General features: G+C 44.9%; 1 protein-coding gene across 4 annotated transcripts; it reads right to left on the reverse strand.

The window, feature by feature from the left end:
* Positions 1 to 59,620: 59,620 nt before the first annotated feature.
* Positions 59,621 to 118,637, reverse strand: Abcc12 (ATP binding cassette subfamily C member 12). 4 transcript variants are annotated; one of them, XM_026406896.2, is made up of 29 exons: positions 118,519 to 118,637; positions 116,371 to 116,526; positions 114,018 to 114,165; positions 113,497 to 113,730; positions 111,872 to 112,045; positions 111,323 to 111,470; positions 108,305 to 108,453; positions 105,920 to 106,027; positions 103,812 to 104,090; positions 99,864 to 99,935; positions 96,047 to 96,171; positions 92,900 to 92,972; positions 91,111 to 91,314; positions 87,515 to 87,649; positions 87,331 to 87,406; positions 87,176 to 87,247; positions 84,013 to 84,102; positions 83,251 to 83,354; positions 81,200 to 81,397; positions 80,262 to 80,488; positions 77,959 to 78,096; positions 74,084 to 74,270; positions 68,624 to 68,713; positions 65,920 to 66,109; positions 65,309 to 65,468; positions 64,105 to 64,183; positions 62,976 to 63,089; positions 59,812 to 59,976; positions 59,621 to 59,707 (listed from the first exon to the last, which is right to left on the reverse strand). In XM_026406896.2, the coding sequence occupies exons 1-29, from the start codon at positions 118,635 to 118,637 to the stop codon at positions 59,621 to 59,623; spliced, it is 4,101 nt and encodes a 1,366-aa protein (XP_026262681.2). The 4 variants fall into 4 exon arrangements, with proteins under 4 accessions (XP_026262681.2, XP_026262682.2, XP_077649271.1 ...); XM_026406897.2 differs by having other exon boundaries at positions 74,084 to 74,240; positions 87,176 to 87,250; positions 87,325 to 87,406; XM_077793145.1 differs by lacking the exon at positions 113,497 to 113,730.
* Positions 118,638 to 131,789: the final 13,152 nt, after the last annotated feature.

Consider the following 131,789-nt stretch of genomic DNA (forward strand, 5'->3'; position numbering starts at 1 on the left):
GGGTAGCCCTCCAAATGCCCTGAATTCATTTTTAATTCTTCCCATGTCAGAACACACACAAGTCCTTTCTTCATGGACCCTCGACTATCCTTGTTACCATAGAAACCTCTGCCTGTGTCAGAGCACCTCGGAGAGGGTGGGAAAGAGGAATGAGCCGCTGCCATAGCAACACACATCTCCACAGCAGCATCCCACGCTCCATGCCATCTTGATTCCAAAGAGGAGGAATGGTTGTTGCAGAGGCCTTAGTAATTTACTAAGGCTGGGAAGTGAGAACTCAAAAAATTTTACCCTCAATAATGACACTTGTCAGTTGTTGGGGCAACTGTGCCTGGGATGGAAGAATTTGTTCATTTCCAAAATCCTAACAATAGCTCACAGAGGCTAGAACTCATTTGAAGCCATAGTTTTAGCCATTAGCCATTGTTGAAAAGGTTGAAGTATTAATTCTAGAATTCATACTAATATTGTATTATGTGAGTAATGCACATAACATCATGATCAAGGGTAATAACTCAGGAGAACAACTCTCTGGATTCAAATTCTGGCTTGGCCACTAAATGGCTGTGCCACTTTGGATAAGTCAACTTGGCCGTGCCTTGATTTTTCTTTTCTGGTAAAATGATGACAAAAACAGTCCCTAACTCACAGGGTCATTATGAGAATTAAGTCACTGAATTTATGAAAAGCTCTAAATCCCATCACACAGTAACCCCCCAACAAACATTAACTACTGTGATTCTCATAAATAATGATGCAATAGTCCTTACAAGGGCTTAATTTGTGCCAAACAATGTGCTAAGCCCTTTACTTGGAATATGCCCTTGCAATAAGCCGCCTTGCCTTCCAAGGAGGTGCTAGGATAGTTCTAAATCCTCACAAGGATTGCAAGCATTTGCATTCCTATCACCTAAGCAGTTAACCTCTGAGCATTGAGATTTTAATTGGAAGAAAAGATACTCTGGGGCCTGGAAGGCTGGAAAGCCCGAAACTGGGCGATCTCAGTTCCTTTTCTTTCTCTGGAGCATGCATTCTCAAGCAGGATAAAGTCACCACCAAGGGGGCAAAATTTGGCCCAGTAGAGGTAGTGCAAAAAACATTACTCGTTATGTATAAAAACAGATACCTATAGGACTTGAATAGACGGACGATGTATCTGAGCTCTTAACATTTCATGGGAAGAAGGAGCCTGGAAAGCAATGAGAAAAAAGTGTCTGACAAGGCTCTTTGGGGAGGTGGTCATGAAAACAGGGCTGGGAAGTCAGAAATCAGATGAGAAGGTTTAGGAAACCAAGGAGAAGGTAAATTCGACCCCAACTCAACTGCAGGTAATCAGGGCCAAAACTTTCCAATTATTTCACCCCACCCCAATATCAAGACCTGGCACCATGACCTTGGAAGAAATGAGCCCAACATCTGAAGCAATTTTTACCTTGAATGTTTTTTAGAAGAAAGGGCCTGTGCAACCTCAGAGCTTTGTCACTATTCTTAGCACTGGTGGTACGGTCCCACAGATTGTCTCGGGAATAAGACCCAAAGCTTCTTTGACCTATGAATGTACAGATGTGCAACATCCTAAGGGTCTGTGCCAGCAGACTTATCCCAACTCTCCTGGGAAGCTGAGAGCCAGCTCATGAGAGGGATGAATTGAGGTCAAGGCTAGACCTCCCTTGTCTTGGAAAGGCTGACAGGACTAAATCCTCTCAAGGATTGCAAGCATTTCCATCTCTATCACCTAAGCAGTTAACCTCTGGGCACTGAGATTTTAATTGGAAGAAATGATACCCTGGGGCCTGGCAGGCAGCAGCAGCCACAGGACAGAAAGATGGGAATCTCCCCCTGAGCTGTGTTGGTGGTCCCTGAACACCCAGCTTCCCTCTCTGCCCTCCCACTAATATGTTAACAAACCTACTCAGCAAAAGTTAAAATCAACCTGGAACTCATTCAGACCCAACACTTTATGATGTGATAAGCAGATTCACCTCCCTCATAGCCATGAGACACCATTCATTGTCATTAGTATTATTATAATTAGGGGAGGCAAGGAAGAAGATGGGCAGAATTTCAACTTTGAACATTCAGTCTGTTTCCCCAGAGGGAGCTCACAGACTTGAGGCCTTCAAACTGATTTTGGTTATGATTAAACTTGGAAAATACACTTTATGTTGTAAACCCATACATGTCAAACTGAAAGAAAACTGTCCTAAAATAATACTTGTCCTTAGCATGGATGAGGCACTTTGACATTCCCTATGGTAGTCTAGCGTAGGCTGTTTTTAAGGGTGCTCACACACTCTAAAATGATTTCACGAGTTTAAAGCCAAGATCAAAAGTATTGTCAAAAATTACAGGTGATCCCTTAAGACACTGAAGCGCAGGGGTTAAGAACTTGGATTCTGGAGTCAGACTAGCATGTTTCCAGGTCCCACATTCCAAGCCACTGCTGTGGAAAGTTTAACTAATTTCCTTCAGTTCCTTAATCCAGATTTTTTTCCTTATTTTAAAGACAGGAATAATGTTTGTAGAACCCAATCTCCAAGGACTGCTTTGAACAGTCAGTGAAATAATGTCAGGTAAGGAACTCAGCTCATGCTTGGCAAATAGACATGACCACTGCAGGTAATTATCTTCATGATTACTGCTGCCATTTTGATAGAAATGGCATGTGCACCCAGGTGTGATCATTTGAGGATTGAAGGCCAGATAAAGCAGAGGTGGAAATAAAACCAGGCCCAAAGAAAGAGGAGAATGTGCCCTGAAAGAAGAAGAAAGGAAGCCTACATGGGGCGAGGAATCCCAGTGTACAGTGAGGAAAGGGAAATTATTCCCACCATACGGTTATGTGTGTGTGTGTGTGTGTGTGTGTAAGAGAAAAACAGAATGAACGAGAAAGAGGGAAAGGGAGAGAGAGGTGGGTGGCCTCAGAAATCCTCCCATATTTCCCTTCCTTGCATAAAGCCCAGGGCCTGTTTGCTTTCAAACTACAGCCAGTTGCAAAACAAATTCCAGGCGTGACTGCCGTGGCCTAGGCAAACCTGGAGGCTTGTGATGCACTAATCGAAAATTACATGCTTGGTTCTCTGACTGCCAACTCCCGTCCAAGGATGATCTTAAACACAGGTCTGAGCTCACAGTTTACCCACTCCTGACTCACAGGCTGTGTTTACTGAGCAGCTGAAATTGCTGGAGAACCTGAAGCAATCGCCCAGCGTGGCCTGCAACTCACTGTGTTCCAACCAGAAGCCAGACACCAGCTCCTTGCCTCGGTTCAGGTGCTTCTTGGAGCCAAACAGTCTGGGAAAGGGGGCGTGAATGTTGAGAGTACGTGTGAATGCACATATGAATGTGTGTGTGTTCGTGTGCCCACGAGGAACCAGCTAAACCAGACCACTCCCCGGAGCAGTGAAGGAAGAAGCTGCTTTCCCAGACCGTGTGCGCTTGTGCCTGAGACTCAGGATTGGAAAGAAAAAGAATCATCATGAAGACTGATTATCATCTTAATAATATTAACATGACTAACCACTTATTTTGAGCCAGGCATGGTACAAAATTCTTTAATTGAAAATCATACTTGCTCTTCTCATCACTGTCTGGGCTAGTGGTTACTATTACCCCCACTTTGCAGAAGAGGAATCTGGGGCTCCTGGAGGTTAAGCAACCAAGGTCAAGCACTCAGTCAGTGCCTGAGCAAGGGTTTGGACAGTACGACTTAGAGCATCGTCTTCAGGGAGGCAGACAACAAATGCCTTTCTATTTTGGAGAAAGGGTCCTCTGCACCAGGCTCCAAGCTGCCCCAGATTCTCATTTTTGATATGCGGGAGTTGCTGACATCTTCACCCAGCCTCAGGTGTTGAGGACAAGTGAGTCGGAGCAGGGAGGAGAGCTGGAAGGTCTTTCTAGAAAGCTCTCCTTCCAAGAAGTATAGGAAGTAAGTACTCAAGCTGGAAGGGCACTTGGGCTTTGTAGATAGGGAAAAATTGAGACCCAGAAAGAGGAAATGAGTTGCTCAAGAACACAGAGCAAGTTAGTGGTGGCGTAGAGATGAGAATCTGCATCGATAGGCTCCCACACTGAAATGTTCCTCCCACGGTCCCAGTGACAGCAATAAAACTCATAGCAAAACAGTAAACGGTGCGTTGAGTACATATTATCAGAAAGAGTGCTACGTAATTTATTGAATCAGTTATTCCTCACAACTTGATAGGTGCCATCATTGTGCCGATTTTACAGCCAAAGCAACAGTGGCCACAGAGAGATTAAGCAACTTGCTCGTGATCACACAGCCAGGGAATATTCTATGTCCTTCAAGGCCATAAAAAGGAGCTATTGTCCTACCCTGTCACCCCCTTGATTTCATTTGTCCATAGTTGCCTGTTGTTTCCCTCTACCTCCCCTTTCCTGGAGACCCCTAAGGGTCTTTTCCTGGTGCTAATCTCCAGGAGTTTAGGCTGACGTAGGTGGAGAGGGTGTAGAAGGAGCCCTGGATACCAGAAGCAGGGGTTTTGCCTTCTAAATGGCTGCTGTTGTTCCATCCTTCATTACTGCTGAGTAATGCTGGTCACCCTTTGACCTGTGGGCTGCTGTCAACTGCATCTGATAGGCTCTGCCAAAGGTGCAGTTAGACTCAGCTCTAGGACGTCTCTGTAAGTCATGACTAATAGCTTCACTGCACCCTTTGAAAAAATTCCATTTTGAATCAGGTGTCAACTTAGATGGAAAAGGCTTTTGTATAATTCGGGTTATCTGGGTGGCAGTTTTTTTTTTTTTTTTTTTTTTTTTTTTAACTTCACCTTACCCTTTTTACAGCTGTAGATAATCTTTCTTTCTGTAGACAGGCCCAGAAATGTAGCTATATTTATGAGTCAGGTTTTGCACACAGTCATCACTCAGGGAAGATGGAGCCGTAAGTCACCAGGCCGTGGGCAGCCACAGCCCCCTGTGCCCTCTGTTCTCCCTCCCCTGAGCTGGTTCATCTGGGGCACCAGCGAAGGTGACTCCCTCCAGAGTGGAATAGAAGATGAGATTTCAGCCCAGATGCAAGGAGATGAAAAACAGAACAAGAAGGAGAAGTTGGGGGCCAAGCCTGTTGTGAGTGAGGTGGTTAATGACCTATTACCTTCCTCAGTGTCTGACCTGCCCAGAACAGGAGACAGAACCCCTGAATCATTGGGCCTCAGTCTCTCGAATCAGACACCTGAACTCCAACTATGACAGACTCACTAGTAATGCGATCCTAAGCAAGTTACTTAACCTATTTAAGCCTTAGTTTTTCTATCTGCAAAATGGAGATATTAACAACACTCCCTGGGAATATAACAAAGATCTGAAGAATGTAACCCAAATATGGTGCCTGCATCATCGGGAGTATTAAAAAATGTTAGATATACTTACAAGCACGTGGGTCAACTTCAGAACACGCTGAGTGAAACAAGTTTGACACAAATGAGAACATATTGTACATATGAGTTCACTGATAGAAAGTTCTAGAATAGGCAATACTCATCAACAGTGGTTGCCTGTGAGGTGGGAGATGAGAAGAGATGGAATAGGAAGGTGCGCACAGGATTTTCCTGGAGGTGATGGAATCCTTCTGTCTTGACAGGGGTGTACATCAAACATTAATGAATTGTACCCCTAAGATCTATAAATATTGTGTATATAAATTATACTTCCATTTAAAAATTACCAGCAAAAGCCAATTATTATTCTATTTATGTTTAACATTTTATAGTACAACATCTTAATGAGGAATCCTTTCATGATGAAGATAAAAAGAAATTTATTAACTCTCTTGGCTGGAAATTCCAAAGAGTTTGGTTTCAGGAACAGCTAGATACAGGGGCTTTGTCTTTCTGCAGGTGCAGCCTACTTTCCATGACAAGGTCCTCATTATCAGGGAGCTTCAGAGGGTGGCCAGTGGCTCCAGAATTACTAACTTCCAGCTCAGCAGTCCTGAGTGGGCTGTTTGCTCCTGCAAAATCCTAGGGTTGACTTTTGGATGAAGAATGAGGGAGGGGTTCCCCAAAGAGATCTCAGTAAAACATAGTGTCCCCTCAGTGTTTAGGTGTTATTGCTGCTGATGCTCTCAAGCCCCCTAACCAGGATAATTAAATGAACTAATTTAACAGAATGGAAAACCAATCTTAACAAAGGCAACTAATTTTCAAATCCATGTTGGTCTCTTTGTATGAGATAATATTTTAGTTGTCCCAAGTCTCAAGCTGAGAAGGCTCCAAAACATGTTTTATGGGGATTTCTGCAGCCTTGTTTCCATTTGCTGAAATCTCTTCTCCAACTGTGCAGTCTCTTCTGAGGAGCTGTTTGGGGACCCATGGAACTTATTATATGCTTAAGACCACACGGGGTTTACTTTCTTTTTGTTCTAAGACAAGTTACCTCTTAAATACACTATAGATATTTTCACACAAAAATTGCACTATCTGATTCTGATGATATTCCTACCAGTTACTGAGCATAATTACTTTCTCTCCTGCTGAAAAGGGACAAATGTGACAAGTGGGTGACCTTGGGCTGTCATTGGCCCAAGGTAAAATGGGGATACGATTAGCTTTTCAGCCTGCATATCAAGGATTCGTAAGATCCAAAGAAGCTAATGCAAGTGAAGATATTTGGAAAACCACAAGTACTTGGAGTAAAGGTTACTAGAAAGAGTCCTAAATATCCAGGTAGAAAGACCCTTGTCTGGCTCCAAAGCCTCCTGCTGATCATCAGGGTGGACTCCTAAAGAAGAAACTGGTTCTCCATGTAAGCCCCAACACAAGCTGCACAGAGAGATGCTGGACTAACCCTCTCAGAAAGAGGCTGTGGTCTCAAAGCCCTGCAGACCCTTGCCCAACTCCTACGAGGTCCCTTAACATCATCAAATTTAAGTTCCATTGTACCTTCCTACTCAGAAGCTCCCCTGCAGAGAATCTTCCTGACTCACTTGTGTGCATTAAAATACATGTGCAAGAGGGTACATTGCACCATGTTTGTAACAGAAATACTGCAAAATACCCAAGGGTTTGTTAATAAGGAGCCAGTCCAATTTGTATATCTGAATTATGGAGTGCTTGGCAGCCCCTAATAAAGACTGAAGTAGGTCTGTAGCCCATGATACAGCCATTTTGTTTCATGGGAAAGAAGGAAGGAAGAAAGGAAGGAAGGAAGGAAGGAAGAAAGGAAGGAAGGAAGGAAGGAAGGAAGGAAGGAAGGAAGGAAGGAAGGAAAGAAGGAAGGGAGGGAGGGAGGGAGGATTTGCAAAGCAAACCATTCATTTACCAGTCAGTCTACATTCAAAGCACGACTGGCCAACTCACTATAGGTCAGACCCACTCCTGGGATTATTATCGTGGGCCAGACACAGTCCTTGTTCTCGTGGAGCCTATATTTGATGTAAAAAAACAATTTCTTTTTTTCTTGGTACCACATTCTCAGAAAATGCCTACTTGCTGTGACTACCCCAGAAAGTGGGATTTGGAGAAGGGAATAGAGATACAGGGGCAGGAGTGGGGAGGCTTTCACTTCTTCCATCATACATTTCTGTGCTACTCTGAATTATTTTTATAATGAGCATTTATCACTTTGTAATTTTCGTAAAACCAATAGAGGAAACAAAATAAATGAATTGTGTGCCCGCTCGAGCACACACCATCCATAAAGAGCCTGGCGGGGAGGAGACACCAGGAGGTAGGAGGGAATCCATGTGGGAGACGGATAGCCTCCTCAGTCCCTGGGAGGCGGCAGCGGCAAGGGATTCTGGAGAAGTTGCTACAGTGCTTCTTCCTCCAAGGGCTCCTGAGCCAGATCCAGGTCCAGCCTGAGCATGAAGCGCCCCCTAGGTTCTGGGTACAAAGGAGGAAAACACCAGGGGGCAGGCATGGGGCCCACTTTGTGAGCTTCTAGCTCACCTCCCATCTCCGTCATCTTGTCCAGTCCCCTCGTCCCTGCTCCTTCCAGGCACAGGACAACTCACACTCACTGTATATTAATAGGGAGGTCATGATGGAACTGCAAGCACTCCCCTTCACCTTCTTGTGCCTCAGCTCTCTCATCTATAAAATGGGGATGATGCAAATGATAGTCATGGTGAGGATTCAGTAAGTTAATACAAGGAAAGTGCTTAGCCTAGTGCCCAGCACACAGCAAGAGTTTAGTTGATGTCATCTGTCCTACAGTTGTTATTAGTATTGCCTCTTACCAGGGGGATCCACCAAGGCAAGAAGTAGAAGAAACTTTCTTGCTGTTTGTGCTGGGTCCCCAGTGCCTTTGGGTTATGATTATCATCCAGTGTATCTGCATTCAGAGCTCAACATCTAAACCCAAAGAGCCTTAGAGATTCCACAGCCCAACCCCCCATTTTACAGATGGAACCACTGAGGCTCAAGAGGCAAAACCTGAGCTCCTTAGCTCACTGGGTGATATAGAGAGTGGAGGCACAGGTGGGTGGATTCATCCCCCTGCCTTGTGTCCAGGGGCGTCTTGGTAGGAAGGAGAGCTCTGAGGAGGTACTTAACAATGCCTGCACCAAAGCAGCCTTGCTAGTACAGTTGGATTTTAAACAGAAAATACCCCGCAGGGTAGAAATGATGCTATTAAAATTTTCCTGTGGTTTGGTATTATTCTCTTGTGGATGTGGCTAAATGCAAATTTCTTGCTGTTGCATGTATTTTCACCACGGACCATACGTTGTTTTTTTTTTTAACTTTTTTGATTTTAAAATAATTATAGCCTTATGAGTTGCAAAGATGGAGTTCCCACATAACTTCCATCCAACCTTCCTAACATTGCATCTTATATAAGCACATTGCAATGATCAAAACCAAGAAATGAACATGGATGCAATGCTATTAACTGAACTCCAGACTTTATTTGGATTTTTTACTCTATTCCATGATCCAATCCAGGCTACCACGTGGCATTCAGTCATTGTGTCTCTTTATTTCTCTATAATCTGCTCTACATTGAGTTCAGCCTCCCAGGGTGCTCTGCAGGACAGAGAGACAGGGGGAGTGGTGCACAGGGGCAGATGGAGAATGCCCCCCCCCCCCACAATCAACCTGTCACCTCAACCTGCTTCTTCTCCACCCATCATACATCTATTATCAGAAACTGTTTATTTACGGCTTGTTTATTCCCTGCTCCCTCAGTATAGTGCAGTTTCTATGGGGAAGGGACCTTAAACATCTTATTCATTACTACCACCCATATTCACAGTTCCTGGCACATAGTAGATGTGCAATAAATATTTTTGCATAAATAAAAAAAATGAATCAGTAGTCAGAGGCCACACCTCTAAACCTACAGCTGTTTTTCTCCTTTCAGAATGCTTCTTGTGGCTGAGATGATTTGTGGCATTCCAGAGTTGGGATTCTCCAAGGCAGCCACTCCAACACCTCTTCCCCATACGACAACCCCATCAACCTGGCTGAGCTGACTCCTAGCCCGACAGTGATGTTCCATCTGCTGATGCTTATGCCATCTCTCAACTCCCAGCCCTGAAGCCCGGCTCACCCGGCCTCCCTGCTCACCTCTAAGCAGGCTTCCTTGCCCTTGTTCCTCTGCACAGGTGTGGGTCCTTTACTCCCACTGTCACTTATTTCTCTATATCTCCACTGTCCAAGGTAGTAGCCACTGGCCATGTGTAGCTGCTAAACACTTGAAGTGTGGCTAGTCTGAATCAAGAGTGCAAAGTACATACTGGAATTCAAAGAGTGTGAAAAAAATCAATGTGAAAGTCCTGGTCATGTGGTGAAATGATAATATGTTGGGTTAAATAAAAGAGATTATTAAAACTAATTTTGTGGGGAGAGGCCCTGGATGAACACGCCTTTAAGTCCTGATGCCCTGGGGTCCTGGATGATTATTGTGTTCTGCAGTAACCTGGGTGTTACCCCAGCTCCGATAACATGGCGTGGCTCCAGGTGTAGGCATCACCTGCTGGGGTTGAGCTACACTCACCTGCTCCTTTGTAATCCTACCCTTTTGCTCTTTTAGGGATAGAATGTTCCATGGAACCTCCCCTTGTGGGATCCCCATATAAGAATAAAGAATTCTAGTGTCTCTCTCTCTTTCCATGGATCTTTAAGGAGAGAGCCGTCACAGATTTTGAAAAGGTACTTCTGTGTGTTTGTGTGCTTTCTTTGTCATTTTCTTAAGTTATTGGAAGATTTTGTGACCCCAGTACTAGGCTTCCAGTTAGGATAGATGGCGATTCACCTGTTTGCTTTTACTTCTTATCAAACTTCAAATTACCTACGTGACTCACCTCCTTTTCTCTTAGCCAGCTCCTCTCTAGACTAAATGTCTCCATGAGCCTCTGTTTCATTTGCCACAGAATCTCCAGAATCAGGCATTGAGCTGGCATGTAGTAGCTGCTCAACAAATACCTGCTTATTAAAGGAATATCTCCTGCTAGAGCTTTTTTTCCCCAGGGAGGTCTTGAGCTCTCAGAGGACAAAGCAGGGATCCTGTCCACCCCATAAGCAAAGCACAGAATGACAGTTGGGTAAAGCGTACTTTTTTTTTTAGTTGTAGATAAACGCAACACCTTTGTTTATTTTATGTGGTGCTGAGGACTGAACCTAGTGCTCACATGTGCAAGGCAAGCACTCTACCAGTGAGCCACAGCCCAGTCCAAGGCACACATTTTTGAATGAAGGAGACCTGGAAGGTTGGCGACTGACTGAGGCTCCCGAAATGACCCTTGATGGGGGCTGATGTGGGAAACAGGAAGTAAAACCCAAGGATCAGACGGAGAATAAATGACCACGTTACCTTCTAACAACAACCACTAATGCAAGATTTTTAGAAGAACATTGGACTATAACAGAAGAACCACAGGACCCTGGTGGGGAAGTTCCCTCCTCCCCTGGACACTGCTGGATGCAGGTGGGAGGACATTATTTAAAAAATATGTCCATGTCCCTTCATTGGTCTAAACCTCAATGACTATTGGTTTCAGTGACTGTGTTGTCAAGAACTAAAAGCACACTTCATGCTTAAAAGATAATTACTGGGCACACTGTTGATTTGTAAAATAATGATAGAGCAGTTATCTAATAGAGTCAAGTTCACTATTTCCTTGACTTGAGTATTCCACAGGTCATATCCTAACTCTGGAACAGAACAACTACACTTGATTTGAGGCATCAGCCCATTTCCCATGACCAGCCTTTCCACTGCCTCTCTATAGAAACTTACTCATGCCATCGAGATTGAGTTTTCTCTAATTATAATTTTCTCCCTGTGTGAATTATTAATGACAAAGTCTCTCCTTATATATCTACTCACTATTCTGTGGCCCGTCCAGATGTTCCAAGTCGCAACCCTTAGAAAGAGGGTTGCATGAAAATTTGCTGCATTGAAGGGCAAATAAGTGTGCTTACTAACTAGGTCATCATAAATATTCCGGTGCAATTTATGCACAAGGTGCTATGGCAGGAAGTGAAGTCATAGGGGGAGACAGCCCCCTGCCCTCCGCTGGTGGTGGCTTGCAGTCTGGCTGGACAGTTGAGATCCTCATCTATGTTGACAAAATCTAGCCATTTTTGCTGAAAATATCACCTTAAATTCCACATCTGAGGCTGTGGAGTGGCATATTTTTGAACATGTATCTCAAACCTGACCTTTGTAGCTTGGATCTCAGAAGCAAGTTCAAAATGTCAGTTCAGAAACAATGGCTTCTAAATCTCTAATCAACCATGCTTAGGCTTCTCTGTATTCCTTTCAGCTGAATTTCTTGTCTTGCAAAGGTTTTTTCTTTTTATCAATTTATGAGTGAAGATTCATTTTGTTTGATAAAAGAGAAAAAATGGGAAGCCCTAGACGGTCCACATTCATCTTGCTTTCAGTTTATGTTTCATTACAGATTTCCATTACATCTGACTCTCACATTAACAAATCTTTGGATACATCGTTTTGGAGTTAAGACAATAATTTGCCTACGAATTTGACTAAAAAAATGGGTAATGCTGAAGATCCATCATACAGATATAATTTGCTACTGCTGTGATCATTTTCAGTAAAATGATCCAATTATACTCCACATAGCTTGTTATTAGGTTCCTTCCCTCAGCCAGCTGGAGAGAGAAAATAGTGCCATTAGTAAATGGCTAAAGTTTCCTTTGCACATCTCAAGGTCTGATTATGACAATGAATTGTAGGGACATCAAGCTCCAAACCCTGTAATGATTTGTTTACTCAACAAATACATGTTAAAGCTTTGCACTTTGCAAGACACTGCTAGGTATGAAGAGGAGGAGGAGGAGTTACAAAAGGTGAGAGACAGGAGTTTTCCCAGACTGAGAGCCTGCAATTGCCAGGTGGCTAAAATAATTGAGGTGAGCACAGGGCTCAGGTCCCCCATCTATTTCCTGGTGCAAAGGTAATACTGCTTTGATATAGTCACATTATCTGAATTATTACAATACAGAAACCTGGAATCTGATTTGAAAAACATGGTTGTTCTCCTATGCCTCTATGCTAATCAGGACCCCCGACCAGAATGGCAGCCCAGCCCCCACAAAGCTTACAGTCTAGGAGGCAACAGTAGACAATTTGACACAGAGTAGAATGAAATTAGTGGTGTGATAGAAATAGCTTCTCTGTTTTAGAGAAGCAAGGAAAGAGAGCCCTCTAACTATGGCTCTCAGCAAGGTCTTCTCCTGGGAGACAGGTAGGCCATAGACATTCTTCCCTTTGAAGACCCCACCCCAAGACACATCAGTCATATTAAAATTTCCAAGTTCCAGTATTAAATAGAGCATTTTGTTGTTCAAAATATTTGAATGAACTTTTTTAAAAAAATATTATTTTGATTTTGTACTTTTCCTGTTTGGGAGCTGATTAGGTCTATCTCGTCTACCAACATCGTCTCCTGAAAACCCTGCAGGATCTGATGGATAAAATAATTCTAGAGTCAGAGATGGTATCATAGGATATTTTCCTCAACAGAAAGGAAGATGAAGGATTTTCCAGGAAGAATGGATAATGGAAGAAGTTTCAGGAACAGTAGAGAAATAATAACATACTCAGCCTTTGCCAAAGGCAGGTTAGCGAGATGTCTGGAAAGATTGGAAACTCGGTGTGGATTTTAGAGTTTATGCTCCAGGATGTGAGGAGACACTGAGAGTTCTGAGAGAAGCTGGACCTGTCCATAATGCTGGAGGGAGATGAATCCCAGCAACTCAGGAGGCTGCAGCAAGAGAATCACAAGGTGAGGCCAGCCTCAGCAACTTAGCAAGAACCTGTCTCAAAATAAAATATTAAAAGGCCTGGGAATGTAGCTCAGTGGTAAAGTGCCCCTGGGTTCAATCCCCAGTACTAAAAAACAGCAAAAACAAATAAAAAAAAACCTTGGTTAGAAAAACAAGCCAGCTTAGTATAGAATCCCTGTTTGCTTCATTTCTTCTACCTCCAACTTCCCCAGGACCACATTCTACTCATCCTGACTGGCTTCCCACCATCCTGGACTTGGTTTCACTGCCTGGCCTTCTCGGTCCACATTTCATTCATTATTAAATCTGCCTTCCCCCAAACATATTTCCATCTAATTCACACTGTATAGTTTCTCTTTCTCCTGCAAAAAAGAATTATTTTGTAGAACTTTAAAGCTAAAAGAGACATTGCAGGCTTACCACCCTTCACTTCTTTTAAGTAAGGAATATGGCTTAGAGAGTGAAAAGTGAGTTGCCAAGATCATCAGAATCAGGGCTGGGGTTGGGACAGGAATCCGTGTCATCTGGTGCAGATAATTCTGCGTGTCTGCACTTGACCACATCCTGCAGTGATAACCTGAGTATTAAATTGACGATTATGCAAAAATAGAAGCACTACAAAAGAGACACTCTGTGGTCTGAATTAAGATTGATGTCCTCAAGGGAAACCTAGAAATATTTTGGGGCACAAGGCTTTGAAGTTTGCAATCAGACCAGGTTGTCAGGCACCAACGGGACTCATCCATGGATCACATTCCCCATGATGTCCCCCAGTCAGACTCTGATTGACTCTCTAAGTCCATCCCAGGAAAAAATGGTGGTCAGACATAGCCCTTAGTTTCTGGGTATTCTATCTGCTTTCCCTTATCATTTTAATTCAGAAGGCTTCCCGGGCATCATGAATTTGTCATGAAATTCCTAAGGGACTATAATACCAAAAACTTCCATGACAGTTTGTTAATGCCAGTATAACTCACAGTGAAATGTAGTATTGTGGAGGTAGCTGGGGGGAAGCCAGGAGGCATAGAGTCATACCTACATGGCCTGCCTCCCCCACAGCTATGGAATTGTTTCAGGGTAGCAATCACCAACAGGGGAAACACCACACCCTGACTCCGAAGCCTCCCCCCAATGATCTCCCATTAGTTTCTGATTCTTATCAAAACTGCAATCCCCTTTGACATTCGTTTAATTCCTTCCCCTTTCAGGTCAGTCCCTAAAACATGCTCAGCTGTGTTCTCCGCCTTCCTATTCTAGAAAATAAGACTGGCAGCAAGCCCCCAGAGTTGAAGGCAGGTTGCAGGAAGGTTTCCTTGGACTCAAGGCCCCAGATTTTCACTCTGAGCTGGGTTTCACCTGGGCTCTCTTGGAGAAGTTGGTAGTGCTCACTGCTCTGCTGCCTCTTCGTTTCTTTGCTGTGCCCATGAACCTACTGAATGCAAAATGAGAGCTCTTCCCTCATTTGAATCTGTGCTTACAGTCCCTAATTAAATAATAACTTTCACAGCATTGTGCTGCTCTAAGCCTGAACAGCACTTCCATTACCTCTTCTTAACTGAAGTCAAAATTACAGACCTGTCATTTCCTGGATTTTCTCATAAATGCAAGCATTAAATTATACCTACACTCACCCATTAGTAACTTCTCTTTGCGGTGGGTGTTTTAATGTCTTATAATGACTCCACTATCTCTTTGACTTTCCAGCCCTCTCAGAATATTAATGAATTCTGCCTTGTTCTAGAGCTCCTGTCTAGTTTGTCTTCTAATTTCTTGATGTAACATGAATTTGATTGCATAAAGTTCTCTCTCTCTCTCTCTTTTTTCTTTCTTTCCGGGGAAGAAAAAAAAGAGAAACCTCTTCTTACACAGAAAAATTGCCATGCTTCTGGGTAAAGTGAGAATCTGAAATGAGAGAAATCATCTTTTGGGTTTCAAATTGTCTTTTGGCAAAAGTGGCCCTTCAGTCATATTGGACCCTCTCTCTGAGGAATTTAATCATGTTTTGACACTTGCCCACGCTCGGATGACAACACTTGTGTCCTGTTTGTGTTACACACACGGACCCTTTTAATCTTCACAATATCCCTAAGAGAGAGGTTCTATGATCTTTCCTGATGTTCAGCTGAGGAAACTACGGCAAAGAGGTTAATGGGCTTCCCTCAAGATATCACAGTTAGCAGGCGCCAGGTGCAGTCTGAACCCAAGCAGTCGGAATCCAGTTATCTGTCAGGGTTTCCTGTGTTACAAGTGATAGAAAAGCTCAATTCAAAATCCTTAGGCAAAAAAAAAGGTGTTTCTTTCCTCACAAAACAACTCCTTGAAAATAGCAGGAAGGGGCCTATTCTCTGAGGTGGCTGAGGCTGGGAATTTGGCCCCCTCAGGACTCTGATCTCCTGAGTGTTTCCACAGTGGCCTTGGACCGGCTTTTTCTGTAGGGCTGGTGTTGAGTTTACCAATTATTCTTTAGCTGTTGTCATCCTTGCAGCTTCAATGAAAAAGAACTCTCTTGCTCCCAAGCACTAATTAAAAAAAATAAAGAAAGAAAGAATTGTAAAGCATGCTGATTGGTCAACAAGGGTCACATGCCCAGCCCCTGACCAATCACTGTGGACAGGAGAAGGGGATTCTAGGATTGGCTCTGCCTGAATTAAGTGCCAATCTTTGGATAAGTTATTGTGGAGAGTGAGATAATATAGTCTTTAGTCCCCCCAAAATTTAACAGCATAGAATTAAAAAAGAAAGAAAGAAACAGTTCTCTAAAACATGGAGGATAACACAGCTTTACCACAAGGATGATTACTGCAAGTTGAACAAAGACCCCAAAGAAATAAAACTCAGGAAACTATAAAGGGTGAGATGGTTGTTGTTTTTGACACAGATGAACAGATCCGTTGATCTGGCAACACTAGTCAGCAGTCTTCAGGAGCTGAGGACCAGGTTCCCCACTCAGGTGGGACAAGGACAATCCACCTCTGTGAAGTCCCCTGAGACCTGCTTTGTTCATTTGTGTAACCTGCCTGGCCCCTGCAGGCACATGAGTCTGAGGCCCACGACTTACTGAGTGTGTCACCAAATGGCACATTCAATCATTGTGATGACAAACTAGAGCATCCATTTCCTCCATCCTACCTGGCCCAAAGCCAAAGAAGAGGGCTAATGCTCTAAAGAAGAAAAAGCCAAAGCCAAGGATCCGGCAGTTAAAAACAGTTTTCCTGACAGCATGGCTTATGGCATTTGACAGAATTTTTCAAGGCGCAGAAAAACAAGTTTGACAGAATGTGTTTTAAGCAGAGACGCGTATATGGCACTTTCAAAGTCAATCACCGCCAGCCTCTGGGTGGGGTGGGGCCACTTCATTTCTTTCCTCCTTCTTTCCACCCAGAGCCTCAGTCTGCCCTCTTCAGATGGTTGTAGGAACAGGCAGCCCCCTTCCCTCTGGTTTCTACTCATTTCCAGCCTCAGCAACTCCTGGAAAGCCAGAAGCCCCGGGAGCATCACATCCATGACACCAAACTTTTCAAACTGTGGCCTCAAAAATTCTCTGTTGAAAAAAATCCAGAGGTGTTTTCTGGCAAGATGCCTGCTGAAAACCTTCTAGAACACAGAGAAAAGAGGTGTTTTTCCCCCCCTGTGCCTGAGGGGCTGGGATGGGGTCAGTGGGTAGTAGAAAACCAGAATGAACATTTCATGCTTCTCATTCCATCTTTATTTTTCTCCCCACCTGAAGCTATAATATATATATATATATATATATATATATATATATATATAGAGAGAGAGAGAGAGAGAGAGAGAGAGAGAGAGCGCCACTGTGGGGAGGAGAGGGCAGTAACCCTGAGCTGGGAAGTGGAAACTGAAGGAAGTAGGTGATCATTTAGGAAAAGACGTCACTCTTGTCAAGCCAAACTGGCTGCTTCTCTTCTGATTTCACCTGCTGACCAGGAGGTGAGCCTCTTGCTTCTTTTATCGTATTTGGGGTGGCTGCAAACTTGGCTGCCAGTGGCCATCTGTCTCCTTCCACTGCCTCTTTCAGAATAACAACCCATATTTATGCAGTAGACTCGGTTTTCCTGACTGCTTTGCTGCCCCTCTGGGCACCATTGTTCTCCCTGTGACTTGTGTAATTACCCCGCTACATTTCTAAATGATTTCACTGCTTATTTGTATGTTTTCCCTTCATTTCTTTGAGAGAGAAGAAAACAGTTCATTGTTCCCTAGTTGCACCCCTACAAACTCTCAGCTTCAATTTAGTATTAGACTAACCTCTCAATCTGATGATTTTTTTTAAAGGCAAGAAACACTGCCTCTATCAAATCTAGCTGTTGGCCAAAAGGAAGTGAGAATGTGTGTAAATTCTCATTTGTATTCAAAATTTATATAACCTGGGATAAAAGTCACCCTTAATCTAACAACTGATTGTCTCTTACATCAGATTCACCCATTTATCCATTCACCACCCATCTATCTACCAATGGGTCGATCCATCTCTCATCCATCTATCCACTCACCTGCCCATCATCCATTTTATTCACTCAACATTTTGTTGAGTGGTTACTATGTGCCACTCACAGACATGTCCCTTGTTCTTCCTAGCTACAAGTAATATTTTTTTCAGGTGAAAACATCAGACCAAAGCCCACCCAACTTTGGTGTTTTCATTCATCCCAGGAACCATATAGAAATCAGCTGCTTCACAAAATAGCTGCTAAGTGAAAAACTGTTTTTAAAACATCTGAAGAAGCAATTTGATGAGGCAATTATTAAGTGGGTCACTGAGCTCTATTAGATTTTTTTCTGGAGAGCATTATTCCTAAATCCTTAAAAGTCATTTCTAGTTGTGAAGGTAAAGTGTGACTGTTTCGTCAAAAAGAAGAACAAAAGGCGATCCAACATGGCGGCGGGCGGAGAGGCAGCGCTTTCAGTACCCCCTCAGTGATGGAGTCAGAGAGACGCATAGATATGCTTAGATACACTTAGATTCTACCTGCTGAGAATCCCCTAGCAAAATCCCACTGAAGAGAGACCGGCCGGGAGTTACTAGGATTTTTGGAGGTGACAGTTTGCCCCAGATGAGTGAATTCCCCCCACGAGACGCAGAGGTCCAGATTCGCCAGCTGCTATCCACGCCACGCCGGGCGGCTGCCCGCCTGCCGAGACGCAGCTTGGCAGGAAGAGGTCTCTAGCCGAGCCTTCATGAAATAGTGAGCCGGGAGCTGAGGCCAACCGGGGACAGATCAGTCCCACCCCTCCCTTAGGACACTCCGGCAAGGAGCCTGGGGTGCGCCATAGCAGAGGGGTGACGTCACCGGAGTTCGGCTGACAGAATTCCTTCCCAGCGGAATCCACTTTAGCAGGTGTGACTCCCACCCCATCCAGATACAAGCAGCCAGGAAACCTCAGGGATCTCTCCGGGGGCGTGTCTGTAGGGAAGCAGAGGGGATCCCCGACCCCCAACCCCCCATATCACCAGCGGCAACTCCCAAGGTCTTAGCCGCCAGTTTACCACAGCACTGGGGCTTCAATGGGACACGCAGTGGGGCTGCAAATGTAACTAGATCTTTGGGGAACCACTTCCGGTGAACAGGACCTGGCTGGCTGGCTGACAGGAGGAAGGGGGGGAAGGGCCAGAGAAGTGAAACGGCTCTGGACTGACAAGTCTGAGAGACTACCAGGAGACGCCTTACAGGGATTGCTATTGGCAGGTAGAGGGCAGAAGCTTGGCTAGGAGGGCACAGCTCTGCCTACTGGAAGAGAAGAAAATGGATCTCTAAGACTTCAATTTTTTCTTTTTTCTTTTCTTCTCTCTCTGTTCTTTTCTCCCCTTTTCCTTCTTTCTTTCTTTCCCGTTTCAAGTTTTATTGTTCTTTTCATTCTCCTCTAATCTATCTCTCTCTCTCCTTTTTTCTTTTTAAGAGCACCTTCCTTCCCCTACCCCCCAACTTTCATCCCAAGCATTACGTCTTCCATTACGTGTAATTGTCTAAATGCAAATAGGTGAATGTTTCGAGGCTGTCTATAGGGCTCCTAAATACCTAGCTACTACCAACACCCTGATCCAATCGCTTGTTAGTATCCCCCTTCAGTAGAGCAATCTTCTAAAGTAGCCAAGACATACTAACCCTCATACCATCATAGCACCTAACCTAAACATAAAGTCCTAAGAACAAACAACAAATCACTATATGCATACAGAATCCGGAAGCCTTTTATGAATTGAATGAATCAACTTTAAAGTACAATAAAGCCCAACATTTCTAGGCATAGTCTACCACCACAAAGGAGAGACAACAGAGATATACAAAACCAAAACAAATTTATAGGAGAAAGCAGAAACTCATCAGTCAAACAGAGCTGGAAAGTAACATGAACAACATGAAAAAACAAGGGAAAAAAGGATTACAAACAATGCAGGACAAATTAAATCTACAGGAGGACCTAGAAGCATCAGAAACATGGACAGGGAAAGAACTCAAGGCATACCTAACTCAGATGGAGCGGAATATTAGAGAGGACATGAGACAGCAAGTCGAAGCAATAAAAGCATATTTTGAAAACGAATTAAACAAACAAATGCAAATGGCAAAGAACAAGCTTTACCAGGAGATAGAGATTTAAAAAAAAAATCAAACAATAATCCTAGAAATGCAGGAAACCATAACCAAATTAAAAACTCAAACAAGAATATTACAAATAGATTAGATCAAGTAGAAGTCAGAACATCAGATAATGAAGACAAAGTTTATCAACTTGAAAAGAATATAGTCAACACAGAAAGGATGCTTAAATCTCACGAGCAATCTATCCAAGAGATATGGGATGTCATAAAAAAACCAAACTTGAGAGTCATTGGGATAGAAGAAGGTATAGAGGTTCAAACCAAAGGAATGGGCAACCTATTAAATGAAATAATCCTAGAAAACTTCCCAGAGATGAAAGATGGAATGGATTGCCAAATCCTGGAAGCCTACAGGACCCCAAACATTCAAAACTGTAACAGACCAACTCTAAGACATATAATTATAAAGATAGCCAACATACAGAACAAGGAGAGAATATTAAAAGCTACTAGAGAAAGGAGGCAGATTACATTCAGGGGTAAACCAATTAGGTTAACAACTGATTTTTTCATCACAGACTTTGAAATCGAGAAGATCCTGGAACAACATATTTCAAACGCTGAAAAATAATGGATTCCAACAAAGAATACTGTATACAGCAAAATTAAGCTTAAGATTTGACAATGAAATTAAAATATTTCACAATAAACAAAAGCTAAAAGAATTCGCAGCCAGAAAACCAGCACTGCAAAGAATTTTGAGCAAAATACTACAAGAAGAGGAATTGAAAAATAGTGCCCAAAACTAACAGTGGGAGGTATCTCAGTAAAGGGGGAGAAAAATAACCAAAAAGGGAAAACTAGCCAAACTAAAATAAATAAATAAGTAAACATGACTGAAAGTACAAACCAATTTCAATTGTAACCTTAAATGTTAATGGCTTAAATTCACCAATCAAGAGACATAGGCTAGTAACCTGGATTAAAAAAACAAATCCAATAATATGCTGCCTTCAGGAGACTCATATGATAGGAAAAGACATACACAGGCTGAAGGTGAAAGGTTGGGAAAAATCATACCACTCACATGGCCCTCAGAAACAAGCAGGAGTGGCCATACTCATATTGAATAAAATCAATTTCAAACCTAAGTTAATCAAAAGGGATAAAGAAGGACACTATATACTGTTAAAAGGAACCATCCACCAACAAGACATAACAATTATCAATTTGTATGCTCCAAACCATGGTGCTTACACGTTCATAAAACAAACTCTCCTCAAGTTCAAGAGTCAAATAGACCACAACACAATAATTATGGGTGACTTCAACACACCGTTCTCGCCATTAGACAGATCCTTAGACAAAAGCTGAATAAAGAAACTATAGAACTCAATAACACAATCAATAACCTAGACTTAACTGACATATATAGAATATATGAACCATCATCAAGTGGATACACGTTCTTCTCAGCAGCACATGGATCCTACTCAAAGATAGACCATATATTATGCCATAGGGCAACTCTTAGTAAATATAAAGGTGTGGAGATAATACCATGCACCATATCTGATCATAATGGAATGAAACTGGAAATCAATGATAAAAGAAGGAAGGAAAAATCCTGCATCACCTGGAAAATGAACAATATGTTACTGAATGATCAATGGGTTACAGAAGACATAAAGGAGGAAATAAAAAAATTCTTAGAGATAAATGACAATACAGACACAACATACCGGAATCTATGGGACACAATGAAAGCAGTTTTAAGAGGGAAATTCATTTCCTGGAGTTCATTCCTCAAAAAAAGAAAAAACCAACAAATAAATGAACTCACACTACACCTCAAAACCCTAGAAAAGGAAGAGCAAAACAACAGCAAATGTAGTAGAAGACAAGAAATAATTAAAATCCAGAGAGGAAATCAATGAAATTGAAACAAAAAAAAAAAACATTGAAAAATTTGATAAAACTAAAAGTTGGTTCTTTGAAAAAATAAATAAGATTGACGGACCCTTAGCCATGCTAACGAAGAGAAGAAGAGAGAGAACTCAAATTACTAACATACGGGATGAAAAAGGCAATATCACAACAGACACTACAGAAATACAGAAGATAATTAGAAAGTATTTTGAAACCCTATATTCCAATAAAATAGAAGAAAGTGAAGATATCAATAAATTTCTTAAGTCATATGATCTGCCCAGATTGAGTCAGGAAGACACACACAATTTAAACAGACCAATAACAAAGGAAGAAATAGAAGAAGACATCAAAAGACTACCAACCAAGAAAAGCCCTGGACCGGATGGGTATAGAGCGGAGTTTTACAAAACCTTCAAAGAAGAATTAATACCAATACTTTTCAAGCTATTTCAAGAAATAGAAAAAGAAGGAGCTCTTCCAAATTCATTCTATGAGGCCAACATCACCCTGATCCCGAAACCAGACAAAGACACTTCAAAGAAAGAAAACTACAGACCAATATCTCTAATGAACCTAGATGCAAAAATTCTCAATAAAATCCTGGCGAATTGAATACAAAAGCATATCAAAAAAATTGTGCACCATGATCAAGTAGGATTCATCCCTGGGATGCAAGGCTGGTTCAATATATGGAAATCAATAAATGTTATTCACCACATCAATAGACTTAAAGATAAGAACCATATGATCATCTCGATAGATGCAGAAAAAGCATTTGACAAAGTACAGCATCCCTTTATGTTCAAAACATTAGAAAAACGAGGGATAACAGGAACTTACCTTGACATTGTAAAAGCTATCTATGCTAAGCCTCAGGCTAGCATCATCCTAAATGGAGAAAAACTGAAGGCATTCCCTCTAAAATCTGCAATAAGACAGGGATGCCCTCTCACCACTTCTATTCAATTTAGTTCTTGAAATACTAGCCAGAGCAATTAGACAGACAAAAGAAATTAAAGGCATAAAAATAGGAAAAGAAGAACTTAAATTATCACTATTTGTGGGTGACATGATTGTATACCTAGAAGACCCAAAAGGGTCTACAAAGAAACTACTAGAACTAATAAATGATTTCAGCAAAGTGGCAGGATATAAAATCAACACGCATAAATCAAAGGCATTTCTGTATATCAGCAACAAAACTTCTGAAATGGAAATGAGGAAAACCACCCCATTCACAATATCCTCAAAAAAAATAAAATACTTGGGAATCAACCTAACAAAAGAGGTGAAAGATTTATACAATGAAAACTACAGAACCCTAAAGAGAGAAGTAGAAGAAAATCTTAGAAGATGGAAAAAATATACCCTGTTCATGGATAGGCAGAACTAACATCATCAAAATGGCGATATTACCCAAAGTTCTCTACAGGTTTAATGCGATGCCAATCAAAATCCCAATGGCATTTCTTATAGAAATAGATAAAGCAATCATGAAATTCATATGTAAAAACAAAAGACCCAGAATAGCAAAAGCAATTCTAAGCAGGAAGTGTGAATCAGGCGGTATAGCGATACCAGATTTCAAACTGTACTACAGAGCAATAGTAACAAAAAGAGCATGGTACTGGTACCAAAACAGGCAGGTGGACCAATGGTACAGAATAGAGGACACAGAGACCAATCCACAAAATTACAACTTTCTTATATTTGATAAAGGGGCTAAAAGCATGCAATGGAGGAAGGATAGCATCTTCAACAAATGGTGCTGGAAAAACTGGAAATCCATATGCAACAAAATGAAACTGAACCCCTTTCTCTCGCCATGCACAAAAGTTAACTCAAAATGGATCAAAGAGCTTGATATCAAATCAGAGACTCTGCGCCTGATAGAAGAAAACGTTGGCTCTGATCTACATATTGTGGGGTCAGGCTCCAAATTCCTTAATAGGACGCCCATAACCCTAGAGTTAGTAACAAGTATCAACAAATGGGACTTACTTAAACTAAAAAGTTTTTTCTCAGCAAGAGAAACAATAAGAGAGGTAAATAGGGAACCTACATCCTGGGAACAAATTTTTACCCCTCACACTTCAGATAGAGCCCTAATATCCAGAATATACAAAGAACTCAAAAAATTAAACAATAAGATAACAAATAACCCAATCAACAAATGGGCCAAGGACCTGAACAGACACTTCTCAGAGGAGGACATACAATCAATCAACAAGTATATGAAAAAATGCTCACCCTCTCTAGCAGTCAGAGAAATGCAAATCAAAACCACCCTAAGATACCATCTCACTCCAGTAAGATTGGCAGCCATTATGAAGTCAAACAACAATAAGTGCTGGCGAGGATGTGGGGAAAAGCGTACACTTGTACATTGCTGGTGGGACTGCAAATTGGTGCAGCCAATTTGGAAAGCAGTATGGAGATTACTGGGAAAGCTGGGAATGGAACCACCATTTGACCCAGGTATCACCCTTCTTGGACTATTCCCTGAAGACCTTAAAAGAGCGTACTATAGGGATACTGCCACATCAATGATCATAGCAGCACAATTCACAATAGCTAGACTGTGGAACCAACCTAGATGCCCTTAAATAGATGAATGGATAAAAAATGTGGCATTTATACACAATGGGGTATTACGCAGCACTAAAAAATGACAAAATCATGGAATTTGCAGGGAAATGGATGGCATTAGAGCAGATTATGGTAAGTGAAGCTAGCCAATCCTTAAAAAACAAATGCCAAATGTCTTCTTTGATTTAAGGAGAGCAACTAAGAACTGAGCAGGGAGGAAGAGCAGGAAGAAAAGATTAACATTAAACAGAGAGGAGTGGTGGGAGGGAAAGGGAGAGAGAAGGGAAATTGCATGGAAACGGAAGGAAACCCTCAGTGTTATAGAAAATCACATACAAGAAGTTGTGAGGGGAAAGGGGGGGTAAACAAGGGAGAGAACTGAACAATAGCAGATGAGGTAGAGAGGGAAGATGGGAGGGGAGGGGAGGGGGGATAGTAGGGGATAGGAAAGGCAGTAGAATACAACAGTCACTAATATGGCATTATGTAAAAATGTGGATGTGTAACCGATGTGATTCTGCAATTTGTATTTGGGGTAAAAATGGGAGTTCGTAACTCACTTGAATCAAATGTGTGAAAGATGATATGTCATGAGCTTTGTAATGTTTTGAACAACCAATAAAAAAAAGATTAAAAAAAGAAGAACAAAAGGAAGATAAAGAGATGAGAACATTACAGATGTCCCCTTGTCAAAGTCCCTTTGTTCTCCAATAACCTTGGCTCCCTCCTTTCTCCCTAAGGTTATCAATGTTAGGAAGTCATATTTTTAGACTTTTTATATGTGCTTGGGTACACATATATAGTGTGATACAATTCATATTAAAATATACACAAAACACAGTCATGCATTTTTCCATGGGTAAATGCAAACATATATTTTCGCTGAGTTTTTTTAGCAAGCGGTCTGATCTCCCATGGATTCAGTAGAAATGGACAGGGCACATGGGTCATTTGTTCCTTGCTTTTTGGCATAAATTTAAAGTCCCTGGCTAAATATTAGGGCTTTAGTGTTAGCAGAGTCTGGGCTCAGGTCAGAATGAATTTGGCATAGATTTGGAGAAATGCAATTTGCCTGGATCAATTAAAATTTTAAACTACCCATGTTGATGGTGGGTCCTGCATTATCAATTGTCCCCATTGTTTTTCCTTAGTGGGGACTGGGGATTCAGGAAAGTAGCATATTACCGCTCTGATTTTTCAAAGGCCTAGCCTTTCTCCCACAACTCACTTCCTCTTAGCTCACTGTCCCTGAATTGAGAGCGTAAAAATTGCCACCCAGGGAATAATAACTTGAACAAGAGAGAGTCTTAAAGCTTGGGGCTGTCACTATATCAAGCCCAAACTGGCAGTGGTCGAGGCATTATAAACAGGGCCCTAAGTCACAGTGTTAAGCTTGCTCTAGCTCTGACAGCAGTCTTTCCTTCAGCCCTTCCTTTACATCATTTATTCATTGTGTATTCTCTTTTTGCTTTGCTGACAGTATTGATCATAATAAATTCATTTGCCTTTAACACGGAAAGTTCATTTTGCATCCCCTATTCCAAATCTGATCACCAACTTTGCACCCCAACATGGGTTAAGAAAGCTTGGATGTCATACCTCAACTAAAACATAGCCCACAATAATATGTGGAGAAGTTTCCAAATTGGAAATATTTCAACTTAAAAAAACATGTGTCTGATTCAGGAGGCTGAGGCAGAAGTTCAAGCCCAGCCTGGACAACATAACAAGACTCTATCTCAAATGCATCGAATACATAAACATATACAATGTATCTGCAAAGTCTAAAGGAACAGAATAGAGAAACTATGTATAAATTCGTGCATCTACAACCAATTGATTCTCAGCCAAGTTTCTAAAAACATACATTGGAGAAAAGACAGCCTCTTCAAAAAAATGGTCCTGGGAAAACTATGTATTCACGTGTAGAAGATTAAAACTAGACCCCAAACTTTTGCCTTGTACAGAAATCAACTCAACAATGGATCAAAGACCTTAATTTAAGACTGAAACTCTGAAACTAATGGAAGGGGAAACGCTGTGAGAGATTGGTATAGGCAAAGATTTTTGGACTCCCCAAACCCAAGAAACAAAAGCAAAAATTCACAAATGGGATTCTATCAAACTAAAAAGCTTCTGCAATGCAAAGAAACAATCTGAAGAAATTTATAGAATGAGAGAATGACATTGCCAGCTTTTCATCTGATAGACCGTTAATATCCAAAAAGAATTAAGGATGCAAAAAAGTTTACAACAATATAATCCAATAAAAATAGGCAAACAATATGAATAGATACTTCTCAAAACAAAACATGCAAATAGCCAATACATCTATAAAAAAATGTTCAATATCATTAGCCATCTGGGTAATAAAAATCAAAACAAAAATGAGATACCACGTCATAGTTAAAATGGCTATTATAAGGGTCAGGCATGGTGGCATACACTTATAATCACAGTGGCATGGGAGACTGAGGCAGAAGTATCACAAGTTCAAAGCCAGCCTCAGCAACTTAGCAAGGCTCTGAGCAACTCACCAAGACCATGTTCTCTAAATACAGAAAGAGGGCTGGGGGTGGCTCAGTGGTTAAATGCCTCTAGGTTCAATCCTTGGTACAAAAAGAAAATATGGCTATTATTAATATATATAATATATATTAATATATTTTATATTAATTTTCCTTCCCTCTACTATATATATATATATATATATATATATATATATATATATATATATATATATATAGAGAGAGAGAGAGAGAGAGAGAGATAGTAGAGGGGAGGAAAATCTACACACTGTTGGTGGAAATGTACATAGTCACTATGGGAGACAGTATGGAGCTTCCTCAAAACTGTAAAACAGAACTACCATATGACCCAGCCATGCCATTCATGGATAAATATATACATCCAAAGGAAATAAAATCAAAATACAAAAGAGATACCTGCATGCCCATGTTCACTGAAGCACTTTTCATGATAGCTGAGACATGGAATCACGCAAGGTACTCCCCAACTGATGAATGGATAAAGAAAATATCGTGTGTGTGCATGCATGTGTGCATGTGTGTGTGTGTGTGTGTGTGTGTGTGTAAAAATGAATTATTATTTAGCCATAAGGAAAAGGGAAATCATGTCATTTTCAGCAAAGTGGATGGAACTGGAGGACATAATATAAAGCAAAATAAGCCAGACCCCAAAGAGACAAATATCCCATGTTGCCTCTCTTGTGGAAACTGGGCAAGTGCTCTGCCACTGAACCATGTTGCCAGGCCCATGTGAAAACTAAAGAAGAAAGCTAATCAATAAAAAGTCAATCTGAAAGTAGAAGAGGGTTCATTGAGGACTGGGATGGGGTTGGGAGTTGGGGTAAATGTACAAGAAAGGCGGATGGATACAATCAATTCATGATGTAGGCACATATAGAAATATCACAGTGGCCATTTTTCTGTGTAATAAAAAAATAAAAAATTTGTTCTGAATTAAATCAGCAGGATACACACACACACACACACACATAGAAAAAGAGAGAGAGAATCTATATAAATATGAATGATAGAGTCTGTTACCCCTAAGAATACATGTTAAATTATTCGTTCCTACAGCATATTTTCCTAATTAACTGAGAGTCCTTGTTTTTCTGTTTTGTTTTGTACTGGGATTGAGCCCTGGGGTGCTTAACCACTGAGCCACATCCCCAGCCCTTTTCATATTTTATTTAGAGACAGGGTCTCACTCAGTTGCTGAGGTTGGCTTTGGACTTCTTCCTGCCTCAGCCCTTGAGCTGCTGGGATTACAGGTGTGCACCATCCTGCCCGTGCTGGAGACATTGTTCTTTTTTTATATATATATAAACATTTTTTAGTTGTAGTTGACACAATACCTTTATTTTATTGATTTATTTTTATGTGGTGCTGAGGATCAAACCCAGGGCCTCACATGTTCGAGGGGAGCGCTCTACCGCTGAGCTACAACCTCTGCCCCTGGAGTTCTTTAGGCCGCTGTTTTTGAGAGTAATGATTATAATTTCTAATTAGTCTGAGTTTACCATAAAGAATTAAAGTAATTCCAGGTCTATAAATAAAGTAAAAGAATTACCCCAAACTTAACCCCCCCCAAAATAGATATCATTAAAATAATGTGAATATTTTGAAAGTTACAAAATATAATTCCAAACATCTCTCTTTTGAATACATACAGATGAAAGGCCAGATAAATCCATTAAAATACATGTTTAGGAAGTGAATGATGTTATATATGCTATTTTAATAATAATTAAATAAATTTAATTTTACTTGAATTAAATGGGGAAGGTTGACTTTAAACTGAAAGAATTTATAAATTTCAAGTAAAAGTTTTTGTACCACCAGAGGTATTAATTTTCAGAGGGCCCTATTAGTTCAAAATAGTGATGACAATTAAATTTTAAAAGTTGAAGTCTTGGGCTGGGGCTGTAGCTCAGTTATAGAGCGCTTGCCTACCATGTGTGGGGCACTGGGTTTGATCCTTAGCACCACAGATAAATAAATAAACTAAAGGTAAAAAAAAATCACAAATTTTTAGAAACAAAAAAAGTTGAAGTCTTTGTTTTTAGCTATCTAAATATTCCCTCCTAATTTTGTTAGTATTTTTGTTGTTTAATTTAATTGTTGTTGTTTTTATTTTTTAATTTCCAAGGTTCATGACATGGGCAAGCCATTCCATAACTGTAATTTCCAATTTATTTAGTTCTGGTTTATATTTAAGTGACTCCAGTGCTCACTTTCCCATGTCTTCTCTACCCTTCATTCTTTATTTTGAATTCTCTCTTGCTCAGTTTTATTTTGTTGTTGGGTTTTTTTTCTTCAAGGGGACCCAGCAGAGGATTGGGGGGGAGTTATTTTCTCAGAATGCTTTCCTGTTGAGAGTCTCTTTTTGTACCACTACAGCTGAATGACATCTTGTTGGCGTCTACTAGGTTAGGAAAGGATGTTACGTCCAGACCCTGAGAAAGGAGGAGAGATGCTGACAGTACTCAGCCTGCCAGGCTACAGTGGTCCAAATTCAGACAGATGGAGGAGAACTAGGAAGAGGAGGAAGAGGAGAGGGCTGGGGGGGAGAGGAAGGGGCCTCTGCAGGAGGAAAATGTCCCCTGGTTCTTTGTGGGTATTGAGGAAAGGCTGCCCAGCAGAGAGTCAACCCGCACCTGTCCCTGTTTCTGGATCAGCTGCACTTGGAATCCAAAGGAAGAGGACAAAGGGCCCCGTGAAATGACAGAGGCCAGGATGTGAGCCAAAATCAGCCTGCCAGGAAACCGGGGAGAAAACTCTGCCACCTGAAAGCCAAACCCTCGGAGGAATAAAGCAGGGTACAACTAACTAAATAAACAAATCAGAGCAAGAGCAAATGAAAGGGGACGGTGAGGCTGGGAGGAAATGAAAAGCTGATGATCAGCACAGCTGGCCCATTCAGAGCAAGCTTAATATCTCTCAATTACGAGACGTGCTCTGCTCTTCAAGAACACTCATACCCGTTCCCTCATTCAGTCCTCACAGCCACCCTGCCGGGCTGACAGAACTAGGCTCATTTCATGGAAGAGGACACCAAGCTGGGAAATGGCAGGCTGGAGGCACATGTTAATCCAGGGGGACTTTCTATGTGATGCTGCCTCTGGTATTGTCAACAGACAAATGAAATAAGGGGGAAAAAAGACAAAGATGATAAAACTCAGAAAGTTTAGACAACAACTTACTTTTCTTGTGCTTGCCTTTGGCAAGACGGTGGCTGGGGCCATCCATGTAATGGACACCATCATCTCTTCTACCTGGCACCTCTGCCCTTCACAATAGCCTGACACTTTCTTACTGGTGAATTATCTTCTGCCTCTCCCTACTGGGGGTAGTCTTGGTGCAAAATAATTTCAGATGATCCACCTCTTACTTCTGAGACTAAGGGATCCTAACATGCCAGGTGGCCTGGAGAAGAGCACTCTTTCCCTAGACTTTGAATCTTAATAAAGTACTGAAAGCAAAGATGTCAGTGGTTGGAGGCCATTCATCATGGCCATTCATCATGGTGGGGGTGAAAGTAGCCATGGCATCCACACCTGATGTAACAGGTCCTGCCTGTTGTGTCTTTTTAAAAATAAATCCCCATTTATATAAAAAGCGAAGTTGCTTTCTGTTGTATGCAATCCAGAACCCTGTTGCAAAGCGGTTGGCAGAATTTATCATCTTTGCAAAACTCCAGTCTCATACTTAGTCAGAGAGGACCTAATCAGAAATCCAAGGAATTAGCAAAAGAGAAGGGAGGAACAGATCCTTCTTGGGTCATGCAGCTATAGGTGAGCAGATCTTGAATTAAGCAGATGCTTAGCACTCATGATCAAATCACAGTGAAAAGCTCCTAGATGTCTGGGGTGATTGATTGGTGGCTACTAACACTAAGGCTTGAATATATACGTCCCTCCAAAATTCGTGTTAGAACTTAAACTCCAAGGTGACAGCATTAAGAGATGGGGCCTTTGGAAGATGATTAGGACAAGAGAGCTCCATCTTTTTGAATGGAATTAGTACCCTCCAGAGAGCTGCCCAACCCTTCAGTCCCTTTTGCCCTGTGAGGACACAGCTTTCATCCCCTCTGAAGGGTATAGGAACCTGAATCTTCCAGGACCTTGATCTTGGATTTGTCCACTTCCAGAACTCTGAGAAATAAATCTCTACTGTTTAAGAATCACCCAGTCTGTGATATTTTATGACTGTAGTAGGAACAGACCAAGCAGGAGCCAAGCAGAGGCGTTCCTGTCCCAAGGGACATCCTGGGTCTAAAAGTTGCATTAAGCTGGGGTTGCCTCAGGGAAAAGACAGAGGCTTTGTGTAAGAATATTCCAGAGAGCCTGTCTCTCACAAAGCTTGTTGAAGGTGTCACTTCCCCCTCCAAAATATTCCCTGCACCCACAGATCGGCAGGCATCCTGCAGAAGGGCTACCCTTTAATTATGTCTGCTGCTTGTGGCAAAGCCATGCTTAAAAGAACCTGTCTAGGAAACCTCTGGGAATCAAGCTGAAGCCTTCACCCTCGGACTCTGCACAGGAGCCTCATCCATGCCCGGAGCTGCCCATAAACATGCCTTTGCCAATTTTTCCAGCGTCCTCACTGGAGTGGCCTGGCGCTCAGCCTCTGTAAACCACACCGGGGAGCCCACTTCCTCGCAGTCTCTGTCCTCCTGTCTAGTCAGACTGTCGTCCCCCACCCACCCCCGGGGCAAGGCAAGGAAGCCTCCCCAAGGCTGTGGGTTTTCTGATTCTCTCCTCTTTCTCGTCTTAATGTGTGAGAAAGAAGAGTTGTCTGTGGAGAAGGAGAGTTGCTCGTTGCTATGGTGTTAAGTGGAAGAGTAGATGTGGTGGGAAAAAAAAGTTTTTATTTGACTCTATTCATTCCCTCCTTCTTAAAAAGGCTGCTTGCAAAACAGAGATGAGAAAGACAAAATGGGTAAGGCCACAGCAACAGAAGATACGCAGCAGATGCTGAGTTTGCTGTGGTCGCTGCTGGGTGAACCCGGCGCTGGGGGCTCACTAAGGTGGGAAAGCGAGTGAGAGGGACCACTGCTTTGATGTAGTAATGTTTCTTTTATTCTCTTTCATGACACTGGGAATAACATACAGTTCCTAAGGGAGCTTGGTAATGTATGCTGATGGCCTTATTCCATTCTGAAGATGTCCAGAGAAGTAAAATAACCTCCTTACTCACCATGTCACACAGCTGGTTAGAGATAGAGATGGACTTACACTGGAGACCTCCGGACAAATCTGTGCAGACCACAGAAGTAAAACTCCTCCTAAACTCTTCATTTTTCAGACTACATTAGAAATAGATGGTCTTGTTTAAGTGCCAGATTTTAAGAGAGACTCAATAAATACCTTCCGGATGAGTTAATGTTGAAAGAATTACTTTGACAACTTGGATGAGCTGAGGAAGAATGATGGAGAGATCTGGGGGCTGTGTCATTTGAGAACTGGATGGATTTGTGGGAATCCTGGAGAAGGGACAGCGATGGGACACAGAGCCGCTCTCTTCCCATATGTCTTTCCATGCCCACCAAAACTTAGCTCCAAGCAGGCACGCCACAAATATTTGTTGTGTGAGTGAATTAATTGTCTTACTTAGAGAAGAGAGGGCTAGTTTATTGCAGGCTGCTCCAGAAAGCTCAATAATAGCTAATAAGTAGGAAAGTTTCAGAAAGCTGGCTGTCTCTGGGGAAGGTGGGTGGCATCTGTCAGAGCTGAAGGAGAAGAGCGCTTCTCATATTTCAGTGTGCTCTTGAATCTCCTGGGAGTCTGGATAAAAAGCAGATTCTGATTCATTAGACGTCTTGGTCCATTTTGTGTTGCTATAGCAGAACACCATGGATAGGGTTATTTATTTTAAATAAGAGAAATGTATTTCTTATAGTTCTAAGAAGTTTGAGACTCGGGGAACATCTGGAGAGGGCCTCTTCTTACTAAGAAGGCATCACATGGGCAAGAGAGAAAGCAAGAGGTCAATCTCCCAACCTCAAGCTCTTATATCAACATTACTCCATCCATGAGGGTGATGTTCTCCTGGCCTAAACACCTCCCCCCAGGACCCAGCTCCCAACACTGGTGCATTGGGGAATTGGGTTTCCAACACATGCTTTGGGGGGGACACCTTCAAACCACTGAACCATGTTTAGGGTGGAGCTGATATTCTGCCCTGTCAATGGGCTTCCAAGTGATGCTGATCCTGATGTTTGGGGACCACCCTTTGGGCAGGGAGGATGTACAAGAAAAATCATTAAAGAGGTTAACATCAATAATCATTTTGGGTCACTTCCATCAAAGACTCATGAATGCTGAGCCTCCCATTTAAAAAAAGAAGACAACATTGAGAAATCTGGTAGGCTCTGATTTCCAGGCATACACATTTATTTTTATATTTATGTAAATCCAGAGATCTCTGCTGGGAACTGTGATGGAAGGAAAGGGAGTAATGTGTCTCTGTATTCTCACACCAGAAGAAAAAGCATGCCTGGTGCCTATGAGTCTACTAAAATACTCAGCATATGTGTACTGCATTTCACAACAAATCTGCTCAGTTTGATGCATCTTAAACCTGTCAAATGCTTTACAAGCAGGAAATACATTACTCAGGCAGAATCCACAAAACACCCAGAGCTACTCTCAGTAAAATGAGGTCTTTGTACTCCCATAGCTTCTCTATTAGGTTTGTTTCTCTGGTGATCAGCTTTCTGTCTAGATTTTCCACATTCATTCTGATGCTGTTCCCCCACCTGACCCTGAAAAGTCCAAGGAAATTGTCCTCCAGCTACATAAACTGAGCACACTATCTTTCCTAACCAAGGGGCAAGAGTTGTAAGGTAGAAAGCCAGTTCTTTCTCTCCAGAGATCACTGAATTGACAGCTGTGGTTAGAGAAAGAGGAAAAGGAGAAGGAGGAAATTGCATTTCTTGAGCACCTACTATGTGCTCATTCTATATATTTTTCCTAAATGCTCATTCACCTGCCATTAGAGGAAGGGTCAAAAGAGAGAAAGAAGTTTCCTAATGGACATAGGAATTTTCCAGTCTGTCCTATATCCTTCAACTCACAGGTCCCACTTTGCCTCTGTGTCCAGAAATCCTGGGGGCCAAGCTTGCCCAGATCGAAGCTGCACAGGGAGATCGAGTTATGATGACTCTGGATTGTTTTGATTTTGCTTTGTTTTCCTCTAGCATTGTCTGTTCCCAGGAGAGAGCTACAGACAGCAAGTGCAGAAGTCCTGCCTGGATTCTGTCCTCACAAAAATTATAGATCCTCTCCTGGAGCCAAATCGCAAGAGTGCCACACTGCCCAGGCCAAAACACTATGGCATGAAGCCCAATTATTAATGCCACTGATTTCAGGTCTATTTTCCATCATCAAGGAATAGTTTATGTTGTTGTTTTGCCTTGTTTCAGATTGAAAAGGGCTAAATTGATAAGCGATGATGCATGTCCCTTGTGGTCAATTGTTCATACTAGCAAAAAATATCCAAGATAAGAATGACAAAAATAATAAAGAATAACAATGCCACCATGACCTTTTAGCAACATGGAGGAAATCACACTTCAGCAGGGATTCATTTCTCCAGCTGTCATGTTTTCTAGCCACAGCAAATAAAGAAAGGATTGCATCCCACCCTTTAATTCACTCTTTCCCTCATCCAGTTTCTATTTACTGGTAAATTAAATAGCTGTAATTTACAAGCTTTTCTTACACTCTTAGCTCCTGTGATTCCCACTTTCAAAAGTCTCCCAACTCTTCCTCTATCCCTCCACCAAATTTCTAACCCAGTTCTTCCAAAGAAAGCTTATGTAGATCCTGTTAACTGATGTAAGGGACTCTGCACATAGTAGGTGCTCAAAGGATTCAATCAAAGCACCAGTAGTTCCTTTTCTTAGTCTTAGCCTGATGGAGATTTACAGAATCCAGAGAATGTGCTGATGACACCTTGCCTCCCCTGTTTAGTTTGTCCTCTTCTTTGTCTGTTACTCCAGACTCGTCATTGAGATTCAATTCTCATCTGAAACCTCAGAAGAGTTGCCCAGAAGGAAGAGCTATTTCTCCCTAAGTACTGTGTTGGACATGAAGCATAGAGCCCAGTTCCTATCAGCCACAGCAGCCTGCACCTGTCAACAAAAAGGCCTGTGGGTCAAACATAAGGGACCTTCTGATGAAGCCATCTTGGCAGGGCCATTGTATAAGAAAGGAGTCACATACTTGCAAAATGAGGGCAGGGGCCAAGCACACCAGCCAAATCTTCTGAAATCACAAAATTAGTCATGAACTGAAATAATTTCTCTTTGTCTTTTTCTTTTTCCCTCTTGGTAAACAGCTCGGCTCTTGGGGCCACTCCCTGACCACAGCGGCCCCTAGTGGAAACAAGCTGAACAGTCACCACTGCAGCAGGATCCCAGGAGGAAGGCTTCAGGGTTTAGATTCTAAATATGTCTTCAGATGTTAATAGGAGCCTCAAACCGTCCCACCTCCAAAACCCTCTACACTAATGGGGGTCGGGGAGACACGGGGTCAATGAGCCCCTGAGGTGTAGACAGGGAGAGGGCTATTCTCAGCCAGTTCCCAGGTCTACTGGTCCAGTGTGCCCCATGCCACTGGAGCCCAGTTCTGACTTAATCTTTATCCAGAAGAATCATCTGCCAGAGAGTGAGGGGTGGCCTCACCCAGGGGCTCACACCTCTGCTTCTATCCCCACCACCTCACAGGTGGTCACCACCAGCCAAGGTGAGAGAAACAGGACAGCCCTCGAGAAAGCCCTTTATTAAGCAGCAGAATGGCTTCTCTCTTTCCAAGGAATGAATTAACAAAACCTCACACTCCTCATTTATATGACAGCTTGAGCAACTTTTCTTAAAGAAAACCTAAATGAAACCACATCCTTAGAGAATCTCCCTATACCTAAGCTCAGGTAATGAATTTATGCCACAATTGCATTCCCTCAAAGAAAATCTAAATAGTCAGCTCTCTCACAATCCCCCAGCATAGAATCAAAGGATAGTCGGAGGCACCAGCCTCCTCACAGTCTGGGAAGAGAAGGAAAATAAATCTTTGAATACCTTCTGAGCATTGAGACTGTGATAGATGATTCCCTCACCAACCTGCCTTAGTCTGTTTTCCATTGCTATGACAGAACACCTGAGGCTAGGTGCTTTCTAAAGAAAAGAAGTTTATTCTTTACAGTTCTGGCAACAGGAAAGTACAGGGTTAGGAGGCTGTATCTGATGAGGGCCTTCTTGTTTATGAGGACTCTTTTCAGAGTTCTGAGGTAATATAGGGTGTCACGTAGCAAGAGGAATGCATACAAGAGACAGAGCCAAACTGGCTTTAATAAATGACCCATTAATTCCCTAATCCACAAATGGGATTCCCATTCATGAAGCTATCCCTCATGATTCAAAGTCCCACTGGTCCCACCTCTTAATACTCACAGCAGGGATTAAGCTTCAACAGTTTTGGTGGGGACATTCAAACCCTAGCACCTTATCTCATTTCAGACTCACGTGGAGAAAACCAGCATGGATATAATTCCTCTGGAAGGGAATTGACCCAGGAATGGAACTGTAACTCTTGATCCTGCCATTAGCTGGCTCTGCAAAGGTTTGAACTGATTCAAATACATTCAAACTGAGCTGGGCAATTTGGGCATCAATTAATATACTCTGATAACCTTGGCAGAAGAGAACTTTGATTTAAGCTCCCAGAAGAGAAAGAGGGGAAGAAATAAATAAATAAATAAATAAATAAATAAATAAATAAATAAATTCAGCCCTACACTTTTTGCTTTAAACTCTCATAGAACATACAGAGCAATTCCCCTGGAGCTTATTATCCAAGCCTCAGAAGATGCTAAGCCCACGGGGAAAGCCTGGAGCTCTGGGTCTGGGGTGGGGGTGGGGCGGGTGGAATGTGAGTGAGTCAATAAAGGATCAGCAGGTCCTTTAAATTTGGAATGTGTGTGGCACACTTTTCCTCCATTTGAAGGATGGATATCAGAACAAACTGGCTGGGAACTCAGGGGTCAACTTCCAAGTCAAGGTCCCAAAAGACCCAGGCATTTTAAGATGGCACCCTTTCCCATTATACCTTTGCTGAGCTTTTGCTTTGCCCAAGCCCCAAAATGTAGCACATGGTAGTTGTTACCATGTCTTTGTCCTTCTGCAGTCCGCATTTCCTGAAATGGCTCTTGGGAAGTGCACCAGTGTCCTCCCAACAGCTAGATCTATAAACCTCTTCTTGAACTTGCTGGCCGTGGACCTTCTCTGCCACTGTCACCGAGTTCCTGAGACATGGCCTCTTCTCGACTCTCCTTTCCTCCTAATGTCCCTCAAGCCAATTCCCTCCAAGTGTTGACGCTCTCAGTGGTTCAAATTCTTACATCTGGTCTTTAAATCACATAATTCCCCTTTATTATTTATTCCAAAAAATATTCATTCCAAAAATATTTATTGGATGCCTACCATCAACCAGGCATTCTTCCAGGCCTGGAAATATTACAGTGACTCTAACTAAAGGCTTTGCTCTTGTGGACGCAGCTCATTGTGCTAGGGTTGGCAAACTTTTTTCTGTAAAGGCCCAGATAGTAAATATTTTAGGCTTTGCAGGCCATATGGTCTCTGTAGAAACCACAGCTCTGGCTGTAACTCAGAAGCAGCCATAGACAATACATAAACAAGTGGACATGGCTGTGTGCCAATAATTTTTTATACAAAAAAAAAAAAAAAGATGGTAGGAGGAAGGGATTTGGCCTGTTGGAAAGAATGTGTCCTCAATTCTGCTGCGATTTTCAAGGCGGTAGATTGAAGTGTTGGGGTCCTCAGGGCCACTCCCATTGCTTGAGAATGAAGCCATCCCAGGGGAAAGACATCCTTGTGGCATCCAGAATATCTTTTGTGCTTAACCATGTTGTTTGAGCTGATACACGTTCTCACCTCCTTTCTTTCCCCAGTTCCTTCCCTTCCTCCAATCCGCACTACATTTCATACATCGAAAATCCCCCAATGAACAAAAACTTAAAACCTCTGCATCTTGTCACTTTTCTGCCCAGAAATCAAAAGTCAATAGCTCTTCCTACAAAAATAAAAGTCAAGCATCTTGGATAGCAATCAAGGCCATTTGCAGGTGGCCCAACCTACTTTTAAAAAAAATTTAAGATTAGAACATAATGTTTTGATATATATATATTGAAACTGTCACTACAGTCAAGAAAATTTACATATCCAGATTTTTTTACATATCTTTTTTTTTTTTATCTTCTCCTTACTGATGCACTAGTTAATACATTCTTGGCCTATCTGCTACTTCCAAAACAAAACACGTTTAATGTTCATCTCTAAAACCATTGAAAATGTTTCTACCTGGAATGATTCAACTGCTCTCTGCCTCCCCTCTAAGTTCCTCCTCCATTTCCTTTTCTTCCTAATACTCTTAATATTCTCACCTACCCTCAACTCCCCATTTCTGATATCTCTCTCTCTCTCTCTCTCATGCTTCTTTAGGCATTATTGTCTTTTTTGAATTGTTGTTTTGAATTGTCTTCACCCATTATATTACACACACACACACACACACACACACACACACACACACACACACACTTATATTTAGTTATTTAACTACATCTTATTTCCCTAATGAGGCAGTAAGTAACTAGAGGTCATGAGAAAAGATTTCTAAAATCTCCATAGTTCCTAGTACAGTTTATATTATAGCTCTTCTCAACTGTGGCTGACATTAGAATCTCCAGAGGAAATTTTTTTAAAAATATAGGTTCCACAACCAGAGATTTGGATTTAATCGATCTGATGTGAGGCCCAGACACTGCTATGTTTTATATGATTCCAATGTGCAGCCAGGCTTGAGAATCAGTGGGTTAGCACATCACAGAAACCCAGAGGAGGGTTGATGGATGTTTGGCTGATTGGCTTGAATCCAGATGTGGATCCAAATTTTATATTAATTGCTCCAAATCTATATAGCTACCATAAGAAAGTGTCTAACCCATCAGATAAAATATAGTGTTTGGGACCAAAAATAGTTAATATTGATAATGACGATGCTGCTGATGATAAAAACCTGAAATAAATTCCTTTGTACATTGCTCATCTCAGCACCAGGCAGAAGTTCCCCCAACAAGAAATAAGGTCAACTCCAGTTGAATCTTTGCAGATTCTTTTCTTCCATAATGGGTACCTGGCGCCTTTGCAGTCCCTCCATACAGACTCTTTGCAAGACCACAGACTTCCTGCATCAGAGGAGCAGACACACTGGGAATAACCCAGTTCCTCCTCATCCCCAAGGCCACCGTTTATAAAAAGCTTAGTTAATTTGTCATTTGGAGGAAATTCGGACACAACGAGGTTCTTTTCTTAATGAGGTCTGGCTCACAGGAAACAGGTAGGGACACAGTCTTTTTAGTCTGTGGCCTGAAACCTTCTTGGAAGAAAGAGAGTTTAGGTCAATGGTTGTCACCAGTTGTTTGGAGACACTGACTACTGAGGCTAAAGTTGTGGCCCTGTTCCTTCGAGGTGTGATGATGAGCTTTGCTCTGTTCCTTGGGCAGGCCCCAATCTACCCTCACTCAGCATCTCGCAAAGGCCTGGAGTACATACAGATGGGAAGCCGGTGGGAGGATTGGAGATTGCATCTTCATCTAGAAAGGGGGGGGGCCCATAATTACAGTCTAACCATTCAGAAACTTGAGGCTGTTTCTATCATTTTATAGCAGATCTGATTTAGGACTTATTTTGGTTCGAAGTCAAATGAGACTTGAGATGCAAAAATGGAGTGTGCTTTTCTTCTTATTTAGCCCAATTTCTATTTAAAGCCAGAAGAAACCAGGGCAGGTCCGAACAGATCTGGAATAGAGGGGCTTGGTCAGTTCTTATTTTGGGAACCACGTGGAGACCATGTCAGGGGATCAAAATTGTATAATGGCCAGGAGTAGATGCCCTGGAGTTAGACGGCCTGAGCTTAAGCTGTGCCTTGGGAAAGTATCACCTCCAAACTTTGGTTTCTATATTTGTAAATTAAGATAACAATGCTAAGTAATAGTAACAATCCTAGAACTTTCTAGATTAGTGCAGAGGGAATTTATTTTTAATTTTTTCCCTAGTTGTAGATGGACACAATACCTTCGTTTAGCTTATTTATTTTTATGTGGTGCTGAGGATCCAACCCAGGGCCTCACACATATGAGGCAAGTACTCTACCACTGAGCCACAACCCCAGCCCTGGGCAGAGGGAAATTCTGGGAACTGTGGCATTGAAGGTCTACTGTGACTCTTGCATGGTCATGAGGTTGTCCCAAATCCTTGTTTCTCACAGCCTGGCTTCTGTTTCACACATTATTTGGGGAAATCGCCTTTTCATTGAGGGTAGTGGGGATTGTTTTTTTTTTTTTTTTTTTTTTGTGTGTGTGTGTGTGTGTGTGTGTGTGCCTGTCTCACAAGACAGACCAGTACATTAATCAGGATCCAGTCAGGAAAGCAGAAACTATTCCAGATCTTCCAAACTGAAGCAGCTTAATATGGGGAATGTGTGATGACAAGACCTGAAGAGCCAAGAAGCCAGGCAGAGGATGGTGAGGTGAGCCAGAAATTAGCAACAGCAGGAAGTCACTTCACTGGAGGGAAGTTAGGAAGAGATGGTACCACACAATCCAGGTCGGAGTGAAAACTGGGAAGAATCCAGGACCATGCAAGAAGGGGCTTTCCAGTGGAAGCAGAAGCCATGGAGGAGACACAGCCACAGCCACTGACATAGTAAGCTCAGAGAGATGGGAAGAAATACTCTGGATTTTCTTTTCCTCTTAGCTCACCCGAGGGGCAAGGGAGGCTGGGAAATGTAGTTTCCTGCGACAATGAGTGAAACAGAGAATGCAGGGAATGAAAATGAATCTGAGAGAAAGACAAGTAATTGACAAGCAGAGCTTCTTTCCCACTTCCTGAAATACACCCGTCTCCCCCGGAGCCAGAACAATCATTGTCTCATTGGGAGAATTAAAATGCAGAAGGGCGTTCTCACTTGCTAAGTGTCAGAAGGCACTGTGTAACCTGAATTAGAAGGTCCTGGAAACCATGCTGCCTATCCAGCCATTCTGCTGGGATAGAGCAGGAGGGAAATGCTGCTGGGATTCAGGGAATTTGATTTGCTTGCTTTTGGAAAAAAAAAAATATTTTTTTCTGGCAAGTGCCTGATTTCTTTTGATTATTTATCTGGATTTTGTTTTGCTTTCTTCACATTCTCAACACATCTTTGGAAGATTAATATAAACCAAATCTGCAATCACCCAAGGGGCTAATCCATTTTTCTGACTTTTTGAACAAAAGACAACTATTATTTCTTATCAAGAGAAAAAAAACACAACATTTTGAATTAAAAGCCTGGAGAGTTGCCTCCCTCCTTGGCAATCTGGAGGCTGGAGGCAGGGCTGGGGAGCTCAGCACAGGATGAGTCTCTTGTGGGACTTTACCATGATGGTAGAGAATGGTCTTTGCCACACCAGGTGAAGACTTTGGGACCTTGGGTGCCTACTTCCCCTTCCCCTCCTCCTACCCCAATTCTGTGGAAAGGGTAGAGCTCCCCTCAGTCAATGAACAAATGTATAGTTGTGGACCAAGTTCTGCTGATGAGCAAATAAAATATTTAGTTGGTGAACTGTAGTAAGTGTTCCACCTTTTGTCTAAAGTCCAGACTCTGAGGTCCTTATCAGAAGCTAATCATGGCAGAGTCTTCCTGTGGGGAGTCAAGAGACATAACCAGTGGTAGCCATGCCAAGAAAACAGAGATTAGGGAAGAAGTACCCTGGCTTCCCCTCCTTTCCTGCCCTCCCACATCTGGAGGAAGAATCACTCTCAGAACTGGAATGTCCTCCCACTTACCTGGAGAAGTCCTTAAGCTGCTGAAATGCCTGAAAGTTGGAAAGTTCACTGTTGTTGAGAGCCACAGCCGAAGGGGCCCCAGCAAACTTCCAGCTGATTGGCTCACAGCCGGCCCCAGCAAACTTCCAGCTGATTGGCTCACTGCGGCCCCAGAAAACTTCCAGCTGCCAGCTGATTGGCTCCTCTGCAGTGATGCTCATTGGGCTAATTCCCCGCCCTTTCAGACCACAGAGCTGCTCATTGGGGGACTCTTTTGGCTCCACCCACATGACCCAGCCAATCGGCCTCAAGAGCGGGAGGAGTGGGGGTTGAGATGCTTGCAGGAAGGAGGTGGTGGCAGTTGGGCTCTGAGGGAATTCCTGAAGAGCTCCTGTGGTGCAGCTTGTGTGTTCTAAAAAATAAAGTTCGTTTCTGCTTGACAAATGGCTAGTGAATTGTGCCCAGCCAGACTGCAGGCACATTGTTCCGAGTATTACCATCTTCTTCCTTTTACCAGGTCTGTCCACTGGTTTCCAAGGTCAAGGCCAAGACAGACTGCTCCCCTGCCTGATAACACTTCATAGACTTTCCTTCCTCTCTCATGACTTCTTAATCTTCTTTTCCTCCCAGCTAAAAATTCCCAGTTCTTAGAACATATCCATCACATTCAGCTTTTGGTTTATGTGTCTGCCTGCTAAGTATTTGAACCAGACTTCTCCAACATTTGTCACAGTATATAAATTGGCATGCTTTGGAAAAAGAGAGAAAAAAAAAGTCCTGTGGTCAAATATGTTTTGAAAATGCTGGGTTCATAAACTTTGACAGTGTCCATCCATATTGCCGGACGGCAGGGAGAGGCTGTCTGGGAGCCTAGCAACTGCTTCTTCTCTCCCATAATGAAATATTTATTGGGGAGGGACTGGGGAGGGATTGGGCATCTGCCCTCCTCAGGACAGGACATGTCTGTAGAAGTCAAGGTCAGCCCCCCACACCTCACACTACCAGCCCAGGATTTCTGGTTGCCAGGGGCAGAGGGAGGCCCCCTACGCACACTCCCCCACACACTCCTGGGAAGGGTTGTGGGTTGTCCAGGAGACTGTGTGCCAGGGGTGGGTGGCACTGCACTGCACAGTGTCCCCATTCCCACCATCAGCATCTGTATTTCTTTCCCAAGGGCTTTGTCTGGCCTGTGAAGCCCACTTTGCTCCCCCTGCCCCCTGGCCCACCTTGGTAAGCAAGAAGCATCTGGAAATTAACACTTCTCTGGAGAAGTTCTCAACCAAAGAGGGGCAGGAGCTGATGTGAACTACCCCAGCCCCCTTCCACTGCCCTTTGGGTGGGATGATACCGAAGTGCTGCCAGGATTTCCCAGTGAGACTAACCTTCAGTTCACAGTGATAACTGACCACAGAAGAAATCCTTTCTTGACTGATTCTCCTTCCCTCTCTCATTTCCCACACCTTCCAGGGATCAGGAATTTTTGTCTCAGTAAATGTTCTTGGGAAACTTAAACTCAGACACAGCCAACTTGAGTTGTAAGTCTCCAAGAATGGAGACCGAGGCCCTTCCCAACTGTGTTTGACTGAGCAGCCTTTTCTCACAGTCCCTCTCGATGGGCTAGAACTCCCTAATACCTGGATGGGATGCAAGCCTGTTGCAGAGTTCTTGAGAGGGAAGAAGTCAAGGATGAGATGGATAACCAGGGTGCAAGGAAGGAACAGTATTGACCAGGGACCTAGAAATACCCAGAGTTGGGACTTCCCCAGGGGAGCATCCTCTCAAAGACCCAGTCTGCTGGGAAGTGACGTTTGACGGGTTCATCTGCTGTTCTGGGCCTGCTTTGAATTCTAGTTCTCATATTTCAAGTGTGGCATGGGAATTGGACTAATTTCTAGTGGATTCATTCTTCATACATACAAAAAGAAATGTATACTTTAGCTGCCTGTGAGGGCATTACCCTTCTGCTCTGCTTCTGCCTGTAAGGAAATGGTGCCAATCTCCTCAAGCTGTGAATCAGAGGCAGAGTCACCTCAGGATTGGGCCATTATGCCAGGAAATTTAGCATCTGAGATGAATGGAAGATAGCTGGGGACCTTTTTCTCGACAACCTGGCTCGAGCAGGATTGATTCCAAACCTGGAAAGTATTCAAGCAATGAGGCGCCTGTGAGGTTCCAAAATAGGATCATTCTGTAGGAGGAAAATCTAGCATGTGTCCTGCCATCAAAGCTGAGGTTTTTAATAAGGTTGGTTGAAGCTGTTGAATCAGTGAGGAGGAAATCAACCGTGAAACCCTGGGTCCAACCTACACTTGGAGTCTGATAATCATAGAGACACGAGGCAGCTGCGTGGACTGGGAGACTTGATCTTGCCCATGGAACAACACCCCCTAGTGCTGTCCCAGGACAGCTCTGTGCTCTTCCTGAGTAGATTCAATACTTGATGTCTGAACAGCACTCATGTTTTTGTCATGTTTGGCATTTGGTGACCTGTTCCACTTGGGATGGGATAAAATGTTTAAAAGGTGGAAGTTTCCAGTCTTTCCTGATTTCCTACCCACGAAAGAACATCCTTTCTGGGGCTTCCTCCGACCTTCTGAGAGGGTCTCTGCTTGGCAAACCAGCTCTTGAGATTCAGAATCTGGGGAAAGGAAGAGTGAGTGTTGAGAGCCACAGCCGAAGGGGCCCCAGCAAACTTCCAGCTGCCAGCAAACTTCCAGCTGCCAACTGATTGGCTCCTCTGCAGTGATGCTCATTGGGCTGTTTCCCCACCCTTTCAGACCACAGAGCTGCTCATTGGGGGACTACTTTTGGCTCCGCCCACATGACCCAGCCAATCGGCCTCAAGAGCAGGAGGGGTGGGGGAGGTGGAGAGGCTTGTGGGAAGCCGGTGGTGGCAGTTGGGCTCTGAGGGTTTTTCCTGTGGTTTGGTGTGTGTGTTCTAAAAATAAAGTTCGTTTCTTTTGACAAGTGGCTCCTGAATTGTGCCCAGCCAGACTGCGGCAGAAGAGAAATACAAAAGGCCTGGAGAGCAGAGCTGGGAAGATAAGTTTTTCAGAGCATTTGCCTAGGAAAAATAAGTTCAGAGCTATGGCAGTAACTGATGAGCAAAATGGATGAGAAAGAAAACAGGAATGTGCTAAGCCTGGCTGATATCCACGTGGGCCCGCCTTGTGTTTGAAAAATGTCCACCAAGTTCAGGAGTGCTTGCTTTTGCAATTACTCTTGATGGCTAGACTGGACTCTCTTGACCTCAAACCCACCTTGGGTCTGGGTTTTGTGGATCATGGCCTAAAAAGTTAAACAGACGTACACCCAGATTCTGAGCCTTTAGACAAATCCACCCACCCACAAAAAGTATGGCAGCAGCCAATTCAACTGGGCACTGGGACTCCCCGCCTAGTTCACAGCGGTCTTAGGTCATCTCTCTCCTCCTGCTATTGTTCCTCACTATCAACTCTGCTCAGGCTTTTCTGACTTCTGGCTTTTTGACAGTTCTCTAATTTCTGGCCCTGCACTTCCTCTTTGGACTTGAGGACAGAGCTTGACTTCCATTGTTATGGATCCTTAAGATCTCTTCTCCCCTATGTTAATTCTCCAGCACCACTCGACTCCAGTCCCTGTCTCCTTGATGCTTGGAGTTAGCTGAGTGTGCTCTGCACCCTTCCTCCCCTCCTGGGGGCCATCAGACAGTGTAGTCTGTCTGTCTCCTCTGGCAGATGGGCCCTCCTCTGTGTGCTGTCTATCACAGAGACCCCACTACTCGCCGCAGCACTACATCTAGGCCATAACAAAGGCTCATCAAGTATTTGTTGATTGCTAGACACAGGATCAACTTTAGGTCTCAGCCTGGGGGAAATGTCAATAAGAACTCTGACACATGGAATTTACCATTGAAACACTGAAATGTGTTAACAGAAATTCCAGAAAGCCAGAGAGGCTCTTGGATAAATTAGAAATCATAAGGAAGAAAGATGCTATTTTCTGGTCAACAGCCAATCCACTAATGATTTAACAAAGTCAATAGCTCATGGGCCTCCATGACCTTCCCTCACTGAATTGCTGTTCCTCCTTGTACTTGTAAAGGCCGGTCTTCTTCTGGCTCAGCTGATTTTTTTCCTCAGCTGGGCTGCACTTTCTCTTTGCCCCTGGGTGTCTGTTTTGTGCAGCCCTCCCTCTCCATTACTTTCCTCCTCATTACTTCTAAAAGCTGAAACAAAACAAAACAAAACAAAATTCCTTAAGCCTATGATGAAATCTTGTTGTTTGGGGTTGAATTTCTCATTTTTCCAGTTTTTATTTACTTTTTTCACTGTGGACCAAGACCTCTACTGGGCACTGGGAATACAGTGACAGTCTCTTCCATGAAGAGGTTCCAACACAATGGGGAAGACAGAGAAACCCGGGCAGAATGACAAAATATTGCTAGGTCAGAGGGCTGGGTGTTGCAGAGGTAGAGATTTGGAGTTTGCATGCGCCACCCTGGGCATTGGAAGAGGGGACACAGAGGTGGGAAAGGCTTCCAGGAAAAGCCGGAGATGATTTTGGCTGGGGTGAGGGGTTGAGGATTAGTGGAGTGGGGAGTGGGCATTGAACCCAGGAAGCACTTTACCGCTGAGCTACATTCCCCAGCCCTTTTTTATTTCTTTTTTTTTTTTTTAAATTTTAGACAGGGTCTCACTAAATTGCCTAGGGCCTCTCTAAATTGCTGATTCTAGCCTCCAACTTGCAATCCTCCTGCCTCATCCTCCAGAGTCATTGGGATTACAAGTGTGTGTCACTGCACCCAGATCCCTGTGATGATTTTAAAGTATATATAGGAGGTAAGTAGGCTCAGAAGAGAAGCAAGAGGAAGATGTTTAGATCTTCCTCTATCTTCTGACTTAGATGTACATCAAACCTTCTTTACCCAATACATTTATCTGTACACATCCTCCAAAACTCAGCTCAAAGAATGCTGCCTCTGTACAGTCTTCCTGACCCTCTTTCTACCCCTTAAACTTCTGGAATTAAGCTCTTTGGTTTCCCCATAGAATGTTTGATCCCAATACAGTAAAACTTCTCACATTATGTATCATTATTATGTACCCATGAACTTGCCTCCCAGTTGGATGGAAAAGTTCTGAATCTTATTCATCTCAATAGTCCTGGGTTAGTATAATCCCTGGAACTTATTACCTTTTCAATAAATTATCACTGAACTTAAATAGTCAAATCTTAAAAGAGCTTGCTGATGCCATAATTATTTTGCAGGTATCAACTTACATAGTAACTGGTAAGTGTTAGGTGGAGTTTTTAGACAGACTATGTAGGAACACACTGCTATAATAATATCTCAACACAACAAAGATTTGACACATCATAGATTTATTTTTGATGCATATCACCTTGTTCTATTCGGGTCAGCTAGTGGTAGGAATAAGGAGAGGAAGGGGATTCTTCTCCATATACCTACTCAGGAGCTCAGGATGATGGGGGTTCTACCATTTGAAATGCCCCCTGTGGCTAAAGCAGGGGAAGAGACATCTAGAGGGTTTTATGCTGACCTTCCCATACATCAGTGCTGCCAGTGTGTCACTTCCACTTAAATCTGTTAACCAAGATTATAAGGTACTTGCAAAAATCCCTTCCCCAATGGCAAGGGGGCTGGGAATGGTGGGGAGAGGAGATGGAGTGTTTGGTGAGACCACTACCTGCTACTATAGGAACATCATTTCCCCTGCCTTTTCTGGTACAACTGTGGCAAAGCCACCAAACCACAGTATCTGGCCTGAGATTTCATTGCTTGGGCTCCGATTGATTCATGGGAAACTCTGAAGCCTGGAGCCATAGGAAAGACTCATGTTACATCCATATTTCCTTGCAAATTCTTTGAGAGCAGGCTGACTGGTCCTGGCTTTCTTCCTCTAGAGTCACTGTCACTGTCAAACTTCCATCTGTATTACAGGTGCCAGAAGCTGACTGGACGGTGCTTCTCTGACACTGCATCCATCACTGACCTTCCCCAGTGGAACCCTGACCCTGGCGACTCCACTTTGCACAGGGCTGCAGAATACCATTAGGTAGCGGCACGCACACTCTTTACTTTCTTGATTTTCAAATTTTCCTTTGGTCTCATTCTTCTCTCCGGTGCCAGTCCCTTAAATTACTGCCATGTTTTCATGTTTCAGTTTAATCAGATAGTTCATCTCTGGGGTTGCTGTCGCCTGGGCTTCAAATAAATAACTTTGGGTAATCATTTCTCAATGTCTTTGTACCCTCCCCGACACCTCCTTCCCCTACCACCCCTGCACCTATTATTCAATGCATCTTCTTTATGATCCTAGTTTGGACTCATTTATGAAAGTCATTTTAACTTATTTTCTGCTTGCGTCTATTAATACAATGCATTTCAATGCTATTGCCTTCATTAATTCTACTTGTGCTGCAGACTGACTCAGGAGATGCGCCTCAACCCTCACGTGTTAGCTTTTCATAAGGGAGAGGGGAGGGGTTGCCTTAGTGGCTGGAATTTGCATCACCTCTGCTGACCTTATTATTCCTCCAGAGCAGCGGAGAGTCTTGATTTCCCTGGGTTTCTCCTTCTGACCTTCTCCTACGAGCTCACCTTGTCTGCGCTCTCTCTAGAAGCTCATCTTGTCTGCACTCTCTCTCCAAGCAGTCACTGTGTCTTTTCTGTGCCAGTGATGGCCTGCTGGACCTGCTGGCTGGACAGCTCAGCTGCCTGTCCTTGTGGCTGATCAAGCGCTCCACTCTAATCCTCCTCTGGCTTTGCTCTCGAAGATCCTCCAAATCTATCTGGAGCAGAAATAGACAAGAGTCCTCCAGGCAGCCCTGTGGGACAGAGGAGCCCCATCACCCCTTGGGAATGTTGGCTTCTTGTTCATATATTTGGCTCTCTCATTGACTTTTCTTCCCTTAAAATTTCAGGGAAACCTGGAAGACTCCTAGCCATTTTGGTTTGAACCCCAAAACTGCCTAGCTTATCAGAGGAACTTGGGTTAGTGTGGATCCTCTGTTTCCTATGAATTTAGAGGAAGACCATCTTAGGGTGGTGAGGGAGGAGGTGAGATGTGTGTGTGTGTGTGTGTGTGTGTGTGTGTGTGTGTGTGTGTGTGTGATAGATAGATAGATAGGTAGACAGAGAGGGAGGGAGGGAGGATCATACATTGTTCAAGAAACATGTCTGACTAAAAGAACTGAGAAGGTGGAAACCCCAGACTTTGACTTGCTCAACTCACTTTTAGGCAAACCTGTCTCTTCTTCAAGGCTCTGTCTCTCCTCTAGCTAAACAAGCAGTTGGAACTGCATGGTTTCGATTTCCTCCGACTCTGAGCTTCTGTGTTCCTCTGAATGAACACTGACTTGAGAATCATGGTTCATCCATGGACGATTTCTTTCAACATTTTATGCTTTGAATTTTTTTGAATTATAAATTAATTCAAAAAAATCATTGTGATAATCAAAGGAGATCAAAGATGTTAAAGTGTGGAAAATATTTAATGGTACTTTCAAAATGCAAGTTACCCAACCTGCCTTTATCTCAGGGTCTTCATCTGCTCAGGCTGCTATCATAAAATCTAGGTAATTTATAAACAACAGAAATGTATTGCTCACAGTTCTGGAGGCTGGGAAGTCCAAGATCAGGATGCCAGAAGATCTGGCATCTGCCAAGGACAAAGTCCCCGTAGATGGGGCTTCCTATGCGTCCTCAAATGACAGAAAGAGAAAACAAACTCCTTCAGGCCTCCTTTATAAGGGTACTAATCCCATAAATGAGGGCTCTGTCCTCATGACATAGTCCTCTCCTGAAGGCCCCACCTGTTAATATAAGATAAGGGCATTTGGGATTAAGTTTCAACATATTAATTTTAAAACCTAATTCACACAACAGTACTCAGTGTCTCCATCAGCAAAAAGCAGATAACAGCAGCCCATATTCTCGGAGCTGTTAGGAGAATTAAATGAGGTAATCCAAGCAAAACTCTTAAAATAGTGTCTTGATGATGTCAAGCATCAAATAACTGTTTCATTATTTAAGTTTTAATGGGGGCAATGTAGCAGGCGGACCCCCTGTGCCCAAGCTATGACTCACGGACTGATTGACAGGAGGCAGTTTTGCTCAGAGGAGGCCTGAGTCTGAAATAGCATTTAGTTCCCAGCCTGGCCCCAGGGGCTGGGACTAGAGGGTCCTTCACTCTAATTCAGCATGACTCTGGCTCAGTGGGGCATATTGGTACTCTGGGGTTTAGGAAACTCTGGGGGTCACCAGAAGACAGCATCCTGGGGCATACCATCAACAGCAAGTCCACTGTTACATGTATGGACCTTGAATGTCCCGCAAAGGCACATGTTTTAAAGCCTTTGCCCTCAGGGTGATCCTACTGGGATGTGGTGGGACTTTGGGGTAGAGGACTAGTGGGAACTCCTTAGGTCACTCAGGACATGCCCTCGAAAGGGATTGTGGGACCCTGTTTTCTTCTTCCTCTCTTTGTTTTCTGACCAAATTCTTGCAAGGAATTTTGCTCTGTCCTGTACTCCCTCCATGAGATGCTGCCTTACCACAGGCCCAAAGCAACAGGGCCAACCAGTCATGAACTGGAACCTCCAAAACTGTGATCCAAAATGAACCTTTTCTCTTCCTAAATTGTCTCTGGCATTTTGTTATTGTGGTAGAAAGCTGACTAATACATCCACCAATAAGGACTATACTGTCAGGAAGGAAATGAGCAAGTACCCAGAGCATACTGTGAGATCTGCGTGTCAACTCTGCTTCTTCTGTGTTGGCTTCATTCTTGGGCAATCTCTCTTCTTGTGATAGTAAAAATAACATCTGGAAGCTTGAAACTTAAGAGTCTGAATTATCTACCATTCAAGAAGAATGCATTCCCCTTGAGTCCATCTTGTCCCACCATCCCAGATATGGAACACCTATTAAAACTTAAATTGAGCAACAGATATACCACTTATAATAACTTTGAAATAATGATTATGTTTGCAGAGTTGAAAACTTGGGACTGACTGGGTTAATGGTATCTCAAGTCTTGGTTTTGCCTCTTCTTGGCCCACTTTGGGTCATTTGTCCAGCCCAAACCTCTTGAGGCACCACAGAGGTGACACCCTGATTGACATGGTCTAGATCCCCAGCCCACTATGGGGGCATTAGTGGAGTCAGCCTCACCTGAACGTCCCAGGTTCTAGACAGAGAATAGTTAAGAGGTGGTCCACAAAGAGTTGCTGGAGACTTGGAAATGACGGGTTTGAGTTGGTGTACATATTTCTTTGATATCCCTATGATGGGTCAGATTTCCCAGAAACAAACCCTGAGATGAAGATTTATAGGCTTGTGATTAATCAAGGAAGTGCTTTCAGGGAAGATCTGGAAGGACCAGAGAGAAACAGGTCAAAGAAGAGAAAAAGGACAATTTCAACAAAGTCCTGCAAAGGCTAACTTCAGCCTGAACCCACAGAGGAACTGAAAGTGTCAATCATACTTCAGGGAGCTGAGCCTATCTGCTCAGAGCTCCCCTGGAAGAATGTAAACTTCTAGGCATGGCTGCCATCCATTGTGTATGGGGTACTCTGGCTTCAGGAGGCCTGAGAGGAATTAAAGTGGTGACCATGGACAGCAGAAGTACACTGAAACACACCAGCCATCAATAGAGGGATTGGGCAGAGAATGGTTGGCAGGGTTTATTAGAAACCCGAAGCCCATGGTTTCTTCTTTATGTCCCGCTTCCCAGCTCTGCAGCTCATCAGTCCAGATGAACGTGTTGCCTTTGCTTAGAATGAGGACACTTGGCTCTAAAATCCCCGTGTCAGAGAAAAACCGAGGAATTTGATGAGGGTTGCAGTGCCATTATGACCACTTACCAAAGAACCCATTTGGTTGCCAAGCCAAATGTGCTCTCTGCACAGAGTGGCCTCACCATTTCCTAAATGATCCTGCTATGCAGATGATCTTTGATGTACCAATTGCAGAACTAAAGAGGCAAACAGTTTAAATAGATGTGCCAGAGGGGACTTGGCTCTCCTGTCTTGTCCATTGCAAGCCCAGGAAGGAGCTTCCTGCTCACAGGGGAAGCATGTACCATTAGGGATGGGCAAACAGGACCCCTGCATGTCACTGTCAGTGTTTGCCCTCAGGATACACTTCCTGTCCTAGGAGGTGTGATATGGTGGAACTAACTGACCCCAGTTCTCTCCCCTGGAGCTTAGTTGGCTCTACTGCAGGGGGATTGTCTGGGCTTTTCCTTGGCCAGACTCCCTTTGTTGCTAATGGGTTCCTCCCAAGCGCCTACCCTAATTATGTCCACGACAAACTGTTCTCCCATCACCAATTGTATCCAAGCCATCAGTGGTCACCAACTGTGTTTGGAGATCCAGAAAGCAAAGCACCTGAAAATTTTCCAAATATTCGTCAGCCCTAGTTAGGCAGTTACTGCCTGTCTCCCTCAACCTGGTTCATTTTCCCTTCCCATCTTGTTCAGATGCTTTCCCCAACTAGGATCCAGGAGCACCATTCCCAACACTCATCACCTTCTGGCTCCCACTTGTCCTACAAGGATGTTGGTTGCTTCCAGAAGGTTTCTCATTTCTTCCAACTTTCACTCATTCCTCTCCCCGCCAACCCTTATGAGAGCTCCTAGGAATCAAACCCAGGGCCTCAGGCATGTAGGGAAAACTCTCCTTGACTGAGCTCCGCCCTTGGCCCCATTCCCTCCCTTTCTAAGTAGAAGGAAGAATCAAAAGGGTCAATGGTCAAGTTAAATACTGAATGAGAATGAGTGAATGAACAAAGAGATGGAAGAATGAATGAAGGAGCTCAACCCCAATCTTACACTCCATCCTCTGGCATTTTACTGCATGCTTTTTGACACTTTTGGGTAATTTCTCCAATAACAGCAGAGGTTGCCTAGGGTGAAAGGGTTATTATTTTTATTTCCTTTACGGTTAGGCCTTGGGTCAAACAGTCTGATACAAAGGAACATTGTGGGCACAGCACTAAATTGGAATTCAGTATCCTAATCTTCCCCCCATCACTCTTTGAATGAAGTTGGACAAACTTTAGGCTTTCTATGCCTTAGTTTCTGATCTGTAAAGTGAAGAGACTGGACTAAGATAGTCATCTCTGGTGTAAGAATTCAGGTTCTTCTACATACGATCTGGGTAAATTTGAGAAGGTGCACACTCTCCCTGAGTAAACAGGAAGGATCATTACTATCTCAAGAGTTGTTTTAAGGACTTAACAGTATGATGTCTGCCAGGTGCTAAGCCCATGGCTAACAGAATCTCTAAGTTCCTGCCCATATTGACATAGTGAGAACATCCCTTCAAGAATGCTATATTAAATTTCTCTCTAAAAGAAGTGCAAGACCAATAAGCACACAGAGAGATATGCAATGCCACTTGTCGTTAGGGAAATGCAAATCAAAATCACAATGAGAAACACTTCACACTTATTAGGAAGGCCTTAGAAAGAAATGAAATTCTAATATGTGCTGCCACTTGGGTGAACCTTGAAGATGTTATGCTAACTGAAATAAGCCAGACACAAAAGGACAAATATTATATGATTCCGCTTATATGAGGCACCTAGAGTACTCAAGTTCATTGAGACCGAACTAGCTATAACAAGATACTAGAGACTAAGAAATTTATAAAGGATGGAGGTTTATTCATCTCACAGTTCTGCAGGCCAGGAGGTCCAAAGTCAAGGGGTGGCAGCTAGTGAGGGGCTTCTTGTTGGCAAGGACTCCACACTGACCCTGGGCAATTCAGGGTACCACATAGTAAGAGGGACACCCACAAGAGGCAGAATCAAACTGACTTTTGTAACAGACTCACTCTGAGAGAACCCATTAATCTACTAATCCATGAATGAACTGATCCATTCATGAGGATGGAGGTCTCCTGACCTAGGACTTCTTACAAGTCCCATCGGTCCCTCCTCACCATGGGGATAACATTTCATCATGAGTTTTGGTCAGGACATTTAAACCACAGTGCCAGGAGTTTGCCGAGAGGGATGGGGAGTTTAAAGAATACAGAGTTTCAGTCTGAGAAGACGAAAAAGTTCTGGAGATGGATAATGGTGGTGGTGCATGACACTGCCAAGGTAGTTAAAGCTATTAAACTGCACACTTAAAATGATAAATTTCATGTCATATATATTTTACCATAATATAGATTTTTTTAAAATGCAAAACAATTGCCACAATTCAAACTTAGGATCCTTTGGGTGCATTTCTTTCAAGGTAAAGGAGGCCCAGAGCTCCAGATGCTCTTGGAGCTGAAGGTAAAGATCAGCCTGGCTGAGCTGTGCTTTATGCTAAACTGGAAGAAACTGGGTTGGTCTGGCCCTTTAATGCTGGTCCCACCAGAGCCACGACTTTTCAGCAGGAGCCACGAGCATGCACATCATGAAGTCAGGCAGGACCTCTCCATGGAAATCAGCATTTATTTGAAGATTTTAGTGCTCGATTTAGCCTCACCCAGAGGTGACCTTCTATACATGGCCCAAAGAAAAGTGATTTCTTTGATCATCCATCTGACCCCAAACTGACCTCCTGCATTTTTTCAATCCATTTTAAATCATTCCATTCAGGCCAAAGTCATTCCAGCTTCTTAGCAAAGAACAGTTTTTACCAACAATTCCAGGCTGATTTCAGATTTGTTCACTTAAATAGCAAGAATAAAATGTGTGAATTTAGAGTCCTTCTGATCTGGGGCTGTAGGGAAGGAAAATGAAGGAAAATATTCATAAATGGAATGAGGAGAAATGGATGTGAACTAATGCTTGTTCGGACCCCATCTAAGTTGGAGGAATATGACTTAACTCCTGGGCTCCTGGGTGGGGATCCTAGCTCTGAGGAAGCTCAGGTCAAGGTCAGCATCTTCGCACGACGCTGCAAGTAGCAGCAAGCCCACGTTAAGCTCAATCATTAAGGGAAACGTTTCCTCTCGAAACATCTCAAGGCAAGAGGTAGGATGACTATGGGTTTGGCAACCCAGCCACTCAGTGTCATAAGGACGAACTTGTTTTGCCCATCTGTCCCCTTCCTTCATAGCACAAGGTGGCTGCCATAGCTTCAGAGTCCACAGAACCAAGCTATTCAGCAGAAGCCATGACCGTGAGCCAGCAGACTCTCCTCCCACGTGACTCCTATCACGTGCCAAGGCTGAAATTAGGAGTTGACATACTCATTCTGTAAAGGATTAGGACAGCAAACATTTTTGGCTTTGAGGTTGTACATTTGGTCACAATCACTCAACTCTGTCTTTGAAATGTGGAAGCTGTCATAGATAATGAGTCAGCAAGCATGGTTGCGTTCCAATAAAACTTTATAAAAACAGGTGGCTGCCTGGATCTGGCCCTTGGGCTGTCATTTACTTACCCTTGCTCCGTACCAGCTACCCTCAAACACAGGATCCAATGACTGTGAACCATGTCACAGGCCATTGGTTACTAATTTATAACAACAATGTCAGTGGCTTCCTCCATTCTCTGTTGGCAGCAGATAAAGAATATTGAAGAGGTTCTAATTCATGACACTGAGCTCAGGATCACCCAAAAGGCAGAGGAAGTCAGAGCACAGCAAAATAAATGAGAAGAAATTTTCAAAGAATTTCTTATTGCCTGATCCTCAAAGCCGATGGTAAGGGAAGACCCAGAACTTGGCTAAACTTTGTTCAAATTAACAAATTTAACATTTAAGAAAATAATTACATTGAGGGGACACTGTAATTCCTCTGAACATCTAAATATCACTATTAATGCTCTATAAATTGTTCTTCTACCTCCTTTTTTTTCTCCTAAATGAAATTTATGACTGAAATGACTTTGGTACTCAGTCTAAACCTCAAAATTTACAGATGAGAAGTCAGAAGCTCAGAGAAGGCAAACTGCTTTTCCCAGATCACATAGTCACTCAAGTGGCAGAACCAAGACCCAAGCCCAGGTTTTGGTAGGTTGTAATATTGTTCAGACTATTTGCTGGCCTTCCAAAGAGAAGGATCATACAATTTCCTGCAGGATGAAGTGTGGCTCTTGGGTGTCGTGTTCTTCCCTGCAGGTGACATATATAAACACAACTCCCTTGCCACAAACATATTGACATGCTCTTGACCATGTGACTTGTTTTGCCCATGAAATGTGACATATGACAAAGTGACATATGTCTCCTCCTTTTTTAAATTCAGTATTGGGATTGAACCCAGGTAGCTCTATCATTGAACTACATCCCCTTCCTTTTTTTTTTTTTTTTTTGATAGGTCTTGCTAAGTTGCTCAGACTAGCCTAGAACTTGTGAACCTCCTGCCTCAGCCTCCTGAGTCTCTGGGAATACAGGTGTGCACCACCATGCCTGGCTGGCATGTGTCACTTCTGATTGCCATGCCTGTCTGCCCTCTCCCACAAGAGTGATGATGGCCAGAGACAGATGTTAAGCCTGAACCACAGCTGAAGAGGATAGGAAATGTAGCCATCGCTGAACCCTGAGATCTGGGTTCATTTGTTACTGCGGTGGAGCTGGGCCCATTCTGACCAAAACATAGGCTTTCTGACCCTGAATGCTGCTCTTTCTCACCTGGAGAATCTCATATTTCCAGCAATTTTTACATGGGATTTAACAGCACTGGCTTTCAAGGTGAGCTTGACATGTTATTTCTCAGTTTCCTCATCAGTAGTATGAAGATAACACTGGCACTGCTTAGTCCACTTGAGCTTCTATAACAAAACACCCTACATTAGGTAATTTATGAAAACAGAAATGTATTGCTCTTAGTTCTGGAAGCTGGGAGGTGGCATCCATTGAGGGCTCTGCTTTACACATGGTGCCTTGGATGTGTCCTCCCATGGTGGAAGTGGTAGACAACTCCTTTGAGCCTCTTTCATGAAGCTCTGTACTCATGACCTGAGCCACTCCCAGAGAAGCCATCTCTCAACACTATTGCTCTGGTGCTTGGGTTTCAACATGTGAGGAACAGCAACATTCTGACCTAGTAGGTGAGGACTTTGGGGATATGGCAGGGATTGAGTGAGGAGAGCCTGTTTGTTGAGGAGCCCTGGGTAAATGTTGGTTATTATTATTTGACATCATCTCTCCCTGGCTGACTTTGCAGTGATAAGCCGTGGTCGGGGTCAGGGTGGGGGTTCACTAAAACTGTTCCATGGTCTACATGCAAACAGCCACCTCTCCAAAAGTCACTGTCCCCCACGTGTGATGCTGACAGCCATCACCATCCCTGTGACAGGTCCAGGGGAAAGGGCAGGAGAGGCTCTATGTGGAGGGGTCAGGAGCAGGGCCCCTGGAGTCCCAGGGGATGGGTTCAAATCCTCTGTCTGTGCCTTTCTTCCTGCACGCCTGTAGCTAAGCTCCTAACCTCAATGAACCTTAGCTTCCATCTCATGGGGTGAGGTAAGGATTCAGTGAAATGATTCATGAAAAAATGCTTATCACGGTGTCTGGCACACTGCAAAGGCTCAGCAGATGTCGGGATCGATATCAGTATTCTTTCCTGCCAGTACCAGCCAAAAGAGTGGGCAGGAAAGGAGCTGCAGGAGGTGATTCATCCCTCAGGGCTTCTGAATGAGCAACAGGGATCATTGCAACTTACCTTTGTCCTCACGGATACACCTTGAAATCGGGGGCTGATGGCCTGGATGGTGCCAGGTTGGTACAAAATCAAGCATCCTCCTCCACACCACACAATTGGTATGGATTCCCATGACTGACAGGGACCAACAGGTCTAGTAGACTTATCACGTGGGTCACCGGACATCCAAGAAGGTGCTGGCTGCACTCAGCCTGCCTTGAGGATGAGGGTTTGATGACCTCAGATCAGGGTCACACATCATGGGGGGAAGTGCTGATGGTGTAAAAATACACTGTGCCACTTTACAGGGAGTCCACGCTTGGCATGGAGATGCCCACCAAAGGAACCCCCTTACTCATGACCTTTTCAGCCACATCCTTCCTGAGAGCACACCCTCCATGCTGAACTGCTGAGCTGGAGCTTTAACACACTCACCAGACTGGGAGCTCTGCCTGGGCCCAGGAGTGCTGGCCTCACCTGCTCAGGGCCTGGCCAGAGGTAAACTGGAGAAAGATCTGTTGGACATAAGCCCCTAAATCCCCCCTTACCATCCTAGCTCTTATCTACTAGAAATCTCAGCATTTCTCCTTTAAACCTTAACATGCCAACGTACCTGGAAGGGGAACCCACCAGGCTCTGCTTGTGTTTGAGAGAGCTCATCAGTTGTTGCCCTTTGGGTTGCCACAAGTGTTCCTTGAATGCTCACGTGTCAGGTTCTGCCTTCCTCCACATTTGGAAGGACGGGGGAAGTATGAGACTAAAATGGTCAATTTCAATTGTTCACTTGATTGGATTAAGAGTCGCAGATGATTGAGAGGCTTATGGGTGTGTCAATGAGGGTGTGTCTAGGAATGATTGAAGTGTGAGAGAGCCAACTGAAATGGAGACCCTCCCTAAGCCTGGGCAGCACCATCCAGTAGGATGGTGGCTTGGATGGAATAAAAATTGGAAGAACCAGGAAGCAACAGCAAATGCAACTCCACTCTTCTTGAAGGGATTCTTGATTGCTGCTGAGGTCATCTGAGGATATCCGACACTTCTTCACTCTTGACAAAGCAGACTCTGCCAGTGATTCTCCAGAAGGCTTAGGTCTTGGACTAGGGTAGCACTATGGATCCCTCTTGTTCTAGGGCTTCAGCTCTTGGATGGCCCAGCTACTGGTTCCCCCAGCTCTCCAGACTGCAGACGGCCATTGTGGACTATCCAGCTTCTGGTCATGTAATCCAATCTAATAAATTCCCTTTTTATAATTATACTTCCTGTGAATTCTGTTCCTCCACAGAACCCTGACTAGAGAACACTTATGAAGACTCAGAAGGGGAACAGAATGAAGGGTGCGGCATGGAACTATCCAGAACTGGGGTGTGCCCCTCGGCAAATATTACACAATGTTCAATAGATTTTATACTTTTATCCCCACCAAATGTCACCATGAATTAACAGAACTCACTCCTGGGTTACTGGGAATGCATCTTTCCTGCATCCATCATAGCAAACCTTGAGGTTGGAAAGAAAATCTTTCATTTGGTGAATGATTGTGTAGGACTATTACAGAGTCAAGGGAGAAGACAATGAAGATCTATGAGAAGAAACAGTGTGGAAATTGGAATATCTTCAATAAAATAATTGCAAGTCAATATTTCAGGGTAGTTTAATTTCCTATCGCATTTTAATGACCAATAAAGAAGATATAAAAATGTCATTTATAGAGAAACTCTAACATTTTTGTTTTCCTGGTTATTTTAACAGATCAATTGGAACATACAATATGATTTTCAAAATAAATTTTTTTTTTTTACCAAACACTATAATCACTCATGCTACAGATCTGTGTAGTTACTGTTTATCATGCAGTCAAGATAGAAGTGAATAGGAGTTAAACAGGAAGAGAACTCTACTCTTTTCCCTTCTGATAACAAGATAAGGAAACCTTTGTAAGCTCCATGCCTAGGCATTTTCCCATTCTGTTTGCTTTGACTGATTTTCAACAGAAAGTTACAATGTTTCCATTCTCAGGTACTTGGATGATATTGAGGGGCCCTTGAGGTTTTAGGAGGTGAGGGGCAACTTTTTAATCCTTTAACTCCCATCTGCCTCTGTCCACCACCCAGAACCAACCCCAAGCCTTCCAGCTGAGGTGAAGTTTCACGGGTTGGGTAGGAAAGGGGACACAACTTCAGGCCCAGATGGACTCTGTACTCCAAGGGTGGGAGGGGCTGTGGCCAGGGCACCCAGCTGAGCGGATAGCTCCGGCTCCTGCAGACTCATCCTACTTATCTCACACACCCTCCTCCTGCACTCAGATCAGCCCCAGGGATTTTTACAGTCGGACTTCTGACGCCAGTAGCATTGCAAATGCAGAATTGGGCTTCTCAGCAAGGACTTCTGGTTTGTCAAACTCAATCACCTAAAAGAGAAGAAGAAATGAAATTAAAAAAAAAAAATCACCCACCATAATGCCCAAACCACTGAAGGCTTTGGGGAGGTGAAGCCGACCACAGCTTTCTGCACCTTCCCATTTTCCATGACCAGGACACGGTCGCAGTTGAGAACGGTGTTGAGGCGGTGGGCGATGGTCAACACCGTGCAGCCTTTGAAGGCGTCTTTGATGGTACTCTGAACCAGGGTGTCTGTCTTGGAGTCCATGGAGGCGGTGGCTTCGTCCAGGAGAATGATCTGTCAAGGAAGAAACATTGTAAAAATCATGCTAAGCCAAAGCTGTGCCAAGAGGGAAATTCACAGCCTCAGCTCTATTTATTAAAAAGAGGGAGAAAAGCATCCATTTTTTTAAAAAATTACAAAAGAAAAGTGAAAGAACAGTCAAATCACACCCACTTCACCTTCCTTAGAGAGGCTTGCTGGAGGAACAAGGCTGTATGTTCACCAGCCTCCTTTTTTTTTTTTCTTACTTTGTTTTTAAAGAGAAAGAGAGAGAGAGAGAATTTTTTAATATTTATTTTTTAGTTATCAGCGGACACAGCATCTTTGTTTTTATGTGGTGCTGAGGATCGAACCTGGGCGCACACATGCCAGGCGAGCGCGCTACCTCTTGAGCCACATCCCCAGCCCAGTAGCCTCCTTTTTTTAATGGTGTATTCTAATGTTACAAATATGTAGAAAGAAACCTTGAATTCATCTCATTTATTAATTCTTGATTTTAATTCTTGCGCTTTAGGAGTCTCATTAAGGAAGTTGGGGCCTAATCCCACATGATGGAAATTAGGGCCTACTTTTTCTTCTATTAGTCGCAGAGTCTCTGGCTTAATTCCCAGGTCCTTGATCCACTTTGAGTTGAGTTTTGTGCATGGTGAGAGACAGGGATTAATTTCATTTTGTTGCATATGGATTCAAACTAAAAAGCTTCTTCTCAGCAAAAGAAACAGTGAGTGAATAGAGAGCCTACATCTTGGGAGCAAATTTTTAACCACTGTACATCAGATAGAACACTAATCTCTAGGGTATACAAAGAACTCAAAAAGCTAAACACCAAAATAACCCATTCAATAAATGGGCCAAAGAAATGAACGGACAATTCTCAGAATAGGATATACAATCAATCAACAAATATATGAAAAAATGTTCAACATATCTAGCAATTAGAGAAATGCAAATCAAAACTACTCTAGGACTTCATCTTCAGCCAGAATGGCAGCTATTATGAATACAAACAACATTAAGTGTTGGAGAGGATGTGGGGGAAAAGTCACACTCACACACTGCTGATGGGACTTCAAAATAGTACAGCCAATATGGAAAGCAGTATGGAAATGGGACCACCATTTGATCCAGCTATCCCACTCCTTGGTCTATACCCAAAGGACTTAAAAATAGCATACAAACATTGATGGGACACAGTCACACAGACACAGCAGCACAATTCACAATAGTAAAACTGTGGAATCAAACTAGATGCCCTTCAGTAGATGAATGGATAAATAAAATGTATATATATATATATATATATATATATATATATATATATATATATATATATATATATACATACCGTGGAATATTACTCAGAAATAAAAGAGAATAAAATCATGGCATTTGCAGGTAAATGGATGGAGTTAGGGAATATAATACTAAGTGAAGTTAGCTAATCCTCAAAAAACAAATGTTGAATGTTTTCTCTGATATAAGGAGTCTGATTCATAGTGGGGTTTGGGAGGGGGAGCATGGGAGGAGTAGACAAACTCTAGATAGGGCAGAGGGGTGGGAGGGGAAGGGAGGGGTGTGGGGATAGGAAAGATGGTAGAATGAGATGGACATCATTACCCTAAGTACACGTATGAAGACATAAACCATGTGACTCTACATTGTGTGCAACCAGAGATATGAAAAATTGTGCTCTCTATGTGTAATATGAATTGTAATGCATTCTGCCATCATATATAACAAATTAGAATAAAATTTTTTTAGAAAAGGAACCTTGAAGAGACCTTCAGCAAACCAGCATGGGGTATAAAAACAACACTTAGATACATTTGCTACTGCTGCTGTAGCAAATGACCACAAAATTCGAGGCTTAAAATGACAACAAATATATCATTTTATAGTTTTAGAAGCCAACAATCCCCCAAATCAAGATGTCATCAGGGCTGCGTTCTTCCAGCAGACTCTTGGGAAGAAAGTGCTTTGCCCTGCCCAGCTTCTAGAGGCCACCTGCATTCTGTAGCCCATGGTCCCTTCCTGGAATCACACCTCCTTCTCTCTTTGACTCTCCTGCTTGCTTCTTAAAAAGACTTGTGAATAGACCAGGCTCACTGAGATACAGGAAAGTCTCTCCATCTCAAGGCCCTTAACTTAAGCCTATCTTCAAAGTTTTTTCTGCCATGTAAGTGAACATATTTTATAGGTCTGGGGTATCATGGCATAGACATCTTTTTTTTTTTTTTCCTTTTGTAGAGGGAGCATTGCTGTGCTTACCACAGAACTGATTTGATTTTACAAATTAGAGAGCTTAAACTCCCACCTCTGCTGAATCTCAGTCCAGTTACTTTTCCATGGCTCCATTCCCTCATGGGAAGGGGAGTTATGCCTTATTATGAGAAAGAAATGGAAAGACACAGAAGCACTTAGCATGAGCACTGCCATAGGAGGCACCAAGCACAGTCCTGGCTCCCTTTCCCCTGCCACCAGCACATCTACAGAATACACACAGTGAGTCCTACCCTTGATGAGGATTCAGAGTGGGATTTCCTGAACAATGGCATTCTCCAAATCAGTAAGCAAGGCTAGCTAAGTCACTTAAAAAAAAAAAAAAAAAAAAAAAAGGGAATGTGTTTTACAAATTGTGAATGCTAGCATTCTGTTGGCCTTCTTGAGTGTCCTGGGTACCGTTTCTGAGGACACAGAATTGTTCGGGGACAAAGGGAAAAAGTTGAGAGACAGATTTTTCAAACTCAAACCACTGAGGGGAACAGAGAGAATACCTAAGCAAGACCTCCTGGTGGGGCAGCCCAGGAGAGGAAGATGCTACTGCTGAAAATGGCTGTTATTTTTCAATTTTTAGCCCTCACAACTTTGACTTAAGAGAAAGTGATCAGTTTTTAAATGGCTCAATTGCTCTGTCTTTGCTGAAAGACAAACGCCGGGCCCCGTCTCCTGGATTGAGCTGCACTGCAGGAAATATCCAAAATTTGACCAATCCATTTTCCGTGCTGTTTCCTTACTTTTGAATTACGGAGAAGGGCTCGGGCCATACAAAGCAGCTGACGTTCCCCTACCGAGAAGTTCTCCCCATTTTCTGTGACTTCTGCTTGCAATTTTTCCGGGAGTTTCATTATCTATAAAACATAGAAAATGCCACATTTATGCGGATGATCTATAAAATTGTCCTGAATCGTCTGTATTGATTGCCCCCTTCTCTTGCATTTATCAGCTTGCTTTATTTTACTGTAGAAAAGAAAGTGCAAAACAACAATCATTTCAATATTGCAAACAGGCACCAGGGAAAGACCAGGGAGGAGGCGGACATTAATAATTTAAAATCACAGCGTGACTCATAGAACCCCGTAGACAGCTCACCAAAAGAGTACAAATGATGCACAGACGGTTCCAGAGAACACACAAACAAGGAGAAATGGCTTTTAGGGTGGCTACTGTGGGACAGGAACATTTGGGGCTGACAGGGTCATGGGCAAGGGCTGATTTATTCAGTGCAAAAAGCCAGAGTGACTTTGAGAGATGCTCATGTTGGCACCATGTGGCTTCATAGGCAGGATGCTCACCTGCTGACCCCAGCTGGGACTGCAGCTCTGACGGGGAGGCTCCCCGATCACAGATGACTCAGTCTCCTCAAACTAGCCATATTCGTCATTCCCAGGACAGGCCATACCCCCTTATCTTCCTGGGGCTTATCTGTCCTGATAAATGAGGCCACTGGCCTCATAATAAGGCATAACTCCCCTTCTAGAATCAGCTGGACTTGGATTCATGTCTCTATTCTGCTACTCACTGACCTGGACATGTCTTTTCCTTGAGCTTTAATTTCTGCACCCCTAAATTGAGGGGTAAGAGCACCAACCTCAGAGAGCTATTGCAAGGACTGAGTGAGCTCAATGCACGTAGGACACTTAACTGGATCATTGCAGAACCATAATAAACAGTGCCTGTGACTGCTTTTTATGTAAAAAAGAAAAAGAGCAAATAAGGACTGTATTCTACTGACGTATGTGGCATCCACAAAATAAACCTGGCCTAGTGCTGTTCCAAGTGCTTGTCAAATTTAAACCTGGACCAGGTATCTGGGGGAACTGAGGCTGGGAAATGGACTCATCCTGAACAGTCCCAGAAACCTACTGTGTCTTTCATGAATGTTCTCTCCAGAACCTGCCAGAGCATCTCATCGGTGTGACTCTCAAAGGGATCCAAGTTGTACCTGCAATAAAGGAGAGGAGAAGGAGCTGGATTTCCTAGGGCGAGAGAATGGGGGTTGGGGGGTCCTTCCAAAGACAAGAACATGGGGAAGGAGTGGGATGCTGGAAGGAGCCATGGGCCAAGGAATGCAGGTGGCCTCTAGAAGCTGGAAAAGACAAAGCAATCGTTTCTTTCTGGGGCAGGTAGGGGAGAACAGGAGGGGGCAGGTGTGGAGCCTGCAGCTCCAAGAATAGTGCTCAGCCCTGGCCATGATACCAAACACCCACAACTCTGCAATGAATCAGAGACCACTGAGGCAGACGGAAATGCGAAGCCCTGCAGAGAGGAAGGCACAACACTTGGGCCTCTCCATGTCCCTGGGCAGCAAAGTAGGTTTGACCTTCCATAAATTCTTGGCAAACAGAGAGATAAAGCCAGTAACTCAAGCTGGCATTCCAAATCTACTCAGCCTTCAGAGGCCAGAAGTACCTCTGCGGCTCCCAGGACCTTGCACAGGGTTGAGCATCATATGCAGGCTGTAAGTCTAGTGTCTCAAGATGTATTTCTCCTACAAGCCACGCTATAGAAAACACCCATGCCTCATTGGGTGCTCCATTTGAGGGAATGTCCCTCTCACTGGACCAACTGAGAAGCTGCAGTTTCCTTTTCATGCTTTGACCTCAGATCCTGGGCCCGTGGAAATTGTAATCCTGCTGTTCTTTTACTTGAACAGCTTCTGTTTGCTCTTTAGTAGGAACAAATTAATACACTTCCAAGAGATGGCTTCATATGTAAGGCTACCATCCATCTATTCCATTATGCACTCTGGGGTACCTTTGAAAGAGGCCATTACTAAGAAATGCCGGGATACAGGCATAAAATAAGTTTGTCCAGGGCCAACCGGGATATCTGCTCACCCTACATATCAAAGCATCTTGCTTATTAATAATGGAGTTTCTAAAATGCAGAGCTCATGGCCCTATTCCCCATCTCCTTCGAAGGCTTTACTCAAAAAAACAGGTACCAACAGTCCAAGGAGATGCTGCCTCCCTGAGACAGGACAGCCCCAGGCCAGTCAAGCCCTGGGGACTGTGGGTCTGGTTTCACTATCCAAAAATAGGAATGCAGGATGATCAAAACCAGCTACCTTACTGTACCTACAAACAGGACAGGATCCTGGGGGATCACGGTCAGCTTGGTTCGGAGGTCTTCCAAACCGATGGTACAGATATCCACCTCATCGATGAGGATCGTGCCGCCCGCTGGCTCCACCAGGCGGAACAAGGCCATTCCCAGTGACGACTTCCCTGGGAACCGTAAAAAGCACAACAACAAATCCAACATTCGTTTGTGCTTCCATCATACCCCGGCATTTAATTAAAGGAATTTTTAATGCAACGAAAATGACTCTGTGTGGATGACTGTGCAGGCAGAAATTCCTCACTTGGGGGGGGAGGGGGCGGAAGCCTTGTCACAGTTAACCTGCCCGTCCTCGCAGGGGCCTTTAGCACACAAGTCATCCTCTGGGCCTCATTTCACCAGAATGATTCTCATTTAATTAATATAAAAACGGATGTGTGGTTGCTTCCAACTCACACAACCATTTAACCTGAAGTCCTAATTTACAGTAAATAGATGTGAGGGAAAATTAGAGCCGATCCAACACACATACCCTTCACTCTCTGGTGTGGCCTAACACATTCAAGGCAGAGTCAAGGAAAACAGCCTGAAAGACACAAAAGCAGGGCTGGTCCTCACCAGAACCTGTTCTTCCGACGATCCCAACCGTCTGCCCACTTTCTATGTTTAGGTTCAGTCCGTTGAGAACAAGGGGAGTGTTGTCTCTGTATCTCATCTGATAGTCTCTGAAGGTTATCTCCCCGTGACTGGGCCAGTCCTTGGGACAGGCGCCCACTTTGAGGGGATGCGTGCTCTCGGGAACACAGGTCTGAAAAGCAGAATAACCAACGACAGGTTAATAACTATTCATTTCCCCATTCGTTTAAGTCGTTCCTTCCTCTAACTCTCGGTTCTGGTGTTTGTGGTGGTGAAGTTGACCCATAAGAACCCTGGTCTCAAAAAAGCTCATGTTCCAGTGGGGACGTCAGATAATGAACAAGAAAAGCAATTAGAAATGCAGACAATGAAACAGAGCGTTGGAACAGCCTTTGGGACTTGTGGGGTGGGCAGAGGAGAGGGAAATAGGAGTATTTGAGGGCTGAAGAAAACATCTATGTGACATTGGAGCTGAGACCAAGAAATGCTGAGAAGACTTCAGCTACAAGAGGATTCCAGTTCAGGGCCTTCTAGACAGAGGGGGCCAGAACCAACTTGGGTACTTTGAGGAATAGAAAGTCACGGGGCTGTACTGCTTAAGGAACAAGGGGAGGGTGACACAGGGGAACAAGCAAGGGACAGCTCACACTGGGCCCCGTGGACCTGGGCAATGTCAGCAGTGTGACCTTGAAGCTGTGGCAAATCCAGGCTGAGACTTGAGATTTGCAGAATTCAATCAGATACAATTTCAGTATCTACCAGAGCTATCAGGGTACTAGAAGTGAAAAGACAAGAATGCAGGATGTCAAGTTCAGTGGTCTTTAGAGTCAAAAGGAAAAGGCATGTAAGTTTCCTTCCTGAGAGTCGAAGAAATGCAAAGTCTAATGAAGGAGATCAGTTTGGCCTCTTTATAAGACCAACCTCTCCTTTGAAGTTACAAAGTTCCCTATTAACAACTAGAAATAGGGATCCCATGTACCCTGTCAGGGTGACTGACCAGCCCAGATCTCTGGTCCATGAAAAATTTCAATTAGCTGAGGAAATAATTGCATTCTTACTATTTTTAAGCCTTGGAAGATGTAGAATTAAGAATAAAAATACTTAAGAGAAGAATAGCTGGGCTTGGTGTCACACACCTGTAACTCCAGTTATTCAGAAGGCTAAGGCAGAAGGATCCCAAGTTCAAGGCCAACCTCAGCAACTTAACAAGAATGAGACCTGATCTCAAAAAAAAAAAAATAATAATAATAATAATAAAATTAAAAAGGATGGAGGTGTGGCTCAGTGTTACAATGTCCCTGGGTTCAATCCTTCAGAAAGGAGAGAAAGAGAGAGAAGGGAGAGGGAGCAATACTGTAACCATATATTTAAGAAATCTGCATACTTTGTGTTCAAGTATTTATAACATGTATAGAATTCGGCTTTGTGATTCTAATTCAAAATATAAAATTGAACAATTGATTTAAACACAATTTTAAGTTAAAAGCTTTCTGTTTATATACAGCCTTGGAACTGTCACGAGAACCTAAAGCTCACCATATTTACAAGTTTAATTTATTAGATTTATACAAACTCAGATTATTGAGGTACTTAAAAGGAAATTGAAAGTATTAAATTTTAAAATGCAGTTTAAAATGTTTTAAGTGTTTAATTAAGTTTGTAAGTGGGGCCAAACACTGTTCAAAGGCCCTTAAAAAGAGATTGCTAGGATGGCTTAGACTTCTTCTCAAAAGAATAACAGCACTAAAACAGGGTCCTCCGTTTGAAATTGGTAATGGCTTCTTCATACTGAGTGGGGGTTGGGGAAGGGGGACTCTAACCCCCTACGGGGCCGAAGAAGATGGGAGTGGAGATGGCCCACTCCGGCTTGTCTAATACAAGATAACTCAATCTGCATATGTCCTTTGTCCTTCCCTGCCTCTTCTCCTGAAAGTTCTGCTAATTTTCAGGGATTTCTGAGGTAGAATCTTTGAAGCAGTTAAGTTTCTCTTGCCTTCCTTTAAAGCTGGCTTTGTGCTGGGTACTTTAGCCCACACCTGCAATTCCAGCATCTCTGGAGGCTGAGGCAGGAGGATTGCAAGTTCCAGGCCAGCCTCAGGAATGAAATGAGGCTCTAAGCAACTTAGTAAGACTCTGTCTCAATAAATAAAATAAAATAAAATAAAATAAAAAGGGCTGGGGATATGGCTCAGTAGTAAAGTATCCCTGGGGTCAATCCTCAGTGCCAAAAAAACAAAAACAAAAAAAGAAGTTGGCTTTGAATAAAACCAACTTTCCTACCAATTTGACTCCAGATATTTCTGGAGCAGGGAGTTGGTACCAGGGGTTGGTACAGCTGCCCAGTAAGAGCAGCTGTGAATTGAACAGAAAAACTCTCAAAGAGAAGTGAAGCTGTTTTTGTTTTTCAATTTACAACTTTAATCAAATATTAATTTTCAGAAACCAAAATGAGCCACTGAATTGTCTTTCCTGAGTATATAAACTGCCTATAAAGAATTTTTTATTTTATAGAAAGAGATTCACATTCAACACCAAGGACTTCGTATTATAAATAGAGGTTTAAAGAAGAGGGGTGACTGGTCAGATTTGACTTTTTAAAAAGATCCCTTTCACATCAAAAAAAAAAAAAAAAAGATTAAATACCCGCCTAGTCCTGTCCCTTCTCATTCACACACTGGTTTCTTACCGTAATGTACTCCCTTAGCAGCTCCACGGAGGTGAACTTGGCCTGGGTCTCCGTTCCTGTCCGCACGCACACTTGGAGCAATCCGCTTAGCTATTGCAAAGGAGCAAGCAGTCGCCGTTAGAGGCCTTTCCTCCTCTGGGTTCTGCTCTCCCACCTTCAGGACTGCCCTTGAGGATCACCACCCCCTTCTCACTCGGGGCCAGTCGCATGGGGGCCTGCATTCCCAGCCAGGCACCCCAAAGTGGAGATATATTCCTGTCGGGTTCTTTTGCCTTTGAACACTTCCTCTGTGTCTGGAAACAAATGGTATTTACATTTTCCCTGGCACTCCAGATGGCGGGAATCACCCCCCCCACCACTGCACCACTTTATCCTCGCCTTTCTGTCTGTGCAGTGGGGACCTGCCGTCCAGTGGGAATGCTTCCTGGGGGCAGAACTGCTGGGAATCCTTTCTCGCAGCACCTGGATGGGCTCTCCATCAAGGGCCCCTCCCCACTCTCCGCCCAACACCAAGAAGGAACTGAAATTCAGCCACCACCGGAGACCACTAAACCATCCAGCCCATCTGCCCGCTTTACACATGAGAAAATCATGTATTAAAAAAAAAAATCATGTAGGGCAGAGGGATGGCTTGATAAGATGACCCACTTGAGGCCAGGATATCCCAGAAGGCTACCCTGAGATTTAGGGCTAATAGTGTTTTAGGATGAAGGATGCCCCCTCCCCCACCTGCCAAAGATATACCCATATCCAAATCCCTGGAACCTGTGAAAGTTACCTCATTGAAAACAGGTCCTTTGCAGATAGAATTAGGATCCTGAGAACATCCTGGATTACCTGGATGGACCCTAAAGCTAGTGACAGGTATCTTTACAAGAGACAGGATAAGTCACAGAGCAGAAAGGGGGATAGGCAGGCAAAGGCAGGAGCTAGAGTGAGGCAGTTGTAAGTCAAAGAATGCCAGCAGCCACCAGCAGCCTGGCCAGACCAGAAACAGCCTCCCCCGGAGCCTCAGAGGGACCACAGCCTTGCCAACACCTTGCTTGTGGACACCTGACCTTCCAAAGCTGAGAGAATAAGTTTCTCTTGTTTTAAGTCACAAGCTCAGGGTAATTTGTTGCAGCAGCCTTAGCACACACGGGGTGTAGGTAGTGAACCCAGAAAGTACGGAGGGGATGGGTGACATAGGGAGCCTGGGAAGGCAGCCAATCCCAGGTGTGTGTTCATGAGAGGTCTGAGCAGCAGGCATCTGGGATTGGGTTGCCCTGGGACACCAGAGGGGCCACACCACAGAGTTGTTCCATGCCAGGGCAAGGAGTCATCCCTCAGTATCCTTTGAGGGGCTGATTCCAGGACACCACCACCATCACCCTTGGCAGATACGGAAATCCAAAGATGCTCAAGATCTTTACATGAAATGGCATCGTATTTGCATCTTACCTATGCATCTCCCCCAAATAGTCTAAGTCACCTCTAGATTACCTCTAATATCTAACACACAATGTAAACTTTATGTAAAGGCTGTCACACTGTATTTAGGGCATGGTGACAAGAAAACTAGTTTACATGTTCAGTAGAGACACAGTAATTTTTTTTCCTGAATATTTCCATTTTGCAGGTGGTTGAATCTGTGATATGGAACGTGGATTCTGAGGACTAATGTATTCACTAACTCCCTTCAGTCACTGCTGAGGCTGTGAGAACCCCATCCCTTACATCTCCAGCTGCCCCTAGCCTAGCAGAAAAGAGTTAGAGGCAGGATCAGTCTTCTCTCATGACACACATAGATGACACACATTTATTAAGCAATAGCGATGGGCCCAGTACTGGTCAGGGTGCTGGTTTTCCGAGGTTGAACATGATGGACAAGACCCTGCACTCCTGGGCTTATGTTCTAGTGGACTGGCAGGTGGAAATTTCAGGAACCATAAGAACAAGGTATTGATAAAATAGGAAGCTGTGGGTGACTGGCTAAGGCTAGGGGTGGGCAGGGAGGACTATGTGAGCTGAGGTCTTTATGATGAGATGTCCACCAGGCAAACCTCAGGTGAGAAAGCTCTGGAAAGCAGCAAGCGACCTTCACAGAAGAAGGCCACGGAGCCCAAGCAGGTGAATGCAGGAAGAAGAGCAGTGGCTGCAGACCCTCACAGGCCTCCGTTGCACCTACCTCCCTGATCGACACAGGCCAGGGCTTCCCATTTCTCTTAGAGCCATGGCTCTCAACCTGGGTGATTATGTCCCCAGGGGACATTTGGCAAGGTCTAGAGACAGTTTGGGTTGTTCCAACCTGGGGGGAAGGGAGGTCATATTGGCATCTAATGGGTAGAGGCCAGGGAGGCTGCTGAACATCCTCAGGTGCACAGGACAGCCCCACAGGAAAAGCATTATCTGCTGGGCATGCTGGCACCCAATAATCCCAGTGGATCGGGAGGCTGAGGCAGGAGGATCACGGGTTCAATGCCAGCCTCGGCAATTTAGCAAGGCCCTAAGCAACTCTGCGAGACCCTGCCTCTAAATAAAATACAAAACGGGCGGGGGATATGACTCTATTGTTAAGCACCCCGTGGGTTCAATCCCCAGTACCAAAAAAAAAAAAAAAAGCATTATCTCACCCAAATGCATATCAGAATACAGATAACACCCCTTCCCTGGCGTACAAAGCTCCACACATTCTACCTCTGCCAACCTTTTATTTCTTACCACTTTGCTTAGGCCACCCAGCCTTTTTCAGACTCTCAAACACACCAAGCTCAGGCCCCCAGGCCTTTCCCCGGCTCCTCTGCCTGCTGCACCTTTCCTCCCAGTCTCCTGTGGCTTGTTCTTTTTTGTTCTGGTCTCAGCTCGGAAGTCACCCCCCAGCAGAGGCCTCCTCAGGCTTTTGGTTGTAATGTTGCCCCCCTTCCCCCGTCACTGTACCCCACTTTATTATCTTCACTGCACTTCCTGAACCCTTATTGGTTATTTACTTGCCACCATATTTATTCCAGCTCTGCACTAGAATGTAAGCTCCCTGAGGGCAGGACGGTCAGATTGTTTGCTGCTAAATCCACAACAACCCGTAGAGTTCCTGGCTCACAGCAGCTGCTCAGGGGAGAGCTGGCAAATGAACCCGCGGACCCTGTCCTTGACGGAGGCACATGCACATTTCATTAAGGACAGGAGAAGTATGATCTCCCAAGGGCTTGGGCAGCCCACCCAGGTTTAGCATGTCCACATCAGCACAGAACTGGCCCCAGCAGGTGCCTCTTCTCCTCCACCATGGGAGGGGACGGTACTTTACATTGGCTTTCTTGCTCTGTGGGTGTTTCCTGCCAATTTCTCATCCGTCCTCTGTTCTCAAGTGAAGCTCTGTCGTTTCCTTTCTGTGTTCTCCAAAGGGGTCTAATGCTGGAAAAAGCCCCAGAGCCAGCTGGAGAAGCCATCCCATAAATCTCAATGTGTGCAAATTCTTCTCTGACCCCTACAGGAACGTTTGGAAACATTTTCACAGAGAGCCAATGATATTGCCCAAAAGCATGACCTTAGATGGGGCAAGCTGTTTTACTTGGACCAATTAAGGGAAACCGTTCAACATCATCTGTTTGATTTTTTTTTTACTAGGCAGCAACAAATGAAAGCATCCATCCATGAGGGAAATTGGCTACCCAAGGAAAAATTCATTATTTTCCTTACCTTAAGAGTATAGAGGATATATTTTTGTTCCTCCTCTTTCCCAAAAATAACACTTAGAATGATATTAGAAAAATTTCCCCCAAAAAGAATAGACCCTTAACAGCAAGGGGATTGGAAAGAGATGAAACTGAATGAGAGAGTTATAAATTTCTGCAAGTTGGAAAGAGGATGAGAACCTTTTGATAAAATGGAAGCAGAATGGGCTAAAGGGATTTAAAGAGCCTTCGGTCTAGCAGAACCTGGAGAGCCTCCAGGTGTGAGGAGGAACCCACAAAGAGGCTGGCAAATTCATAGTCTGTCTACAAAGACTCCTATTGGACCCATTTATTCACTTCCATCTTTCTCCCAACCAGAAGCAGTGACACACTGTATCCCTAGGCACAGGTTGTGAACACGTGTATATACACACAATTTCCCCTCTAAAGAAATTGAACTGACTACCTGGGGCTCCAGGAATAGTACCTAGATTAAAATTCCCTTTTAATTCTAGCATGTGGGGGTCTAACGGCCAGCTCCCTGGGTGTTTTCCTGCAGTGCTGCACCCAGCCCACCATAGTCAGGAAGCTTCCTATGAAGAGAGACCTAGGAAGGAATTCACAAGTTCCAAAGAAGCCCTAAAAACCCAACCCACCCATTCTCCCATGCTTAAATGGAAACAGAGCAGGAGACAGCTGAGCAAATCTAATGGCATGAAAGAGCAAGAACTGTACAGACCAAAAAAAAAAAAGAAAGAAAGAAAGAAAAAGAAAAAAAGTGACCCAGGAACAAACAGATATATATAAGTCAAAGAAGAGAAAAGAATCTAAGGGTGGTAGGGGGGCTCTAATAATATAATAACAGAAATTTTGAGATAAAAGAAACAGAAATTGATGCAGGAAGTCTAATATGCAACCAATATACATGAGTCATAGGAAGAAAACAGAGAAAGGAAAGAAATTGTCAAAATGAAGGAGAAGTTTCTCTGAATTGAAGGGAGATTTGACTTTAAAGTAAAAGAAGCCACAGCATCGAAGAGAATATTTTAAAATGACCCATATTCTGAAACATCGTCCTGGAATTTCAAGTACCACTGGTAAGGACTACATTGGAAATGTTTCCAAAGAGAAAAATGGGAACCATATATCAAGGGACAAGTTCAAGGAGCATCAGGCCTAGGTGGACTGGCTTCAAATCCTGGCTTTCAGACATGACATGTGTGGGATCTTAGCAAGTCTTTCTGGGTCTCAGTCTCCTCATCTTTAATATGGGGCTTACAGTAGTATCCTAGGATCATCATGGGGGGGGTAAATGAATTAATTTATATAAAGCAAAGCAAATACCATATGTTCACCTACTATTGTTGTTATTCAAAAGAAAATAAGCATCCAAGAAGATAAGCCAGTCATAGACACTGCCATGGCCCCTCCAGTATTTATTTCACAGCCCCCATTGAAGAGTAGCCGTACAACTTTGTGGTGGCCTAAATCAATCATCCCAATCCCATTAAGCCACTAATTAGTTCTTGAATACCTAAATTAATACAATAAGAGTAAAGCTCAGGATTTGTCCAGTGGTTAGGACAGGAAATATCTCCAGCCACAGACCCCAGAGGACGTTAGTCACTATTGCATAACTATGAGGGAAGATATCACAGAAGGACAAAGACAAGAGCCATGATCCAACTGTGCCTGAAGCCCACACAACTTCCCAACATGTTAATGATGCCAGCTCCTAAACTCTCTTCACTGTGTTAAGCCCATTGGAGTTTTCTTTCGTGTCCAATCAAAAGCACCCTCCCTGATACGTTACCTGGATGATGTAAGACAGCGACAAGCCTTTGGACGAAGGACTGATTGAGGAGAAACTCAGGGTCACCAACAAGGCCACAACCAAGGTGACGATGTTCATGAGGATATCCATTCTTAGAGCAAACCACCTGAGAGCACAGTTAAAATACAGAAGGTGGCTGGAGTTTTCATCGTTTAGCATCTTAAACCTAAAATCAAGAAAATCAGACAAAACAAGAGGTCGGGTTATGGCTTAGGTCACACAGATGAAGGATCAGGGCAACTGGAGGAATGGAGCCAGGGACTCCTTACTCAAAGAGAAGCCCGTTCTCACACGGGAAAACTGAGCATCTGTCCACCTTCTCCCTGCCACCACAGACATCTTTGATTTGCACAGATACATACTGAGAAATCCCATGTGGCGGTCACCAGTGGTGCCAAGTGGGCTCTTTCTGTCTCTCCCCAGAGCTGGCGATTGGAACCCACAACTGAGAACAAGAGCTACTGAGAACTCACATGGGGTGATCTACATAAGGGGTGCCGGGAGGGGGGGGTGTTGTGGAGGAGGCCACCTTCGAGAAGAGTCAGTGTCTGTGACGGTGAAGGAGGCAGGGAGGGTGTCTGCCTGGCTCCCCTCCCCACTTCAGACAGACAAGATTCAAAATCATTGCTTAGAAAGCTGGGGGCGGGGGTCTCTTCAAGGACAGGAAGCTGACATCTCGCACCCCTGCCCATGTCCACTGAGCCCAAGGGCTCGCTGAGGGAGAAGGAGCACCAGGCAGAGCAACAGAGAGGTGACCCAGCAGAGCACAGGGGCCAGACCCACCCCTGGTGTTCCTCCTTCCCCAGATGAAAGCGGGGTGCATCCTGCCGGTTCCTGCAGTGCCTGGGGTTGAGGGGGCGGCAGGAAGACAGCGTGTGAGTGGCAGGCTGGATGCAGCGTTCCTTCCAGCTGGAGGCAAAGAGGGAGCCAGGGGGATGCCGTCAAGCAGCTGGCCATCGGACCCAGCAAACCTGACGTGTAGATCCTGGATCCTGGCAGAGCTGCTTGGGATTTGGTCCTGTTGGGACCCCACCCTGCCATGGCCGCCTCTGCCCCGTGAGCTGGGTCAGCAGGGATGAGCCGCAGAGAATGGCCCAGAGGCAGGCAGTCCCCTAGGAATGTGTATTTTCTGATCCTCTCCCAATTCCCCTGCACCAGCATCAGAGGACCAGGCTCAGAGAAAAGGGAGAGTGAGTTTAAAAGAAAAAGGAAAGACTGCTTCCTAACTGCAAATCTGTCTCCCCCCAGATCCCCCCCTACACACACACACACACACACACACACACACACACACGCACGCACGCACGCACGCAGCACAGCACAGCCTTGCCATGCCAAGTCTTGGGGGGAAAAGAGAACCATGACTTGAGTCTCTGTACCACTGAATTTTTACGTAGACTCAAGTAACTATTAGAGACATAGAGTCCCGGGCCACGGAGAGTTCTGTGACCTAGTGAAAAGCGGGCTTTGTCAGAACAATTGGTAGAAATTATCAGGGAGAAAAATGAAGACTTTCAAAGTTTAAAGTCCTATGGAGTTCAGTTCCTCTATTGCCATGAATGTCTGGAGGCCATGCTAGTCCACCCTGTTCTTACAGTCAGTGCCCCTGGGGACTCTACCCAGCAGCACCTCTGACCAGCCATCGGGGACTCTGCCACACCTTCCTCTTCTCCGTCTCCATTCTAACTTGTTTCCCCTAGAGCTTAACCAAGATATTCCTCCAAACACCACAATGTTCCTATTTCTCTGTGACAAATGCAATGCGCATCAGAGGTCCAAGTCCTCTAAAAAGAAAGATGGGGAGAATGGGAAAGACCCCATCAGTCTAGCAGGGCTCAGCTCCCTAAGGGAGTCTCTGAGAAATCTTGAAGGAGAACCTGTGGGAAGACCAAGCTTGAGTCTGTTTTGTTTGTCAAGGGTGAAGAGAGGAGCGGCTCTACAAACTTTTCTCATGATCAGGACATGGACAGGGTCTACCTGTGAGGCAGGACCCGGCAAATGAGGTCAGACCTTGACATCGGGTCAAATTAGTCACAGGACCAGCCGCCGACTGAACCCAGGACAAACCGTCAAGTCCAGTCTATTGAGACCCTGGGTGGCCAGATGGAGAGACAGTGAGAGGCAGAAAGAGTTAGACCCAAGCATCAAAGGGTGTGTTAGCTTTTTAAGGAAGGAAAAGGTAGGAAGGAAAAAAAAAAGGTCTATGTTATAGAAGTTGCTTGAGATTCATCAAAGTTTATTTTCATTTCTTCCTTTGGCCGTAGCTGGACTGCATTCCCCGGCATCCTGTGCAGTGAGGTGAGCCCATGGGACTGAGATCAGGTCAATGAATGTACAGAAATGTGGAGGATCCTCACCAGGGTTGGGCCATAAAATCACCTTCTATGGGGGGTCCACCACCCTCCTCTCTCCCCGTCTCTTCCTAAGGCCTGTGGAACAAGAAAAGCCTTAGAAAGAGATTATGTGCCTGAGTGTGGAACAGAATCCCCTTCTCCTGCCCCACGGAACCTCGTTAAATTGGTACTTGAGGAATAAATATATATTGTTAAGATCTCAAGTCGGAGCCAAGTGCAATGATGCATGCCTGTAATCCCAGCAGCTAGGGAGGCTGAGGCAGGAGGATCGTGAATTCAAAGCCAGCCTCAGCAACCACAAGATTCTAAGCAATTTGGTAAGACCCTGTCTCTAAATAAAATACAAAATAGGGCTGTGGATGTGGCTCAGTGGTCAAGTGCCTCAGTGGTCAAGTGCCTCTGAGTTCAATTCCCCGTACCAAAAAAAAAAAAAAAAAGATCTCAAGCAGTGGTGTTGTTTGTCACTGTGGAGAGCCTATTGTGATTCAGACATTTTTCTATGGTATTTACCAATCTCGTCCCCAAGTTTTAACAAGGAGCAAATTGATCTATCCACAAAATTAAAAGAAATGTGGCCTTTAAAAAATATTTTTTACAAAGAACATGTAATAACATGAAAAATGGGATTTAAATATGTAAGTTTAAAAAAGCAATAAAATGATTATAAATATTTAAGAAAAAGAAAATCTTGAATAGAAACTTCTGATCCATGGTCAGATGTGCCACTGGCCCCCTAAACCTAATTGAATCGAATGAAAGAAAAGACAGGAAGGAAATACAGGTTGAGTATTACTATCTGAAATCTTTAAAACCAGAAGTGTTTCAGATTAGGCTGTTTTTTTTTTCCCCCAGATTTTAGAATATTTACATAGATATAATGAGCTGTCTTGGGAACGAGACCCAAATCTAAACGAAATTCATTTATGTTTGATATATGCCTTATAGACATAGCCTGTGGATAATTTTCATACAAGACTTTTACTGTGTTTGTATGACTGTGACCCAATCCATGAGGTCAAGTGTGGAATTTTCCACTTGTGGAGACACATCAGAAAGTTTTGTGCTCTGGACCACTGCAGATTTCAGATTTTCCAATTTGGGGTGTTCAACCTGTATATGAAAATGTGATCAGGGTCAGGGGTGGGGCCTGTGAGCAACGTTTTCTTCTTTGTTTCTGCTTTCCTGTTTTCCTGAACTGAACACATTTTAGCCCTTCGAATGAAAAAAAAAAAAAAAAACCAAAAATCAAAAAACACAAGGTTGCATTCTGAGGTCATCCTGAATGAGTTCCCCTAATGCATATCTTTTGGGGCTCCAGATGCTGGGAATAGAGCCAGGTCTCTGAGAGTGTCCCTGCCCGGTTCCCAGCTCATCAGTCAGTCCCCAGCAGTCCAGACTGCCCTTCATAGAACCACAGGGGACATTTGTTCCTGCAACTTTCTTCTGGGGTCAGGCAGGAAGCAGGGAGACCCTGGGGCAGGGGTCCAGCCCAGGACTCACTTGTTGATGCAGTCTTCCTTCTTGTCATAGGCATGGATGACACCCAGGCCCTGCATGGAGGAGGTGATGTGGGAAAACCAGGGTGACCGGCTGACGTTCTCCACTTTCTTGAGCTCCTGGACTCCTCGGTGGAAAATACTGTGAGGAAATCAAGAGGGGCCAGGAGAGCCACCGAGTGGGGTCTCAAAGGGCTCGCTCAGCACATGAAGCTCCAACCATGCACTCAGTATGACAGTTAAGTCAGAGACGGTGCACACCTGAGAAAGGTGAGCGTGCAGTCCCTTCATTTGCTCTGAGACCTAAGTGCTTCCTTTCGTGCCGCGTAAGATATAATTCTAGTCTTTAAAGACCAGAACTTTTCATAAGGTTCAGCCCCTGAATATAAGCCAACCACTTTAGATGCTCAACCAGGGAAAAAAGGGATCTATCTTGGAGCGAAACCTGGTTATCACATGCCAATGTGTGGTCTTCCAAAGGCATTTCAAAGACCATTTTGAACTAACATCAGGACAGCCTGACTTTAAAACCAACCCCCCACAGGATGCTTCCCTTTGCCTGGAAGCCCCAGGAAGCCCGGTGAGCAGAACACCAGTGGCCTTGGGCTTCCACATTAGCTGGCTGCTTATGAGAGAGCGTCTAAGCCCGCCTCCAGACTCTCAGATAAAACTAACCCAGGGGAGTGAGGGAGGAACCTCATTAGCTCAGAACTCAAGTGAGTTGGATAAAAACATTTGGCTAATTCGGTCAGGGCCAGCTCTGGTCTGCCCTGTCTTTAAAGCAAGAAAGTGTGGGTGCAGGGCAGAGAAAAGGCTTATGCTAAGTCAATCAACACTATGAACAGGACAGCAGACTGGAACTATGGTCTAACACAGGGATTACCAAAATGAACCCAAGTCCACGGAATCCACTGGAGGTCATGATATCCTTTCCTTTGTAAAGAACTTGCAGATATTTTTTTTTATTTGATTGTCCCAATAAATACTTGAGGTTGGAGATTGTGGCCAGGTGTCTCAGAGTCACAAGGGATACTTTAGGGAGAGCCTGGCTCTCCCAACTCCCAGGGCACTTCCCACCACACCAAGTACCCATACAGATGCCAAGTCCAGCACCCCAGCCCCAGGGCCTCTCTACCCACATTTGCCATAATCTACTGACACCATCTATGGATTTGATCATTAAACTTCGACAATCCACAACCAAACACATAATTGTGACTACCCTAGCCACCTCTCCTCCTATGTCACCTGTATCTCCTCTCTGCATATCACTTCCCACATTTGGGGTCATCCTTGGCTTCTCCCATCTTCCTAATGCCCCCAATTCCACCAGCCATGCAACCCCAATGAGTCTACCTTATAAATGACTCTTGAATCCATCTTATTTACTCTTCCTTCTTTTGTGGCCTATGTCTGGTCCTTGTCAACTTACACTCTACATCTCTAGTCTGCATTCAATTGTACTCTATTTTTAATTGACACAAATTTATCAAATAGTCATTTGATCCTCACAGCAACCCCCTCTGAAGCAGGCGAGGCATATATTCATTTTGGAGATAAGAAAACTGAGCTTTGGAACATTTCTTGGGCTTCTCCAAGGTCCTCCAGCCACTTTGTGGCAAAGCTGAGACTCTGATGCCATTTTTTTCTGACTTTCAACCTTTCTCCCCCACTCAGTGCCCACCATCTACCTGCTGCTAGAAGAGCCTCTGACCACCCCAGGGATAGGGGCAGCTGTATCCCCTGGGAGGCTGGGATCATTGCCACCCTCCTGCCATCCTCCAGGTGGGCAGGCAGAGCCTCGGCAGGAATCCCCAGTGCAAAGCAGGCTTTTCTGTAACTCTGCCAATGATTAGGATGCAGGCTATTTCTCAAAGTTCACAGCATAAGAATTGGCCTCCTCTCTCCCTCTCCCTCCCTCCCTCTCTCTCTCTCTCTCTCTCTCTCTCTCTCTCTCTCTCTCTCTCTCTCCAGTAGCAGTAACGGCAGAGCCCAATGGTTAGGAACATAGCAGACAGACAGCAACCATGGTTACTAGTTTCCTGGCTTGGGACCAGTGACAATCTCCCAGTAATATCCACCTCTCAGGGTTGCTCTGAGGCTAAAATGCCAGATGTATCCAAAGCACTTAGCACCTGGAGTTTAGTAAGTGCTAAAAATCAATGTGCTCTACCATCAGAGGGACCGTAAAGGCTCACTATCACCTGATACCCGGCCGTTATGCATATCAACTCTGTGTGTGTGTGTGTTTGTGTGTGCATGTGTGTGTGTGTGTGTTTCTCCTTTTTAAATGGTGTGTAGACCTACCATAAAAGGATCAAGAAGATTATAGCAAGGACAGCCAGGACCAAAAGGACAGCGGGAAACACGGCAGCCAATATCATGAGAATAAACACCACCATAAAAAACTGCTGCAGAAAGTTCTCGGCGTGAAACGGCAGCCTCACATCCAGCTCGTCCATGTCTTTGGAAAAACGATTCATTAGCCTGCCAGTGGGAGTCGTGTCAAAGAAGCTCATTGGGCTCTTTAAGATCTGTGGGTAAAAGCAGAGATCCAAACTGGGTTGGGGAGAGTGTGGGGCAAACCCTGGCCACTCTGCTGGGGCTGGGATTGTGAACTCAGGGCCTGGCCTTTTCCCGAGGGTACAACTCAGGGTGCCAGGTGATCTTGAGGCGGTGAGGATGGATGCTACCCATTTTTTGTGGGCGTCAGGTGTGGGTGTGGGGAGATTCTGCCTCTGTGTGTGCAGGTCAGGCCTCAGCAAACCTGGGATGCAGCCCGAGAGGAGAGAGGCTCTTGCCTTTGGAGGAAGAAGGGAAGTTTTCCCTCCCTAGGGCATTTAGAAGACAAGTTCCATTTTGCCTCTGTCCCCCCGAAGTGTGACCCACACCTGTACACTCTGGAAAGAGCCCTTACAACCAAAGGCTGCCACCCACTATGGCAATGGAGTGTGCAGAGGGTAAGAAGTCCTTACTGTACTCAGGGCTGGCAGGAGCAGGAGACGCCCTCTTGGCCTGAACATTTCTGCTCCCTACTTCTACCCCGTCTAAGGGCCCATGATGCACCGGTACAGTTCCCTGGAATTGACCTTCATGACTGGTAATTAGATATGTGGGAGACTCCTAGCTGTCTGCAAACTCCGTGAGAGCTGTTCTCCCCCAGGCCCCAGCACAGTGCTCAGCAATGGAGGGACCCAATAAGCCCTGTGAATAGTGGATGTGCCTGCGGCCCCTGGTAACTGTACCTTATCGAACACTTGGTCGTGTAGCGAGGAGGACGCCATCAGTGTGGTCTTGGTGAAGGTCAAGCCTTTTATAATGCCAAACATCAGCACGGACACCATGCTGGCTGCATATACCCACTGGTACATGTGCTGCCCGATGTCTGCCAGGATCTTGCCGATTTCACACGTGCTCTTGTTGCTGTGGGACCCACAGGTTATCTTTGAAGCAGAGCAAGAGAAGCAGCATGAATCAGTAAACTCTTAAGAGAAGGGAATTTTTTCCAGAGAGAAGAAAACTAAAAAGAGGCAGCACATAATCATGAAGAATGAGTCTGGTGGGTAAAATCAAATCAGCTCCCTCTGGGACCTAGGAGCTTGAAATGGTTCCTCCCCAAGGGGCACCTGACTTATGAGCATCAGACAGTCAGGGGGGAAACAAGGCAGATGAGCTAGGCAGGTCCAGGGCAGCCATCCCAGAAGCTACCTGTGCCTCAGAGGACCAAAAGTGATGCTGCTGAGCCAGGAAGATCTAGAAACAGACAAGGAATCTGGATGCCATGAGGCTAGATGAGCAGCCCGTAGGCATCCCAGACAAGACAAGGGATCAAGGACCAGTCTCCAACTTGCCGGGATGCCCAGAGATTTTTAGGGGCACTCAGAGGGGCTTCTTACAGTCTCTCCCCCTTTTCTTTTCCCAACAGCCAACTGTGAGGGTGCTGGTACACTACCCTGGGTTCCCTGTTTGGGGAGAGCGAACACAGAAGGCTCTCGGAGGATTTGAAGAAACCGTAGCTCCATGCTGCCCAGGGAGAAGACAATTTCACCAGCATGTCCAGGGGGGAGGCCCTCTTTCCCTCCTCCTCCTGAGAAACTGGCAGTTTCATTTTTCTTTGGGCTCTGTGCTAAAAGTCAAGAGTGCCTTTGGGGAGCAAACAAACATCTTTCTTCTAAATGCCATTCTGCTGATTACGCTAATAGAGGAAATATAAACCAGAGGTGGCTGATGGATGAACGCCTATAAAGGCAAAAGCAGCCCTGGGGAGTTAACTGATAAAAGGCCCGACTTGGAGGAGGGGTTTTCCTGGGCCTTAGGTTGAGCCCACAGCATTGAGGGATTGGGGCAGATGCAAGGGTCTGCCACCACTGCTGCCTGGCTCCCTGGCCACCTGGGAAGGCACCCAGCCTAGGAGGCGGCTTTGCTTCGACCCTATGCCTGAGGCTCTCCAAGGAAAGGGCTCTTTCTTGGGGAGAATACATATGTTCTGGGAGAATACGTATGTTCCAGACATGACTCTCTGTTTCTGCACAGAGCAGGCCACCCATGGGCCTCTTCCCTTGGGAATGGCCTCGGGAAGCTGCACCAAGCAGCCTCTCTCCTACCCAAACTTCCCCATGTCTGCGCACATTGGTTGTCATAGCAACAAACTGTACCAATCAAAATGTAATCTCAAGGGATGGGCAGGCACCCTCAGCGCATTCCCTGGGGGCTAGGAAAGCTTTGAAACCACTGGCCATCGGCTGGGAGGGCTCCCAGCAAGCTCCAAGGAGAGGAAACTTCTTAGTGCTTCCCTGGAGGGGCCCTGGCCAAGGTAGAAGCCTTGGGGATGGGGCAGAAAAAGGCTCTTGGTGGCCCCGTAGTATTTGCAGGTTGAGTCTGACTCTTCCATGTCCCCTTCCTGCAGAGGCAAAGTTGGGGAGCAGAGCCATGAAGAACCTTCTGGCACCAGCAGTGTCTATGACAAGATGTCAGTTTCTCTCCAGAAGCTTCGCTGCCCCCCCCCCCGCCCGCGCCCGGCCACTGCCCCTCCTCAGAGAAAACTTTGGACAGAAGCTGTAGAACCTCCCTGTCCGGCATGTACTTGACCCCATTTGCTGTATTTGACTAGATGCCCTGCCTGTCTGAAAAAATACAAGGGGGAACATGAATCATGAGGTGTAAGCAACCAATTCCAACTTCACAAAAAGGGGCAAAAGAACAAAAATGAGCTCAGTGTGTGCTGCTGGACTCAGATTTTTCCTCCAGCAAACTTTTTGCTCCAGACACAGACTCAGCATTGCCAAATGAAACTCACCTCTGAGCCCTTGTCTAACCAGAGACCCAGCCACCAGTTGCTGAAGGCGGAGCTGCCAATCATCAGGAGGAAGAAGAACATGGCAAAGAGAGAGAGAAGGTAGCCTGCAAGAGGAGGTGAGAGAGAAGGGTAGGAGCAGGCTCATCATCCTCAGAGCCCAACCCTTGGAATCTGGGAAGCACAAAGCCTGGGAACTGCATTCTAGACTTATTCAAGATGTCTAGGGGTTGGGCCCCTGAACCCCAATGAAGACATCTATTCCATCTGGTTGGAAAATGGGTCCAAATTGTCAAGGTATTAGAAAAATCTCTGATGTGCACTTTAATAGAAGCAACCTAGTATTCTTTAAAAGGAAACCAATAAAAACGCAGTCCTGGAGAGAAACCAGAAACGAAACTACAGATGTGTTCTGCACACAGAGGCGGGAATTGGGTGCAGATGACAGGTAATGAGGTGATTGCGCCTGTACTCAGTGATTAGAGAGCCAAGGTGTGGAAGAACCATCCTGGTTCATGGCTGCTGCCCACTCAGCTCCAATAAAACCGAGTCTGGCAGCTTTAATGGAGATAAAAAATGATTCCATTTAAAAGGCAGCATTATCAGACTTTAGTTTTTAGGGGCGGGGGAATAAAAAGCATTGATAAACAGCCCTAGCATAAAGACAGTAATTGTTAAAGGAATCATAAAATGTGAACCCAACAGTTTAAGAACAGATTTTTTAAATGCAAATTAAATCAAGAAACCCATTGTTTTATACCGAACCTCCAGAAGCCTTAATGTATGTGTGATATGTTTTCCAGGTCACAGTTCCTTCACGGGAGGATTCAGTCTGGACAAGCTGGTGCACAGGAACTACAGAGAAAAACACAAGGCCATGGCCCTCAGTCTCAACCCAACCCCCTGCATACGCCACACCTCTGCTAAGAGGACCTATGACCCATCCTTCCATTTGCCCGATGCTTTCAAATTTCTACCATGCTTTAGCTCATTTTATTTTGTTTGATTTTCATTACAGCCCTGTGAAGCAGGTGGTATTAGGTCTTTTAAGAAACACTTATTTAATACCTACTATGTGCTCATTCCTGGAGCTCAGTGTGTGCTGAGCTACGTTGGTGTTTCTCCAGAAGTCCCCCAAGTATAGATAGGAATGCATGTTCAGGTGGCCCTCAGTACCCACATGGCTCTGCATCTGCAGAGTCAACCAACTTCAGATTGAAAATGTCTGGGGGAAAATTTTCAACTATACTAACCTTATGCAAACTTTTTAGCCTGCCCTCACCCGCTCAATAATACAGTGTAATGCCTGTTTGCATAGCATTAAAATCGGGTTGGGTATTCACCAAAATAGAGATGATTTAAGGTATAAGGGAGCATGTATATGCAATTACTATTCCATTTCTTAAGGGTCCTGATCAACCATAGGCTTTGGCATCTGGGGTGTTCTCCTGGAACTAATCCCCGGAAGGATGCTGAGGGGTAGCTGCAGTTTATTTGGGAGCTAAAGGGGAAAAAAAAATGAAAGAGAAGGGAAGATCACAATAAAAAATGTGGCAATCCCTGCAGGCACCTGGAGCTTAATCCCATTGTAGAGAAATCTCAGAGCCAGTGGCGAAATACATCTCAGAGCTTTTTCACATGAAAGGGATCTGAGAGTTCCCTATACCAATTCCTCTTGGCCACTGGGGGAGGGGCTACTTCTTGGGGAGGTTAATTCTGCAGCTTGTCTCCTGGCCACCAGAGATGGTCCCCAAGCAAAGGAATGCAGAGGCGGCAGTTGGGAGTCAGGCTGTATGCACTGAAGGGACAAGGACACCCACAGCCTCTTCTAAAGGGTGCCCTCCTCGGTCAGTTGTTGCATGGATTCCTGACTCCCTCCACCTGGCCATCCCAAGTTCTCTCCACTCCCCAAGGGGAAGGTGAAAAGTTCTCCTCCAGCAGACGGCATTTTACAGATACACAGATGATGGCCAAGGCAGCTCCCAGCAGCCAGTGCTGATTGTACATTTCTTCTCCCTCCTTCACACAGAAGCATGAAAATGTCAACTCCCAAGCAGAATTATAAACCATCCTTGGCTTTTATCAACAGAGATAAATAGAGCTGGATGAGGGGACACCCTATACCCGGACTCTTTCACACCTCAAAGGCGGCTCTGTGAATAGAACCACCATTATTCTCTGCCTGGGAACCTGGGTGCTTCTTTGAAAATGGTCAGGCTGACTTTCACCCTTTATATCTTAGACTAGAAAATGAGGGAGATGGGTGTGGGCAGAGCCCAAGGAATGGGCACCCCGGCGCACAAAAGGAATCCGTGGAATCCCCTGCAGCCTGCCAGCCCAGCCAGGAGTGTGGCTGGTGCCTCTTTTGCTTTTGCTGGGCTTTAAAAACCACTCTGAACCTTTAACTATGCCTAGGCCTCTTCCCTCACAGTACCTTTCAGAGCACTGAGCGCCTGGTGTGTATCCAGGAGGATTAGGTCTCTGGGGTGGGGAATGTTTCACAACTCCACTTCCCTCTCCAGTGGAGAGAGGGTGGGAGGAATTGAGGAGCAGGGATCATTCTCTCCACAGGGCCCCTAATCCTGGGCAGCCTAGAGTTTTTCCTCCAAAAGATGGGAGAGATGTCTGGGCACTTCACTTCTGCCTAAGAAGCTACAGAGCAGTAAAAAAAAGTTGTCTTTCCAAACATGTGTGCCTGTGTCACAAGCACCGTTAATGGCACCCAAACCCATTGATTCAGAGACTTTTTATTCCTTCATGTTTTAACATCTCTGAAATCTGGATGTGCCTTCCCCTCAATAGCATATGATATCATTTAATTGGAACAGAGTGTTTTTCCTAAGTGGTATATAAAATAATGGTGGGTTTAAAAATGGATGGCATTTTAAATTTGATGAAATGCACTTACTTAAAAAAAAACAAAACACCTACACATTAATGAAGATTAGTTAGAGAACTTGAAAAGCCATCTTGCTGTGGGTGCTTTCAAGAATTGGGACCCCTGCACTATCAGTATTCAGTGCTAGGCAGGGCACAGGTGGATGCTCGAAGGACACAGAATGGAGGACAGGATGCAAGAATACAGTCTAAGGAGAACTGGACTTTGCCCAGTGCATCTTTCCTCCTCAGCTTCTTGGAATTTCCTCATGCCTTCAACCTCAAACCCTCCACCCTCTCCCCCTTCTTACTACAGTATCCCTAGCAGATTCCTACACTTCCTTGAGAAACCAATTTGAAGGCCACCCCCTCTGTGAAACCCTCCTATGTTTGTTTGTTACTCCCACCTCAACTCCCTGTTATTCCAATCAGTGTTTCCCACAGCTCTCCATTTGCCTACGATTCCTACCAGACCAGGAGGTCCCAAGAACTCACGAATTGGTTCTTTCTTTCCCAGCCTAGCTTAGTATCTGGCACATAATAGAACGTTTAGTCCTTAATTGTTTAAAGAACAAATAACCATATCCCATCTTGATCCCTTCCTAGCTTCACAGTCCTTTCTCTGTGTTCCTCACAAAGGATGGGAAACAGCTCTTGCTGGCTCTTCCCTCTAATTAATCCCTGCGCATTGTTTTGTTCTCTCCAGTGACTAATAGTAATGACTATTGAGGGTCATTCTGTGTCAGGCACTGTGCTAATCACTTTGTGTGCAGGTTGTCATTTAATCTTTGCAGGAACCTATGAGATTGGTATGATTACTTCTCCATTTGATGGGTCAGGAAACTAAGATTTCAATATTCTCAGGATCTTGCTCAAGATCACAGAATTAGTCATGGGGCAGAGCCAGAATTTGAAGGCCCCGGCTTATTTCCCAGTCGGCCGCACAATTCCAGCTTCCACAAACGACGTTCACGACGCCCAGAGTCAAACGGTAGAATGCCCAAAGGTACACTTGAGTAGTTACACAAGGGCATGAATGGTAAATAAATACCTTTTGTTTCTACAAATTCTGCATTGGTTTCAGATTCCTTTCCTTCATCTTTCTCATCTCCTGGAGTCAAAACTAGGGTGAGAAAGAAAGAGAGGTCTGTGTCCACTCTGGAGCCCAGGATGGGAAGAGAGGCGGGATTGGAGCTCTGACTGTACCAGCATCTTCATCCATCTCCTCGGAGCTCTCCTGCAGGGCTTCCACCATGGCTTCATTGTAAATGTGTTCAGGGTCCTGGAGACAAAATGAAATTTCTTCTGGAAGCCAAACGGCAGAACTTCCTCCAAGGCCAGACATCACCAGGGACAGCTCCCACCCTCTCCAGCCCCAATGCATAGTTACCTTGAATTGCAACCCCCGGAGATTGTGAATCAGCTTTGCATAGTGCCCTCTCTCCTCCATTAGCTCCTTGTGGGTTCCCTTTTCACAAATCTCTCCATCTTCTAACAAGATGACTTCATCACAAGACTCCAAAAACTGCACAGAGAGTAAAGTGATCTCCAGTAAAAGAGAGGAGAGCCTACACCCCCCAGCAGTGTCCCAATCAATCTTGACATTATTGACATTAGGGGTCAAATAATTCTTTGTCTTCAGGGGGCTGTCCTATGCATTGTAGGATATTTAGCAACCTCTCTGGTCTCTATTCATTAAATACCAGTAGATTTCGTTCTCCAATTTTGACAAGTAGAGATATCGCCAAACATTGCCAGATGTCCCTTGAGAGCCCCCAGTTGAGAACCACTAAGCTAGTCCCCAAAGATCTCATGAGTTCAAAAGCCAGCTTTGGCCCCAAAACAGTGAAGTACATTGGATTTTCCTTTGCTTCTGCTTCCTAATTGAGCTGCCCCTGCTAAGAAATCTGATTGTGGATATTTGGAAAATGAAATTGACAGTCATTGCAGCCATGATTTGGTAGAGAGGAGAAATATCATCTCAGCAATGGCTCTCCTCATATTTAACCCGACAAGACTCCCTCACCATTCCCACTGAGCCCAGGAGAAGCAGACCATGGTGCGGTAGCTCAAGACACACTCCAAGCCTGGGTTTATACCGGCTTTAACTAGATGATAAAAATACAACTACATTTAATGTGGGTATCCCTTGATTTGCTCAAAGCACTTCTGTTTTTCTCATTTGAATTCTCTATTATTTCCATATCACTCTTGTGATCAAAGAGTTCTGCTAACAGGGGTTTCCCTTCATTTTGGAATAAGACAGAGCTCTCTCCACAGGATTAACCATGGAAGAGCAGGAAGCCCCCTCCTGCTCTGTAAACAAGATGCTATGAGGTTCAAGGTGGCTCCACCGAAAGCAGCCTTAGCAACAGGGTCCAACCAAGGTCAAATCAACCTGGGATGCTCTTGATTAAAAGCCTGAAAGACCTGGACATGGTGCTGCATGCCTGTAATCCCAGAGATTCCGGAGCCTGAGGCAGGAGGATCGCTAGTTTGAGGCCAGCCTCAGTAACCTAGTGAGACCTGTCTCAAAATCAACAACAAAATGAATAAAATTAAAAAGTCTGAAAGAAATAGCGACATTTATTCATTGTCCACCTGACAGGGGTGGGGAAGAGGATGGAACTCAAAAGGTCAAATGATAGCAGTGCTCGTGGCTTGGATGGCTCTGGCCTTTTTGCCTCCCTGGGACTGTCCCACTGCTGGTCTACTTCCTCGTAGGGCCCACACAGGAACAGCTCGGCTTTTAATGTCCACTTGAGGCACTTTCTGCCAGGGCCTCTTCTCAGAAGACAACCCCTCACCTTTGCGCAGCATCTTCCCACTTCTCAAAGCCTGGCCTGTCTCTTATCTCCCAGCCTCCCACTGCCCAATATTGCCAGAAGGCGGGCAGCTTTGTTACCAGTTGATTTTCTAGATGGGGAAACTGAGGCACCACTGGGCCTGTTACAGCCCCCACCGCCTTTCTCTGCCTGTGCCAGGGCCCACTTGGCCCTCCAAAAACTCCTGGCAAAGCCCCCATGGACCAAGTCCTTCCCCTCTAAGGAAAGCAGGTCTCCAGTTCACTTCAGCGAGACCAGGCAGATGCCAGCGGCTTTCTTCTGCAGAATCACGAACCTGACCCGGGGTTAGGTATCAGCTGCACTGGCCTCATTTCATTTGTTTCCTCGAGTAAACAGAAGAGCAATCACCCAGCCCAGCCCCTCAGAAGCATCCAGAGTAAAGGCAGCAGAGACAGAAATGTTCCGGAAAAGCCCCAAGGCTCCAGTTCTGGGGCTCTTGAGTCCCCTCCTCCCTGACAATGGATGGGAGGATCAGACAAGGGTTCTGGTGCCACCTGGTGGCCATCTGCATTCTCCAGCACACAAAAGTGAGCTAAAATGACCTTGGGGGAAAGGTAAACAGACTCTGTCACCCTGCTGGCTCCTGAGTTTCAAAGATAAAGCAGGGCTGAGGTTATGGCTCCCCCGGCACCAAGAGGACCACTGGAAGGAGAGCTCTGACTCCCACTCGCCAGGTGAGAGGCTTTCCCCTCCAGGTCCCCAGGACCCTCAGGAGGACAACCCTCCCCACTGCAGGTTGTCTCCAGGGACCAGTCACAGGTCAGAGCTATGGATACATATTTAGCAGCTTGGCTGGCTCAGACCTCCATTCCCAGGCACCACATGGGGCTCCAGAAAAAACCTAACCTTTTGCACCCTGCCCTGCACAGGCAGAGAGGGGCACGGAGCTCTCGTCCACAGCAGCCCAGCTTAGGGCTTCCAGCCCGCTTCAAGGAAACCCAGACAGTCTGTGCCTGCAAAATTTGAATGTTTGGGGCTTTTTCTGGGACCAGAATTCTATCCCTGGGCTGAGGTCAGCTCAGGGGCAAGGCCACAGAGATGGGAAAGCTGGTTTCCTAGGTCTTTGAAAAACTCAGGTTCATCCTCTTGGCCACTGCCAGAAGATCCTAAAATGCTGGCTGCAGTGTCCTGGACCATAATAACCTCATTGGATACCACCGTCTCTCTCTCCCTGCCCCAGCTTGACTTACCCTTGCAAGGCACTGAAACCTGCTTCCTACCCTCAAACCAGGCCCTTGTTGAATATGGTCCCCAAAGGAGAGAGAAGCCAGGGCTTCTGCTCCCCTGTCCCAGTGAGCCTCCCGATGCAGGTCAGTCTTCTGGGATATCTCCTCCTACAGGAGAACCCCACACAGGCATGAACACACACATGTGCTGCACATCTCAGGAGAGAGGAGAGAGGGAGACAGCAGGAGGAAGGGGAAACCTGGGTTTTCTCGAGATGGAAAAGAGTCCTGGATTCCCACCAGGCATTTGGCAACCCCTTGAGTCAGTCTGAGGTCCCTACCCTGCAAAATTCTCCAGCTCACTCAGTATGACAACAGTCACTTTCTTCACCAAGATTCATATCTCTAAACCTGACAAGGACACATCTTCCCCACAAGGGGGGCAGGTTCTGAGCAGGAATAAACTTCCCCCAAAGCCTTAGCTTCACCCCAAAGTCCTGGCCTCGAGCCCCTTTCCCCGAAGTGTGATGACTGGAGCATCTGGGCCTGTCATCCAGAGGGCCGCCCACGCCGTCTTCCCCAGCCAAGGTGCCCCTGGCCTCAGGCCTGCCCAGGGCTTGCTGGGGGAAGGGTGGGCTATGAACTATTTCCTCCTGGCTCCCCACCCATGGCCCAGAGCTCAGCAGGGGAACCTCATGTCTACCCCACAGGTAAAAGTCAATTGTTCCTGCAGAATCCACTCTGGTGGAGAAAAGATCTTGGCTCTCCTGAACCCAAAGTTAGGGCCAATAGAGGACACGCAGAGAGCACCAGGCTGGGCTGCCTGGAAGTCTGGGGGAATCATTGGTGTCTCCTGCTCACACCAGGCCCTGTCCAGGTGAGGACAGCCTCAGATGAGGAGGGTTATAGAGGAGACTGAGCATCGGGTGCTACACCCCCACCAAGACCTCATGGATCCTGCACGTTCCAGTCACCTGCAGCTGGTGGGTCACCAGGACGACAGTCTTCCCCCTGAGCGTCTTCTTAATACATTCCTCAAAGACGTGCTTCCCCACGTGGGCGTCCACCGACGACAGGGGATCGTCCAGCAGGTAGAGCTGACGGTCTGAGTAGACAGCGCGGGCCAGGCTGATCCTCTGCCTCTGACCCCCAGAGAGGTTGAGACCCCGCTCCCCAATCTGTGGACAGGGACAATGGCACCACCCATCATCAGGTCCCAGTTCTCAAAGGACGGGAGCTTCCTGAAGCATCTCAGGATTCAGGGGGAAGACACACAGACGGATCACCCTCTCACCCAAACTCTCCACCCTCTTGCTTCTCTTGCTGCCTCAGGAAGCCCAGTGGGTGGTGGCATCTCAGGAACAGCTTTTTCCAATGCTGAGGGATGGGTGCCTGCCTTGCCACACCCCCACTCCAAAGCACAGCCCACCAATAACAACAAAGAGAGTTGTTTCAGCAGGTAACTCTGGGAGAACAGACCAGTGAACAGGAGGGAGCCCTTTATTCCCTTTCTATGGAGCAGTCATCCCCCCCCCCAGGTAAATCTAGACTCCACAAAGAGAGGATGCATGCTCTCTGGTGATTTGTCTCATTTCTAAGGCTTGGCACCACTCTGGGCATAGAGTAGATGCTCAGTAAATATTCACTGAAAGAATGAAAAGCCTCAGTTGCTAACTTCAGGGGATTCCATCCATCTGTACCCAAAGTGAAGCCCCATCACATTCAGCAGTTCAGGTGTTACACTGGGCACTGAGAGCTGGACACACACTGGACAAAATAATAATAATGTGTGCCCAATCTATCAGGAGCTTATGTTTTTAGAGAGCAAAGTGATATAGACAATCATGGTGCCACAGCAGAATTCAATAAGTGCCAACTGAGAGGCATATTCAGAGTACTTGGAGGAAAATTGCTTCGGGCTGTGAAACTGCAGAAAAGGAGGTGGCTTTGAGGCTGGAACTCAAAGCAGGGTAACAAGAGCAGGAGAAAAGACTGAGAGGCTCAGAGGGGGTGGGCACTCCGGCAGGTGGGGTAAAGAGGAGCCCAGCCCGGAAGGGTAGGAGGCCAGAGTGGCTGCTTGCTGGGCCAGGAAGGCTGTGCTGGCCCAGGAGATGGAGGGCCATACTGACTGCCAGCCAGTCCGTGAGACTGTGTGTTCTGAGCTGATCTTTTCTCAGCTTTCTGAGCTCCACCTGGGCTCCTGGGCATAGTGGTGAAGACCTGTGCAAAGTGCATGAGAAGTCAGCCCTGGAGAGAAGAGAATGGCCTGGTCACTCCAGGTCACTTGAATTGGTAGATCAGCCCAAGACGGAGCCAGGCTCTTTGGACAAGCACCCCAGGGGCAATGTCTGGAGGTGACCCCTACACTTCTGGGCCGGGCAGAGCCAGTGAGGCAAGAAGGAGCCCTTGAGATTCCTGCTGTGTGCAAAATTCCTGGTCCCCTGCTTTGGAGAACAGAGCTAGTCCTTGAGGTAAGGACACAGTTTTCACCAGAAGCCTTTCCCAAGATGACCAGGCAGATGGGGAGTGGACTCTGGGAGTGACCACGATGAACCAAACATAAGTGGGCTTGGTGCCATGTCCACTGTGGTGTCCACAAAGTGCGGACCCAGATAGAGAATCCTGGGTGGTCAGAACCTGAACTTTGCCTGTATTTTCTGACAACCTTTCATCCTCACGGGCATTTGGATACAGGACTGGGGTTTGCTGGGAAAATGGGTCACTGGGCAGCTGTGCTGGGGTTCAGCTCCCAGCTCTGCTCACCTCAGTCAGGTCTCCATAAGGGAGGCTGCGGAGGTCCTTCAGGAGGCCACAGACACGAACCGTGTGCTGATACCTGTGGGCATGAAGTCAGAAGTCAGCACACAAGAAAGACCCCTAGCACTGCTGCCTGCCTCGGGCAGCTTCTGAAGGCACCATCCATCGTCACGGATCAGCTCCCCAGCCAGTTGCCTTGTCTTTGACCTCCCCAGGGCAGCATCCCCTTAGCTCCTGGGGCTCCTCCCCTGACCTGGAACAGAGTTGACTGAACTCTCCTCCCCTTTCAGGGTTCCACCATACAGGGAAAATGACATCAGTACAAAGTACATGAATCCCCCGGAAGGAGTGCCAACTGCTAACGCTGCTCATGGGAATCAGAGAATGGGGGCAACCATGTGGGCGGAATCACTGGGGAGACAACAGCTGAAGCAAGACTGTGAATGGAAGAGAGATGTGTGGGCGGAGCTTAATGGCATGGGGCTGGGTGATTACAAATGGCAACCCTGACATCTACTGAGCCCCTTTTGCTCCAGAAAACTGCCACATCCACCCATCACTCCTACTAGATGGGAGAGAATAGGGTCCTCCTGGGACAACCAAGGACATAGAGGCACAGAGAATGGGAGAGAGGACACATGGGAGTAGTACTCTGGTTTTGGGGCCTCTCTACTTTACTCCCTATTTTGCATCAGCCACTGTTAAAGCCTTGGAGTTCAGTCTTTGTGGAGTTTGATTTATGAGGCCCTAAGCGGCTGGAACAAGCAACTCATCTGCAAACGGCAGCAAAGTTAAGAGGCTCAGCACCAGAGCTGTCCCACTGGGCATGGCACCACTCAGCCCCAGGGAGAAGCCCATCCCTTGTGAGTTCTGGCCCTGAGTGATCTAGAAAAGTCAGGGCTTCGTGGGATGTCCCAGGCTGATGTCGTGAAAGGAGTCTGCAGTTTCCTTCCTCAATTTTCTCTGCACCTCAACCCCACTTGGCCCCTCTGTAAAAGAATTGCAGTCTCCCTCAACCATGCTCAGCCAGCCATCTTGGGGACTAGTTTCTGCTCTAAATGGCCCATGTGCCAGGTGGCAGTCAGGTTTGGGCTCCATCCAAGCAGCTGCCAGACCCTAAAACTGGACCCTAGGTTTGTATCCTGCTGCACAGGCTGCCTACCTCCACCAGGGTTGATTGCTGATTGACTGAGTGATTGACAGACATCATTAGAATCATCGCATCATCATCAGGACCCTGCTTCCTCAATGCACAACAACGGGCAGCCCTCACTTCTCAGACTCCACAAGGCACACCTTCCCAATAAAGGTGCAGTGGCAAGGGAGAAAGTGGGCAGGCCTTGAAATACTGCCCTTCAGGTGACAGCCAGAAGAGAACCTGGGCACAATTCTGAGCATCACACTCATACACCAACCTCAGGATTGGAGTACACAGTGGGTTTAAATCGCATGAGGTGACCCTGGATAAGTGACATACCTCCCTGGCTCTCATTCTCCACTGGAGGGAAAACACTGCAAAGCCATTGCCACCATGTCTTGTGCACAGCAAATCCTCCATCGAGTAATGGCTTTGCCAATCTTCAACCACAAGGCCAGGCCGCTCAGCATATTCTCATCCCCTCACCACACCCCATCTTAAATTCCCTCCTACCCTCCTGCTTCCTGTGGTCCTGAGAGTCACAGTTTCTAACCTAGGAGCCAGACCTCTGCTGAAGTCTCAATGAATGGAAGTGACTTGATTCATCCTTCAAGGTTCATCAAGTGCCACCCTCTCTTGCCTGATCTCTATCCTCTGGTGATCCCTGCTGCCTCTGGACAACTTGGCACAGTTTAATGGCACTCAGCACGATCCTCCCTGAGGTACTGACATTTCTGCGCATCTCTTATGTACTGACATTTCTGTGCATCTCTTACAGCCCCTTCCAGATCTGAGCACCTTATGGGCAAAGATTCATCCAGGCCATCTCTGGGTCCCCTGTGGTGTCCTGCATGTTGCAGGCATTTGGTAACTATCTACCCTTTGAATTTCCTTGTTGATGAATAAAGGAACCTTCCTTCCAGGCTGCTTCTGTGGAAAGAGAAGCATTCCAGGTGGTAGTAGGAGGTGGCACAGACAGAGGGGGTCAGGACCAGGAGCCAGGAGCAGAGTGATTTGGCCACTGCCAAGGACACCCATGCTGATTGGCTTCCTGTCATGCATGAGCCTCCTGTTAACAGGATGGCAGGGGCCACGGGAGGAGGAGGTGGCATAATGGGCCCCTTACTGAGAAAGAACATGCTGGCCAAATGCCAGTCAGCAGGGACAGAGTGTGTGGGTCCAAGCAACAGGATGAGGAAATTCAAACCTTAGCCAGACTCCTAAGACCAACTCTCTCTTTTTATTTCAACACGGTGGTGCTTAAGAAGGTTGCTGAGTGACCCAACTGTCAGGCAGTTCCAACTAAAACAAATGATGCTGGGGTTCAAGACATAAATCCAAAACTCAAGTCTGCCATTTAATAACTTTGACCTTGGGCCAGTCAACTCAATTCTCAGTTCTTCATCTGCAAAATGGGGATGTCATGTTAGGATCCCTTTAAATAGATGGTCAGGGGATGCAAATGAGAGAATACACATGGCAACACACCACACTCAGCAAAGAACCTGGCCTAAAGTGTACCAAATAATTATAACTGAAACTTTGCTTTTATTTCATGAGATCATTTGGAGGACACTAAAGACAATATATCCTGATAACACGGATGTCAGTTAACAATGTCAAGGCTGATTAATTGCATGCCTGCTGCTCATGATTTCAAGTGAAGTTTTTGGTTACTCAGCCTAAAGCAAAATTGCCAGATTCATTTTTCTCCAGTCAGACAACATATGCCCTGTTTCAGAGAACCACAGAACATATGGTACTCCGCCCTGGGAACAAAGTGTCAATTGCATCCTCTTCTCCAGTGTGCAGTCACAGGTCTGCAGAATGTGCTTCTTCTGAAGTCTTGGGTCAGGAAGGAAAAAAAAAAAAAAACTGTGCTTATGTGGATCCCATGAATGTTTCATCAGAACTCATTAAAGAAACCCACTTAGCGATCATTACCAATGGCATCAGCATCTGCAACAGAGCGTACCAAATACTACAGAGTTTCGCACTTTAAAAGTTAATGTTACCTTTGGTGATCGTACTTTTCTCCAAATAATATGTTTTCTCTCACATTTCCATGAAAGATCCACGCTTGCTGTGAAACATAGGCCAAGGTCCCGTTGACAGCCACAATCCCTTTCTGTAACTGCATCTGCAGTGACAATACCAGAAAAGCCTCAGGCGCCAAACCTCAAGGCCTTTTCCAAAACCCCGTTGCACCCAGCCACCCCCTTATTCTGTGAGCATTGATTATGGAGGTGCAAGAGGTCGATAATTTGCCTTGTCCATGCTCTGCGAAGCCCAGCTCTGCAGATGGAGAGTCTCAAAGTCAAACACCTGCAAGGGCCCAGGAGGGAACATTAGGGAATAAGCAATGGCAAGCCCTACTGCAAACTGGAGAGCACAGGCTGCAGGGCCTGTCACACACGGCACCCCTGTGCCAACTACAACTACACCTCCTGAGCCAACTGATCACAAGAGGCTCCCCTTTTTCCAGGTGCACTGACAGGCTCTGGCCCTCCTTAGCCAAGTCCCTAGGGAGCAGGACACAGCCTGCACTGCTGTGGGTAGTGGCCCTAGTGTGCCTCACCTTAAGGAAGGTAGCTACAGCTCAGTGGCACAGTTGGCACCATGCAGGAATGTGGGCCAGGTGTTATCAGAGTTTCTGGTTTTTCAAGAGGAATGGAAAAATCTAGTTTCATATGAGACATTTGGGACTTTTCAAACATTGAGCAATCTCATCAAAAAACATGCATGATATGTCTCACCAAAAGGGGAAAGATGGAGAAAGGACCCAATATGGCAGCCATTGGTTACATGAGGCTACTGAGTATTTGAAATGTGTCTAGTCTGAATTGAGGTGTGCTATGTGTTAAGTAGACATTAGATTCCAAAGAATTACTAGGACAAACAAAATTTGAACATGAAACATCTTACTAACAATTATTTTCTTTGCAAATTATGTTGGTAATCCATTGGGTTAAATAAAAATATATTAAAATTAATTTCTCTATTTGTTTAAAAAAAAGAAGTAAAGGAGAACAAGGTAACATATTCTGTATCTTGACTGTTGTCATTTTTTTATATTTGTGTTGTCAAACTTCATAGAACTAAATAGGGCAAATTATACCATATATAAATTATATTTCAACAAACATGACTTTAAAAATAAATCTAGTTCATGAACTATTTAGCAGTATCGGGCACATACTAACCACCTGATGAATAATGGCTGCTATTATGATCCATTAAAACAACCAGCATCAGGCTGTTTCATAGTGGGGTCTGAAGGGGGGCATGGGAGGAATAGACAAACTCTGGATAGGGCAGAGGGGTGGGAGGGGGAAAGGAGGGGACATGGGGGTAGAAATGACGGTGGAATGTGATGAACATGATTATCCAAAGTACATGTAGGAAGAGACATGAATGGTGTGAATATACTTTGTATACAACCAGAGACATGAAAAATCGTGCTCTGTATGTGTAATGTGAATTGTAATGCCTTCCACTGTCGCAGACAACAAATCAGAATTTAAAAATGCATGAACTAATGTTTGTGACCCTGGGGTACATAAGGCCATCTAAGATGACCCCACATGATGGGCTTCTGTTAGGTCACGGTAGATATTAGTGATGGTGCAATGTTCAAAGACACTGGGAAAGAGGACGTCTGAGACAGGCCGTGTGCTCAGGCGGATGCACAGGGGACAGCAGCAGGGCTTTTTTTCCCCCTGTTTTGAGGGCAGGGAAGGAAGGTGGCAAAGCTGTTGAAGGATGTGGTGCCATTTCATCTCAAGAATGGTCCAAGAGACATAGAATTAGACTCAGAAGAGAGCCGACCATGTTAACAATAACTGTAATAAAGATAGAAGATAAAAACGTGCGGGCAGTGGAGTCTTACTGAGCCATAAGGAAGAATGAAATCATGTCATTTTCAGGAAAATGGAGGGAACTTGAGAACATGGTGTTAAGCAAAATAAGCCAACTTCAGAACGTTCAGGGTGGTTATGCTTTTTCTCACATGTGGAAACTAGAGAGGAAAAAGGAAAAGAAAGTTAGGGGCAGGGGAATCTCATGAAAATCAAAGAGACCTGAGTAGAGTAAGTAAAAGGGACCGGCGGGGAGGGAGGAGAAGAGGAAATGGGTAAATACTGGGGAGTGATGTTGGCCAAATTATATTGTTGCATGGTGTGCATGTACGAATACGTAACAATGAAGCCCACCATTATATACAGCTATAAGGTATCAATAAAAAGGATGGAAAAATGTGTAGGTATATTTCAGGCACTTGTGAAGTATATATAAAGATTTTTATCGCCATGACTGGCTTTGGGAATTATCCTACAACTATTACATAAATTTTCTCATTTCATCCCCACTAAGCTCCATTTTGTAGATGAAAAAACAAGACTCAGAAAGGTTCATTCACCTAAACAAGGCTAAACAGTGAGCAGACTGGAACCCATGGGCTTCCTGCCTCCCCTGTGCCCATGGTGAGGGGCCTGACCTCACCACTGTATCATGGGAGATAGATTCTATTTTCTCTGAGAAGTTCCAATGGAGCAGACCAAAGGACAGCAGTTAAAAGAAAGCAAGTTTCATTTCAGTATATATCAAACCACTCCAAAGAGGGAACTTTATATGAAGTTATTGTTTCTCCATCCCTGGTGACATCTGAGCACAGGTTGGAGCATCTCTTAACACTGTCAAGAGGATCCATGCTCTTATGGGGAGAATTGGGCTGGATCACCTCCAACATCCCAGCCAACTCCAGGGTCATCACTAGGCAAACATTCTGAATCCCAGAGCACAGGTGACCTCGGGGGCCTCACCCAATTCAGCCCTGGCCTCCACCTCCAGGCAGAAAAGGGGACCTCACTCTTTCTACAGAGTAGTCAACAGAGACTGAAAGAAGTTCCTTAGGTTGGAGCTTATAATACACACACGACCCTCCCCATTCTGCTCCACTGAGCCAGGTATCTTTGTTTCCTCAGAGACACCCCAACCTCTTCCTGTTGCACACAATCCCAGCTGGAAAACAAACAAACAAACAAACTTCTCTCAAACTTATCTTTAGGGACAGTGGAGTGAAGAGAAGAAGGAACTTAATATTTTTTCCCCAGAAAATGTCTCATTCATTTAGGATGCAACTTAGGAACCATGACAACACGGAGGCCTGCAAATGCAGTAAAGGACTTCACCCTTTCCCCTGGAGTCACACAGCTAGAGGTAGGAGAGAAGGAACAGGACCCAGCTTCTTCCCTCTTCCTGCACAAGACTTGTAAAGAAGTTGGAGGCCCGTTGCTGCTTTAGTGTCAGCCTCCATTCAACCTCTCCTTCCTGGAGGCAGGCCTGGTTGAGCATTTGCTCTTGGCAGACACTGGGGCAGGTGCTGGGGAGTATGGAGATGAACGAGGGAAAAGGACATCTGCAGTCACCGTGAATGCCAGACTCCTTTGTTTTCCATGAAGCTGCCTTGCTGGATTTTCTAAATCAGAGCAGCTCAGGTCCTGGGGAAAACCATGAGCTTAATGATCCATCGCTTCCTTTGACCAAGACGGGGCTTTAGGTAAGGAAGCAGTCACCATTTAACACACATCCTCAGGGAGCAAACTCAAGAGTGCGTGCAAAGCTTAGCCCTTGTTTAGCTGAGGGGCACAGAGCTACTAAGTACATCAACCTCCCAGAAAGCATCATTAACTATGTGCACAGTGCCCGGTCCAGCCAATCCCATGCGCTGAGTCCACGATTCCACCACCTGAAAGCCCCCAAACGCCACAGGAGGAGAAGCATTTCACTGTCATTCTGATGCCCTGTCTTCACAGCACCCACCACTCGGCTTACCTGTCCTAGGAGGGCTGCAATGAGGGAGCTCTTTCCACTTCCGACATTCCCGCATATCCCTAGGACCTTCCCCTGCCAGAGAAATAGAGATAAGCCACAGTCACTCTCCTAAGTCCTCAGAGGGTCTTGAGCCAAAGTCATCCCTCCCAGTACATGCTGGCTAGGCTCTGGCAGGGCAAGGGGTCACAACTGGCTCTCTGAGGTGACTGCTGCAGACTCTCATCAGAAACTCAGTACACACAGCCTGGGAAGATGCAGAAATGTAAGTCTTAATTAAGTGTTCTCCCTTGTGCCGCCTAGCAGAGCACCCAGAGGGCCTCTAGAGATCATGTACGGGCACTGATGTAAAACAGCCTTGTGCGGGTCTGAGAGACACAGGCCCTGGATGTGAGCACTGTCCTGTGCCCAAGTTCCAGGAACGCAAATCTAATGTAAGCTAAATGTCTATACAGCCCAGGGGGGTTCAGGAGTAGCCTTTGAAGTATGGCGAGCTGGGTGCTTTTCAAGTCATTTTTAAATGAATTCCTCCACCATAACAACTCAACTTTAAAATACTGAACAGTTGTCCTATTTCAACATGTTGGACTCATGGATGACTCTACAGTGGCAGATTTATGAATTCAATCATCAAATTGTTATTTAGCACTCGTTATGGGCCGGGCGTTGTTCTGAGCACCAGCAGCGACACACACAACAAGGAGCTCAACAGATCGGTTCTGTGTCTGTCCCCACAGAGCTTGTTTTAGTTGGAGAAGACGGACAGGAAGCCATAGAAGGGAAAAGTGAAAAGCGGGGAAAGAGACGGGGCGTGTGGTGGGTGCAGGTGTGCCGGGAAAGCCTTCCTGGAAAGGAGGGTGTCTTGAGTTCTCCCAGAATCAGCCACTTAATTGAGGATTTGAGGGAAAGCAACGAATTTGGGAAGCGAAGAGGGGAAGCGATATAGAAAAGGGAAGGTAGCCCCAAAAGGTATATTAAGTCAGCTCTCACAGGAAGCCAATGAAGCGCCATGCTGCAGGGAAACTCCTGGAAACTGAGTATGGTTTTATATGAACACCCCAACAGTCATTGTCGGTGGGCTGCTCCCTGGGCTCTTAAGGTCTTAGAGCTCAGTGGGTAGGGTGGAGAGCTACAGCTGTAGATCTGGCCAGAACACAACTAAGACATATGGACCATGGATAGCATCTGGTACATTGATGTTTGAATAGGACCCAAAGGAAGTAAGGGAGGAGGCCACACAGACCTCTGCAGGGAACTACTTACTATACGCAGAGTCTTCAGATAGAGACTCTGAGGTAGGAACATGCCTGTTGGTGCATTCAAGCACAGACTACAATACTTCCCCTGGAACATTCTAGAACGTTTGCATTTAGCCCTGTTCCCTGCAATCCCTAGAGCAAAGATGCCCAACATGGGGCCAGAGATGGCTGCTTTCCCACCTCGAGCTAGACCAGAAGGCCCATCACCTGCCTGCCACACTCAACACCTGAGGGTTGCCACCTGTCATCATGATTCCTTTGACAACTCTTTACTGAAGTCCAGACACCATACTAGGAGTTGGAGATAAAGACAGTGATCAGGACAGATGTGGTCCCCACCCTTGGAGAGCTCACAGTTTCATTAGAGCTGCAGGTATAGGAAGACTCTCCTTTTTAATTCCACTAAAAGGACTTCAAGGAACTTGATAACATGGAAACTCTGGGACAAAGAGATCACAGGTAAAGATCCAGCCTCACTGGGTCCTTGGCTCTCCCTCAGTCCTGTCCATTTTGGAGGGCCAGATAAGAGCCCTCTAGAGCTATCCAGCTATATTCAGCAGAAAATCCATGAGGCCTGCATCCTCCAGGCTTCTGATTATTTTATGTGTTCACTTAGCAAACATTATTGGGAACATCTGAGCCAGGCCCTGGGCTCAGGGCTAAGGACATAATTCTGAACAACACACCCTGACCTCATCCTGGAGGATAGACTCTAATGGAATTGGGAAAGCACAGATGGCCTAAATTTAGGACATTTAAGAGCAGCACTTCAGCTGGACATGATTGTTGTTAAAGGAAATAAGGCAACAGCAGGTGCTGACATCAGCTGACAATTTGGGCTTAGTATTTTTTATTTTTTATGAGTCTGTCCATTCTTACAACCACCTTGTGAAATAGGTACTATTATAAAATCCATGGATCAGATAAAAAGACTGAGATTTCAGGAGCTTAGGCAATATACTCAAAGTCAAGTGGTTGGTACTGGAACCAAGGTCCATAAGTCTCCAGAAGCATATTCTGAACCCACATGTTCACTGTATGGCCCCTAACTATAGCTTCGGCTTGTTTTACAAAACATTGGCCATGCTCTTGATGTACAGATCCAGACATTACCAACATACTGAAAGAGCATTTGGAGTAAAGCAATGATAGAGTTAAATGGCAGTTTCTTTATATGGGGGCAGTTTGCTAGGGCCTTTCTGAAGCAACTGGGAAAGCAGGGTTGGAGCAGTCAGGGGCAGCACGAGAGAGGCCACGAGAGAGTGAGGAAAAGGCACAGTGGCTGCATTCAACAGCACTTAACCGAGACCCGAGCTCAACTGCACTCAGTCCACAAATATCAGATATCATTTTCAATAAATATGTGGCAGACAGTCTTGTCAGCCTCAAGAGGTACTATTTTCACGCTGCTATTAAGCTTAACATTGCATAATAAATAAGAACCTCTCCTTCGATGGTATTTGCATAGTGAAAGAGAGAGAGAGAGTCAACAAGATGGGAGATTAAAATACTAGGCAAAAGATTAATGCTGAGCCCTCTGTAGCAAAATCAACACCTCCACCTTGGGAGCGCTAGTGCCAGGTTCCCAGCGCAAGAAAAATAACATGCAGGAGATGCAAGAGCAAGCCAAGAATCGCCTAAATTCATAGCTTCATCTAAAAACCCTGATCTGGGTCCTGAGGAAAGGGAGGACCCACAGTGTCTGACTGACTTCACTGGCTTTGTTCTGGGTTGCTTGTGGATCTCATTTTACTTTTTACAAGAGCAATATTTCATGGTGGTTCAGAGTCTAAACTCTGGAGTTTGGCACTCTGTGTGTCAAGCCCTCCTCTGCCATTTGACCTTGGGCAAGTTGTTTAACTTCCTAGACCCCTGAGTTCCTTCAATGATAAAGTTGGGGTATTATAGTGCCTACCTCGTAGGGCTATTGGAGTGGCTAAATGAGTTAATTATGTTCCTGGTAAGTAGTAAGGGCTCCTGTCCGTTTTTATGATTTATCTTAATACTCCAATGTTAAGAAAAAAATCTAATAAAAAAACTAGTCAGTTTGAGGCTAACTACCTGAAATGGATTGTCCATTCAAAATTGCATCTGGCTCCAAAGGAGGCATTGAAAACCAGTACTAATATGAAGTCATCTTCCAGAAGTTAAGTTTGAGGAGAATGTCTCCATGTTTACCCACCTAGTTTTTAAATTGGGGGTGGGGGTGGGGGAGGCAACAAAGAACCTGGTGAGAGACATCCTACAACTGCCTCCAGCTCAATCTGAATTTTAGGAGGCTAAGAAGACCATAGCTATGCCATACAAGAGGAAGGAGGCCATACTTTTAGACTCACTACAGTTTGGATTTCAAAAGTGCCCCAAAGGTCCATGTGTTAAAGGCTTGGTGATGTTATTGGGAGGTGGTGTTGACTTTTAGGAGCAGAGGTCATATGGAGGGGTCTTAGGTCATTAGAGGCACGCCCTCAAAGGGGATGTGGGACCTGATCCTCTTTCTCTTGTCTCCTTACTCATGATGCAAGTGATTTGCTCTTCCACGCTCTTCCCTCCAGGATGAGCTTCCCTCACCAAAGGCCCAAAGCCAAGGGGCTGCCAATCTTGGATGGAAACCTCCAAAACTATGAGCCCAAAGCAACTTAGAAGTCAACTGTCACAGGTGTTTCATTATAAAATGCAAAGCTAACACACCCACCTTTCTCACCACAAAGCTTATGTTATGCAGAATTGATTTGGGACCGTCACTCTGTTCCTCTGAGCCAGCAACTCCCTGGGCTGATGGACTGTGCTCAGCGTATACCTCCTGCCTCTGTTTCTTGACAAAGTGCCTTTTCTGGTCCTGCGCTTTCTTTGAGTTATTCTTCTTGCTGGTGTCTTGCTCCCACGTCAAGGTGGCATTTGCTAAAAGCAAGACAATATCTGGGTCTTCCGGTTGGGTGATGTAAGATGGGGGGCTTTTATCTATGAGAATTTTCTAAGAGTAAAGAGACAAAATTAGATGGGCAGATGTCATCCATTTGCAAGAATCTCCCCAATATTTCTTCTAATGACCCCCAAATCACAATCTTGGTGATTCTACCCAGGAAATCCAGGAAAGATATTCTGAAGTTATTTCCCTGGGAGAAACAGTAGAATAGTCCACTATTACATACTCTCTGGGACAGATGCCTCTCTACCCATGAGGCCCATGTGGGTCACCTACACTGGAGAATGCCGATTCCAGCTACATTTTACACTCATGTGTTAGATAATCCGCCTTTGCCTGTCTTTGGTTGTGGAACTTCTCTGTTTGACACTAATGTATATAAAACCAAGGTCATGTGCTTAAGTCTCTATTGCGTCCTCTTTTTACGTCCCCACTCCGCCTAGCTCAACAAAGTGTTTGCCACGTACCTACTATGTGCCTGGCTAGGAGATAAACAGCAGAAATGCAAATGTAAAATGAGGCCGGTTCTTGTCCTTGACTGGGAGGAGATGGGAACATGCATAGATCATTTCAGTGAAATGTGACAAGGACTGTAATTTCCAGAGAAGGGACACTTGACTCCCCATCTGGAGGTCCACGTAGTTGACGACCAACCTGAGTCTGTACAGGTGCTACACAGGCAGAGATGAGGAACGGGAGGGAGGGTGAGAACTTGTGCGTGGAGGACCCAACATGGGAAAGATAAGGATGCCTGCAGAACACGGTTTGTTGTTAGGGTGGGGGGACGCGTCAACAAGAAGTTCAGGAGTACTTGAGTCACAGGGCTCAAAGTAGGAAGGGGATGGGAAGCAACAGAGACAAAACCAAGGAGCCATTGATGGACGGCTGAGGTCAGTCCTGGAGGGGACAAATGTTCTAGAATTTCAAGCATGTAAGAATCCATTATGGAGCCAATATTTTAACAGCTCTCTGAGAGCTGTAATAATATACACATGGTGGTGGTGATTCTCGTGTTGCCTTCAGAAAGTGATAACAGTGAACCTTTCAATCTAATCTTACCATGGCGCCTCTCAAAGTGCGGGGCATATAGTGATCAGGAGGTGATTCAACAGGGCTCTAAATTCTTGAATGTGGAGAGTAAGTGAGAAGAGAGGTATGGGAACCCAAGATGCTTATGATGATTTCCAGATGTCTGGTTTGGGTGAGTAGGACCATATGATTAATTCATAAATATCTGAAGTGCTATTTTCTGGACTAGCATGCCCTTTTTCTCCATTCTTCACCTGGACTTCAAAACCACTTTTGTCTCTACTTTTTGCATGTCACTTAATATCCTTACCATGTACATAAATTACTAGTGTACCCGGTCCTAGACCAGAATGAGAGCTAAAGACTCTCGCATATTTGAATTTCCCACATGCTTTGTATAGAGAAGGCACATAGTGAATCTTTGATGAGTGAATAAAATGTGACTAAATGGAGGTCACTTTATTCTTTATCACTTCCATCATCACACCCATCACAGCTCAAACTAGGTAAACAGGGGGAATATTCAGAGCAACAGAGCAAACCCATACCCACTGCTAGAACAATTTTAAATTTATTGTTTGGATCAAGAGTAAAGGTCAGGAACATCATCTCCATGTACAGAGATTCTATTTGATTTTTCCCACAAGGGCAGAACACCTATAAAACTCACATGGATCCCTCCTCCATGCTTATTTATGGCTCTAACTCTAAATGGATATCCTTCTCTCAATGTCAACCCAACAGGGGACCCAGCTCTCCAGTGGATTGGTGCAACATCCCCATATCTGAGAATTTTCCCACCCAGAAATGAGATCTCTCTTTCCCTACTCACCCAGTGTTAGTTATACCTTCATTCTCCTTAGAGAGACATTGGCTTCGGCCATTGCTTTGACCGAGAAAGGCAAGATTGCAATTGAAAACTTCATTACATTAAACATGGCAATCACGCTAAATGCCTGAAGAACAAAAGAGAGACACAAGGGTTTAGGAGGGGAAGCTGCGTTGACTCTAAACTATCCTATCCATGGGGGTTAAACTTACTGAGATAAAAAATGGTAGCACAGTTGGGATTCACAGAGGAACATTTTGATTTTTTCATTTCATGGCTCAGAAACCATGGGTTTAGAAAATTAGGGACGGTGGAATCCTCATCTATGTTGCTTCTGAATTTTCACCATAATGGTAGGAAGTGTATCCCCTTGTCTCTGTTGAACCAGAAGGGAGGCCTTTTAACTGAATACTTCTGGAAATCTCCATCCACACCACATTCTTATTGAAGTCTAGACCATTCCATCAAAGCCTGTGCAGATTTTCCTAGGTCATTCTCTGCTCTTTGTTCTTCAGGGGCATCTGATCCTTTGGGACTAAAGGTTCCCTTCTCCACACCACACATAACCCCAGGGATGGAAGTGGTAGCTCCCTAGAAGGACCTGCTGACTTGACCTTTGCTCTCCTGCTCCCAGGGCCTGGCCTCTGTGCCCTGCCTCCCTCCCACCCACCCACCCCCCCACACACACACCAATGCCAGATTTGAGAGCTTGTGTTCTACTGCACTTCCCCCCAAAAGTCACCTCCTGTCTTCCTTGGGTTCTTGCTCTCTGAATCTTACCTAGTAAGTAATTAATACGGGTGAATGAAAACAAGTTACCTCCCTTCTCTGGGTACCCCAGGGGTGCATGATCTCATCTCTGAGACTTCATCTTCTCATCTGACTTTAATTAGCAGCCTCTCTCCAGCCACCCATTTTAAAAATTAATAACACAACTTCCTTCACCAAATCCTAAGTGATGCTGCCTGCTTTTGAGTGGGCCCCATGGACAGGGCCCCGGGCTTCAACTAATTCTACTTACTTTGCTAAGAGGATGATGAAGGATGCTCCTATCACATCTCATCCTAAATACACCCCCAAAGCAATTCTCCCGGGTCCCAAAACACCACCTTGGCTCTGGAATCCCAGGCCTTCGTTGACAGAGCACCTGGGCTGTCTGACATGACCAAAAACGTCTGACCGTCCTCCTACTGACATGGTCCTAGCAAAAGAAGCAACTGCAAGCGACTCTGAATCCAAAGAAATAAGAGTTTTGCATTCAGAGAATTTGGTTTGGATCTAAATTATTTTTTAAACCATCACAGTAGACAATATTAACTATATGCACTTAATTTGGTTTCAAATTGACTTTCTTGATGTGCTATTGCTGGAGAAAAACAAGTTGGGATCATAGAAAGCAGGTACAATAGTGTTCTCATCAGCCATCAGTACATCACTGCCATTGATTTCAGCTTTGGGTTAAAATCCCTTTGGGTTCAGAAAGGAAACTGGGTATGAGCTATTACCTGCCGAAAAACTTGAGAAAATAAAAGCATCTCTCCCTCTCTCTCTCTCTCTTTCTCTGCCTCTCTCCCTCTCTCTGTCTCTCTCCCTAACCCTTGTTTACTTTCCTCCAACTACTTGTCCTGAAGACATTTCCTTTAATATCTTTGTTGCTTTTTTTCTTTATTTAAGGCAAGGGCTATTTTCTCTCTGGCTCCGTGTTTCTTTACCTTCGAAGGCTCAGGTCCATTATAAAAAGCAAGCTCATCTCACATTCATCCTGGCTCCCCCCCTGAGGCTTGCAACCCACTTTTGCCTGGCCCTGGGTGAGAATCAGGCTAATAAGAACAGCAAACACTGATACCGCACTTAAGGGCCAGGGGTGATTCTGCGTGCTTTGTATAAAATGACTCTTCCAGTCCTCACAACTGCACTGATAGGGCCGATTATCCTCCTCTTAAAAGATAATAAAAACCAAGGCAAGATAAGTTAAAGATAAGTTCATAGATTTGCCCTAACTCATAGCTAAGAAGTAGTGGGCAGACCCGGCCCCTAAGTGGGATGGGCTCAGAACCCAACACTGCCTCTCCCAAGACCTCCAAGTCCTTTGACCCAGGGAATGTTCTCAAATTCTCCCTCTTGTAGTATACAGTATAGGAATAAAACATCCAGGTGCTATTTTGGTTTCTATCTTTTCTCCAAACGTAAAATTATATCCCATTGTTAACTAGTTCCCCTGCCCTGCGGTGAACCGAGGGTAAGGATCATGGCTAGGATCTCCTGGAATCCTGGTCACTTTGGACTGGATTCGGGCCTAATAGCCTATTGTGACTGGGGGCTCTGATGCCAGGGTCCAACAAAGGTGGGAAGGGGCTTGCCAGGGGCAGGGTACAGAAGAGGCCAGGTCTAGAGATGTTCTTACCACAGGGGCGGTGAGGTTGCGCCTCAGGAGGATGTGGCATGAGAAGGTCAGTACGATGGCTATGGTGGACACAATGGGGGCCAGGGCTGAGTTTCCACTCTGGACATATCCAGCTTTTTCTAGCAATTTTCTTTCCCTCTTTCTGATATCTGTGAAACAGAGAGCAGTCTGAGGTGGCCTTGTTTTGCACGCCAAGCGCCAAGAAGAAGACACGTCTCCGTGCCGCCTGGTCCTCCGCCAACTGAGGGTCAGTGATTCCAGTGGTACAGAAGCCCCGGACCAAACCCAGCAGGGATGTGAAGCCAGAGACGGTTGCCATAACTGGATGGTTTCCAAGGTCCCTTCCTGTCCTGTGACTCTATGTGTCAAGAGTCACAGGCTCAGATGCCTACGGGGCCAAGGCAAGGGCTGTAAGTGACAGGAGTGAGGAGGGGGTGAGCCCAGAGGGAATGTGACTGAATGAAGAGCCCAGACCACAGTGAGCGCCTGGGAGCCCAGTGTTTCCTTCAGCTCTTCTGAAGTTTGAGGTATGGACCTTTATGAGCTATTCTCCTACTTTTATATGTTGGGAACTCATTGAAAAAAACAAAGTTTATAAATATTGCTGGCCCAGAGACTACCAGACCCCGATGTCCCCAACCTGCCACCAACACTCAAAAGAGTATTTTCCCCTTTCATAAGTCTGCAAGGTACCCAGAACGCTGCACTGCTCACAAATTAAATCCAGACCATCTTCCCCTGGTGTTTAGAGTTCTCAGCTCCAACTTCAGCCTCATCTGCAAAAGCCCTTTCACATCGATTGTGCAACGGCCGCGGCTGTTCTTACTGAGTGCTCTCCGCGAGCCAGGTGCGCCACTCAATGCTTCACAGCCCCATCTCTTTAGGTTCTTGTCACCACCCTGACGAGAGGCTATGATGAGGCCCTTTTGACAGGAGAGGACACTCTCTTAACAAGCTAACCAGTTTGCCTTTTAAGAGATCGAGGAAGAATTGGAACCCACTTCTACTGGGATCCAGAGCTTTGCTACCCATGTGCCCTTCCGCCCCAGAACATCCACTTTCCCCCAGCCCCCAGGATGTGGCTCGCACCTGGGGAAGCCCCAGATCTCTGTGTGACCGCATCCTTCCTGCCCTCTGCCGGGAAGCCTTTCCTGACCTCCTCACCTGGTGTGCTTCCCCCCAGGAGCTGCATGCAGCTTCTCTCAGATCTCCCTGGAGCACGTCCCCTTTTTATCTTCTAGAATAATCAATTCAGGTGCTCACGCATCGAACAAACTTTAATTCAATGCTTACTATATGACAGGCATTGCATTGGGTGCTAGGGAATAGAGGAAGAAATAGGGTCTTGGCCCTCTTCCGGTGGGGGCAATATCAACAATAAAGAAAGAAACAATTGAATAAGATCATTATAAATTGTGTTGAATGATCTCAAAGAAATGACCAAGGGAGAGTGATGAAGAGGCATTGGTAGAGCACAGGCATGTTTAGGGCTCCGGTCCAGAAGGCCTCTTGGAGTCAGTCACATGAGAAGAGACCTAAAATCCAATCAGAGTCACTGTGAACATATAAAAGAAGGGTTCCAGGCAGGAAAAAAATAGCACGTGCAAAGATCCTGAGGTATGAGGGATGTGAGACACTTTGCTTTAGAAACAGAAGGTTCAAAATCTGCACTAAAATGTGGTGAGGTCAGAGTGTTCACCAGGGACAGATCAAGTAGGACCCAATAACCTATAAGGAATTTGGACTTAATTCAAAACATCTAAATTTGAAATAATCAAAGTGTGTTAAGAAACCACTAAAGAGTTTCCTGCAGGACCTAATTGGCATTTTTGAAAGGTCACACTGGTGCATAATGTTTTGAGGGGGAAGGTGAAAATCAGGAGGGGGGCACAACTAAACCTCCCCGCCACAGCCCAGGAGAGGAGACTGGCTTGAACGGGAGTGGCAGTGGGGTGGAGAGAAGCAGATGGATTCCAGGTATATTCTAGAGATGGAGCCAACAAATTTGGGACTGTTTGTGAGCTTAGTCATCTCAACCTCCTTTAATCTCAGAATCCGAAACCCTTTGCCTGATCACTTGTGTTTACTCCCATGGTCTTACACATAGTAGGAATTTGATTTTTTTTTTAAATTAAACTGATTTGAGTTAAACTGAGTTGAGCTGAAAATGGAACGAAACTTAATGAAACCAAATTAGATTGTGTTGAGGTGAGTTCAGAAGGTGAGGAAGCGTGTCTGAGGCCTCAAAGAGAGTCCCGTAGGATGGCTGATGTCCCCGTCAGTGGCACTTTCTTCAGCAAGCTCAGAAGCAGGTTTTTCTAAAGCCCTTCCCTGATGTGCAGACCCACAGCTTCAGCCCCAATTACACGCTGATGCAAAAGTGTCATCGTAGATCCAGAGAGTCGATTGTAACAGTGATTCAGACCATTAATTGGCCGACCACCTGAGTCCATGTCAGCAGTTATGGAAATGTCCCTGCAATTAAGATTTGCATTTATATTTGATTGAAATAGTTTTTAATATCATCTTTAAAAAAAAAAAACTAAAAATGCATCCTCAAATCTGCCCAAGAAATATGGAGTCAGTGGGCCATTCAAACACAAAGCCGATGCAGGTGAGATTTGTGGGTGTGTGAGTGTGAGTGTGTGTGTGTGTGTGTGTGTGTGTGTGTTTGTAGATTTCTTATAAATCAAAGAAATAGCTTGAGGCAGCTCCTCGATTGCTTACAATGTTAGTGGATTATTTTTGTCAAAGGTACTGGTCATGCCAGGATCCCGTGCCCCAGTAAAATCACAACCATATGTTGCTCACCCTTGGATTCATCACAACAGATGCCTGGCTCTCTTATAAAGATGATAAAACCTCCATAATCCTTGGGAAAAATCCTGGAACCCGCAGAGCATCTCAGGAGGTTCCCTCAACTCACTTCTGCAGGGCCTGGCCCTGGGAACCTTAAGAACTCCCTAGAAGAACACATTCTACGGGGTAAGTGGTTCTCTCAGCAGTTTCTCGCCCTACCTCGAATGGTGTTCGTGAAAGATCTCTCCCAGGCGTACATTTTAATCAGCTTGATGCAGGTCAGAAACTCATTCATTGTCTGAACGCGCTTGTCTGTCACCGAAATTGCTGATCTTCGGAAAGCTGAATTGAGCCTAGCCATAAACATCTGAAAGCAAGGTATAAACACTGTGTTCGGGAAGAATTGCTGAGTTGCAGTTGGCCTAAACATTTAGGGACCGGAGCACAAGTGCCAGGGAAAGTTCTGAGAAGTTGGCTGAGCTTCTCAGCCGAGTCCTTCCCTGGAGATTTGGCAGATGACCTGGCCTGGGGGGAAACCGCTGGGGATCAGGCAGGTGATACACCATGAATTGCCAGGATGCAAGGGGGAGTGTGCGGGGGACTCTGGCAAACTGAAGGAGCATGCTCCTTTTCCCCCCAAAGTATTCAAATTCAAGTTCTTCAAAAACTACACTGGGCCAGCAAAAGAAATGAAGCCTTCTATCCACTTCCATGAGCGCGAATGCAAATGTACAGCGAGCGGTTCCGATCGCAGAGGTCTGCCATTACCTGGATAGGGATGAATATGATATACACGAATATCCCGATGAGAGCTGTGGGTCCCAGAATGAAATAGGCGTACACCGCACAAACGGCCATTAGGATAGGGATGGTGGCTGGCAGGGGACAAAACAAGGCAGCTTCAAACAAAGAATAGCTATCACTTGATAGTATATTGAGAACCTGGAAAGAAAGCACATGGTTCAGGCTTGGGGAAAGGTAACTCAAACGTCTCCTCAACTGAGGGTTTTCTGAAAGGCTAATGGGGCAGGGCACCTGATGAGTTTTGGGGTCTCATTCCGGTATGACTTTGGAGAAGCCAGTCTTTTAGGACTGAGAATCCCAAAGAGGAATGACTTAAAGAGTAATAGAAACTGCCGGGTGCAGTGGTGCACGCTTCTAATCCCAGCGGCTGGGGAGGCTGAGACAGGAGGATCTTGAGTTCAAAGCCAGCCTCAGCAATGGTGAGGTGCTAAGCAACTCAGTGAGACCCTGTCTCTAAATAAAATACAAAACAGGGCTGGGGATATGGCTCAGTGGTCAAGTGCCCCTGAGTTCAATCCTGGGTAACCCCATCACCACCACCAAAAAAAAAAAAAAAAAAGAGTAATAGAACCATCTAGGAGCATGCTGGAGAGACTGCTTGCTGCCTACTCTGTATCTGTTTGCCCTTCTTAGGCAGCAGAGTTCAGGCAGCATGGCGCCCAGCTAAAAGACTACATTTCCCAACCTCCTTGGTGGAAGGGGTGACCTTGGGAAGGGCATGGTGAGATACCAGTCAAAGTGTGTCATGGGATGTTGGGATGGGTTCTAAAGAGGAACCAACCCAACTTGGAAGACACACCCCTTTTGTTTTTGTCTCCTTCCTCCTACCCACTAGCTGAAACATGGTTGGGATGGCTGGGATCTCTGGAGTCTATCCTGCACCACTGTGGGAACTACATGCTAAGACAGTGACCAAGAAAAGAGAAGGATCCTGAAATCCTCCTGCCAGCCCTGGATTGCCCTCTTGCAGACTCCTTTTAAATGGTGAAATGAATTCATCTTGGTTAATCCACTGTGATCTGGGGGTTTCTGTTACTTTCAGAATCTGATTATAATTGATGTGGGACTCTTTGAACACACTGAAAAGAGCAACTGTAAGAGCCAAGCAAGCCCTTTCTCTCAACTCGCACCACCTGGGGTTCCCTTGATGAGGAGAATTTTTCTTGAGATCAGCAGCAAGGATTTTATTGCTGGGGATTAAGGGCTTAAGAAAATGTCAACTCTGAAGTACAACAGGCATGGGTTTTCATTATGGCTTTGGCATCCCAAATGCTACACAACTGGAATTATTGGATCCACCCATCAACCAATTTTATCGAATACCTAGGGTTGTGCTCTTCATTGAAAACCAAAGGGATAAGAATGAAGTCACCCCGGAGGCCTGTCCCAGCTGTAACTAGGAAGTCACCCAATTCTCCTTTCTCTGAACTTTTCCCATGTCTTGAGTCCCCACCCCCCTCTGAGATGCAACATGATGGACAGGATACGGATGACCAAAAGAGAGGCTAGTGCTCCGTCCAGACCTCTCACACATGTTAAAAACTCAAGAATGAATTCTCCACAAGCAGACGCCTTCTGGACAAGCTTACCTCGCCAACAGAGAAGTGTGTCAATGTCTTGAAGGACACCAGGTTTTCGAAAACCAGGGTGGAGAGGGCCACCTTCAACCGGATCGCCGTGCGGTAATTTATGGCCCAGGCCAGGGCCCAGAAGAGGACCTTGGTCACCTCGGTGGCAAAAAGGGCCATGCACAGGCTGATGCCAACCCAGACCTTCCCGGAGGAGCTCTCGGTGTGCTGGAGGATTTGGTGAATGAGAACCGTCTGTAAAACAGCGCGGTGGAGAGAGGAGAGGGCCACTGGGGGTGGAGGTTGGTTATACCAGGCCTCAGATAATGTCAGCAAGCAGACTTTATGAGGCAGACTTTTTAATTAATTTCAGTGGCTGCTGCACTCGACAAGGATCAACTTTATGAAAATTCGCCCCCGAGGAGCACGGAGATAATGACAATGTACTAAACCCACCAGTTCGTAGAGAAAGTAACTAATGACATGCTCTGCCCAGCTGGGGACCTAGGAGACAAGGCAGAAGAAAGGCTGCCCCCACTCACCGGCCCGATGGCTGACATGATGATGCACAGGATGTTGGCCAAGATGTCCATCAAGACACGCGTCCTCTGGAACTTCCAGGCCACTTGGCCCAGGGAGGCCTTCTCGGGACCCACCCTTTCTACCTCTTTATCCCAAAGGATTCGAAATCTGCGATGAAAGAACAGAAAAGAGATTGACATTGCCATTTAAAACTGCTGACAGGGGGGTACCACACAGCCCTGGTTCTTGGGAGCGGTGCTTTGCCTTCAGACAAGCAGCATGGATTCACCTTCTTCTTTGCCTGGGCAGGTGGCCTACAGGAGGGGCAGAGGGCAATGCCTAGACAGGGCTGAACAGCTGGCATTTGGACACACTCGGCTGCCTTTGCTTGTACTGCCTCCTGGCCAGCTCTTCTCCAGGGCAAAGAAGACTGTCCACTTCAAAGATCTGGAAGACCAGCGTGACAGGAGAGTGGCATGTGAATCAAGAGGCTGAGAGGCACAGCTAGACCACATCTCCTGGGACCTCACAGTCTCCACGAGGAGATTAGATTGTATTCCAATCTCAAGTGCAAGAGAAGCCATCCCAGGTTTTTAAGCCACTATAACAGGACCATTTCACTTATCTAAAAGACCACTCGGCTGCTTTGAAAGCTATGGATTATTGGAGGAGCAAGGGAAAGGTAAGGATCCCACAGTAGGAGACTGTGGGCATCCAGGTGGGAGGTGCACAGTTCAGTAGTGGGTGCAAGGAAAGGTGGAAGGGAGTGACAGCAGGACTCACCCATGAATTAGAGGTGGGCGGAATGGAGAGGGGAAACCAAGGATGGATCCCAGTTTCTTGGACTGACCAACTGTGTGAAGGAAGTTTAAGGAGTCAGGGAAAAGAGGAAGAGGAGAAGGTTGCCAGGTTGGGACTGAGGTCACTAATGCAGCTTTAAGCATTTACCTAGCATGTGCAAGGCCCTGGGTTCAATCTCCAGCATGCGCACACACACATACAGAATGCAGATTTGGGTGTAGATGCTTGTGAGTCACCCAAATGCCACTGTCCAGTGTCATGCTAGGTATGAGATTCAAAATCTGGAAGAGAGGCCAGGACTAGAGATGGATACATCATTGAGTAGCCCGCATGTGCTTGGTGTCTAAGCTTTTGAAACAGAAGACAGCAGAGAAGAGGATCTAAGATGATGTGGGGTAGATGGAAGGGCACAAGAAAAAAGAGAGTCAGGCCAGAGAGCTGGAAGGAAAATCCAGTACTCCACAAATACCGGTTCAGCCCTTTTCTCTCAGTGCTGCCTGGCAACTTTCTCCAGACAGTAGATTCTATCTAGAAATTACCACTGGCTGAGATGGCTTCAGGGCAGAGATGAGCGGAAGCATCATTCTAGAAGCAATGGCAAGGCTGCAACTAACACGCCCAGCCCTTTGAGTGTTTACCCCAAGCTAAGCCCTGCCCTTTACCCCCATGTGGCCAAAGACAGGGCAACTTCCAGGAGATAAAAATCACAGGGGCCTTTGAGAGAACTTCTTCCTTGTTGAAGACATTCTCGGTCATCAGAACTATAGCGTTCAATGCAGCTGGTGGAAAGAATAAAAGTGGAGTCTCTGTGTGCACAAGTCTTTGTGCATTTCCAACTGAAAAGAGCAAAGTGATGAACAACTACAGAGTATGTTTCACTTTTTTCCTTAAATGTAAAAAGCACAACCTGTGGGTGGGGAGGAAAAAAGAAGAAGCATTGCCCTGTCGCGGATGATGGCACAGGACGTGTTTCATCAGAGTAGGAAGATTCTGGAAAGGACCACATCAACATTTTAACACTGTTTAACCTCTGCGATGGGGAAGCAAGAATATGCTAGGGATACTTGCGCTGCTTAAATTTTGTTGCTTTAACACTTTTATAATGAACATGAATTGGCTTGGACCAATGACATTTCCATTTTTACAAGTCAAAATGGCAAATACTGGTGGTCACGTTGTGTTCAGCCTAGGTGCCTTTTGTGATACAGAAGTCCAATAATGGTTTCTAAAATGAAACACAACACAATGCCAAGAGCTCTATGCAGCAGCCTGGCAGGGCCACCAACATCCAGCAAAGCAAGTTTCCAGCCACCACCTTTGTTCTACAAAGGAGCTGAAGGACCTGAGCCTCAGACTGGAGCTCTCCAACCAACTCTGCCCAACCCTCACCTCCCCTGAGGCAAGAAGGGCAGGCAGTCAGCCCAAGTCTCAGAGAGCAGCTACTGAGCAGGATCACCAGCCGCTGTGTGCATCAATTCCATACAGGGGAAATGGAGGCACCCAGAGGGGACCCCCAGGACCCCTTCCTAGGGTGGGCGCCTCTCCCCAGGTGACAGAAGCAAATTCAGGTACCTTCTGGCGTTGGTGTCAGATGAGTCATATGGTGACAGTGGGGGCAGGGTGTCCACAGTCAGCGTGTGCCTGTACCCTCTAACCATCATTGGTGTAAGCCAGGAGAAGGTGGCAAAGGAGAGCAGCCCTGCATCGTCTACCGGGTTGGATGCCAACCTACAGACAAATGCAATACTCAGTGTTTCTGGGTGTTGGGGTCATTGCCCTGGCCCCCTGGTTTGACTTAGTAACCACAATAATAACCACAGCCACACTTAGAACCTGGGACTTGCATTCATTAACCCTGGGGCCAGTTTATACAAGCTCATGAGAGACATTATTAAATTTTCAGGAATTTTGCAAGTCAATTGCTAAACGCAGCCAATATTCAAAATTAAGTTACATAAATTTAAATAAATTATCCAAAAGACAAAGGTGGCTCCACACTCAGATCTCATCACTTCCTAATTATGTTACTATTATCTGTTTTCTTGAAGTTATTTGCATCTATTTATCATCTTTACACTGGAAATACCATGGGATGGGATGGTACCAGGTATCTCTTCCCAACTTTGTATTCAATAGCATCAAAATTGACCATGGTAGAGTAATTTACATAACAATAATTGGTAAGTGTGGTAAACCAATGATTTTTTTTTCAGTGAAATGGTTGTTGAACATTTTGCCAAAGCTTGAGCCTCATGATCATCTCATGGGAAGAAGGGCACTTGTCATGTTTGACAAATGAGGAAATGAGAGACCCATTAGTTGACCATCAGAGGGGTCAAGTACCCGTCTTTTGCTTTCCAGGGGACTGGTAAAGTCCAGAGCAGGGCATGCTACAGAGGGCAAGGCGTCCCAAGAAGCTAAGAGCTGAAGGGAAACTCTGGGCTTATTATGAGGACTGAGAGCACCGACACATACAAAGTGCTACCTAAGTATGACCTAACAGATAGAGGAGAAGACAGGGAAGGCAAAAAGGGCAGGAAGAAGAAATGGAGAGGAGCAGGAGGAAGAGGAGGAGGAAACTGAAGAGAAAGAGGAGGAAGATGAAGAGATAAAAGGAAGAGGAAGGGAAGAAGAAAAGAGAGGAAAGAAGGAAAAAGGAAATGTGCCTAAGAAAGAAGAAGAACCAATGTTTTTGCCCTTGAGGAATTAATCGAGTAAGACAGAATAAAAGTCAAAGACACAGGGCATTAGCCACCAATTACTGAATGTTAGCTGTATCCCAGATGCCCAAGCTCTATATTGTGAGGAGGGTTCCAAGCAAGCTCAGGCTGGCAGTGTCCCCTGTCAAATGCACACTGTGTCTATTCACCATTGTTTCAGAGCTTTCTCAGGTGCACCAGTGTGCAGCCCATCATTGCAGGGAGTTCATTCCCCCCAGGGTCAAACCTGAACTAAGAGTGTGTTAGACCTTGGGTCAATACTCCCACCTCACATCCTTTGGGTAGGAGCTTGGACCCTTCTCAGGAGTCGAGTCCCCCTTGCCTACAGCAGTGGCCCATCCCATGTTGCCTTTTATTCCTTCCCTGTATCACTCTCCCTAAATCTATATCCCTGCTTCTTGGAGGGTGGAGTGGCCAATTAGCCCCCGTTGCCCCTATCCAACAGCCAACCAAGCTCAGGAGCACAGTCACCTTGCTGGGCAAGGGATGCCTAAGACCAGATGAACTACCCCCAACTAACTCAGCCCAAGTTGCTTTACTTTATGGGCCGCCCATAAAATTATAAGCTAAATGGCAATTGTCTTAAGCCACTAAGTGTTGGAGGAAGTTTGTTAAAAAAGTAAAGGCTGTCTCCAGGCAAGTTATTTAACCTTTCTTGTGCCTCGGTTTCCTCTCCTATCAGATAAAGACAATACCAATACCTCCAGGGTGGTTATGAAGAGTGAATGAGATGTTAGCAAAGCACTTGTGCAGGTCCTGGCACATGAAAAGCTCTCTTTTAATGTTTGCTCTTGATTCCCCTTCATCAAAGGACTGGAGGAGACAGGAATTGGGTGATCAGGAAGAGGGTACATGTGCAGATGGGTGGATGAACAAAGGACAGACATGCAGAGCAACACATTTTGGGGGAGGAGGGCAGTGCCCACTCTGCTCATGGGCTCACAGCTGTCCCTGGGTCAGATCCTGTCCTGACTCCACTTCAATCCTCCTCTGGACTTACCTTGCATAGGGACGCACCGGGATCATGGTCTTCAGGCTGGGGTCATATCTCTCTGAAAAGGACCTCCGCTGGCCTCGCCGATCCAGATCAGAGATAAGATAGGGTCCTTCCCCAACCATCATGAGGGCTCTCTGGACCCCTAGGCCAAAAGCCTAGGGACACTTTTACTCTGTGGCAGAGAGATGGGGAAGGCTCACTGAGAAATGAAGACATCTGGAATAGTCAGACAGCTCCTACTCAACCCAGACCTGGTCCCCTGCATTGACCCCACAGACCTGGTTTTACCAACTCACCATCCACATTTATGCAGGAATAGGACCCAAAGCCCCACCACATCCCTTAACTCCATCCTGATACCTCCCTCTTAGTAAGAGCATTTTGCTCCTCTTCTTTTCCCCTGTTGGGTTGAGTGGGAGCCAAAAAATCCTACTGTGAGTTTTCTGGTAGAAACCAGGCTGAATCCCAGCCTGGAAAAAATAATTTCTAAGAAACTGGGTTTGCACTCTTAGCATGATCCAAAGTGAGAGTTTTCACACCCCACACACCCTTTATTATCCCCTTTACCTGGATACCTACTGATAAGAGAACTTCAACCTCTCAGGACCAGCCCCATCTGGGCAGACCCACATTTTCCCCATTTCTGTGGTCCCTGCCCCCAATGGAATCAAACAACCCAGTTGGAGAGGACACTTTTCAATGTGGTATGTCCAGTCCACAAACCAAACACCTCATTCTCTAATCTCCTAAGGACTTCAGTCACTTCTTTTCCTGTGTTGGGTTGGTTGGGAGCTTAAAAGCTACTCTTGCTTTAGGATCCCATGACATTCCTCTCCCCATATCCTAGAAATAAATTCTCCTTTTATTTTGTTTAACCTCACCTCTGTTAAGTTGGTTCCTGTCACTTGCAATCAGAAGCTTTAATATTATATACACAAAGAAGTCACACCCCCATGAGTTCTCTCCATAAGTTGGAATAGACCAATTCCCACCAAGGTATTAAACATACAGTATGGCAGAGCTGGGAGTATCCTCGGATGCAAACTTTTCCAAAGTCCTTATTATACAGAAAAGGAAACACGGGTCCAGAGAGAGGAAAGATTTCCTCCAGTGTTATATGGAGAAGAATGTCACCATCTCATCTGGGGCAGTCTAGAAACAAGGGAAACTGAGACTCCTTACTTTCTGCAATAACCTTGGGAAATCCCTTGCTTATATTACAAGAGGTACTTCTCTGGGAAAATATGATGGTGGTTTTTTTTTATTAAAAAATATTTTGAAAATCAAAATGTCTTTATCACAAAAACACAAATTCTCCAAAGTGGAAACGGAAGCCTTGTAGTCAGCTGGAAGAGGAGGCACATGCAGTAGATCTGCTCAGAATTTCTCCAGTCATTCAGTTAGTGAATTCTCATTACCTGTATACCACAGACCCAGCTTCTAGATTCCCGATTCAATCAGAAAATTCGAAGTTACCAATCAAACTCACTACTGCTTGCGTGTACCCTACTCTGTACTCCACTCAGTTTACACCAACTAACACTGAGCATCAGCCCAGCTGAGAGTCTCAACACTCCCCAAACAAAGTGCCAACTCCTCCTTCCTTGGGGTCTTTGTACTCACCACTGCCACCATTGGAACAATCTCCTATTCCTCCCTTCTCTGGACCAACTCCTGCTCAGCCATCAGGGCTCATTTCAGACCCATCTTTTTCTGGGAAAACTTCCCCACATACTTTTCTATTTACCCAAACAGACTATGAGCTTTCATGTCAACCTCTTTCACAGCTATATTTCTCACCTGGCCCAGTTCCTACATGTACTAGATGTTCAATACATATTTGTCAAATGGATCACTAGTGATGAGTAAGACAGTAGTCTAGGACAAATCCCCCTACAAGGAGAAATTAATACACAATATCACACAGTATAATGTGAACCACAGTATTATATTAGCCCTAGGGAAAAAAATACCATAAAAGGGGGTTAAAGATAAGAAGTTTTAATCAAGTTAATAGAATGGAATAGTAAATAATAGATTAACCCACCCCCAAAAAAAGATAGGCAAGTAAGAACAGAGGAAGAAAAACAGAAGGAATACATAGAAAACCAATAGCAAGCCAATAGATTTAAACCCAACCTTATAATTATTGCGTTAAATGTTAAAGGACTAAATATTTTAGTTAAAAAAACAAAGATTGTCAGACAAGGTGGAAAAGCAAGATCCAATGATGTGCTGCCTGCAAGAGGTGTATTTTAAATATAAAGACATTAGTGGTTGAAAATAAAAGGCTAGAAAAAGAAATTCCATACTAACAGTAAGAAGTGATTAGATGTATTTATGATCTTCAAATAAGGAAGGATTTCTTAAAGAAAATTCAAAAAGTAAGTCATAAGTTTGAAACTATAGATGTCTGTTCATCAGAAGGCACAATGTTTAAAAGATTTGCTGGTATAAATGTGATGCATTTAATTATAAAGAATTAGCATGCAGAAATCAAAGCATTTTCAATACATTAATAGAATAAAACACAATCAATTAAAAAAGTGAGAAAAAGATAGAAATAGGCAACTGATAGATGAGTCAAATAAACACAAGAAAATATGTTCAATTTCTAAGTGCCAGGGAATTGTGGATTAAAACCAAACTACAGTAATAACCATGTGTCATTCTTCAAATAGGCAGTATTAAAAAGCATAAAAACTTCACATACCAACCCTTAAATCCTGATGGTGGGGCTATAAATTGAACAATATGGCATTACCCGGTCAAGTTAAAGATTGTCTTACTAACAAAGCTACCTTATCCTCCCTGGATATGGACATGGCAGGGGAAATTCTGCCTGTCCAAGCAGTCATATACAGAGTGGCCACAAACTTTGCAAGATCTTTTTCATTTTCCTCACAATTCTCTAGCCTCTCTTCTCTCATACTTACTGGTGTCAACACGGAAGTTAATCTAAAAAAACACAAGGAAAAAATCTACAGAGGATTTAATCTCATACAAAATATATCTTTATAGCCCCTCTACAAGAATATTTGAAGTAACTCTGTTTACAGCATCTCAGACATCTGCAAATAGAAAAATGGATGAGCAAATTGTATAATATGAACAGAGTATATTACTATTCAATGCTAAATATTAATGAGCTAGGTCCACACATCAACCTATGTGAATGTCACACACAATAAATTGAGAACAAAAAAATAAATAAATTGCAAAAAAATTGCACTCTGAAATAACTACACAAAGTTCACATACTTTCAAAACAATATATATATATATATATATATATATATATATATATATATTTTTACCAATAACTGTATTTGCAATACAATTCCACTTCTCCAGGTACCCATGACTCCTTTTCCTGGAGAATGATATTAGAAACCAAGATCTGGGCACTAGGTTTTTTCTTTGTTATTGGAGTACTTTTGTTTCTGGGCCCTCTCAGATGATGAAACAAGGAATATATGTGTGTATATTGGCTAGTGCAAATGCACATAGCTATAAATATTTCTATATGTAACTATCTGTATCTATTTTAAGATAAGCATACTGATTCTCCAACTTTAATCCATTACCATAATTGTCCTAATTCTAGCATCCTCTCCTTGCTTATCTACAAACTCCAAATCTAAAAGTGAAAAACCTGGTTCTCACCATCCACTATCCATTTACTTAATTATCCAATTAAGTATACATGCAGAGCAGCATCGAAATTATCAACCTATTACCCTGTAAGAAACAACTTAACTAGAATACAATGCTTCCAAGAGTTCAGTGCAATATAGAAAAAAATAATAATAACTTTACAGTGAAGATAACCTGACAATCACCACCTCAGCCAGGTGATATCGGGATCAGTATCAAGAGTGGTAAGTCATGTGGATAATATGTGCCCTTGAAATGATGTGATGAGAACAATCTTCCTCCCCCAAACCTATAATCCCAGCCTAATCTTGAGAAACACAGGAGACAAATACTGGTTGAGGGACATTCCTGACCAGTGCTTCTTACAATTATCAAGGTCGGGGCTGGGATGTAGCTCAGTGGTAGAGTATATCCTTCCCATTCATGAGGCCCTGGGTTTAATCCCCAGAACCAAAGCAAAACTATCAAGGCCATCAAAAATAAGTAAATGACACAGCCAGGAGGAACTTAAAGGAAACAGAACAACTAAAGTGGTATCTTGGATGAGATCTTGGAATAGAAAAAAGACAATAGATAAAAACTAAGAAAAGCTAATGTAGCAATATTTGTTTGTGAATTAGAATACACATACTGTGATAAGACAGGATATTATATGTAGGGAAAACTGGATGTGGGGTATGTGGGAACTTTCTGTACTATTTTTACAGTTTTTCTATACATTTAAAACTTTCTTAAAAAATAAAGTTCAGGGGCTGGGGTTGTGGCTCAATGGTAGAGTGCTTGCCTAGCATGTGGGAGGCACTGGGTTTGATTCTCAGCACCACATATAAATAAATAAAGGCCCATCAACAACTAATATTTTTTAAAATAAAATAAAGTTCATTTTTAAGAAATTCAACATGATGGCTACCTCTGGGTGTAGGGAATGAGGCCTGAAAGTTACACAGGGATGCTCCCTGTCGTAATATTTAATCATAAGCCCTGCAACCAGGCTGCATATGCTCAGTGTCATTGAGTCATGCAGAACACCTGTGCTAGAGAAGATCCTAGGACAGAGAGGTCAGCATGATCTGGAAGGAGGATGGGATTAGAAAGAATGCCCTGGGGGAGGTGAGACTGCATCTGGGTTATTGCAGAAGAAAGGAAAGGAAAGAAGAGTTTGAGAGAAAGCCCAGACCAAGGCTTTTGGCCAAGGCTGAGTGTGTTTGTGGAGCTGCAGAGCGAGGTTCCTAAGGGGACCTTACCATGTGCAGCAAGCTTTGGTAAGAGAGTCAAGAAACAAGGCTGGCATAAGGAAGAATGAAATTATGGCATTTGCTGGCAAGTAGATGAAACTGGAGAATATCGTGCTAAGTGAAATAAGCCAATCCCAGAAAACAAAAAGCCAAATATTCTCTCTGATATGTGGATACTGACACATAATAAGGGGTGTGGAGAGGGAAGAATAGAAATTCATGGGATTAGACAAAGGGGAATGAAGGGAAGGGAGGGGCGAGGGAAATAGGAAAGACAGTAGAATAAATGGGACATAACTTTCCTATGTTCACATATGAATACATGACCAGTGTAACTCCACATCATGTACAACCACAAGAATGGGCATTTATATTCCATGTATGCATAATTGTCAAAGTACACTGTACTGTCATGTATATCTCAAAAGAACAAATAAAAAAAAAACAAGGCTGGGAATAAAGGGCTTCAGATTTGCCCATTTATGTAGACAGCAGTCTGATCAGTTGGTTCCTACATAGGATTAGATCAAGGCTAAAATGTTCCTGTAGAACTTTTTCCAAAAAAATTCTGTTAGTTAATTTTCTATCACTATGACCAAAATACCTGACAAGAACAACTTAGGGGAGGAGAAGTTTATTTGGGCTCATGCTTTCAGAGATTCAGCCAATGGGTAGCCAGCTCCACTGCTCTGAGCCCAGGGAGAGGCAGAACATCATGATGGACAGGCATGGTGGAGGAAAGCTGCTCAGGTTATCACAGCCAAGAAACAGAGAGAGGGAGGGAGAAGCTAGGGACAAAATATATAATCTCCAGGCATGACCCCAGTGACCCACTTCCTCCAGCCATCTGCCTACAGCTACTACCCAGTAATCCATTCAAGTCATTAACACATAAACTGGATTAATCCACTACAGCTCTCATAATCTAATCATTTACCTCCTGCATTAATACATGAGCTTTTTTTGGGGGGGGGTATGCATCCCATAATCTAAACCATGGCAATATCTATGTGTATCAGAAAGTTCTTCAGAGTTTTCTCTACCAAAGCACCATGCCCCTGGCCTTTCTGAATTTGTTGCAGGAAGACAATGGAGAGCTGCTAGTCACTCTAAAGGATGCTCAGTCTGCGAACAGAAAAGAAATTGGTCTCTCATCCTTAGAATGGTCATTGATCCCTGAGTAAATGCAATCCAGTTCTGACCATAAAGGCAAGAAGAGACCAGGACATGGACATAGCTTTTGTGCGCAGTCTTGAAACCATATTCTGATTCTTAATACCACTGCACCACAGGTGAGTGATCAAGCTGTGGTCCCTGACAGTTGCTCGTGACCTCCTACTAGTTTCTGGACCACTCTCCTGCTCACCATGACCTGAGCAAAGCAGAACGAATTAGCTGGTGCAGAAGAAAGAATTCACCGTAAGTTCTGAAATCCAACTGAAATTATTTGGGGGTGAAAGAATCACAGAATCCAAGAATTTCAAGAACTCAGGAAGATCTCAGATATGGCAAACTCAGCCACCCGTAAGAGGATTTCCTTCTGGCCAACATGATCCTACTTCAACAAGCTTTGGCAACAGATCTCTGAATCTTCTTAAGACAGCCCTCATGTAGCACACATGCAGGAAATGCATAAACTGAATCCAGAGGAGATGTCAGACAAGCTCAAAGACACATTCTACAAAATAACTGGCCTGGGTGATTCAGAAGCATTAGTATCCCGAAAGACAAGGGAAGGTGAGGGAAAAGCTTTGGATTACAGGAAACTAAAGAGACATAACAGCTAAAAGCAATGTGCAATTCTGGATGGGATACTGGACCGAAAAAAAAATAAGATTCAAAAATGTTCTTGGGACAACTCGAGAAAGCTGAATATGGACTCTATATAATTATGTTATATCAAAGTTAAATTTCCTGATTTTAATCATTGTACATTTGGATCATTTTGATCAGATGTTCTTTGAAAATACATACTGAAGAATTTAGGGATAATGGAGCAAAATATCCACAGTTGACTCTGAAATGCGTCAGAAAAATAATAAGAATGCATAGAAAGAGATCGGTAAAACAATTGTGGCAAAAATATTTGTTGGCAAATCTGAGTAAAAGGTAGTCAGAATTTCTTAGGGTTGCTCTTACTACTTTTCTGTACATTTGAAATTATTTCAAAATTAAAAGTTAAGTACTTTTAAAGGAAATAGCTCTAAAGGGAATCCATTTTTTCCGTCTGTAGAATCAGGTGCTATTTTCTGGCAACCACTGCTGTGGTCTCAGCCATTTAGTCAAAATCTATGCCCTTTCTATGTGACCTCTGATGACCTTCATTTCCTTCATTTCAACTCACAATGCCCACCCCCCAACTCAGTCGCCATTCGTCTCTTATCCAGGCTGAATTCCCAGCCCCTCGTCCTGATCTGCCTTCTGAGAGGGTAGGCCTCCATTTGTTGGTGCAGCGCCCTTACCTACGATTTCTGCCTTTTTGGTTCCCATTTTTACTGGCAAAAGGCCCCAACAGCAACCTGTCGGTAGCTTGTCTTTGGGGTTCTGAGTCCAAGATGTCCAACAGAGAAGGCCAACTTCCCTGGCCAGTTTTGGGTAATCAGAGTGCCTAGGAAATTGGCTCTGGGAGTAATTTCCTGGAACACTCCACGGGGGATGCAGAGTTATGATTACCTAAGACAGCTTGGAAGCTTTGCAGCTGGAATGACACTTTGCTAAATTTGGCAGCCCCGGAGGGAAATGAGACTTTTTTAAAATCAGGAAGTCGGCTTTGGCTAACGTCTCCATCGCCGTCTGTCATGCCATCCTCTGCCAGGAGTGAGAAGCTGCCTAGAGTGAGAAATCTGCTAGCAGGCAGTCGTGGGGGGAGGAGGGCACAGCTGAGAAGAGCTTCCAGGAGCCGGCACATGCCCAGGCAGGCCAGGGCCCCTGTGGCCAGCACGACTCTGTTCTTGCCCTGACTTTTCCCACTCAGAGCATCTGAGGGCTGGCAGGAGATGGTAGGAAATCCTTGGTGCATCTCTCTGCTTGCAGGCTAGGGGTTCCTTACCTAACGTCAATACACTGGACAGGTGGAAGCAGAGGAGGCCTCTGTTTAGAGAAGACACAAACTAATAATTTGATGGCCTATACAACTTATGGGTCCATTTGATTCAGACTATGGATTTTTTTTTAATTTTTTAATGTGTGGAAAACATTTAATAATTAGAAGATATCATATTAAAAAAAAGACCTCTGGCTTTTCTGAAAAATCAGTTGCTCTGTACATTCATGTGGTCATAGTCAGTGCCATCACCCTCGGGGGCAAGGCATTCAGGCTTTATTTAGCCACAGTCCCCATGATTCTTTTTTGCTCCCTGATTCTGGGGGTTGGGGTCACTTAGCATTTAGCAACACACTTACACAGTTATTGTTCATAAGTAGAATCATTTTTCTCAATCCTTGTCTCTGTCCAAGGTGGGGAGAACGAAAGACGTACAGAGGGCACCTCGAGAAGAAACACCTTCCTCACCTACGGCTTCATATTCCATTTCTGCCTCTCTAACCCGGAAAACTGACAATTTCCTGTTTGAGAACTGGATTCCCAGCTTCCCTGGTTTGCTCACAATGGAAGTCCTTTCTTAGGACTCCTTTCACCATAAAATCCTTCCCAGATAAGAGACCAGGCTATTGTTGTTCCGGAGATCAAACTCAGAGCCGTGAGCATGTAGATACTGAGCTACATCCCAGCCTAATGAATACATTCTTGATTTAAAACCACCCAAACTGGCAATGTCTGATGATCTCACAGCCTCCCCCAACTTCCTCCAGAGTCTGAGCAGCCTCCAGCTCAGAGGAGGCTTTCCCACACCCCTTTCTGCTCCTGTCTGTTCAGGTTGGCTCTCCCTAGCACATGTATGGGCAGATGGACAGAGACGACTCCCTGAGTGATGAGGGGCTGGTGTCAGAGTGAGGGTCCCAGGAGTGGAGGACGGAGCAGAGGGAGGCATAGGCGGGTGAGCCAACACAAAGTCAGGGAGGGAAGTGGGATGAGGTGGTGCTTGAGGCCTCTTATCCCCCGAGGGCCTAAAATGTTGGCCTGTGATGGTGTCTCCAAATGAGGTCACCCCCTTTGGGACAGAGATGTTCTGACATAACTAAAGAAAGATGAAAAACCCCGTTTTAAATGTATGAGAACCACGTATTAATGCACCATGAATTCAAGGCCTTTTAAAAAAATAAATCCTCATGATTAAACTGTGAAGTCTGTGTGTATGTGCACGTGTGTGTGTGTGTGTGTGTGTGTGTGTGTGTGTGTTTGGGAGGGTGTATTGAAAGGCCTCATTTATTCAAGGTGGGCTTTTGTATCTCACAGATTTTTTTTTAAGGCCTGTCCTGACATTTCTGCTTTTTCTTTCACATACCAGGAGTCTCCAAAACTGGAAGAGCCCAGGCCTCCTTGACCCTCTGGGAGCCCCAGGCCCCTGTTTCTTCCCACAGGCAGCCACCTGTGACCGTGTCACCCACCGGGGATCCTGTCCTGGGGATGAGAAACAAGGACCCTGAGGACTAACTGGTACCAATAATTGCAATAGAGAGAGACTGTACCTGGATAGGAAATGCTCTGAGTTCTCAGGTGGAGAGGAAGAGGCAATAGGCGTCAGAAGTCATGAGGCTCACCAGGTGGCAACTGCTGCCCACTTTTGCCTGGAACTCCTTCTCTCTCTGGCCCTTGGGTTTGGCTTCTCTTGTCCCACCTGCTCCCACCTGCCTGGAGCCCTCCTCTCCAACTGCCCCATTCAACTGCCACTCCCACCACACCTGAGGAGGGAACTCTGGGGGGCCAACATTCCCTCCGCCCACATTAAAGGGCACTGCCCCCTCTCGGGATGGTCCATCAGCTCCTCTGGAGACACACAGAGTTCATGCAATGTGCTTGTCTAGCCACCTCCTCATGGCCTGTCACAGAACACCTTTGTGTAGGAGGGAGGGAGGTCCTCCCTCCAGCCCCATTCCAAACATCATGAGCCTGCCACGACCGGTGTGGGGCCAGGCTGAGACCAGTATCCACACCTCCTGACCCTCTTCCTGGCCCCTGCCTGTGCCAGTGCATCTCATTTCTTTCTCTGTTCCTACAAAGGTAAAGCAGCTCTGGACTCAGGAGAGGGAGGGGAAATCCAACCTTTAAAACAGAGAAAATCTCATTCATTCATTCATCATGTATTTCCCACTCACTTAACCAGAAATAGAAGGGCAATTTGAGCTCAATTCTTTTTTTTTCCCTGAATTGACCAAAAGTCTGAGACTGGAACTTTGCATAGAAGCTTCCTGCTTGTCACACTTGTCATATGCTCTGGAGTCTGGGCCTTGTTGGATTCCTTGGGTCCCTTTTGAACCTTGCCCAGAACAGTTGGCCCAATCTCAGTTAGCAGAAGGATTTCACAGTGGCCAATGAATTGGTTAGGAGGGAGTAAAATCTCAATCCAGAAATAACAAATCTTAATTTGTTTTGAAGAATATTTAGACATTTTAGAAGACCTTCTCCACCTAACTTACATGGGTTTAAGGACATTTTTGCTGTAGTCTTTTTATCTGCCCAAGGCTCTTCCTTTACTCTTGGGCTGGTCAATTCCTCCCTCTGCTGGTGGTTTCTGGCTTCTCTGTTTCCTAGAGATGCAACTCACTGACTTCACCTGAGCTGAAATGGGGAGGGTCTGGAGACAGATGTGGTGTGGGAAAATGGATTCTTCGAGGAAGGCTCCCTGGCATGGGGAGTGGTGAGACCAGCAGACGTTTTCTTTATGCACATCTAAAGTGTCCCATTTCACTTACCTCCCTCCCTTCCTCCGCGGATGCAAATCACTGCTAATATCACTTGACATTTGTGCCGCCCTTTGTGTATCCTCAAGTTCTTTATCCTCTTGATCACTCAGTCTTCTCAACAATCCAGGTGGGGAGGGATTCTCCGTGGCAGACTGCCTTGCCCAGTCTTCCAAACAAGTGCAGATATCATGGAGTTAACCAGTCGAGGACCCTGAGCACTTTTCCTCCAGACAAGGCCGGGAGGAGATGAATTTCTACCAAGACAGACAGTATTCTGGCAAAGCAGAGTCTGATCTCTCAGGGAACAGATTCTGGAGTGGAATGATAGAGAGAGGCTGTCTGCTCTCTGGCCAAGGGAGTCCTTCAGCACAAAATAGATCAGCTCCTACTTCAGACAGTGCATGGGTTTGTCCAAGGTCAGGGAGTGAGGTCCAGCCTGGTGGGCGCACCTGGTGGGGGAGGGGAGCATGAGGACCTATTGGAGTACAGGGAGAAAAATCAGAAATCCTTGTTACTTGTCCTCATCCTTTAAACATTCCGTTTTGTGTTCTATGAAATCAAATCTTTGGAGACGTAAGGGTCTCTGAAATAAAAGGACTTATTGAACCATTGCAAATGGTAGCCAGGAAAATAAAGGACCAGGTTCAGAGACAAGTTCCTACAATGATGGGCCAGGACCAGCGCTGGGAGCATGTTTCATAAGCTCTGGGAAAGGAAAGCTCTGTGCCCTATACTGGCTACAGAAACAGGGGCCTTGGTGGGACTGAAGTCAAGGTTTCAACATAAAAGGTGTTTTTGTTGGTCTCACCTGCAACCATTTACTGATTAACTTCCTTTACCTCTGCCCACTGGCCTATGTAATTAAAATTTAAGACATCTCATTGTTTTTCTTTTATCCTACAAATACATCAATACAGTGATTTGCATATCTAATATCCTGCACTTCATTTGTACATACTGATATACGCATATAACAGGAGTCTATGTGTCCAAAGAGAGGGGTGCTTGGGGGCAAGTAGAAATCCATGTTTGCTGGAAAAGAGAATTTTCCCAGCTCTGAGCTTCTAGGAGGCTTTCATTCTAAAAGGAGGCTCTGTCTGAAATCTTCAAAAGGAAATATATAGATATAGATGTATGTACACTTATATATGTAAATACACAAGTCAGTTTAATGTAATGACAATTATACAAAGACGGAGACTCAGAGAAAGAGGCAGTGAGTTCTGGTCCAAAAGCACTTTGAAATCAGTGTGTGGAGTTGTAGAGACTCAATATCATGTGCTGGTTGAGAATAGGAGCTCTAGGATCAGATCTGACATCAAAGTTTCTAAATTTCAATTTCTCCAACTACAAAATGAAAACAACTAACCTCAAATCATTGTAAATTAATTGAGGTTTTAAATTAGATAGCATGAATGAAGGGCACAGTGCCTTTTACATAGTAAACACTCAAAAGGTAGCTCTCACTTATGAATAATTTTTAAAATTGGCAAGCTTTTGTGAGAGATAAGAAGTCCACCTTCTGGATTGCTATTAGTCTGCCTGGTGGTCATACATAGAAATATGTGCTTAAAAAACAGGTTTGGCTTATCTGCGTTGTTTTCCTAATGAATCAAGGAGCAAGATACAGGAGGAGGTCCAAACAAAGTTGATATCAGATGGTTCTAGAAATGTGTGGAATTTGAATGGACTTGTAAAACAAGGGGAAGAAACACCAGGATTAGTGAACCAAAAATACATGCATGCAACAATTAGAGAACAAGCCTTCTAATAAAGAACAAAAAGGTTTCATAAACACAAATGTTGAGTCCTGGCCTCAGTCTCGCCACTCACAGCTTAAAGATGTGAGCAAGTCCTTTGGCTCAGAGAGCAGTCTGGGAATTGAAACTCACCCTGCACATGCAAAACGTAACTCTGCATCCTCAGGACCAGGAAACCTATGCTAACGGTGAACTACTAAATTCTATCTTTAAATGATTGGTAGATGATCTTGTATAATACACCTATTTCCTCCTTTGCGTTGACTCTTAAGAAGCTCACGGTGAAAACCCAGCCATCTCAGGCGGCCACAACCAATCCTACATTTTATGTAAAATGATGTACCTGTGGAAGTGTTCTGTGAGCTCTAACTCATGGACAGGCAAAACCCCAGGACCACAAACTATATGTGATGCGTGTGGGGAGGAGGTAGAGGAGTGTTGTTGTGTCCAAAGTCTAGTTGTACCTGGGCATTGGGGTAGGATGCAGGAAAGCCCAAGTAAGTGCCTGGAGACAGCATGAGAGACATCTGGTTTATTGGGGAAAGCTTACAAGTATCAGTAACAGCTCCAAGAAAAGTTCAGTGGCAACAGGCTGAACAGATAGCACCTCTGTCCCTCAAGGTGCTTAGCAAGCAACGCCTCCTCTCCCTCGTGGCATTGGGTTCAGTGGCAGCCAGCTGGATGAGTGACATGTATCCTTTCCATGGCGCCCAGACCAGTCCCCACGTAAAGAGAGGTTCTAGCTGGGCACAGGGGCACATGCCTATAATCCCAGCAGCTTGGGAGGTTGAGGCAGGAGGATCACAAGTTCCAAGCCAGC

This window comes from Urocitellus parryii, chromosome 15 (assembly GCF_045843805.1).
Source record: "Urocitellus parryii isolate mUroPar1 chromosome 15, mUroPar1.hap1, whole genome shotgun sequence".
In the NCBI taxonomy this organism is placed as follows: Eukaryota; Metazoa; Chordata; class Mammalia; order Rodentia; family Sciuridae; genus Urocitellus; species Urocitellus parryii.

Excerpts from the sequence above, each read along its gene's own strand:
- Abcc12 (XM_026406896.2), bottom strand. The coding sequence starts at position 118,637 with ATGGTTGGGGAAGGACCCTATCTTATCTCTGATCTGGATCGGCGAGGC. Across the intron at positions 111,471-111,871 it reads TCATATTCATCCCTATCCAG|ATGTTTATGGCTAGGCTCAA; the intron begins GTAATGGCAGAC and ends CCTTGCTTTCAG. Across the intron at positions 91,315-92,899 it reads CTTATGGAGACCTGACTGAG|ATTGGGGAGCGGGGTCTCAA; the intron begins GTGAGCAGAGCT and ends CCCTGTCCACAG.